The following is a 144,179-nucleotide window of genomic DNA, read 5'->3' as shown; positions in this document are numbered from 1 at the left end:
TCGGTTAGGACATCTACTTCGTGCATGACACAAGTCATTTTTCCAACAATTGTTTACAGACAGATTATTTCACTTATAATTCACTGTATCACAATTCCAGTGGGTCAAAAGTGTACATACACTAAGTTGACTGTGCCTACAAAAAGCTTGGAAAATTACAGAAAAGTATGTAATGTCTTTATGTAGCGGGTTTCTTATGCACCACAGGAGAACCAAGAAATGAAGAGCGACACCACGGCTGTCTTTTAGGCTTTTATGTTGATCTGCAATAGTATTATGAAAAGACAGGACAGGAACACATCAGTCTCCAATGCACCACCTGACAAGTTGTTCTTTCTCTCTGTGTTTTCTCAGACTCTCACAATCACACTCATACATAAAGCCATAATGTATAGTATAAAATAATAACCAGTCCTTAATACAAAGAATGTATAATCTTAATTCTTAGACAATAGAACCATACCTGCAATAGTATTATGAAAAGACAGGACAGGAACACATCAGTCTCCAATGCACCACCTGACAAGTTGTTCTACACAGGAGCATGAAGAAAGGTAAAACACATATCCTGTCTCACATCCCCAATACATTGCTAGGTGCTTTCAGTGTTGATAGTAGCAAAATACAACTCATGTACAAAACCACTGCAACACAAACAAGTTACAATGTAAAATCGCCTTAGAGGGCAAAAACTACATCCCCCATAATGCAACACCATCACTAGTCGGCAGCTCAGCTAGCCGTCTGCATCACAGAAAGAAAGTCATGCTAGCTAGCAACACTTTTAGCACTATGTAACTATATTAATAACAACAATAAAACTCTGAAAGTTACGTGTTTCGATAGTCTCACATCCCCTTATAACAATATCTACAGCATTAACCTTGGGACGTTTATTTATTTCACGTTACGGACTTCTACAAAGGAGTAATCTGCAACCCGTACCTTTCTCTCTCAGTGTTTTCTCAGACTGAGGAGAGCGGGATCTATGGGTACAACCAGGGTGTTAGTAGGTGACGTAAGCACCCAGATAAAATAAAATACATTTAATGAAACAAAACCTGAAGATGTTAACATCATTCAGCTACTGTAGCTGCCTACCTAACATCAACAGGCATCACCAGTAGCGCAACAATTAAAATTAGAAACCAAAAGTAAAGTTCCTGGCGATCTGACTCCCCCCTTCTGTCTGAACTCGGAATATTACTGTTCGCGGGCTTTTGGCCACTGACCCTCAACCTGATTGTTCTGTTCTGCGTTGTGTACTATTCTAATAATTTGAAGTTTGCTGGAATAACCATTTTAACTCTACTACATTTAGAAGCTTCTGATAGGCTAATTGACATAATTTGAGTCAATTGGAGGTGTACCTGTGGATGTATTTCAAGGCCTACCTTCAAACTCAGTGCCTTTTTGCTTGACATCATGGGAAAATCAAAAGAAATCAGCCACGACTTCAGAAAAAAACTGTAGACCTCCACAAGTCTGGTTCATCCTTGGGAGCAATTTCAAAATGCCTGAAGGTACCACGTTCATCTGTACGAACAATAGTACGCAAGTATAAACACGATGGAAGAACACCAGGAAGGATACACGTTCTGTCTCCTAGAGATGAACGTACTTTGGTGCGAAAAGTGCGACTCAATCTCAGAACAACAGCAAAGGACCCTGTGAAGATGCTGGAGGAAACAGGTAAAAAAGTATCTATATCCACAGTAAAACGAGTCCTATATCGACATAACCTGAAAGGCCGCTCAGCAAGGAAGAAGCCACTGCTCCAAAACCGCCATAAAAAAGACAGATTACGGTTTGCAACTGCACATGGGGAGAAAGATCATACTTTTTGGAGAAATGTCCTCTGGTCTGATGAAGAGCATCATGTTGTGGGGGTGCTTTGCTGCAAGAGAGACTGGTGCACTTCACAAAATAGATGGCATCATGAGGAAGGACAATTATGTGGATATATTGAAGCAATATCTCAAGACATCAGTCAGGAAGTTTAAGCTTGGTCGCAAATGGGTCTTCCAAACTCCATGCATACTTCCAAAGTTGTGGCAAAATGGCTTAAGGACAACAAAGTCAAGGTATTGGAGTGGCCATCACAAAGCCCTGACCTCAATCCTATAGAACATTTGTGGGCAGAAATGAAAAACTGTGTGCGAGCAAGGAGGCCTACAAACCTGACTCAGTTACACCAGCTCTGTCAGGAGGAATGGGCCAAAATTCACCCAACTTATTTTGGGAAGCTTGTGGAAGGCTACCCGACACGTTTGACTCAAGTTAAACATTTTAAAGGCAATGCTACCAAATACTAATTGAGTGTATGTAAACTTCTGACCAACTGGGAATGTGATGAAAGAAATAAAAGCTGAAATAAATCATTCTCAATACTATTATTCTGACATTTCACATTCTTAAAATAAGTTGGTGATCCTAACTGACCTAAAACAGGGAATTTGTACTAGGATTAAATGTCAGGAATTGTGAAAAACTGAGTTTAAATGTATTTGGCTAAGGTGCATGTAAACTTCCGACTTCAACTGTACGCCACTGCTTGTTTCCGGTCTTCCCTTGATTAACCTAGCTAGCTAGCATGTAGATTGTAGCTATAGCCAACCTAGGCTAGGTTTACTGCTCTCCCATCTCTCAAAACAAAGTAATCCCCAACAGACAGTATGAATAAGTGAGCTCATGACTGCCAATTTTGATGTCAGCTTTTGAAATACCACAGACTGTATCATAATAAAAAATAACTAGCTAGGAGTAGGAGCAGGACAAACATCAGGGCACTACATTGGATCTCCTATGCAGAGGCAATCAAGAGAATTGAGAAAGAATGTGATGCTAGTGTTGAACATATGGTCATGGATGCATCACATCCAGTAATGAACGTTTGTCAATCAAGAGAACTGGACACGCTGTGTGTGATTAAAGGGGATTTTGTGGCATTCATTGCAACTGTTATACATGGTAAGGTTCAAGTGTTAAAGAAATCAAATAAATTGGACATCATTGTGGCTGCGGCAGAAAAGTTTCTAGGCCTGAAAGTATTCACAGTGGAAGACCTAAGGGGTAATGACGAGGGAAGAACCGCCCTCCCAGACTCGTGAGCCTGGATAAGGGTCAGATTTGACTTTGTGATTTTAATAGAAGAAGCAGCGTTATTTTGTATATATTTTTTTGTTAGTATGAATATTTTCATCCAAAACATCTTTTGCTTTTTGGGGATATTTTTGTTGTCATCCTGCACAGTCGATGGCAGTAATACACCTTTTCTTGGTTGTAGTCCACCAATAAATCCCAAAGAAGAAGAATTAGGATCAGTCTCTGGGGCCTTTTCTCCATTAGATTTGTTCAACTCCATCCTCTCTCCTCCGTCCTCTCTGGCCTTTTGAAAAAGGTCAAAGGTAATCGAGGAGAGGCGGCGAGGAGAGGGAAAGTGGACGAAAATGCGCTTCTATGACATGAGACTCTCCTTCTCTAATCACGCGTCATCAGGCAAATTATGTTTACATGGTGGAATCCCAAAATAAATGTATAAAGTGATTTAACAAATTATAATTTAGCTAATTGAGAAAGACATTTATAGACAAAAAGATAAGTAGCATATTGTTTTTTAAATGTTAGCATGCTTTTCTCCTTCGAGAAAACAATAGCTGATTCGAAGGGGATTTGGCAGAATTAAAACCTCTTCTGCAAAAGACTCAGCAAGGATACACTTGTGCTTCCTCGCCAAAGGACGCTGTCGGGGAGGGGAGAACCGTCTTCTGTTTACCTTTCTTTTTTTTTTTTTTTTAACAGTATTTTTATTGGAGTTTCACAATTTTCACCCATATTAAGAGATACAAAGACGAGGCAAAAAAAACAGCACTCACTTACACATATCCGTATGTATGCACGCACGTACACACACACACACACACACCATTTCCCTCTCCCCGCTCAGCGCTTCTCTCACCCCATCCCCCTCATTGCGTCTCTCAATACATACATTTTAAACAAACATAAACAGAAAAAAATAAAAATAAAAAATAAATAAAAAAAGCTCAGTTTAAACCAAGAAGTTGAGTTCCCCACATGGAATGTACAGTGTAATTCTGAAATACATAGATCACCATTCTAAGAGAATCCTCGCAGCATAATAGCTGACACTTCAGGTTCTAGGTAATTTAGGTAAGGTTCCCATACTTTGTAGAACTGATCTGTCTTAGAATGCAATGTACATGTCAGATATTCCAGCGGCACCCATTCAAATAGTATCTTATGCCAATCTTTAATAGAGGGAAACTTATCACTAATCCACTGTAAAAGTATGTTTTTCCTCGCTGCGAAGGTGAGGATGTTGTAAAGCCTCCTCTTACCCACAGAAGTTACATGCCTACTAGGGAGACCTAACAGTAGAGAGACTGGGTCCAATTCTAGATCGACCCCTAGGATCTTTTCAATTTCAGGGCAGAACACCAGACCAATATCTTTGTATTTTGGTACATGACCATAAACAGTGTGTTAGGGTGCCTGTATCAGTTTTACATTTAAGACACTGAGGAGAGGAGGAAGAGGGGCTAAAAGCATGTCTGCGATTTGGGGATATATGCAATCTGTGTATTATTCTTAATTGAATTGCTCTAGTACGATTACATATAGATATTGTTTATGCATATTTCCAAATGTCCTCCCACATCTCTTCGTCAATAGTAACAGACAGTTCTTTCTCCCACACTTGTTTCACCCTCTGTGTATCGACAGCGGAAAAGGACCTTAAAGCATCATAAAACAGACTTACAGACATTTTCCTTTGTGGGAAAAAAAGCATTCTTTCAATGACAGACATATCAGGGTTGCCAATTAAGGTGGTGCTCTTCAGAATATAATGTCTTACTTGTAGGAAACGGAAAAAGTCCTGCTTTGGGAGTTGATATTTCTCGACCATCTGCTCAAATGACAATAAAATCTTATCCGCAAATAAGTCATTTAGTCTACGTATGCCCTTATTAAGCCAAACGTTAAAGCCAGCATCCAGCAATCCTGGGGCAAAATCTGGGTTGTTAAGAATTGGGGTAAGAGCAGAGGTTAGTTTGGACCTTCCCAGGAAACGTTGAACTGACCTCCATACTTTGAGTGTGTTAAGTGTAATGGGGTTGTTACAATGATCTTTTACAGACTTGAAACTTGTGAGAAACAAAAGATCCTGTAAAGGGTATTTTTAAAGAGAAGTCTCAATGTCTAACCAAATAGAGGAGTCATCGTTTGTGATCCAGTCTGAAATATAACATAGGTCGGCACACCACTGATAGAACCTGATATTGGGCAGATCCAAGCCACCCATAGAACTTGGCAGCTGCAATATTGCCATCTTAAGTCTTGGCTTGCGTTTACTCCATATAAAGGAACTTAGCCATCCATTTACATCCTTTATTACCTTATTGGAGAGTAATACTGGGATCATTTGGATTGGGTAGAGTAGCCTAGGTAAAATGTTCATTTTCAAGAGGGATACTCTACCCAACCATGAAATCGGAAGAGAGTTCCAGCGCTCCAGATCCTGTCTTATTGTGTCGAACAAGGGAACAAAATTGGCTTTGTACATTTGTTGGAATTTAGGAGTTACAAATATACCCAGATACGTAAAACCTGAGGGAAACCATTTAAAAGGGAAGGGGGGAGAAGTATTAGGTACAGAGTGAAGGTTACCAAGTGGCATAGCCTCTGATTTAGTTAGGTTAATCTTGTAGCCTGAGAATTCGCTGAATAACTCAATAATATTAATAAGAGATGTGATTGAAGTCTCGGGCTTAGAAATGAATATCAGGACATCATCAGCATACAAGCTTATTTTATGGTGAACATCACCAATGAGCAGCCCCTGTATAGCAGGCGTTACCCTGATGGCCTCGGCCAGTGGTTCCATAACAAGTCCAAATAGGAGGGGGGACAAAGGACAGCCCTGTCTGGTACCTCTGTGTATAGGGAAGCTATTTGACCGTAGTCCATTAGTAAGGACAGCAGCCTGAGGATCATCATATAAAACTTTCACCCATTTTATAAAGTTGTCCCCCAGACCAAATTTATTTAGAGCAAAGAATAGGTAAGACCACTCCACACAATCAAATGCTTTCTCAGCATCTACGGAGAGCACAAGACCATCCATAGCACTTCATTGGTAGACTTAAATTACATTAAGAAGACGTCTGACATTGTTACATGACCTACGTCCCTTAATGAAGCCAGTTTGGTCTCCTTTCACAATTAGTGGCAGTGAGTCCTCTAATCTTGTGGCTAGAATTTTAGAAAGCAATTTTCTATCCACATTCAGAAGGGAAATTGGTCTGTACGAGGAACAAGACTCCGGACATTTTCCCTTTTTGAGAATAAGTGATATGTTGTGTGGCAAAGAAGGGGGTCGAGTGATAAATGGCAGATATGTGAGGGCAGAACTAATAAACGGGCTCTGCCCGATCACTAAAATGGCCACCCCGATCAGAACTACAGATCACAAAATGGCCAAAACTACAATTCCCAGAAGCAAGGGGAACCCTCAGAAGGTGGAGCCGACCCACAGATAAAAGGTCAAGAAAAACCAGGAAGAGAGAGAGAGGGCGAGAAGGATCTATGAACCATAGAGAAAGAGACAATCTACATTGGCTGGATTTACCGTGTACGAGCTGGACTGTTTTGGACTTACCTGTTGGCGTTTAGACCTGGACCTACCGAGAACCAGATTTGTGTACCGAACCCTGCTATCCTTGACCTTACCTGCGGCCTGGGTGGACCAGGACAGCGAAACAAACACACAGGTACTGTCATGTTCGAAAGAACTTTCATTCTGGGCTGACTTTGGTGACAGTTTCCCACTTAATTTGTGACAAACGCTCCTAACTTTGAAGAGGTTTGCCACACGTGGTGGAGAATGTGGGTAGTAGATTAACCATACCGCTGGTTAGGTAGGAAAAAAAAAAAAAAAAAAAGAGTTTAGTTAGCACTCCAAAGGGGAGTCAGGTTTTTTTTTATTTGTGGCTTTGTTTGGTTAGGACAGTTTTTTTTCAGGAAAATGAGTATGGAGGGAGCCATACAGGCCCTGTTACAAGCGGCGGCCGCCCAACAAGAGGCAACTAGAGCTCAACAAATAGCTCATCAGGATGCAATGCGAATGTATCAGGACACGTTACAGGTCCAGCACCGCACCAACCAGCTGCTCAGAGAAGAGCAAGAGAGAAACACCCGGGAGTTAAGAGAAGGCCTAAAGGTGCTAGCGGACCAAATTGGGGCTCAGTTACCAGCTGTAAATACCCAAAGGTGGGCCAATCATTTTCTTCAAAAAATGACAGCGCAGGATGATGTGGAAGCATATCTTACCACCTTCGAAAGGACGGCAGAGAGGGAGAAGTGGCCGAAAGAAGAATGGGCAGGGCTTCTGGCACCATACCTGGCAGGGGACGCTCAAAAAGCATATTTAGACCTGGAGTTGAAGGATGCACAGGATTACGATAAACTAAAGGGAGAGATTCTGACTAGACTGGGAGTGACCGATACCGTGAGGGCACACCGCTTCCACCAGTGGTCCTACAGACCGGGACAACCCCCCCGAACACAGATGTTCGACTTGATTCACCTGGCACGGAAATGGTTGCGACCGGAGACCCGTTCGTCCGCCGAGGTCGTCGAGACCATCGTACTCAACCAGTTTCAGCGAGGTCTACCCCAAGAAGTGCGACGGGTTGGCCAGAACGAGGTACTTTCTGCCGACCATCTCGTGGGCCTGGTTGAACGGTATTTTACGGCAGGAACAGCTGAGCAGGCGCAGGAGGAAAGATTCCCATTCCCCAGGCCTGGGCGAACCAGCGGACAGGGTAAGACTGTCCCAACAGGGGGAGGGGGAGGAGAGCAGTGTGGGGCCATGAGGAAAGAATCAGAATCGGGCCGAGACACTAAGGGAAAAACCGGAAACCGGGACTGGGGGTCGAGGAGGTCTTCCCCCCGGAACCCTATTATCTGTTACAATTGTAATCGACCGGGACATATTGCAGCCTACTGCCCTATTAAAGAAGAGCCAATGCAATGTAACCTCGGTGAAAAAGAAGATGAGATACGGTATGCATGTCCCGTGGTAACCACTGTACTTGAAAGATCAAGAAACAAACATATGTGCAGGGTGAAGGTTGAAGGGAAGGAGGTTGAAGCACTACTGGATTCCGGCAGTATGCTAACCCTGGTCGTTGCAAACCTAGTGCCGACGCATAAACTGGATACAAGTCAGGATATCAGTGTTACGTGCATTCATGGGGATACCCGCCTGTACCCCACAGCATTAGTGAGCATACAAACAGAGGACGGTCTGCTGGATTATGAGGTCGGCGTGGTCCCAAAGATGCCATATGATGTAATATTGGGTAGATACTTTCCTAACTTTGCGAAGTTAGGTCAAAAGAACAGCATATTTGAGAAGCCAACAACCCTGACCAAGCAGGAAGAAGCATGGGGCCTTCAACCAAGGTCAAGAAAAGAGGTCTCCCAGGGGCCAACCTCACAGGTACTAGTAGGGGAGGATGAGGATGAAGTGGCAAACCTCGTTGATAATGAACAGCCCAGTACTAGTGGGGCTGGGGTCGATCTGAATCCAGAGGATGACTATCTAGAACCAGCAGATCTGGCAGGGTCCATGACTAATTTCGGGACGGCCCAACACCAGGATCCAACCCTGCAGCAAGCCAGAGCAGACGTGCAGGTCGTAGATGGTACTCCCATAAATGATAGGATGATGCCTAATAGTTTTCCCCACTTCATCATGAAAAATGGTTTGGTGTACAGAGTCTCAAAAATAGGGGTTGATGTGGTGGAACAGTTGTTGGTCCCCACCCGGTACAGGAAGACAGTACTGGATCTAGCTCATGGGCACATTCTGGGTGGACACCTTGGTATCGATAAAACCCGAGACCGGATTGTAAGGAGGTTTTACTGGCCAGGAATTCAGGCTGAAGTGGCTCGGCATTGTGGAGAGTGCCCGGAGTGCCAGGTAACAGCTCCCCGACCAGCGTTTAGAAGCCCATTAGTGCCACTCCCCATAATCGAAACGCCATTTGAGAGGATAGCGATGGATATAGTGGGCCCACTACCCAAATCTGCCAGAGGGCACCAATACATTCTGGTCATTCTAGATTATGCCACTCGCTACCCAGGAGCCATTCCCCTTCGGACAATGGCTTCCAAAAATATCGCCAAGGAACTAGTGCTATTGTTCACCAGGGTCGGGGTCCCAAAGGAGATCCTTACTGACCAGGGGACCCCCTTTATGTCCCGCCTTATGGCGGACCTTTGTAAATTGTGGCAGGTGAAACAGTTGAGGACATCGGTTTACCATCCACAGAAGGACGGGCTGGTTGAGAGATTCAACCGGACCCTGAAGTCAATGCTCAGGAAGGTAATCGACAAGGATGGGAAAAACTGGGATTGCATGTTGCCATATCTGATGTTTGCCATTAGAGAGGTTCCTCAAGCCTCGCTGGGGTTTTCTCCCTTCGAGCTGGTATATGGGAGGCACCCCCGGGGAATCTTAGACATCGCCCGGGAAACCTGGGAACACCAATCCACCCCGTATACTAGTGTCATAGAGCACGTCACGGCAATGCAAAACAGGATAGCCACAGTCATGCCCATCGTCAGAGAGCACATGAGACAAGCACAAGAGCACCAGCGGCACACTTATAACCGGCAGGCTACCCTGAGGGAATTTCAACCGGGAGATAAGGTGTTAGTGCTGATCCCCACGGTAGAGTGCAAACTACTAGCCACATGGAAAGGACCATATGAAGTACTGGAGAGAATAGAAGAAGTTAATTATCGGATCCGACAGCCAGGTCGACGGCCCCAGGAACAGATATATCACATAAACCTGTTAAAAGCATGGAGAGAGAGAGAAACACTAATGGTCACGTACCCCACACACACTCAGGAGACAGCCGAAGTAAATATTTCCCCTACTTTGTCCCCAGCACAAGTACAGGAAGTAAAGACCCTGATCCAGAAAAACAGAGATGTGTTTTCAGAGGTACCCGGCCGAACTGTAACAGCTCATGATATCGTTTCCCTACCAGGGAGAAAAGTGAGCATGAGGCCATATCGGGTACCCGAGGCTCGACAGGCAGCGATTAGAGCAGAGACGGAGAAAATGTTGACAGCTGGAGTGATCGAAGAGTCACATAGTGAGTGGTCTAGCCGAATTGTGATGGTCTCCAAGCCGATGGGTCTTTGCGGTTCTGTAACGACTTTCGGAAGGTAAATGAAATCTCCAAGTTTGATGCCTACCCCATGCCCAGAGTAGACGAACTACTGGAGAAAATTGGTAAAGCTCGGTACATTACGACCCTGGACCTGACAAAAGGGTACTGGCAAATTCCTCTGACCCCCAGGGCCAAAGAAAAGACAGCCTTTGCAACCCCTGACGGTTTGTTTCAATACACCGTCATGCCATTCGGCCTACACGGGGCCCCAGCCACCTTTCAACGGCTCATGGACAAGGTCCTAAAACCGCACCAAGCATACGCCGCAGCTTATTTAGATGACGTGGGGATCTACAGCCCAGATTGGGAATCCCACTTACCCCGGGTACAGGCAGTGTTAGACGCCCTTAGAAAGGCAGGGCTCACAGCGAACCCTGCCAAGTGTTATGTGGGGTTAGAGGAAACTGAGTATCTGGGATACACAGTGGGAAGATGATTAATCAAACCCCAACGTAAGAAGGTGGAGGCAATTAGAGAATGGCCGAAACCAGTAAATAAGAAGCAGGTTTGAGCCTTCCTAGGGCTGACCGGGTACTACCGGAAGTTCATCCCAAGTTATGCCACAGTGGCCGCCCCACTCACCGACATGATTAGAGCCAGAGGGCCAAACATAGTCAAGTGGGATGAAAGGGCCACCAAAGCATTTAGGACATTACAGGAGGCCCTCTGCTGTAATCCAGTGCTGGTGGTACCAGACTTTGAGAGAGAGTTTGTGGTTCAAACGGATGCTTCAGAGGTCGGCTTGGGAGCAGTGCTGTCCCAAGAGGTAGAAGGGGTGGAACACCCCGTCCTGTTTTTAAGCAGGAAGCTGGAACCACGGGAAACCAACTACTCAGTTGTTGAGAAAGAGGCGCTGGCAGTAAAGTGGGCTCTGAGGCTCCAACCGTTGTGCAGAGAAAAAAGTGAACTCTCTGTTGGAGGGATGAAAAGCTCTCCAAACATCAGCATACCTCAGATCATCACAAATAGCTGTAAGTGACTTAGCTTGAGGAGAGAGTGAGGCTATACCACTGGGAAGCTTATCAATAAGGGGGTTCAACAAACAATTAAAATCTCCTCCAACCACTGCAGTGTCTGAGTTTAATTCTGAAAAGTCTAGAAATACCTTAGTGAGGAAGTCAGGGGGTGGGCAGGGGGGAAGTAAATATTCATTATGGAAATGCTCTGCCCTTGTAAAGTACCATTAACTATAACAAAGCGACCCAATTTATCTTTCACACACTTCAAGACCTTAAGTGGTAGGTTCTTTTTCACAAGAATTGCTACACCTCTACTTCTGGATGTAAATGATGAGAAAAACACTTGACCAAACCCCCCTTGTTGTAATTTCAGATGCTCCTTATCATTCAAATGAGTTTCTTGTAACAGGGCAATATCAATATTTTATTTTTTCAAAAAGGACAGTACCTTCTTCCTTTTGATGGGGTTATGGCTCCCTCTAATGTTCCATGTACATACACGTAGTCTGTTACCTGCCATTGCGCTTTGACCATTCAATATCCAGACTGAATCCTACTGTAAAAATGGGGTGGTACCTTTTTCCATGTGTTGAACTCTCCTCTATCTCACTGAGCGTAAACAAACGATATGAACCCTGAACTCGAACTATACTAAACCCAAAAATTAAACATGAAAAGATCCAAAAGGGGGTTTTCCCACTAGCTAACATGCAGGGGATTTCAACTTTCCAATGTAGACTCTTAAGTCTGCATTGCCACTCAATAGCCTCATCCTTTATATATGTGGAAATTAAAATCAATAGAAGAAGATTGAGGCTCTTCCACCTAAAACCAAGCCTGGGCACCAATATAGGTTCACACATATCTCAGTCTGAGCTACGGCGGCTACGGTTACTTTAGCAAGAAAAATTATAACGATACGAATATTACTGAACAGGAGCACATGAGAACTTACACCACTGTTTCATGATCAGATTAAAAATAAAATAAGACGTTATCCAATGCTGCGGAGGTGCAGCTTAAGGTTATTTACCCGAGAGAGTCAATAAACGCAGCAGCCTCTTCAGATGTGTAGAGTTTTTTAGGCGATCCGTTGACCATAATCTTCAATGTGGTCGGGTACAGCAGTGCGTAGTCGATCTTCATTTTCTTGAGTCGAGCCTTCACATCAAACGCTTTGTGCCTTCGTACAACCGCTGTGGAATAATCATTGAAGAATGAGACCTTTGGACCTTTACGTTGACTACCGTCAGAACCGATGTTTCTAGCCGCATCCATGACGCGCTGCTTGTCGGTAAAGTTGTGGAACTTTATAACCACTGGTCGTGGGCGCTGATTGGGACCGGGTATCGGTGCTTGAGAGCGATGTGCTCTGTCTAGCTTTACCCGACCAGCCTTAGAGTCCATTTGTAGGTAGCCAGGGATCCATTCCTCAAAAAATTTTACTGAACGTGTCCCTTCAGAATTTTCCGGGAGTCCCACAACACGTATATTGCATCTGCGTCCTCGATTATCCAAGTCGTCAATGTGCTCCGCCATTTCGCGCACCTGTTTCTCAAGTGCTTTTATCTTAGTGTCCATGGATGTAGTTGAAGTTTCCACAGTAGCAATTCTTCCTTCCGCCTCATCAACACATTTGACAACCCTCTGTAGTTCAGCTGAATGGCCTGCTATTGCTTCCAGGACCGTTCTTATCTTAACATCGATCACTTTAGTAATGTTATCCGTCATCCTTTGAATCACCAGGTCCATTGTGCCTGGTGTAATGTTGTTAGATTCGCTAACGTTAGCTAGCTCCTCCTGCACATCTACATGGATGCCGGTTTTGGTCGACTTCTTAGTAGCTCTGTTGGGCATGTTGTCGGAGATTTTTGAGAAATAGTCGCCAAGACTCATTGTAGGGTAACTTTTATTTAGCCAATTCTACCTCTTTTTCAAGCTAGGAGATTAATGTAAGAATATACATTTACGAATACCGCGTGAGCTCGCTGAAACACCGTGTTCTCTCTACGGCGCCATTTTGTTCCCCCCCTGTTTACCTTTCTGACGAAGTGACACACACCTCGACCCTTTATCGGTTTCCGGCTCACGGCGGAAAGAGGACGGAGGAGAGAGGATGGAGGCCGGACTTTTGCCCAAACGGGCTTAGGAGATGTTATACGTTTTGTTCTATGAGATATGAGTCAGTTAACATGACCTTTGAATTATGAAGCCTTTGTGTGCTTTATGTGCTTGTTTTGATTATATAAATACTTCAAAATTCACAAGAAGTGACATTAGCTGATGATGATCTCATTGAACAAAAAGTATAAGATCTCCTTAGCCTGTGTTTACCACAGACCTTATTTTTGCCATTTTCCAAAATCACAAATTTTCCCATAGAATTTGGCCAACAAGCCATGGTGGAGTTAGTGGCTGTGTTCCTCTGCCCAGGCGTTGCTGACGCATGCCAGATCTTATAACGTCTGGATAGGTATTTTACGTATCAGCTAACCACATCATGGTTGCGTTCCCCTGCTCACACGTTGCATGAAACAACTAATGGTTGCGTGCCACGTCATCGACTGTGTCATCGATTGACAGATTGCTATAATATATGATGTGGTTAGTTGATATGTAAAATGCCTATCCAGGTGTTGTAAAAGCTGCAAGAAGTCAGCAATGCCTGGGCAGAGGAACACACCCAATATGTTATAGCAATCTGGTGCCCAATCTCAAGTAACCATTGGTTGATGCATGCAACGTCTGAGCAGGGGAACGCGTCCAGTGCCTACAAAAAGATGCCATTACTATAGCCAAAGACAGTACAGTATGAAGATAGAAATCCCTTACCATGCTTGATCAGACTTGTAGGCGATGTCATGGCGACGTTAGCTGGCTAAACTCATGCCCAGAAACAAGTCATCAGGTCTAACCAATAATCTATATGGATCTTTATCTACATAAAGATTGATGATGCTATGTATTGGCCATTGAGAGGCTTTGAAGCCACCTGTCAGCCATATTGGCACTCCCCAATAGGAGCAGTCCTCCATAAGAATGAATGGAATTCTACAGTATTTATATTAAATGTTTCAAGGACAATCTTTTTTGTTGTAGTGGGGACATTAATAACATGAGTCATCTCTAAAAAGGATACATTTAGGACATTTATATACAGTACCTGCTCATTCCATTTTTTTTATTACTATTTTCTAAATTGTAGAATAATAGTGAAGACATCAACACTATGGAATAACACATGGAACCATGTAGTAACCAAAAAAGTGTTAAACAAATAAAAATATATTTTATATTTGAGATTCTTCAAAGTAGCCACACATTGCCTTGTTGATGTCGTGGAAATATACAGTCGATCAAATTTCTCAAATACCGGAGCCTGTGAGTTCAAATAGACTTTTATTACAGCATAATAAAAGCTGAGCTCGTTCATGAATACAACTACTTTCCAGTCTTGGCTCATACTTCTTATACATTTTTCCTCCTTACGTCACACCCATAGTTACTCCTCTTAATGACTCATCCCCTCTGGCATTTAGCCACCGTTATCTTATTGCCTTGCACTAAGTTTAGTTTGGTTTCATATTAGGGCATGGAAACTGTAGAGCCACACCAATAGTTCAAGGATACAGACATGTACTCGCCTTAAGACAGGTTGATGCATGTAGGACCATAGCAACAGTCCTTGGCACTTTACAGAAGTAACCAGACATGTCATCCTGCTAACTCCTCTGAAAGGGACACCCATGTTCTGGAAAAGACCCAAGAGGTGTAACCATAGCAACAGCACATATTAGGCCATAACACAGTTGCAGGAATAACCAGTCGTGTCCACTCTCCAGACAGGTGCATGTCTAATGGTGTCTAATGACCCAGAGCACATATAGAGTGCACCCATCTTACTAGCTCTCCTGCAATTAATAATCAACACACATGGTCTGGAAAATTCTCAATAATGACAGCTTTGCACACTTGGCATTCTCTCAACCAGCTTCACCTGGAATGCTTTCCAACAGTCTTGAAGGAGTTCCCACATATGCTGAGCACTTGTTGGCTGCATCTCAGTGCTAGAGGCGTCACAACAGACCCTGGTTCGATTCCGGGCTGTATCACAACTGACTGTGATTGGGAGTCCCATAGGGTGGTGCACAATTGGCACAGCGTCGTCCGGGTTAGGGTTTGGCCGAGGTAGACCGTCATTGTAAATAAGAATTTGTTCTTAACTGACTTGCCTAGTAAAATAAAATAAATAAATATCAATAATATTCATGCAATTACAGAATACAGATAATCTTATACCTGAATCATGTCCTCTAGGAGGATATCTGTCTATGCTATTTTGTAGAACCATATTAAAGTCTCCCCCAAATATCAGCTTTGAAGAAGGAAAATGATCTAGGGGTGAATTTGCATTCTCTTTTATATCTAACGATAGTTTTTATTTTGCATTTCTTGAGTTATAACCAGAAATATTACAAAGTAAGAACTGTTTTCCAGCCGTTTCAATTACAAAAAATACCCAGTGACTTCGTGTATGAGTCTTAGTTGTTAATACAACAACAACAAAAAATGCCCATGCTGTAGATATCTATATCGGTCCACTAATGCAGGACTAGTAGAAGCCCAGTGCACCACTTTTGTGAAAACATTTTAACTAATTGTATTTTAGTGTTTACCAGCATTTGTAACTTGAGTCTGATAATTATCTGTACAAAAACAGTTAATCTGATAATACTTGTGGAATATAAAAATATTTGCTTGATATATGTTTCCAGTTTCTTGAAATACTTTGCAAATGCAATTTATTTCTATGTGAAAACTGAAATGGTCTATTCATTCCAATTTTAGTAGACATTCTTATCCTGGGCAACTTACAGTGGTGAGTGCATACATTTTCATACTTTTCCCCCGTTGGTATCGAACCCACAAACCTAGCATTGTAAGTGCCATGCTCTACCAACTGAGCCACATCATCCCAAACCACTTGATGTCTCAATGTACTCAATTACTGTATTGTGCGTTGTTTTTATTCAATGTTGATGGAAAGTCTTCAATTACAAACCTAGATGACCAGCCGTACAATACAGTAATGAACATTTACATTGTGGTTTGTAAGGATGGTAAATTACTACTGCCCAAAAAGTGGATGTTTCTAGATTTCCAGAAGGCCTTTGACACTAAGCCATATGTTTTTTTATACCCTCCACAAAATGTGGAGATTTCTTTATTAATGCAATAAGAACCTATACAATGAAAGTAATAGCTCTCTAAAACTTGCCAATGGCACATCACCTAAATTTGAAGTCAATAAAAGAGTGAGGCAAGGTTGCCCAATAGTCCATTCCTCTACCTCTTGATAGCTCCATTTTTACAGTTGAAGTTTACATACACCTTAGCCAAATACATTTAAACTCAGTTTAGGTCAGTTAGGATCACCACTTTATTTTAAGAATGTGAAATGTCAGAATAATTGTAATGCGATGCTACTGGCGGCAGAGAAGTCAGGCGCAGGAGAGCGGAAACTGATTTACAACGGTTGTGTTTAATAACCATAAACCACCGTCAACAGAACAATACAATAAATGGGTCAAATAAAACCCGGTAAATACCAGCATACCGTGCACAAGCACTACAACAAACAATTACGGACAAGGACATGGGGGGGAACAGAGGGTTAAATACACAACATGTAACTGATGGAATTGGAATCAGGTGTGATGGAAGACAAGACAAAACCAATGGAAAATGAAAAGTGGATCGGCGATGGCTAGAAGGACCGCCGAACGCCGCCCGAACAAGGAGAGGGACCAACTTCGGTGGAAGTCGTGACAATAATAGTAGAGAGAATGATTTATTTCAGCTTTTATTTTTTAAATCACGTTCCCAGTGGGTCAGAAGTTTACATACACTCAATTCGTATTTGGTAGCATTGCCTTTAAATTGTTTAACTTGGGTCAAACGTTTCCGGTAGCCTTCCACAAGCTTCCCACAATAAGTTGGGTGAATTTTGGCCCATTCCTCCTGACAGAGCTGGTGTAACTGAGTCAAGTGTGTAGGCCTCCTTGCTCGCACACGCTTTTTCAGTTCTGCCCACAAATTTTCTATGGGATTGATGTCAGAGCTTTGTGATGGCCACTCCAAAACCTTAACTTTGTTGTCCTTAAGCCATTTTGCCACAACTTTGGAAGTATGCCTGGGGTCATTGTCCATTTGGAAGACCCATTTTCGACCAAGCTTTAACTTCCTGACTGATGTCTTGAGATGTTGCTTCAATATATCCACATTATTTTCCATCCTCATGATGCCATCTATTTTGTGAAGTGCACCAGTCCCTCCTGCAGCAAAGCACCCCCCACAACATGATGCTGCAACCCCCGTGCTTCACGGTTGGGATGGTGTTCTTTGGCTTTTAAGCCTCCCCTTTTTCCTCCAAACATAAGGATGGTCATTGTGACCAAACAGTTGTATTTTTGTTTCATCAGACCAGAGGACATTTCTCCAAAAAGTACGATCTTTGTCCCCATGTGCAGTTGCAAACTGTAGTCTGTTTTTTTTATGGCGGTTTTGGAACAGTGGCTTCTTCCTTGCTGAGCGGCCTTTCAGGTTATGTTGATATTGGACTCCTTTTACTGTGGATATAGATACTTTTGTACCTGTTTCCTCCAGCATCTTCACAAGATCCTTTGCTGTTGTTCTGGGATTGATTTGCACTTTTCGCACCAAAGTACGTTCATCTCTAGGAGACAGAACGTGTCTCCTTCCTGAGCGGTATGACGGCTGCGTGGTGCCATGGTGTTTATACTTGCGTACTATTGTTTGTATAGATGAACGTGGTACCTTCATGTGTTTTGGAATTGCTCCCAAGGATGAACCAGACTTGTGGAGGTCTACAAAAATATGTCTGAGGTCTTGGCTGATTTCTTTTGATTTTCCCATGATGTCAAGCAAAGAGGCACTGAGTTTGAAGGTCGGCCATGAAATTCATCCACAGGTACAGCTCCAATTCACTCAAAATATGTCAATTAGCCTATCAGAAGCTTCTAAAGCCATGACATAATTTTCTGGAATTTTCCAAGCTGTTTAAAGGCACAGTCAACGTAGTGTATGTAAACTTCTGACCCACTGGAATTGTCATACAGTGAATTATAAATGAAATAATCTGTCTGTAAACAATTGTTGGAAAAATGACTTGTGTCATGCACAAAGTAGATGTCCTAACTGACTTGCCAAAACTATAGTTTGTTATTAACAAGAAATTTGTAGCGTGGTTGAAAAATGAGTTTTAATGACTCCAACCTGTGTATGTAAACTTTCGACTTCAATTGTACATCTACTGGTATCCCAGAATTAATTTACAGGTATTAAGATAGATAGATGAAAGAGAAATTAAGATATCCCAACTGGCAGATGATACCAAAAAAAATGTTTAAACCATTTGGAAGTTCCTCTAGCCCTTGATGTAATTATGACTTTTTCAAAGATCTCAGGTTTAAATCTGAATTTGAAAAAGTGTGACATTTTAGCATTGATAGGTACTGATATCACTGAAGCTTGCAGTATTCCAATCAAAGACACAAACTTATTTAGGGATAAAAATTACAAAAGAAAAGGAGAGAAGAACCTTAATCTTTGCCCAGTTGTCTCAGCTGTAAAAAAAAAAGTTTAACTCATGGTTAGGCAGAGATTTGTCCATTCGAGGAAGAGTTTTGCTGACTAAGGCTTGTCTAGAGCCTCTTATGCATTCTCTTGTCCTGATAGTCCCAAATCTATTTGCTCCCAATTAGATGAACAAATAAACCTCACAAAGGGAAAACTATGTTCTTACAAACAGTGTGTGAGGGCGTAACATGTTGGACTTCACTACTTTTAACCAAGTCTTAAAAATGTATTGGATAAAGCGTTACTTTAACGACCCAAACATCTTTCGGTTTACAATACCAAATCTTATTTTCAATACATTTGGTGGTTTAAGTTTCCTTTTGCAGTGTCCTTATGCCGTTGAAAAACGTCCCGTTAAACTGGCTGATTTCCACAAACAGATGCTTAATTGTTGGTCCCTTCTATACAAACATCATTTCCCCCCTCATAAGTATGTTATATGGAATAGTCTTGTCATAAAATATAAAAACAAGTCACTGTTTTTGGAACATTTGTTAAGGAAGGATATTTCACTTGTGGGCCAGCTGCTCAACTCCAATGGACATCTGTATATGTACAATCACTTTTTGAGAATGTATCAGCTCCCTGTCTCACCAAAGGAATATGAAATGGTGTGAAAAGCAATACCAGATGGTGATCTAACACTTGAAACAAACTAGGGTCAATACAGATCCATCACTTGTAAATTCAACCATAGTAATTAACAGTTTCTCAATTATTGATAAAAATGTAGATAATTAATTAATTATTGAAGCTTTTTACAACAGTGATGTTCCAATAGCAACATGTTGGTGGGACTTGCAATGTGTTGTACATTTGCCAAAATAAGTCATATATATTACCCCTCCAATGAAAGTATTTGTAAATATATTATAAATGTTGATGAGAAATGTCAATCTGGGTCAGAATCAGTTGGGCATTTGTATTCCAATGTGTGTATGTGACTATGTTCTGGGTGGATCTTCAGCTGGACTTGGTAGGGACGTCCATCTGCAAGTGATTGTATTTTTGATTTTGATAGTCCAAGATTCTCCACTAGAAGTAGAAGCAGTTGCTAGGGACTCTTTTGGAAGAAGCTAGCTAGCTAACGAAGAATAAAAAAGAATATCTAGTTAACAGAAGAAAAGAAAGAGAAAATCAGGACAGAAGAAAAAGGATATCAAAGTGAAACAGTTCTCTAAAGACACAGGAGACAATAATACAAGAAACAACACTTCTGTAGCTTGTCAACTATGTGTCTGTCTATCCCTGTTCTCTCCTCTCTGCACAGGCCATACAAACGCTCCACACCGCGTGGCCGCTGCCACTCTAACCTGGTGGTCCCAGCGCGCACGACCCACGTGGAGTTCCAGGTCTCCGGCAGCCTCTGGAACTGCCGGTCTGCAGCCAACAAGGCTGAGTTCATCTCAGCCTATGCTACCCTCCAGTCCCTAGACTTCCTGGCGCTGACGGAAACATGGATTACCACAGATAACACTGCTACTCCTACTGCTCTCTCTTCGTCTGCCCACGTGTTCTCGCATACCCCGAGAGCATCTGGCCAGCGGGGTGGTGGCACTGGAATCCTCATCTCTCCCAAGTGGACATTCTCTCTTTCTCCCCTGACCCATCTGTCTATCTCCTCATTTGAATTCCATGCTGTCACAGTTACCAGCCCTTTCAAGCTTAACATCCTTATCATTTATCGCCCTCCAGGTTCCCTTGGAGAGTTCATCAATGAGCTTGACGCCTTGATAAGTTCCTTTCCTGAGGATGGCTCACCTCTCACAGTTCTGGGTGACTTTAACCTCCCCACGTCTACCTTTGACTCATTCCTCTCTGCCTCCTTCTTTCCACTCCTCTCCTCTTTTGACCTCACCCTCTCACCTTCCCCCCCTACTCACAAGGCAGGCAATACGCTTGACCTCATCTTTACTAGATGCTGTTCTTCCACTAATCTCATTGCAACTCCCCTCCAAATCTCCGACCACTACCTTGTATCCTTTTCCCTCTTGCTCTCATCCAACACTTCTCACTCTGCCCCTACTCGGATGGTATTGCGCCGTCCCAACCCTCGCTCTCTCTCTCCCGCTACTCTCTCCTCTTCCATCCTATCATCTCTTCCCTCTGCTCAAACCTTCTCCAACCTATCACCTGATTCTGCCTCCTCAACCCTCCTCTCCTCCCTTTCTGCATCCTTTGATTTTCTCTGTCCCCTATCCTCCAGGCCGGCTCGGTCCTCCCCTCCTGCTCCGTGGCTCGACGACTCACTACGAGCTCACAGAACAAGGCTCCGGGCAGCCGAGCGGAAATGGAGGAAAACTCGCCTCCCTGCGGACCTGGCATCCTTTCACTCACTCCTCTCTACATTCTCCTCTTCTGTCTCTGCTGCTAAAGCCACTTTCTACCACTCTAAATTCCAAGCATCTGCCTCTAACCCTAGGAAGCTCTTTGCTACCTTCTCCTCCCTCCTGAATCCTCCTCCCCCTCCCCCCCCCCCCCTCCCTCTCTGCGGATGACTTCGTCAACCATTTTGGAAAGAAGGTTGACGATATCCGATCCTCGTTTGCTAAGTCAAACGACACCGCTGGTCCTGCTCACACTGCCCTACCCTGTGCTTTGACCTCTTTCTCCCCTCTCTCTCCAGATGAAATCTCGCGTCTTGTGACGGCCGGCCGCCCAACAACCTGCCCACTTGACCCTATCCCCTCCTCTCTTCTCCAGACCATTTCCGGAGACCTTCTCCCCTTCCTCACCTCGCTCATCAACTCATCCTTGACCGCTGGCTACGTCCCTTCCGTCTTCAAGAGAGCGAGAGTTGCACCCCTTCTGAAAAAACCTACACTCGATCCCTCCGATGTCAACAACTACAGACCAGTATCCCTTCTTTCTTTTCTCTCCAAAACTCTTGAACGTGCCGTCCTTGGCCAGCTCTCCTGCTATCTCTCTCAGAATGACCTTCTTGATCCTAATCAGTCAGGTTTCAAGACTGGGCATTCAACTGAGACTGCTCTTCTCTGTGTCACGGAGGCTCTCCGCACTGCTAAAGCTAACTCTCTCTCCTCTGCTCTCATCCTTCTAGACCTATCTGCTGCCTTTGATACTGTGAACCATCAGATCCTCCTCTCCACCCTCTCCGAGTTGGGCATCTCCGGCGCGGCCCACGCTTGGATTGCGTCCTACCTGACAGGTCGCTCCTACCAGGTGGCGTGGCGAGAATCTGTCTCCGCACCATGCAATCTCCCCACTGGTGTCCCCCAGGGCTCTGTTCTAGGCCCTCTCCTATTCTCGCTATACACCAAGTCACTAGGCTCTGTCATATCCTCACATGGTCTCTCCTATCATTGCTATGCAGACGACACACAATTAATCTTCTCCTTTCCCCCTTCTGATAACCAGGCGGCGAATCGCATCTCTGCATGTCTGTCAGACATATCAGTGTGGATGACGGATCACCAGCTCAAGCTGAACCTCGGCAAGACGGAGCTGCTCTTCCTCCCGGGGAAGGACTGCCCGTTCCATGATCTCGCCATCACGGTTGACAACTCCCTTGTGTCCTCCTCCCAGAGTGCTAAGAACCTTGGCGTGATCCTGGACAACACCCTGTCGTTCTCCACTAACATCAAGGCGGTGACCCGATCCTGTAGGTTCATGCTCTACAACATTCGCAGAGTACGACCCTGCCTCACACAGGAAGCGGCGCAGGTCCTAATCCAGGCACTTGTCATCTCCCGTCTGGATTACTGCAACTCGCTGTTGGCTGGGCTCCCTGCCTGTGCCATTAAACCCCTACAACTCATCCAGAACGCCGCAGCCCGTCTGGTGTTCAACCTTCCCAAGTTCTCTCACGTCACCCCGCTCCTCCGCTCTCTCCACTGGCTTCCAGTTGAAGCTCGCATCCGCTACAAGACCATGGTGATTGCCTACGGAGCTGTGAAGGGAACGGCACCTCCATACCTTCAGGCTCTGATCAGGCCCTACACCCAAACAAGGGCACTGCGTTCATCCACCACTGGCCTGCTGGCCCCCCTACCTCTGAGGAAGCACAGTTCCCGCTCAGCCCAGTCAAAACTGTTCGCTGCTCTGGCACCCCAATGGTGGAACAAGCTCCCTCACGACGCCAGGACAGCGGAGTCAATCGCCACCTTCCGGAGACACCTGAAACCCCACCTCTTTAAGGAATACCTAGGATAGGATAAAGTAATCCTTCTAACCCCCCCCCCCCCCCCCTAAAAGATTTAGATGCACTATTGTAAAGTGGTTGTTCCACTGGATATCATAAGGTGAATGCACCATTTTGTAAGTCGCTCTGGATAAGAGCGTCTGCTAAATGACTTAAATGTAATGTAAATGTAAGTATGTGATGAATTTGATTATCATTCTTGCTACATATTACATCCATAAAATGCATTTTTTAAAGAACAAAACATCCTATTTTAAGGTAGATTTAAATAATTACTTTGCCACATTGAATACTATGCTCTGTAAGAATAAGAAGGTAATGAAATAAATTGATAGTCGTTTAAGCATTTCAAATAGATTTGTCTGTAAAAACCCTCTATTTGTTTCTGTTTTTGTGTTTATCTGTTTGTTTGTGATGTTTTGTGTTACCATTTTTAAGAAGAATGTATAGATTTTTGTAACATATTTGAATTTGTATCCTTCAAAATTGTTTAAATTCCATACATTTTTTAAATAAAAAATACTGAGGTCTGTAAGTCACTTCGGTATGGAAGTGCCATGAAAAGAGTCTTTCCACAGAGTTTCTAAACCCAGAAGCGCAACATCGCGAGACATCCGGGAACGCTTGCGAAACAGACTAGCCCAAGGTTTGGGGTTTGATAAGTCAAAGAGAGAAGTGAACATTTTTTATTTTCTCGAAATCTAAAGGCACAACCTAGATTCGAGCCAATGTCTTAAGTAGCTGAACTTATTACTCCAACCTCATGAGAGTGACAAACTGATATGTTTTCATTTTCGTCAAAAACAACTTTATATACAAGGTTATATAAAAAAGGTTGCCAGATCGAATCCCCGAGCTGACAAGGTACAAATCTGTCGTTCTACCCCTGAACAAACTAGTTGACCCACTGTTCCTAGGCCGTCATTGTAAATAAGAATGTTCTTAACTGACTTGCCTAGTTAAATAAAGGTTAAATAAAATAAAAAAAATGATACATGCCTTTGATTTGGAACGGCTTGCACATGCGCAGTACGGCGCGATAGACCGTTAAACCCGATGACGTGTTTCTACGCATGATCTTAGCTAACCAACTTCGCCATGACATCGCCTACAGCTGTGATCGGGAATTTCTATCTTCATACTGTACCATCTTTGGTGTTCCTCATAAGAAGAACGTGACATATTTGACCGGGATCTGAAGCATCCGGTATGTATCATATGACCAGAGAGGAAGCTTAGAGGCAAATCTGTCTTCCTCCAGCAGGTGGCGTTTTTTCGCACACCAATGAGTGTCGAATTTGGCCAACCTAAAAATGAATGGCTTAGTGGATCCATAAGGTTTATTTGACCGAATAGAAGTTTCGTAATGCTTAAGTTGTTACGAGTGTACTGATATAAGTGACATTACATCGCGGCAACTTTGCAAAAAATCACTTTACATAGGCGTTGTCTCGAAATAGCTATGCATATTCATAGCATAACGAGTCTAGTTTATGCTGCATTCAAAACAACTGGGAACTCGGAAAATACGTGGTCAAATCATGACGTCAGTGATCTCAGGTCGGAGCTCTAGAAAGCGGCCCGAGTTCGAATTCAGAGTTGGATGACCGTATCCCAGTCGGAGGTCGTTTTTTTCCCCAAGTTGCCAGCTCTTCTGAACGCACGGAGAGATTTACGCGGCAGTAGCATATCTCTCCATTTAATACAGGCATTTGACGTCAACTACAGTCATCGAATATTAAAAATATGATTACAATAATCACATGTATCCACCAATGCAAAGAAAATAGGCCGCTAGACAGCACACGGTGCCGCTTTATGGACATCGACTCAATCGTTAGGGCGGTGAGACCTGTATCTTGTCACTATATCCAGATTCTTTGATATGACTCACGGTGGCGGTCCGAATTTTGTTGTCTCGTGACCTAGTAAATACTAGATAAAGTCATAAACCCCTAAAATGTTTATTGAAAAAAATGTCATTTTAACAGTAACTACAATGCTCACCATATGCCTAACTTTAAATTAAGACCCAAAGCACACTTTTGTTTTCATACATTTTTACGATATATTAATGACGCCAATTCTGTTGCAAAGCATTTCTTTAACGGAAGCAAACGGAACGAAACGGGGGAGGGATCTTCCTTGATTTGTCCAATAGAAACTGTCGTTTTGCAACTGTTTGGCTAATGATTACACCCCTGTTGTGCACACAGTCATTGAATGTGCATGAGATAGAAGAATGCACATATAAAGTTTATTGGCGGAGGATGTTTATTTTCTGCACGAGTTATTTATTATTGTCATTCGCTGTCTTGTTGGCTTGAAATTTAGCTTTCTGGTTTAATTACCCTGAAAAAGATTCACTGAACGCAGGTGCGTGTTGTTTACATCTTACTTTGACTTTGTTAATACTGTTGCAAGTGCTTGAAAACAATGTCTAGAGATGATAAACGTAACTAGATAACCAGTTCAACGCTCATACTAAATCTAGCTACAGTACACATTATCGTACTAGCTACAGTAACGTTAACGTTAGACTGGAGAATGTGTCTAGACAGTGCTAGCTACTTTCTGCTGTAGTTCAGTTAGGGCAGGTTGTTTAGCTAGCTATCGTTAGCCAACTAAAAGTTAGCTTGCGTAGTTGACGTTATCTAGTGAGTGCAATACATTTATGCCACATAGCAGCAGATATAATGGCCTTAGCCAACTACTCAAGACAATGCATCACTAGTGTGATGGCATGAAATAGTTAGCAGTGCTAGTTAGCTAGCTATCTGCTTTCTCACAAGGTGTTCTGCATTTTCCCTGACGGAAAAACTAGATTTGTATAAAAGCGGTATCTATGAAAGTGAAACATTATGTGATTGGTTGGACACAGTTTTGTGAATAATTTGATTTAGGATTTGCCATTACTGTATCTTCCAGGTTGTGATCTCCAGTATTGGTGTCCATCATGGCAGGAGGCATCACAGAGACCGGGGAGCTCTACTCCCCGTATGTGAGTATCAGTATTAGACCCAGCAGTGTTATACTCATTCTCCTAACTGTTTCATGTCAGGTATTTGGTGTGCATTATTTTTTATTTTACAATCTTTTTGTAAAATGTCACTCCATATACGAACTTATACGAACAACAACTTCCAGACACACACAAAAAACGACTACATCTCATCTGCCCAGACCCGCATGCTCACACCCCCATCCCTAGTGCCTGTATTATTGTTTGCCATAGTGCCTGTATTATTGTTTGCCACTTGGCCTGAAATTGTATCAATTTGTTATTCTCTGAAGCCCATGCCTTTTCAATATTCACATAAATAATTAGATTAAAAAATATATATGTGTTAATGATTGGCGTATTGATTTGATTTCCAAGTCTTCAGAGAAAGGTTTTTGAAGATGAGTGATGAGAAGAGAATTGTCCAGCCCATTGGGTGTCTCACTACATCCCCCTATGTCATGTCTTAAAATATAGAGACAGAAGGATTAAAAGTAAGTTTACATTGTAATACTTATGACAATCAACTTTCTAGCTCCGCCCACAACTTCCAGACTTTATAGAATTCCCAGAAAGCATGGATTATTGAGTCATTATTAGTTTTACACTTAAGACATGACTCTGCCATTGTGCTGTATAATTTGTGAATTTAGTCTCTTGTGTATATAATATATTCTATATATTAGTTTATACTGGATTAAGTGTAAATGTTAGTTATCTGTAATGTCGTTAGTTATACTCCAACTTTCCCTCCATCTTGTTCCAACATCAGTTATTTTTTACATCTTTGTTCCAATAGTTTTTTTTCCCGAAGAGATTGTCAGTTGGATGTGGTCTCTGCCAGGTTTTTATATCTTCCTATCATATGAACATAATTTTCTTACTCAAATAAGATTCCCTCAAGGTTGCTCTGATGTCAAGAAGATTTAAAATCAAAATTTTGTGATGTGTAACTTTTAAGTGTGCTGTAAATTCTGAAGAGAGGTTGACAAATGTATAATGGATAGCAAACGCTGAAAAATGATCTAGGCTAAATTAGTTCAAGTTACCTGCATGAGTCCAAAGTCCACACAATATGTGATAAAATTATTTAAAATAGTGATGTGCACCTACTCTCGTATAGATGACATTTTTATCCCTAAAATGTTCATGAATTCTGCTGCTTGTACAATCGGACCCATAGCGCTTTCAGATCACGCCTTTGTCCGCCTCCGCTTTGACCTCTGTAAGAACATCCCGAGATCAAAGAGCTGGAAATTCAACACCTCCATGCTATCAAATGAAGCATTCCATACATTGGTCACAACATGGATAGACAACTACACACAAGACAAAGACTCCTGTTTCTCCGGCCAAATGTGAGACGCTGCCAAAGCCACACTAAGAGGTCATCTGATTGTATATGATTCCTCAGAGAAAAAAGCAATGGAAGCACACAGGTTAGAGCTTGAGAAGGAACTGGAAGTACATAAACAATCTCCAGACAGCGCCTCCTGGATTCAACTTAAAGCAGCTAAAGCAAAACTAAACTTGGACTATACTCGGAGAGATATTGCATACCAATTTAAAAAAGAGCAGTCGGAGCATACAATCATGGCCATCCGAACAGAAGATGACGAGGTCACATATGTTCCAAATAAGATACATTTAACTTTTCATAATTTTTACTGCAAATGTATATGCTTCTGAAAGAGCACGTACAGATGCAGAACTCCATTCCTCCCTAGAGGGAATTTAGCTACCAAACCTATCAGAGACCAACCAAGATCTCAACTCCCCTTTCACTCCCGAGGAGGTCTTAGCGGCAATTATCTCCATGCCACCTAACAAATCCCCAGGCCCAAACAGATTTCCCAGAGTTCCACAAAGCTTTTTGGCCACTACAAAATAATTACCATACTGCTCGATGAGACTAAACACTCTTCTTCCCAAAATAATAAAAGTGTACCAAACTGGATTTATTAGAGACAGGTACTCTTCTGATAAAATTCGCCGTCTTTTTGATATTATAGATCAAGTAAACGCACGGAAGACCCTTGTTCTGCTGGCTTCACTGGATGCTGAGAAAGCATCCAGTGGGCTCCCGAGTGGCACAGCGGTCTAAGGCACTGCATCTCAGTGCTAGAAGCATCACTACAGACCCTGGTTAGATTCCAGGCTGTATCACAACCGGCCGTGATTGGGAGTCCCCATAGGGCTGTGCACAATTGGTCCAGCATTGTCTGGTTTAGGGTTTGTCCCGGGTAGGCCGTCATTGTAAATTAGAATTTGTTCTTAACTGACTTGCCTAGTTAAGGAAAAGGTCAAATAAAAAAAACGTTTGACAGGATGGAGTAAAGCTTTCTGTTCTCAGTCTTAAAAGTTCAATATGGGTCCAAACTTTATCAAATGGATTAAGTCCCTATATTCTTATCCAAATGCCATGGTGTCTACTAATGGTCTAAACTCGGAGAGATTCTCTTTGGGATGTGGCACAAGACAAGGATGCTCGCTGTCCCCTCTCTAAGTGGATGACGTCTTACGCTACATATCCAACCCTGAGAAATTCCTCCCCTCCATTTCAGACACACTTTCTCAGTACGGCAAGTTTTCAGGATATAAGATCAATTTGAATAAATCCATTGTTTCCAATGGAAGACACAGGCTTTCAATACCTTGGAATCTTTGTAACACCAGATCTGAATTGCCTTTTCAACTACCACTCCTGGATCAAATCAAGAATGACCTCCGAACCTGGATCTCCCTCCCAATTAGCTTAGTCAGAAGAATCCATGTTATCCATATCAACATACTCCCTAGATTGAACTATTTATTTCAGATGCTTCCATGCTATCTCCCAGTTTAATTTTTCAAAACAACTAACCAACGCATCACTGTTGTTTGAAAGAAAAGTACATTTTTTGTCCAATAAAATAAAATAATTCAGAAATACAGTGTAGATATTGTTAATGTTGTAAATGACTATTGTAGCTGGAAATGGCAGATTGTTTTATGGAATATCTACATAGGCGTACAGAGGCCCGTTTATCAGCAACCATCATTCCTGTGTTCCAATGACATGTTGTTAGCTAATCCAAGTTTATAATTGAAAAGGCTAGTTGATCATTAGAAAACCCTTTTACAATTATGTTAGCACAGCTGAAAACTGTTGTCCTGATTTAAAGAAGCAATAAAACTGGTCTTCTTTAGACTAGTTGAGTATCTGGAGCATCAGCATTTGTGGGTTTGATTACAGGCTCAAAATGGCTCTAACCAGAACATAAAGAGTAGGGTGAGGCCCCGGTACACAACTGAGCAAGAGGACAAGTACATTAGTGTGTCTAGTTTGAGAAACAGACACCTCACAAGTCCTCAACTGGCAGCTTAATTTTATGGTACCAACAAAACACCAGTCTCAAGGTCAACAGTGAAGAGGTGACTCCGGGATGCTGGCCTTCTAGGCAGAAAAAAAACAAGGACATTTCTAAGTGACCCAAAACATTTGAACAGTAGTGTATATAGGGAAATAAAAAATCTAGAATCAAGTTCTCCACTCTATCGAAACCTGAATCTAAGGGTGTTCTTGCCCTTCCCTGCCTGTAAATCAAATTGGATTTGTCACTTGTGCCGAATACAACAGTGAAATGCTTACACTGAAATGCTTACTTACAAGCCCTTAACCAACAATGCACTTTTAAGAAAAATACCCCCCAGAAAATAAGAAATAAAGTAAGAAATAATCCAAGAGCAGCAGTAAAATAACAATAGTGAGTCTATATACAGGGGGTACTGGTACACAGTCAATGTGCGGGGGCACCGGTTAGTCGAGGTAATTGAGATATCTACATGTAGGAAGAGTTATCAAAGTGACTATGCATAGATAATAACAGAGTAGGAGCAGTGTTAAGTGTGGGGGGGGGGGGGGGGGCAGTGCAATTAGTCTGGGTAGCCATTTGAGTAGATGTGCAGGAGTCTTATGGCTTGGGGGTAGAAGCTGTTTAGAAGCCTCTTGGACCTGGACTTGGCACTGCGGTACCACTTGCTGTGCGGTAGCAGAGAAAACATGACCAGGGTGGCTGGAGTCTTTGACAATTTTTAGGGCCTTCCTCTGACACCGCCTGGTATAGAGGTCCTGGATGGCAGGAAGCTTGGCCCCAGTGATGTACTGGACCGTAAGCACTACCCTCTGTAGTGCCTTGCAGTTGGAGGCTGAGCTGTTGCCATATCAGGCAGGGATGCAACCTGTCAGTATGCTCTCAATGGTGCAGCTGGAGAACTTTTTGAGGATCTGAGGACCCATGCCAAATCTTTTCAGTCTCCTGAGGGTAGTGCTTTTGTCGTGCCCTCTTCACAACTGTCTTGGTGTGCTTGGACCATGTTAGTTTGTTGGTGATGTGGATGAAAGGAACTTGATGCTCTCAACCTGCTCCACTACAGCCCCATTGATGAGAATGGGGGCGTGCTCGGTCCTCCTTTTCCTGTGGTCCACAATCATCTCCTTTGTCTTGATCACGTTGAGGGAGAGGTTGTTGTCCTTATGTTACACGGTCAGGTCTCTGACCTCCTCCCTATAGGCTGTCTCATCATTGTTGGTGATCAGGCCTACCACTGTTGTGTCATTGGCAAACCTATTGATGGTGTTGGAGTCGTGCCTGGCCGCGCAGTCATGCGTGAAGAGGGTGGTGTTTAGTCCCAGGGTCCTTAGCTTAGTGATGAGCTTTGAGGGCACTATGGTGTTGAACGCTGAGCTGTAGTCAATGAATAGCATTCTCACATAAGTGTTCCTTTTGTCCAGGTGTGAAAGGGCAGTGTGGAGTGCAATAGAGATTCCATCATCTGTTGGGGAGGTATGCAAATTGGAGTGGGTCTAGGGTTTCTGGGATAATGATGTTGATGTGAGCCATGACCAGCCTTTCAAAGCACTTCATTGCTACAGACCTGAGGTGCTACGGGTTGGTAGTAATTTAGGCAGGTTACCTTGGTGTTCTTGGGCACAGGGACTATGGTGGTCTGCTTGAAACATGTTGGTATTACAGACTCAGGCAGGGAGAGGTTGAAAGTGTCAGTGAAGACACTTGCCAGTTGGTCAGCGCATGCTCAGAGTACAAGTCCTGGTAATCCGTATGGCCCTGCGACCTTTGAATGTTGACGGACACAGTCATCCGGAACAGCTGATGCTCTCATGCATGTTTCAGTGTTCCTTGCCTCGAAGCGAGCATAGAAGTAATTTAGCTCGTCTGGTAGGTTCGTGTCATTGGGCAGCTCGGCTGTGCTTCCCTTTTTAGTCTGTAACAGTTTGCAAGCCCTGCCACATCTGATGAGCGTCGGAGCCGGTGTAGTACGTTTCGATCTTAGTCCTGTATTGAAGCTTTGCCTGTTTGATGGTTCGTCGGAGGGCATAGTGGGATTTCTTATAAACTTCCAGGTTAGAGTCCCGCTCCTTGAAAGCAGAAGCTCTACCCTTAGCTCAGTGCGGATGTTGCCTGTTATCCATGGTTTCTGATTGGGGTATGTACATACAGTCACTGTGGGGACGATGTCATCGATGCACTTATTGATGAAGCCAGTGACTGATGTGGTGTACTCCTCAATCTCATCGGAAGAATCCCGGAACATATTCCAGTCTGTGCTAGCAGCATCCACTTCATCTGACCACTTTTTTTATAGACTGAGTCACTGGTGCGTCCTGCTTTCATTTTTGCTTGTAAGCAGGAATCAGGATAGAATTATGGTCAGATTTGCCAAATGAAGGGCAAGGGAGAGCTTTGTACGCGTATCTGTGTGTAGATTAAAGGTGGTCTATATTTTATTTTTATTTTTTTATTTTTTTTTATTAAAAAAAAGAAAAAGTTGTCTTTTTTTTTTCTCTCATGCTGGTAGAAATGAGGTAAAATGGATTTAAGTTTACCTGCATTAAAGTCCCCGGCCACTAGGAGCGCCACCTCTGTTTGAGCGTTTTCCTGTTTGCTTATGGCGGTATACAGCTCATTGAGTGCTGTCTTAGTGCCAGAATCGGTCTGTGGTGGTATGTAGACAGCTACAAAAAAATACAGATAGTGTTGTCTACAGCTTATCATGAGATACTCTACCTCAGGCAATCAAAATCTAGAGACTTCCTTAGATATCGTGCACCAGCTTTTGTTTACAAATATACATAGACCGCCACCCCTTGTCTTACCAGAGGCTTCTGTTCTATCCTGCCGATACAGTGTATAACCCACCAGCTGAATGTTATTCATGTCGTTGTTCATTCACGACTCGGTGAAACATAAGATATTACAATTTTTAATGTCCTGTTGGTAGGATATACATGCTTTTAGTTCGTCCAATTAATTATCCAGCAATTGTACGTTGGCCAATAGGTGGCAGATTAGCCACTCTTCGGCCGATCCTCACAAGGCACCCGGATCTCCTTCCGCGATACCTCTTCCATCTCTTTCTCCTGCAAATGACGGGGATGAGGGCCTGTTTGGGTGTCTGGAGTAAATCCCTCTCGTCCGACTCATTAAAGAAAAATTATTCATCCAATTCAAGGTGAGGAATCACTGTTCTGATGTCCAGAAGCTCTTTTTGGTCATAAGAGACAGTAGCAGCAACATTATGTACAATTGTACTACTGGTCTGCCCAAATCAGCAACATATTAACATGGATCACAAACAGACAAGACTCAATGTGGATTCAGATAGAGGCCCAATCCTGTAGTTAATTTCCCCTAAGCTCAATTATATTCATTAATGACTTTAGTGATGTTGGGAACATACCCAAAACCTTTGATTTACAACACCCTACTAGCATGGAAGGACTGCAAGAAATCCCTTTAATTTCCTCCCAGATATGCTCTCACTTGCCTATAGTAAACAACCCAGACTCGCCAAAGTCCAGAGTGATGCCAACTTTTATCTTTGGCATACTCTCAGGATCAGGACCTATTCAGACCTGTTTCATCAGAATGCAACTACACTGAAATCCTTTCAAGAGCTCTGCAGGGAATTCGAATGTGCACATTTTCTGTTGTTGATATCTTCAAATTAGACACGTAATTTCCTCATTCACTTCCAAGGGGAGGTTTAGAGCTCATCTCAATTAAGTTGAGACCCTTCTTTCTACAGCACAATCCATCAAAGGCAAAATCTCCAATATCTATAAATTCCTATACGAGAGTGTGGGTTCCTCCTTACTCTTAAAATAATCTGGGAAAAGGACCTTTGTCTGATTATCAGTGATGAGTTATGAGCGGAGGTTTGCGACAGGATATGCTGCTCCTCTACTAATATAAAAATGAAAGTATATAATTACACATTTTTGTTCAAATTGTATTACACCCCAGTGAGACTCCATAGAATGAATACAGACAGTTTTCCTTATTGTAAAATATGTACCTCTGAAAGTAGAACTTATATGCATGTATTTTGGAGTTGTAGAGAGATCTGGTCATCTATACATACTACTGCATGTACAGTTTGATATGACCTCATGTCTCTATCTTCTTAATGTTCAGCAGGACTTTGTTCTTGATCCAGACAGAGAGAATTTGTTTAAGACTATCACATACTTTGATGTAAAATGTATTCTCCTGCTGGGGGCTTCAAATTCCTCCCCTGCATTTTAAAATGTGGCTTGACCAGATTGCTGACTTTCTTCCTCTTGAAAAGCTCACTTACGACCGCCGCAAGAGACATCCCAGGTTTGATAGACTCTGGTCTCCACTACTCAACTTTATTTCAAACTGGACAGAGTGAATGGGGTGATTTAAGAAAATGTGTGTATACAGGAAGTGTAAGTTGCTCTAAAGCTAGTTCTTTACTTGTTGTCTCTGCGAAAGCTGGAAATGTGAAACACGATTACTGATAGTGCTGCTGCAAATTTGTTTGTTGGTTATTTTGTTTTATTCTATAATTTGTCTGCCACATCTGTGATTATGGAATGTGTTTTGTTTGTTGATTTGAAAAACAAGAACTTAATACATCTTTAAATTATACAATAGTGATGTTGAGCAGAAAGGTTGTGGGGAGCACGTGCGGTGGTTACTCATCTGGTCAGGACACTGAAAAGAGGAAGAAGGAATGCTTAGGCACTGAAAAAGGCTACCACTGATGAACTTTGATGACCCAAACCATAAATTCTGTTTAGCAAAGCATTATTGTGAGGCCTGTCTAGGTATTTCACAAGTTTCTGCAGGGACTGATATCAGCATGGCTATGTCTGCTTCAGCTGTTTTAAGGCTAGTTGTCTTGTGGTTAAAGTGCCCTTTCTAGATGAAATATTAATGAACTGAAGGGATGGATAGGGATAAGGGCTTTTTAGTGATCTGACCTTCTGTTCACTGGTCTATCTGTATGTCACGGTGTCAGCCCTACGTCTTTACTGCTAGATGGGACTGTAATAGTCCACAGCTGAGGACAGTGTTTGAATAAGATCAAGATAATGTCTTCAGTTGACCAGTGTGTTGCAACTTGGCAATGTGAGGTCAACATGTTTTTCTTTACACCCGTGCTAAACTGTCGCATGATTTCCAGGGTTCAAACTTCACTCCCTTGACCAGAGTGTGGTGTTACGTTAAGTGAAGGGAGGATAATGTCCAGTAAACAGGATCGTCCAGACGTACTGGCCTCTTGTGGACCAAAACACAACGACCCCCTCTAATAGAGCACTCCCTTGGTCTAACCTCTTGTTCTGTGTCTTTGCAGGTGGGCTTGGTGTACATGTTTAATCTGATCGTGGGCACGGGGGCACTGACGATGCCCAAGGCCTTTGCCCAAGCAGGTTGGGCGGTCAGCCTGGCGCTCATCTCCTTCCTGGCGTTTATGAGGCGAGTTCCTCGTAGGCTCACTGCCTTTCCATTCATTTCCACAACATTTGCCTTACATCCACTTCCCCAGCTCTCACTTTAGTTTAAGCACACCATAGCACAAGAGTAATTTACCATATTTAATCCTTATCGTCCACACCTAAGGTCCTCCCAGCCACCTAAGTGGAGTTATTGCCCTCCCTATCAAATGGGATGCCACTTATGAGGCGTGTCAGTAATCTAGCAGGGAACAACCAGAGCAGGAGGAGTTGCAGATGAGTTGATGCAGCGTGTCAGTCAGCAGGAGGAAGTTGATGATGCAGGATGTGTTTCATTAGGGTAGTATATGAGGAAAAAGGGGAGACAGTAGACACACAGAGATGCAGATCAGAGGCCAGTACTTTAGCTTTGTGATGTGGATTTAAACATACACTGTGCCTTTTAACAGTCATGTTTTTATATTGCTTTGTTTTTGGTTGAGATCTAGAGATCTTATTTTATCACCAAGGATAGTGTGCAGTTAGGCAAGGTCACAGACTACAAGAAATACAACACAATGATATTCTATGACAGTTGTTGACAATGGGTCATACAATTCTACGTTTGTATAAAATTGTTATGCTGAGTATATAATGTGTGTAGACTCTTCAGGGCTAGTTTTTGTCATCTGAATATATTTTTCTGAACCAACTTTGTTTAATTTTCATCAGTTACATGACCACTACGTTTGTGATCGAGGCCATGGCAGCGGCCAACGCTCAGCTGCGCTGGAAGAGGAGGGAGCAGGAAGAGGTGAGTTAGCAGATAAAAATAACCAACAGGTGGAAGTAATGAAGGAAGAGTGATAGTCGACACTCATACATACTGTCTTTTCCAGTGATCCCTACTCATCAAGTGAAGGCCCAGATTCGCTAGTTCACTACCCCTTAACTTCTATGGGCTAGGTGGGACACCAGCGTCCCACCTGCGGGACACAGCCAGTGAAATATCAGGGCGGAAAATCCAAAAACAACAAAATGTCATAATTCAGCTTTCTCAAACATACAACTATTTTACACCATTTTAAAGATACACTTCTTGTTAATCTAACCACATTGTCCGATTTCAAAAAGGCTTTACAGCGAAAGCAAAACATCACACAGCCATTTTCCAAGCAAGGACATGTGTTAATAAAACCCAAAACACAGTGAAATGAAGCACTAACCTTTGACGATCTTCATCAGATGACACTCCTAGGACATTATGTTACACAATACATGTATGTTTTGTTCGATAAAGTTCATATTTATATCCAAAAACAGCATTTTACATTGGTGCGTGATATTCAGAAAATGTATTCCCACCAAAACGTCCGGTGAATGTGCACATCAATTTACAAAAATACTCATCATAAACGTTGACAAAATGCATAACAATTATTTTAAGAATTATAGATAGACTACTCCTATTGGTCCAGTGTGGCTCAGTTGGTAGAGCATGGTGCTTGAAACACCAGGGTTGTGGGTTCGATTCCCACGGGGGACCATTACACACACACACAACAACAACAAAAATTGTATGAAATGTATGCATTCACTACTGTAAGTCGCTCTGGATAAGAGTGTCTGCTAAATGACTAAAATGTAAAATGTCCTTTTATGCAACTGCTGTGTCAGATTTTAAAATAGCTTTACGGAGAAAGCACATTTTTCAATATTCGGAGTACATAGCTCAGCCATCACGGCGAGCTATTCAGACACCCGCCAAATCCGGGGCAACCTAAACTCAGAATTAGTATAAGAAATATTGTATTACCTTTGCTGATCTTCGTCAGAATGCACTCCCAGGACTGCTACTTCCCCAAGAAATGTTGTTTTTGTTCCAAATAATCCATATTTATGTCCAAATACTGTTTTGTTCGTGCGTACAGATCACTTATCCAAAGGCATAACGCGCGAGTGCAGAACGAGAGACGAAAAGTCAAAATGTTCCATTACCGTACTTAGAAGCATGTCAAACGCTGTTTAAAATCAATCTTTATGGTATTTTTAACGTAAAATTGCGATAATATTCCAACCGGACAATAGCATATTCATTGAAGAAGAAAAAGAAGGAGGGGCGCGCTTGCGGGACCGAGCATATCCAATCCCTTTGTTGCCAGGCAGACCACTCAGTAACTGAGCTCCTATTATCTGCCCAGTGACAGGAAAATGCTCAAACCACTTTCTGAAGGCTTTAGACAGCCAATGGAAGCCTTAGGAAGTGCAACGTCACCCACAGACACTGTAGCTTCGATAGAGAATCAAAAGAACAACTACAATTCTCAGACTTTTCACTTCCTGCTTGGATTTTTCTCAGGTTTTTACCTGCCATATGAGTTCTGTTATACTCAGACACCATTCAAACAGTTTTAGAAACTTCAGTGTTTTCTATCCAAATCTACTAATAATATGCATATTCTAGTTTCTGGGCCAGAGTAGTAACCTGTTTAAATTGGGTACGTTTTTCATCCGGCCGTGAAAATACTGCCCCCTATTCCAGACAGGTTAAACCTCAGCACCTTTACAGGAAGAGTAACCTCAAGGCGCTCAATAGACCATTAACCTCTCTGGGCTAGGTGGGACGCTTGCGTCCCACCTACTCAACAGCCAGTTGAATCCCGTGGCGCGTTATTCAAATACCTTAGAAATGCTATTACTTCAATTTCTCAAACATATGACTATTTTACAGCATTTTAAAGACAAGACTCTCGTTAATCTAACCACACTGTCCGATTTCAAAAAGGCTTTACAACGAAAGCAAAACATTAGATTATGTCAGCAGAGTACCCAGCCAGAAATAATCAGACACCCATTTTTCAAGCTAGCATATAATGTCACATAAACCCAAACCACAGCTAAATGCAGCACTAACCTTTGATGATCTTCATCAGATGACAATCTTAGGACATTATGTTAAACAATACATGCATGTCTGTTCAATCAAGTTCATATTTATATCAAAAACCAGCTTTTTACATTAGCAGGTGACTAGCATGTGACTAGCATTCCCACCGAACACTTCCGGTGAATTTACTAAATTACTCACGATAAACATTCACAAAAAACATAACAATTATTTTAAGAATTATAGATACAGAACTCCTCTATGCACTCGATATGTCCGATTTTAAAATAGCTTTTCGGTGAAAGCACATTTTGCAATATTCTAAGTAGATAGCCCGGCATCACAGGGCTAGCTATTTAGACACCCAGCAAGTTTAGCACTCACCAAAGTCAGATTTACTATAAGAAAAATGTTATTACCTTTGCTGTTCTTCGTCAGAATGCACTCCCAGGACTTCTACTTCAATAACAAATGTTGGTTTGGTCCCAAATAATCCATTGTTATATCCAAATAGCGGCGTTTTGTTCGTGCGTTCAAGACACTATCCGAAAGGGTAAATAAGGGTGACGAGCACGACGCGTTTCGTGACAAAAAATGTCAAAATATTCCATTACCGTACTTCGAAGCATGTCAACCGCTGTTTAAAATCAATTTTTATGCCATTTTTCTCGTAAAAAAGCGATAATATTCCGACCGGGAAATCGTTTTTTAATACAAAGCGAGTGAAAGTAAAAGCATGCTATCCCCTCATGCACGAGCCTCAGTCTGATGGCCCTCTGATAGAGCACTTGCCAAACGCGCTAATGTGTTTCAGCCTGGGGATGGAATTACATTGTTCAGCTTTTTCCCGCCTTCTGAGAGCCCATGGGAGCCGTAGGAAGTGTCACGTCATGCCAGAGATCCCCTGTTTTTGTTAGAGATGATCAAGGAGGGCAAGAAATGGTCAGACAGGGTACTTCCTGTAAGGAATATTCTCAGGTTTTTGCCTGCCATATGAGTTCTGTTATACTCACAGACACCATTCAAACAGTTTTAGAAACTTTAGGGTGTTTTCTATCCAAAGCCAATAATTATATGCATATTCTAGTTACTGGGCAGGAGTAGTAACCAGATTAAATCGGGTACGTTTTTTATCCGGCCATGCAAATACTGCCCCGTATCCCCAACAGGTTAACCTCTTACATCTAGATGTTCCGCTAGTGGAACACCGCTCCAATATCCAATGATAGGGCGTGGCGCGAATTACAAACTCCTCAAAAATCCCAAAACTTCAATTTTTCAAACATATGACTATTTTACACCATTTTAAAGACAACTCTCCTTTATCTAACCACCTTGTCCGATTTCAAAAAGGCTTTACAACGAAAGCAAAACATTAGATTATGTCAGGAGAGTACCCAGCCAGAAATAATCACACACCCATTTTTCAAGCTAGCATATAATGTCACAAAAACCAAAACCACAGCTAAATGCAGCACTAACCTTTGATGATCTTCATCAGATGACACTCCTAGGACATTATGTTATACAATACATGCATGTTTTGTTCAATCAAGTTCATATTTATATCAAAAACCAGCTTTTTACATTAGCATGTGATGTTCAGAACTAGCATACCCACCGCAAACTTCCGGTGAATTTACTAAATTACTCACGATAAAAGTTCACAAAAAACATAACAATTATTTTAAGAATTATAGATACAGAACTCCTTTATGCAATCGCTATGTCAGATTTTAAAATAGCTTTTCGGTGAAAGCACATTTTGCAATATTCAGAGTAGACAGCCCGGCCATCATGGCTAGCTATTTTGACACCCACCAAGTTTGGCACTCACCAAACTCAGATTTACTATAAGAAAAATTGGATTACCTTTGCTGTTCTTCGTCAGAATGCACTCCCAGGACTTCTACTTTACACCCAATGTTGTTTTGGTTCCAAATAATCCATAGTTATATCCAAATAGCGGCGTTTTGTTCTTGCGTTCAAGACACTATCCGAAGGGTGACGCGCCGGCGCGTATCGTGACAAAAAAATGTCTAAATATTCCATTACCGTACTTCGAAGCATGTCAAACGCTGTTTAAAATCAATTTTTATGCGATTTTTCTCGTAAAATAGCGATAATATTCCGACCGGGAGACGTTGTTTTCGTTCAAAGACTGAAAATGTAAAATGGACTCTTCACGCGCATGCCCGTTTCATTGTTCTCAGATCGACCACTATCCAAATGCGCTACTGTTTTCCGCCCAGGGACTGCAGAGTCTGCAGTGTTTTCTATCCAAATCAAACAATTATATGCATATTCTAGTTTCTGGGCAGGAGTAATAACCAGATTAAATCGGGTACGTTTTTTATCCAGCCGTGAAAATACTGCCCCCTATCCTAAACAGGTTAAAGAATAATATGGGGAATGGAGCGCTTGCCACTCCCACAAATGTGTGATTAAACAAGCCTTGTAGTGTCCTCTACTGACTCACTGGGGGGGGGGCAATTTAGTTTTCAATCATTGTTACTTTAGTCATTTTAAATACTAACGGATTGTCATCTCGTGCAGAGATTGATGGAACTGGTGGAGTTCGTTTTCTTTTTTACAGAAAAGCAGCAAGTCATTTTGCCTAATGCCCAAGGTTTCCACTGGAGGAGTTATGAGCGTAAGGACAATGGGTCTGGCTTTGACAGAGCCCCAAACCCCATGGCCTTGATTCATGGCTCACTTAGTCTTCCTTCCAGTATTTCCTCCCACATAATGGGAAGAAGGGAGGCACAGAGTGGGAATGTTTACCCTTGAACATTCTTTATTTCTTTCCGCTCGAATGAAGCACATGAAAAAAATTAAGCTGTTCCTTTAAAGTGATATACTGGCCAACATTTTCTGAGAAAGTCCCAGAAAATTGTATTAGTTTGAATTTGGGGGGACTGACTCTACATCTCTCGGATGTGACGGAGAAATAGGATAGATCTGCTCTTTTGACTCAGCCAAGGCCACATCTGTCACTTAGATGCTTTGTTTCTGTTGCTGGCATATTCTCTTCCAGTGAGCCACCCACTTCATAGTCTCTCCCACACCCTGCCCAACCAGCTGTAGCTGCTCTTGTTAATTCAACTGATAATGACATCCTCAATGTCGATTGTAATTGAGCATTAATTAATATAAATTGGTAGATGAAGAGTTATGGGAGGGCGTCAGATAGGCGCTCATATCTATTGTATATGAGGGGGAAAGCTCCCTCATCCTCCCCAGCATATTCCAGCTGTTCCAGGCAATTTCCAGATGCTGCTCCCCTCCACGTCACATGTCCAGCAAATATAAAACAGTGTTAATAGGTTGTAAACTGACTGTTGTTGGCACTGAGCAATAGGACTTGTAGATTAGGAGTGAAGTCAGTGTTGGGTGGAGGCAGGCTGGTTATCCTCTTTCCATCACCCTCATCTTCAGGTCCAAGACAGCGACTCCACCTCTGATTATTCGGATGATGATGTCCGGGGACGATCAGAGCCAGAGACGAGGCCCATTTTGTCAGTCCGTGAGTATAGTGTTTCCCTCATCCCTCCTGAAGACTAGACACACTGCTAAGGTTGTGTTGAAAATAAGGTACACTACATGGCCAAAAGTATGTGGACAGCTGCTCGTCGAACATCTCATTACAAAATCATGGGCATTAATATGGAGTTGGTCCCCCCTTTGCTGCTATAATACCCTCCACTCTTTTGGGAAGGCTTTACACTAGATGTTGGAACATTGTTACAGGGACTTGCTTCCATTCAGCCATGAGCATTAGTGAGGTCTGGCATGGATGTTGGGAGATTAGGCCTGACTCAGTCATTCCAATTAATCTCAAAGGTGTTTGATGGGGTTGAGGTCAGGGCTCTGTGCAGACCAGTCAAGTTCTTCCACACCGATCTCGACAAACCCTTTCTGTATGGACCTTGCTTTGTGCATTTGGGGGCATTGTCCTGCTGAAACAGGATTGGGCCTTCCCCAAACTGTTGCCACAAAGTTGGAAGCACAGAATCGTCAAGAATTGTATTGTATGCTGTAGCGTCAATATTTCCCTTCACTGGAACTAAGGGGACTAGACTACTGAACCATGAAAAACAGCCCCAGCCCATTATTTCTCCTCCACCAAACTTTACAGTTGGCACTATGCATTCGGGCAGGTAGCGGTCTCCTGGCATCCGCCAAACCCAGATTCGTCTGTCGGTCTGCCAGATGGTGAAGTGTGATTCATCACTCCAGAGAACACGTTTCCACTGCTCCAGAGTCCAATGTCGGCAAGCTTTACACCACTCCAACCGACGCTTGGCATTGCGCATGGTGATGTTAGGCTTGTGTGCGGCTGCTCGACCATGGAAACCCATTTCATGAAGCTCCCAAAGAACAGTTATTGTGCTGACGTTGCTTCCAGAAGCAGTTTGGAACTCCGAAGTGAGTGAGTGACTATTTTTACTCGCTATGAGCTTCAGCACTCGGTGGTCCCGTTCTGTGATCTTGTGTGACCTACCACTTCGTGGCTGAGCCGTTGTTGCTCCTAGACGTTTCCACTTCACAATAACAGCACTTGCAGTTGACCGGGGCAGCTCTAGAAGGGCATAAATTTGACAAACTGACATGTTGGAAAGGTGGCATCCTATGACGGCGCCATGTTGAGAATGGACACCCTTCAAATTAGTGTATTTGGCACAAAACTCGATTTTAGAAGAGCTCAGTACGAGCCATTCTAGTGCCAATGTTTGTCTATGGCGATTGCATGGCTTTGTGCTCGATTTTAGACACCTGTTAGCATGGCTGAAATTGCCAAATCCACTAATTTGATGGGTGTCCACATACTTCTGGCCATGTAGTATATATGTGAAACCATTGAGTCTTGTGGAGGATTTGGAATTCTCTTTTTTGTCGTCCCTCCTTTTTGAAGGCCTCAATTCTTAAGCATATGTTGATTATGACATAATCAGATCAATCATAAATTGTATGTATCCTCCATATGTCATTGGTTAATGTCAATGTTTTATAGAAGGAATGACATCAGAATCACTCGGATTGGAATGACTCACCACTGCGTTCTCATGTCCATGCATTATCACAGAGCGAACAGGAGGAGGACACGTTGATCACTTTGACATTGTGGAGAGGGTAGAGATGGGTCAAATGGCCTCCATGTTCTTCAACAAAGGTAAGAGCCTATTCTCATTCAGTACTTTGAGTCAGGGGATATGATGAACCCACACTCCGTTATTGAATGAAGTGTTGCTGATGCAGCTATGTGCAGGGCATGGTAAAACCTGTCCTCCTTGTCTAACAACTATGGAGGAGTCTTGAAGGTTGTGTGGGATAATTTGGGGACAGTTTCTTAACCTTTAAATGGGAATCATTGTTAGATTCCAAAAGTGAGGCTGTTAGCTCTCTAATGGGGTGTAATTGTACACTGAGTGTACAAAACATTAGGATAATAGTGAGTTTATTATCCTAATAGTCAGTTGCACCCCCTTTTGCCCTACAAGGTGTTGAAAGCGTTCCACAGGGTTACTGGCCCGTGTTGACTCCAATGCTTCCCACAGTTGTGTCAAGTTGGCTGGTAGTAGATCTCTACTAGTAGCATTGTTCCATCTCATCCCACAGATGCTCAATTGGATTGAGATCTGGTGACTGGGTAGGCCACTGCAGTAAAGATAAATTCACTGTCATGTTCGTGGAACCATTCCTGGACAATCCTAACCTTGTGCCATTGAGTATTATCCTGATAATAAAAAATCTATTTGCAGATGGATACACTGCTGCCATGAAGGGATGCTCCTGATTGGCGATAATGTTCAGATATCCTGTGGCATTCAAATGTTCCTCCATTTTTATCAAGGGGCCCAATGTATGCCATGAAAACACACCCCACACCAATATACTACCACAACCACCACCAGCCTGCAATGTTGACACAGCATGATGGATGGATGTACTTGTGGTTTTCTCCATTCCCTAGTCCTCCCATCAGCAAGAACCGGGGTTCATTCAGATCAGGCAATGTTTTTCCAAGTGTCCATTGTTTTTATTCCTTAACCCACTGCAACCACAGTTTTTTGGGGTTTTTTGCTGGAAGAAGTGGAACTCTTTAAGGTCGTTGGCTGCCATACCCCATTTGTGTCAAGGTACGACTAGTTGTGCATTCTTTTATGAGTCTTTGGGCACCAATGTTGTACTGGACTATCAGTTGACTAACTGTAGCCCGTCTGTTGCGCTGCACAATTTGTCAGCCTCCTTTGTCCTCTTTCATCAATGACCCGTTTTCGACCAATGGCCTGCCGTTGGCTGGATGTCGTTTGCGTGGCTGATCATTCTTGATACACACGGTAAAGTGTTGAGCGTGAAAAACCCAGCAGCGTTGCAGTTCTTGATACATAACAGCTGCGCCTGGCACCTACTACCATACCCCGTTCAAAGGCACTTAAATATTTTGTCTTGTCCATTCACCCTCTGAATGGCACACATACACAATCCATGTCTCAATTGTCTCAAGGCTTAAAAATCCTTCTTTATCCTGTCTCCTCCCCTTCATCTACGCTGGTTGAAGTGGATTTACAGGTGACATCAATAAAGGATCATAGCTTTCAGCTGGTCAGTCTGTCATGGAAACAGCAGGTGTTCCTAATGTTTGGTACCCTCAGTGTATATGGCTAAATGGTTGTATTTCCCAGGCCATCACATTGCTGTTGTTTTAGTCTCCCCAGCGGTGTGTGTGGGCCTCCTGCAGGCTGCACCAGCGGCGGTGAACATGTTAAAGCCTCAGCAGCCTGAGTGATGAGCTAATTGAAAGCAGAATCATGTTCACCTTGAAACAGAACAACCTTGCTGATTTACATTACTCACCTACGTCAGAGTAGACACTCCTCGGTGTGCAGGGCCCGCTCACTACCCCCTCCCCACCCTCTCCTCCTCTGCTGGCAGGTCAGGCTGTTTCTCAAGTAGTATTAACCAGGTAGGTGACTCAACAGTCTGCAGCATACATACCTGCAGCGCCAATACTTCAACAGCATCGCTTTTGTCATCTCTGATGATAAAAAGGTCAAACCGTTCTGCTCCACTCTGACAATGTCACCTGTGTGCAGATCTCTTCCTGTGTTGTGATCCGGCTCTGGCCACTAGGTGGTGCACTTGGCACACTCACACAGAAAATGATTCACTAACTCACACAAAGCCAGGCAGGCATGCAACATGCTGTTAGAGAAGCAGCAGTGTTGTTCCCTAGTGGAACACTCCGGCTGCAGTCTCTTCTTTCCTATTTCTCTCAGCCCTATTAAAATTGATGTGTTAAAACACTCTTTGGTGATGACCTCTCCCTGTGTGTGTGTGGAGTGTGTCTGGTGTGGTGTTGTCCTCGGATGCAGGTGAGGGTGAGGCGCCACGAGGAAGTATCGATCGGTGGCAGAGATAAGAGTCCCCTTTTTCTCTCTGTGTGATGTGGGAGTGCTGCCCAGTGACTCTAATCAGAAATGAATTAGATGGGCACTGGGCCCAGAGAGAGGAGTGAGAGATGCTGCTCTTTGTCTCCGCTCAATGGCGCTCCAGCATAATGGAAGTCTTGTTTGTCTCTCTACCCAGATCTCCGCTGATATGAACTCTTCTTTGTGTAATTAGTGCTGGGAGGTAATATAAGATTAGTGGTATGTCTGATCAGGGAGTTTTACTGGTGTGGTAAAGCTGTCAGGCATTAAAACAAAATCTCTTGTTTTTTTGTTGAGGGATTGGATAGTGGAGTGTTATTGAATGTGTTGTTGTAGTTAATGGGCTTGGTTGTGTGAGTGAAGGGCTGAGGCCTGCGGTGGGGAAGGGCAGCTCACAGAGCCTATCAGCTGGCCTCTTGAATCCTTACTACCTCGGGCTGGTTCTGGTTATTGATGGGACTGTTCGACCGCACTGGGCACCACTGGCAGGAAAGGCACTTTTTCACTTGATGCGCAGATGCAGATTCGGTGTGGATGTGTGGGGGAATCCTTTTTTTTTCCTTCTCCCCACTTCATGTAATTGAAAAATAATCACTATGAAAGGGCATTCGACTTCCTCCTGAGCCAAAATTGTCATAGCAGCAGAGCAAGCTTGGAATAAGGCCATGGGTATCGGCCCCGCTGGTACTGACAGGAATTTTGATGGGGGCTGGTTTATCTGCGGAGCAGCGAGGAGAGTGCGTGTAGTGTTACTGTAACCTTCCCCATCCACAATTTGCAAGTTGATTAGAAGACGACTTTGGCTAATATCACAAAGGGGGGTGAACAACAGAGGCTGGTCTGTGTGCTCCTTCGCCCATCTCAGCCCACCGTCCCTCTAGGTAGAAAAGGCAGTAGAAGTCATGTATGGGGATATGGATGATGTATGGGGATATGGCAAACAGAGGGAGAAGGTACAGGCTCTATAACATGCACCACCTTATACCCTTGACTTATAGAGAGGAATACTAAGCCAGTCTCCTTTATTACAGACCCCAGCTTTAATGAGTACCTAACACCGATGCATACATTTTTTTTTATACTTGAATGACTTTTCTTAAATGTCATACTTGTACGCTATGAGGGGCACTGACAAAAGGAAAATGGGGAGCAGCGCTGCCACTAAGAAGATAAATGGACATATTTATGTCAGCCATTTCCCCCCCTCCCACCACCCCAATTACATAAGCCTCAACTAAAATAGTTTTCAATTCTCTATTGTATATGAACATAAAGGATGTGCTTTCCTTTTCAGAGGGCCTGCTGCTATTAATGCTCAACTCTGATTATCCCAAGATCCAGATCAATATCCTAAGTTTTATCACAAAGAATACATCTCACTCAATAAAAGCCCATTGGGGTTTCAAAATCAAACCTAAGGAAAGTAATTTCTGTTGCATCCAACAAACCACCTTTAGTTGTCAGGCTCTCACATTCCTGCCTGATGAAGCTCCACGATAGTAGAGCGGAGACCAGTACAGCTGTGGCTTCCAGCGTGGTTGGCATTCAACAAAATGTCTGTGGATGTTGGAAGGAAGCAACTTCCTAATGTACCTCTTCTTCTGGGAACCACTCCTTCCTCCTCCAGACCCAGCTAGAGAGGCTATCAGGGCCTCTGTCAGTCTGCGACAGTAGGGTGATTGATAGTGACGTGTGTCCGTGCCGCTAGGGGACTGAGTGGAGCTCCTATGTGAAGAGTCATTTGCAGCAGCAGCGTGTGAGCCTCTGGGCATGGGTAATGGGGAGGTATTAATGACAGAGCCTGGCAGGGCAGCATCCTCTTGGTCATGCTGGGTCCTCACCTAGCTATCGCTCACTGACATGGGCAGCACAGGCAGCCCTGATTCCCCCTATCTGAGGCAAAAGCTCTAACAGGCTTCCTTTCCATAGGGCCAGATGGAGACATGCAGGAATGGTAGAGAGTACTGTACAGTGCTAACCTCTGAACGTGGGGTTGTCGGAGAGGAGGTGAAAATGGAATGTGTAGAATTGATGCAGAGAGAATCGAGTCCCCGCCCCCCACCAACCTGTGAGATACTTTCATACTGTAATCAGTGTGCAGATCAATACTGATAGGTACAGTATAGTGTAATCACACACACTGATGTCTTCTTGAGTTATCAATGTTTATTTTCCCCAGCCTGTGTTTTATGACCTCAGTGCACCACTGCACAATGATGTGATCAGATGGTCCTGGAAGAGAATAAACACAACCTGGCTACCAAAGTGCCCTTTGGTTCCCTCTCCCACAGTACTTTAGCACCACATTATCCTCAATGGAGGTAAGATGAGTGGTGGTGCTAGCTAGGTAAATGTTTTCTGTCATCGCCCTTTCCCACAGAATTTACCTGCTGTTAGACTCTCCATCTAACTCAAACAGGGCTGCAGCAACTTACTGTAGCAACTGTAATATAGCTTCATATCATAATGCAGTCTACTGTAAGTGTCCATCCAACCCTGTCATAAAACGGGTGATAACTGTTTTACAACTACATGGGCTTATCTGTCTGTTGGACCAACTAGTCCTCTTCCATATCCCTTTTCTTGTTTCCCTCAGCTCGGCTGTGTGATGGGCAGCAGAAGGTTGCCATTTGTCCCTTTACTCTCAGATCAGATTAATTCAATTTAGCCCTGTAAAACTATAAACCCCTCCCTTTTATTGATTTTTAATGGACTCCACACTCTAATTTCCCTGTCAGTAATGAATTGGCTGCCAGGGCCAGTAGGACACAGGAGCCTCCCACATGAGAACTCCAGTGTATGATGGATGCCTGGCACACCATGGCTATCGGTCTCCCGTTGTTGAAAGCTCTCAATCTCCACTCGTTGCGCCAGCTTGGATGGGCCAGTAGTGTGAGGTGGGTGTGGGGGAGGTAATGAGGAGAATTTTCATCCTGAAGTGATTACTTTCTTAATTAGTGTGATTAATATTCTTCCGGAGGAGCGGAGAAATGTGCTGCTGCAGTTGTGGCTGCCATCCCGGAGGGAGAAGCAGGAGATTGATGGAGGAGTGGAGGTGTAGAGATGGAGGAGATTGCCTCTGATGGAGACTGCACGTTCAGCTGTTGAAGTTTGACACAAGTTGCATTGACCATGTTTCATAATCAGGCATCTGACGTCTGTTAAAGATGAGGAATGTGTTAGCTAAGCTATCCCTGCATGTGTGTAGGCAGATTCTCTCGGAGGAATTGATAACACAGTCATATACACTAGAAATATACAATGTATGACATTTTATGTATAGATCCAGGTATAATCTGCTTATGTCTTAACCGTTTGGTTTTGTTTTTCAGTTGGTGTCAACATGTTCTACATCTGCATGGTAGTCTACCTGTATGGAGACCTGGCCATCTATGCTGCTGCTGTACCCATATCACTAATGGAAGTAGCCTGGTAAGACCAGCCAGCTTGCTGCTGATTCATTACATTCATGGGTTTCTTATTCGGGGGTATTATTTCAAGCAACTTTATGACTACTGTGGGTGCAGCTGACTTTCCCAAGTACTTGGAGCATTTACTTTTGGCAGGACAAAGCATATCCCTTTCTCTCAGTTCTGTTTTTGTTTCTGCACTTTGGCTGTTCCCTGACCTTCTTTCTCAGTAAAACTTTCTGATGAGGGGGCCTTTAGCCTTCCTGACCTCCCACCAGTGCTCTTGGCATTTACTTTTTGTTGATTGGCTTCCAGACAGGTTTTTAAGTCCCCTCCACTGGCCCGGTGGGCTGGGTGACATCACATATTCCATATTGTTCCATTCTCAGACGGTATGACTTAGCCTGCAGATCTAAGGGAGGCTCTTCTCTAGAGAAACTATTGTCCTGGTGAGACCACCTTAACCGTCAGGATCACAATTCAATTTGGTGTAGCTTTATGACAGAAAGATGATTGACTTTCTTATGGTGTACCAAAAAGTACAATTTCAACCAAAGACCCCCGCGCCAAAAACTTAAGCGCTCTCCCATTTTGTCCAAATGACGTTAGATTATCAGTGACTTTTTAAGGGTTCAGTGAGACCTGGGAGTGCCATATAGGGGTTTCTTATGAACATGATGTGGTGAGGATGAGATCCTTAAAAATGTATAGAGATACTTAGCTTTTAAAGGTGAAGGTGAGTGAATACATTTCAATTCAAGATTACAATTTAACCACTTACCACATCAGAGGAAGTTCTATTAACATACCAACCTAATAGCATGAAAAATATACGTTTGTCCCCCTCTGACTCAGCGGGGTCGAAATGCCCCGTGGTAACTTTCTAGCTAAAATGTGAGGCGGAACAGACACTTAAAAAGGAATTACCCTATGGCACAGACCGGAGCTCCCCGCCCGACTGGCTCTGCCACTGAGGAGAGCCAGGAGATTGAGATCGCAGAGCGGTATCTCTTTGTAAAGCCTTGCCACAGCAGACTTCTCAGTGGCAGAGGCAGACTGAGCATCAATTATGGGACATAATCATTAGAGTCTGCCGCACCTTGTTGGCAGTACTGAAAGAGTTTTGTGATTGCCTCAGAATGACAATGTGTAATTTTCCACCAGGAAGACTGGATCATCACTTCAACTCAGTAAAGTCTTGTGCAGTGATATAACTTTTACTGATACTTTTCTTACTGATAATCTAACCGCTCCGAGGTAGTAGGAACTGGCATCACTGATAATCTAACCACTCCGAGGTAGTAGGAACTGGCCTCACTGATAATCTAACCGCTCTGAGGTAGTAGGAACTGGCCTCACTGATAATCTAACCGCTCCGAGGTAGTAGGAACTGGCCTCACTGATAATCTAATCGCTCCGAGGTAGTAGGAACTGGCCTCACTGATAATCTAACCGCTCCGAGGTAGTAGGAACTGACCTCCCTGATAATCTAACCGCTCCGAGGTAGTAGGAACTGGCCTCACTGATAATCTAACCGCTCCGAGGTAGTAGGAACTGGCCTCACTGATAATCTAACCGCTCCGAGGTAGTAGGAACTGGCCTCACTGATAATCTAACCGCTCCGAGGTAGTAGGAACTGGCCTCACTGATAATCTAACCGCTCCGAGGTAGTAGGAACTGACCTCCCTGATAATCTAACCGCTCCGAGGTAGTAGGAACTGGCCTCACTGATAATCTAACCGCTCCGAGGTAGTAGGAACTGGCCTCACTGATAATCTAACCACTCCGAGGTAGTAGGAACTGGCAAGTCTGCAAAGTTTTAGTAATTCTGCCCTGTCATATTTAATCTTTTATCATTGTTTCATGTTCTTTTGCAATATTGTAAACTAGTCTTTCCTGTCATATGTTATTCTTGGACTGATTTGATCTGATCATGAAGGGATCTGTAATGATCACCAGTTTGTCTGTTCTCTCTGTAGTGGTAACCACTCATGCAGTGCTGGCGGTGTGAAATACGACGACACCGACTTGTGCTGGGGGCCTGTCACCAGGAAAGACGCCTACAAGGTGTTTCTGGTGAGTACATACTGCACCCCTGTTTCTCACCGCTGTCCTTCTACCCCCGTCCCAAAGGCCCCTGGAGGACACATGATGTACCACACCTCTCTCTGTCAGCCCCTGCCATCGTGACTGAGCCCCAATGTGCCAACCCCTGTCGGTGTTTGTGTCAGCCTCAGCCCAGAGAGCCCCTTCCAGTTCGGTCTCCCTCTCACGCCTCCCCTCCCGCAGCCCTGAGCAAGTGTGTGTGCCCTTGAAGTCTTAAGAGAGCGAAACTCCTGCGATTTCCACTTTTGCTTTAACTTTGCCGGCCGACAGTGATAGATGTGCTGATCTCCTCCTGTATTATTTCCCCCCTCCACTGTTCTCCCTCCACCATCCCTCCTCCCTCCACCCTCACTCATTTTCAACAGAACGAGCATACCCAAACAATTCTCCAATAAATGCATTGTTGTTTTTTATCTCGTCTGGGATAAGCCTCTTACATCATGTCAACGAATTGAAATTATGCTGATTTATAATCTCCTCCTGTATTTTTTGTTTACCTTGCAGTTTCACAAAGTTTCCTTTTAGGAAAGGGACATTTCCACCTCTGTGTTAATTTATCTAACTGATTGCTTCTTATTGCTTCTTATTATAGTAGATGTTGAGATGATGTCTGCTTGGTAATATGTTTCAAAAAATTGACTGTATCTGACAAAGTCAACTGTTCTCTGGTATTTCTTGAAGAAGTTGTCTCCTGTTACTAGTTTTGGTCTCTCCTGCTTACAGGCATTTGGACTTCTATTGGCTTAGTTGTATTTTCTCCCATTTTCTTCTCCATGAAACCTTATTAGATTTCATCCCGTGGTGGACTCGTCCTTAAATAAATAATTGGGCTTTGATAAAACATTCATCAGCTTCTGTTAGCACACAGGGAGTGGAGTGTCTTCCTGCTCCTCAGCCCCCCTTTGTCTTTGACGTGCCTGGGTCAAACGCTCTGGCCCCTTAGCCACTGCCCACCACTCCCCATGATCACTTTAAATAATTGATTGACTATTCCTTTTAAGCCCAGCTGCTCTCCATACACCGCTCTGTCCTGCCCAATGGAAATACCTCTCCTCTCCCACCTACGCTATGCCTGCTTATGCCCTCTGACACGTCTCTGCCCCACCCCAAAGACCAAGGTGCCCTTCGTCCTAATGATGAGTCTATCTAGGCACAATGTCCACAACATCTAGAGTCTTTGCCATCTGGAGTCATTATGCAGCCCAGTATTTTCCTTTTTCTTTACAACGTCCATATCATTTCACTGGAAGGCTTCAAGCTCCAAACTAAGTGACCTGCTTTATCACCCTACTGCAAAGTCTCTTTATGAACTGAGTGAGTCAGAGGGTGCTTTAGTATTGACTCCTATTGTAATATGCTTAATCAGAAAACAGTTGTCAGAAAGGCTGACAATACGGCATTGGGAAATGCTTAATTATTTTGTTTTGGTTTAGCTAAAGAATTCAAATGAGCCTATTCATTCATATATTATGCCGTCCCATTCTTTGAGTGTATGAAAAAGGCATTACAAAAAGAACCATAATTACAATTCCTAATTACTTTTTTGTTTTGGTTATGCAATTAGTTTGACTTAGTTTTGAGCCTCTAAGAGGGTGTAGGCATTAGCAAACACACTGCGTTCAATATGTTAGCGTTAGTTGCTGCTCAGTTGTTGTATACCAATGGAATTGCTCAAAGCTGGTCTTTGAACTATGTTCAGGAGGTTCTCTGTGTTTCAGTGGTCATTCTATCTGTTAATGGCCCTTCTCTCCTGTCCTCATCAACCACATTTCTCTCCTCACCATCACATCTTCTCAACCTCAAAATTGAGTAGTCTCTCCTGGCAACAGATTGTCAGTTAAAACCTTTTCAGGCTAGGGGGTGGTATTTTCACGTCCGGATGAAAAGTGTGCCCAAAGTAAACTGCCTGCTACTCAGGCCCAGAAGCTAGTATATGCATATAATTGGTAGATTTGGATAGAAAACACTCTAAAGTTTCTAAAACTGTTAAAATTATGTCTGTGACTATAACACAACTTATTTGGCAGGCGCAACCCCGAGGACAAACCATCCAGTATTTTGTTTTTTGAGTTGACAGTGTTTTTTCAATGGCTTTTCTATGTGGATCTAGATTTCTAAGGCACTTGCTTGCAGTTCCTATCGCTTCCACTGGATGTCAACAGTCTTTAGAAATTGGTTGATGTTTTTCTTTTGAGTAATGAAGAAGTATGGCTATTCAGAACGAGGGTCGAGCCTAGTGTACTGTTGTGTTTGGGGCGCATGACCTGAAAGCTCGCTCCACATCGTATTGAACACAGTTTATCTCGTCTTAAATTTGATCGATTATTTACGTAAAAAAATACCTAAAGTTGTATTAGGAAAGTTGTTTGAAATGTTTGGATCAAGATTACAGGTAACTTATTAGATATTTTGTAGTCATGTTGCGCGAGTTCTGAATAAAACGCGCCGAATAAATGGACATTTTGGAGAAATAACGACGGAATTTATCGAACAAAAGGACCATTTATGATGTTTATGGGACATATTGGAGTGCCAACAGAAGATCTTCAAAGGTAAGGCATGAATTATATCGTTATTTCTGAGTTTTGTGTCGTGCCTGGCGGGTTGAATTATGATTGTCATGTGTTTGTTTGATGGGGTGCTGTCCTCAGATAATAGCATGGTTTGCGTTCGCCGTAAAGCCTTTTTGAAATCTGACATGGTGGCTAGATTAACAAGAAGTTATTCTTTAATTTGGTGTATTGCACTTGTGAATGTATGAAAGTTAAATATTTTTAATACTTTTTTGGGAATTTCGCGCTCTGCAGTTTCACCGGATGTTGTCAAATCGATCCCGTTAACGGGATTCGATCCATAATAAGTTTTAATCCTCCATTTGTACCTTGACCAGGCATTTGTAGCTCCCAGTTCTATAGGTGTCATTGATAAGGGGCTTTAATCCCATGCTATGGTGTTATCGGTTTCCTTAACCTCTTACATCTAGACGTTCCGCTAGCGGAACACCTGCTCCAATATCCAATGATAGGCGTGGCGCGAATGACAAATTCCTCAAAAATACAAAAACTTCAATTTTTCAAACATATGACTATTTCACAGCATTTTAAAGACAAGACTCTCCTTTATCTAACCACACTGTCCGATTTCAAAAAGGCTTTACAGCGAAAGCAAAACATTAGATTATGTCAGCAGAGTACCCAGCCAGAAATAATCAGACACCCATTTTTCAAGCTAGCATATAATGTCACAAAAACCCAGAAGACAGCTAAATGCAGCACTAACCTTTGATGATCTTCATCAGATGACACATCCTAGGACATTATGTTATACAATACATGCATTTTTTGTTCAATCAAGTTCATATTTATATCAAAAAACAGCTTTTTACATTAGCATGTGATGTTCAGAACTAGCATACCCCCCGCAAACTTCCGGGGAATTTACTAACAATTTACTAAATTACTCACGATAAACGTTCACAAAAAGCATAACAATTATTTTAAGAATTATAGATACAGAACTCCTCTATGCACTCGATATGTCCGATTTTAAAATAGCTTTTTGGTGAAAGCACATTTTGCAATATTCTAAGTACATAGCCCAGTCATCACGGGCTAGCAATTTAGACACCCGGCAAGTTTAGCCTTCACCAAAATCAGATTTACTATTATAAAAGTTTGATTACCTTTTGTTGTCTTCGTCAGAATGCACTCCCAGGACTGCTACTTCAATAACAAATGTTGGTTTGGTCCCAAATAATCCATCGTTATATCCGAATAGCGGCGTTTTGTTAGTGCGTTCCAGAAACTATCCGAAATGGTATATCAGGGTCGTGCGCATGGCGCAATTCGTGACAAAAAAAATCTAAATATTCCATTACCGTACTTCGAAGCATGTCAACCGCTGTTTAAAATACATTTTTATGCAATTTATCTCGTAAAAAAGCAATAATATTCCAACCGGGAATCTCCTTTTCGGCAAACAGAGGAAAAATCACAAAGACGGGGGCAGCCAGGGCACGCGCCTAAGCCCACAGTCCCTTGATCGGCCACTTGAGAAAGGCGATAATGTGTTTCAGCCTGGGGCTGGGATGACGACATTCTGTTTTTTCCCGGGCTCTGAGAGCCTATGGAAGACGTAGGAAGTGTCACGTTAGAGCAGAGATCCTTTGTAATTGAATGAGATGGCAAAGAAGTTCAAGAAATGGTCAGACAGGCCACTTCCTGTAAAGGAATCTCTCAGGTTTTGACCTGCCATTTGAGTTCTGTTATACTCACAGACACCATTCAAACAGTTTTAGAAACTTTGGAGTGTTCTCTATCCAAAGCCAATAATTATATGCATATTCTAGTTACTGGGCAGGAGTAGTAACCAGATTAAATCGGGTACGTTTTTTTATCCAGCCGTGAAAATACTGCCCCCTAGCCATAACAGGTTAAGGGATTTTACTGTGGTAACTGCTCTGTGTACCATACGTATTAATCTTAAATAATCAATAGTGTGTGTACTGTGTATGTTGTGGTTTTGTGCTAAGCACTAATGCAACCTGAACTTCCTCAGTTGGGTGCGCATTTTGGTCTGCCTGGGCTGCCGTACTGTGTAGGGCACCACTGGCTGCCACAGGGGGAGTGGGATTGATGTCGGACACATTAGTCCAGCCACAGCGTTATTAGGGTTTAGAAAAGGAAGCAAGGAAAGATTAAAGGGCAGCCCGATTACAGCATAACGGCGCACAGCTGTAATCCCCGTGTGGGTGGCTGTTTGAGAGAGAGTGAAAGAGAAGGAGAGAGCATGATATAGAGAACTCAGGCTAATGTCACAAACAGACAGAAGTAGGGTTGATGGAGTGGTTCCTCCAGGGGGCCTTCTACCCTCTGCACCCTCAAGAATGGACTGTTGTCCATACAGACAGGCTTACGAGCTTTTTTTCACCTGCCCTGTACTGTGTTGGTCTGAAAGTCACAACCCTGGGCGTTGCATGTTTCGGGCCACCGGCCTCCTCATCAGACCAGTTTTTTATAGATGCCACCCACATATCAGTGGTCTGCCCGGCCAGACCGTTCTAATCGTCATCAACTGAGCCACAAGCTAGTCTTATTCTAGATCTCATTGGTCGATTTGAATGTCCCAGTCCCTTTATCAGAACAAGATACAAAACACATTTCAGTTGAAGGCATTCAGTTGTACAACTGACTAGGTATCCCCATTTCCCGTACATGACCAAAACTGTGGACACCTGCTCGTCGAACATCTCATTCCAAAATCATGGTCTGCACACTTCTGCACTCGGCGGTCCCGTTCTGTGAGCTTGTGTGGCCTACCACTTTGCGGCTGAGTCATTGTTGCTCCTAGACGTTTCCACTCCACAATAATAGCACTTACAGTTGACCAGGGCAGCACTAACAGGGCAGAATTTTGACGTACTGATTTGTTGGAAAAGTGGCATCCTATGACGGTGCCACGTTGAAAGTCACTTAACTCTTGAGTACGGGCCATTTTACTGCCAATGTTTGTCCATGGATGTTGCATGGCTGTGTGCTCGATTTTATACACCTGTCAGCAACAGGTGTGGTTGAAATAGCCGAATCGAACAAAATTTGAAGGGGTGTCCACATACTTTTGTTTGTGTCTGTGTGTATATAGTGTACCTCACATTATGCTTGTAGATCTCTCATTTAATTTGTCATTTTTCCTCAGACAGTTGCCCCACGGTGGTTGCAGCAGTGTTTGTTGTGCTTTGACAACAGATTGTGGGTTATTTTTAGTATGTGACAACAGCTGTCCCAGTTCAGAAAAGTAGTTCTGCTCTACTAGCAGACCCACAAGGCTCTGGGGATCAGCACAGAGAAGGGGAGAGAGGTGAGAAAAACACTGACCAAATCAAGGATCGTCTATTATATAGGAGGGACTATTTTGATAACCGCTGTCAATAGATTTCTTCAGCTTATCTGAACAATTGTGAAGAAGTTACCGTCTTCACAGCCTGTCTAGGGCTGGGAATTTCCAGGGACCTCAAGGTGTTATCACGATACTTAGGTGCCAATATGATATGTATTGTGATTCTATATGTATTTCAATTCGATAATGCTGCAGAGACGAGAGCATGAGAAAATGAGTTTTGATTAGTCATGGAAATAAGTGCTGAAAACAAGTTGGCTCACTATTTTAAAAAGATGAAGAACAAGCTGTAGGATGAAAAATAACGGAGTTTTTGCTCGGTACAGCCGACTTGCTCTAGCTAATGCTACCAAGCAACAACAAAAAGTGTGTGTGTGTGTGTTATATATATATATATATATATATATATATATATAAAAATCACACACACAGTTGAAGTCGGAATTTTACATACACCTTAGCCAAATACATTTAATCTCAGTTTTTCACAATTCCTGACATTTAATCCTAGTAAAAATTCCCTGTTTTAGGTCAGTTAGGATCACCACTTTATTTTAAGAATGTGAAATGTCAGAATAATAGTAGAGAGAGTGATTTATTTCAGCTTGTATTTCTTTCATCACATTCCCAGTGGGTCAGAAGTTTGCATACACTCAATTAGTATTTGGTAGCATTGCCTTAAACAATTTAAACTTGGGTCAAACGTTTCGGGTAGCCTTCCACAAGTTTCCCACAATAAGTTGGGTGAATTTTGACCCATTCCTCCTGACAGAGCTGGTGTGACTGAGTCAGGTTTGTGGGTTTCCTTGCTCGCACATGCCTTTTCAGTTCGGCCCACAAATCTTCTATAAGATTGAGGTCAGGGCTTTGTGATGGCCACTCCAATACCTTGACTTTGTTGTCCTTAAGCCATTTTGCGACAACTTTGGAAGTATGCTTGGGGTCATTATCCATTTGGAAGACCCATTTGCGACCAAGCTTTAACTTCCTGACTAATGTCTTGAGATGTTGCTTTAATATATCCACCTAATTTTCCTACCTCATGATGCCATCTATTTTGTGAAGTGCACCAGTCCCTCCTGCAGCAAAGCACCCCCACATGACGCTGCCACCCCCGTGTTCACGGTTGGGATGGTGCTCTTCGGGTTGCAAGCCTCCCTCTTTTTCCTCCAAACATAATGCTGGTCATTATGGCCAAACAGTTCCATTTTTGTTTCATCAGACCAGAGGACATTTCTCCAAAAAGTACGATCTTTGTCCCCATGTGCAGTTGCAAACCGTGGTCTGTTTATTTTTTATGGCGGTTTTGGAGCAGTGTCTTCTTCCTTCCTGAGTGGCCTTTCAGGTTATGTCGATATAGGACTCGTTTTACTGTGGATATACCGTAAATTCCGGACTATAAGCCGCAACTTTTTTCCCACGCTTTGAACCTCGCGGCTTAAACAATGACGCGGCTAATATATGGATTTTTCCCGCTTTCAACTTTTTTGTTTACTGTTTAGATTAAATCGAGCGCTCTCAAACTTCCCATCATTCTGATTATGGTAGTCATTTTGTCACCCTCATCATGGCAAAGACACGGAGAAATGCATATGATGCAGCTTTCAAGTTGAAGGCGATTGATCTGGCTGTTGGAAAAGGAAATAGAGCTGCTGCACAGGAGCTTGGTCTTAATGAGTCGATGATAAGACGTTGGAAACAGCAGCGTGAGGAATTGACTCAGTGCAAAAAGACAACTAAAGCTTAGTACTAATTTTTTATTTTTTGTTACAAGCCGTGTTTCGTTAACCTCTATGGGCTACTCAACAGCCAGTTGAATCCTGTGGCGCGTTATTCAAATACCTTAGATATGCTATTACTTCAATTTTTCAAAAATATGACTATTTTACACCATTTTAAAGATAAGACTCTCGTTAATCTAACCACACTGTCCGATTTCAAAAAGGCTTCACAACAAAAGCAAAACATTAGATTATGTCAGCAGAGTACCCAGCCAGAAATAATCAGACACCCATTTTTCAAGCTAGCATATAATGTCACATAAACCCAAACCACAGCTAAATGTAACACTAACCTTTGATGATCTTCATCAGATGACAACCCTAGGACATTATGTTATACAATACATGCATGTTTTGTTCAATCAAGTTAATATTTATATCAGAAACCAGCTTTTTACATTAGCATGTGACTAGCATTCCCACCGAACACTGCCGGTGAATTTACTAAATTACTCACGATAAACGTTCACAAAAAGCATAACAATTATTTTAAGAATTATAGATACATAACTCCTCTATGCACTCGATATGTCCGATTTTAAAACAGCTTTTCGGTGAAAGCACATTTTACAATATTCTCAGCTATTTAGACACCCAGCAAGTTTAGCACTCATCAAAGTCAGATTTACTATAAGAAAAATGTTATTACCTTTGTTGTCTTCGTCAGAATGCACTCCCAGGACTTCTACTTCAATAACAAATCTTGGTTTGGTCCAAAATAATCCATCGTTATATCCAAATAGCGGCGTTTTGTTCGTGCGTTCTAGACACTATCCTAAAGGGTAAATAAGGGTGGCGAGCATGGCGCAATTCGTGACAAAAAAATTCTAAATATTCCATTACCGTACTTCGAAGCATGTCAACCGCTGTTTAAAATACATTTTTATGCCATTTTTCTCATAAAAAAGCGATAATATTCCGACCGGGAATCTGCTTTTAGGTAAACAGACAAAGGAAAAGAAAGCATTCGGTCGAAGCGGGCACGCGCCTAAGCCCATAGTACTCTGAGTGGCCACTTGCCAAAAGCGATGAAGTGTTTCAGCCAGAGGCTGCCTCGATATCGTTCAGCTTTTTCCCGGGCTCTGAGACCCTATGGAAGCCGTAGGAAGTGTCACGTTATTGCACAGATCCTGAGTCTTCAATAAAAAGAGCCAAGATGAAACACTACTTCTCAGACAGGCCACTTCCTGCTTGAAATCTTCTCAGGTTTTGGCCTGCCATATGAGTTCTGTTATACTCAGACACCATTCAAACAGTTTTAGAAACTTTAGGGTATTTTCTATCCAAAGCCACTAATTATATGCATATTCTAGTTACTGGGCAGGAGTGGTAACCAGATTAAATCGGGTACGTTTTTTATCCAGCCGTGTCAATACTGCCCCCTAGCCCTAACAGGTTAAAGCCTATTATTTTTGTTACAAGCCGTGTTTCGTTAAAGCCTGTGTAAAGTTCATTTGTTTCAATGTACCGGTAGGCACCTGCGGCTTATAGACATGTGCGGCTTATTTTTGTTCAAAATATATATATATTTTTAATTCAGTGGGTGCGGCTTATATTCAGGTGCGCTTCATAGTCCGGAAATTACGGTAGATACTTTTGTACCGGTTTCCTCTAGCATCTTCACAAGATCCTTCGCTGTTGTTCTGGGATTGATTTGCACTTTTCGCACCAAAGTACGTTCATCTCTAGGAGACAGAACAAGTCTCCTTCCTGAGCGTTATGACGGCTCCGTGGTCACATGGTGTTTATACTTGCGTACTGTTGTTTGTACAGATGAACGTGGTACCTTCAGGCGTTTGGAAATTGCTCCCAAGGATGAACCAGACTTGTGGAGGTCAACAATTTATTTTTAGGTCTTGGCTGATTTCTTTAGATTTTCCCATGATGTCAAGCAAAGAGGCACTGAGTTTGAAGGTAGGTCTTGAAATGCATCCACAGGTACACCTCCGATTGACTCAAATTATGTCAATTAGCCTATCAGAAGCTTCTAGTCATGACATAATTTTCTGGAATTTTCCAAGCTGTTTAAAGGCACAGTCAACGTAGTGTATGTAAACTTCTGACCCACTGGAATTGTGATACAGTGAATTATAAGTGAAATAATCTGTCTGTAAACAATTGTTGGAAAAATGACTTTGTGTCATGCACAAAGTAGATGTCCTAACCGACTTGCCAAAACTATAGTTTGTTAATAAGACATTTGTGGAGTGGTTGAAAAACGAGTTTTAATGACTCCAACTTCTGACTGTGAACTTCTGACTTCAACTGTGTGTGTATGTATGTATGTATGTATGTATGTATGTATGTATGTATGTATGTATGTATTAAATACATTTTTTTTACACATCGATACTTGAAGTCAAAGTATCAATATAATATTGTCCAAAAATAATCTTCCGATATGTAACTATATCGATCCCCCCCCCCCATCACTAAGCCTGTCAAACCACTCTCTAGGATTGAGAGGTAGTGCCTACACATAGTATGAACTTTGCACCTCATGCATGCAGAGGATATGAGTGAAACTCAATAACAATATTCACTGGATTGCACGGAATGGAAGTCACAATTCTGGAGGTTAGCCTCACACCTTACCCTGAGGTGTCTGGACTATTTGTCAGGTTGACTTATCGTCAATGGCCAGCTCTGCGAGTTCTTTTGAAACTAAAAGTCATATCAGTTCATTCAGTGACTTTGTGACTGAAATGAAAAAGGTATTCCAGGTGATCAAAGGTTTTGTCATTCTGGAAACCTTCAATGGACGTCAAGCTTTTCACACAGCTTGTGCTGGGCTGTACTGTATGTCAGTTCCTTTCACATTCTTTAGTCCCATTTCAGACGGAGCTCAGACGACATTGATTGTAAACACAGGCTTTTGTCATAGCAAGACGGACTAATAACAGCATACAAGCTGCACGGTGGGTGGCCTGTTTGGGTCGCTCTGACCTTTGATTAGATCAATGGTGTCCACACAAAACAGTATGAATCATGCTGTGGAGCATAGCAGCCATTTTCTCCATCACGATCTGCAATACCTCTTTTACACTTATACTTATACTCCCCTTTTACACTTGTAGGAATTTGCCTATATGGATAGGGCTAAATTGAAATGTTTCTGACAGAAGAAATATGAAAAAGATATGCATAATCATGGTAGCAATTGAAAGGGAACAGTTTTGAGATTATTGGATAATTATTGGACCAAAGGTGAGGACACAACAGATCACCTGACACAAGACCGAATCCAAAAATTACACTGCATTTTATGTTCATTTTACATTTATTGTACTTCTGTTGCATTTGTTCATAACAAAATCTGGAATTACTCTGGATATATTCAGTAACATAAGAATATTCCTGGAAAATGTGGGGTAGGTGCAACATAAGACAAATAATTCCAAGTGTTTGAGTGAGAGGACTAATTGGTCTATCCAAGAGGCCACAGACCTCTCCAAAGTGTGCACGTGTCTTAAGTAATTTTAATGCACTTTTATTACTCAGAGAAAAGTCTTCAACTACAAGGTGCTTTTTTTTGCCCTCTTGTCTGTGTCGTATCCTGCATCCCAGCCATCACACAATTACTGTTGTTTTCACAATCCAGAAACTGTCCATTTATAAATCACAGTCTGGATCAGGTGGGCATCATTTGAAAGCTTGTTATATTGCCAACATGACAAACAAAATTCTAAAGTACGATTTTACAGTGTTAGGCTTTCACAATGCAGTTCAGGGAAATGGGTCATAATTTTGGTGCGCGTTAGAATGAGTGCATGTGCCGTGGCAAATTTTCTCCACAAAAGACAAAAATAGGCTCATTCTGTTTAGACACCCCAGTTTATGATGCCATGTCATCTTGTAACTGTACATCAAACATAGTGATCATAAACGTTGATATTGCATATGCATGAGTTTGATCATATAGATATGTGAAGTGTACATTTTGTACTCACTTGTATGACATAATACATAACAAACGTCATCTTCCAAAATACATAGTCCTCTTAATTTTAATGGGTGTTTGTGTAAGTAGCCGCAACTACTTGTCACACTCGTTCAGAACAGCGGTCAGTCAAACCCTTACAGTGACGTGAAGCGCAGAACTCTGACATCATGTTACTCTTCAGCCACAGCATTCCAATTTAGGCATTTATCCGTGCCCAAATCTGCTATTTTCAACCTGTACACGGTACGAGTGTAAAGGGCTACGAAGATGAGTTGGGTGAGATTTGATCTGCTGCTGACTGATTCTCGTGTCCAGAACCCAGGCTGTTTTCACTCTCCCTTAAAACCAATATACATTATCTTTAGACACTAAGAGAAATCTTACATCCTACCCACTCACTTCGATTGGGCTTTTCCTCAGTCATGCATATCCAAGCGTAAGGTTGTAGGTCATTGTGTGCTTGACCAATCCTAGCCGTTGACCTGCCCTTTACATTGGACTGCAGTTTTAATTGTAAGGATTATGTTTCGTCGTGAAAGTGCAACAATGGGGTCTTTCTGGGGACTGGCTTAACCCCAGCAGAGAGATTTCCTGAGACCTCAATTAAATCTCTTTGTCCGTTGTTGCTCCCTGGCGAGGTTTACCTTTTGATTTTCAATTGCAATTAGCAACACCATTGGGACTTTACTGCATAAAAAAGGCCCTAGCTGTCCACTGGTTCCATAATGCGTACATATACTGTTGGATAACCCAACTGTGATTTAAATGGCTGATTTTATATTGAGAATGTTTTTCTTGTGGTTGAGAAAGTGATGGAAATCAATACTGTATATCAGCTCAAAATTAGGTTTTGCTGACACTGCATTCTTTCCCTGTTTGTCTTTATGCATATGTGCGTATTAAAGGCTGTGTCCATTAGACCACTCAAAGTGAGTGGATGCCCAGTGAATTGAAATATTCTCTCAGCGGGCGCCACCCACCATGAAACGAGGCCACCTTTGTGTCAACCATCTGTTTAGATCCACTCCATTGAACGAGTCAGACTCACTCACACACTCGGGGACCCACAGAGAGAACAGACGCAGATAAGCCCAGATAATACGCACAGATACAGTATTTTACCCCAGGGTTTCTTTTCATGCCTCTGTCTGCATGTTGAAAAGCGAGTGATGCTTTCTTCAGATGTTTGTATATTTCACTTTGGAGGAGAGGGAGCGAGGGTGCTGTAGTGTAGCTGCAGCTCTGTTGTGGTGCAGCCATCCCAGAGCTGCAGGGAGATGACAGTGCAGATGGTTTAATAGAGATTACCTCAGCAGGGGGAAGTGTTTGAGTTGGGAACCACACAAGGGGAGTCCACTCCACACCACCACGAGGCAGAACCCAATCAGAGCAGGACACTGCAGAGGAACACAGCTGTACTGGGAGAGGACTGGAGGGACTGTTGGCAAGGGGGACTTAAGAGGTCATGCAGGATCTCTGAGTCAGAGAACAATAATGTAGGCTGAGGATCCAACTGATCATTCAGTCAGAGACTTTTGAAAGACTAGAACCTATATTTACATTTTACATTTTAGTCATTTAGCAGACACTCTTATCCAGAGCGACTTACAGTAGTGAATGCATACATTTCATACATTTTTTTTTTACTGTCCCCCGTGGGAATCGAACCCACAACCCTGGCGTTGCAAACACCATGCTCTACCAACTGAGCCACACGGGACTGTGGCTTACCTACTTACCCTGTTTAGGAAGAGTTTGTCCCATCTGTGTTTGCTAACTACAGCATATTGCTTCCACTCCAGCAGATTGAGCAGTTGTTAACCCTTTGTGTGTGTTGTGCTGGTGCTGCTGTCACATTACCATAAAGAGTGGCAGTTAGCCACACGAGACAAACTGCTAACGCCATCAAATGTGCTTAAGGATCTTTTTGGAAGCTGTCACTACAGAACTCTGTGGCTTGTGTGCCTGTGATTTGTAACCAAGGTAGTACGTGGTTTAATTATTGCTTTCAGCCTGTCCATTTAACTCAGTTTTTCCTCCGTCTTTTTGCTTATAGACTTTGCAGACGATCATCATTTGAGAAGTTATTTCACTCATTGGTTTTGAGAAAACAAAACAAGAGAGTAGTGTAGCCAATTGCTTTCTATTACTTTTAATGGAATTGTCTGTGTCAATTGTTTATTCTTTCCTTTTCTCAGGGGAGTAAGATAAAATAGACGTATTTGGCCTGTCTAACACGTTGTTAAAGTCCGTGCCTCGTGTTTAAGGAGAAAATCTACATGCTGAGTACAATATTGTTTTCTGTTTTGAAAAGCTGGTTATCTGGTACAAGGACATTGCAGAATGATGTACGGGTCTTGCTCGGTGGGTGGCTGAAAGCTAACAAACGTGATTCTCATGAAATTAATCTGCCGCTTAAACGGAACACAGGCTCCCATTTAAAAAGGGACAGGTTTCAAGAGACTTTTACATTCAGACCCTGTGACCTTGGGCTGATTGCTTGTATGTCTGTGTGTTGGTGTATTTGTCGGGGCCTGCTGGTTAGGCTGACCAGACCCAGCCTCCTATTGAAAGAATGACCCAACCGTTTGCGCCCTTCTCCAAAGCCAGGAAATAAAAAGGGACAGTCCGTTTCCTCATATAGAGCTTGTCTTTTTCAATTACACCGTGACATGGAGCATATTCATGAAAAGGCCCCTTAGTTGATGTATTATTTAATTTATTCTTCATAAGGTCCATCGTCATAATTTAATGAGACCTTGTTCTCTGTGCGATTATGGCACCCCCTTCTCCCCATCCCCCACATCCCCTACTAAAAGTTAGCCGAGGTCCTATTAAACCACAGGCAAATTATCGTTTCGAATTTCCTCCCAGATATGTCCCTTGCCTGTCATAAATCTTCTCTTTGCAGTGTTGCTCGTTATTTTTACCTAGGTGTATAATGGTTTCTTTTGAGGAGCCAGAGATTTTAATTAGGCAAACCAACTGGAAGACAACTGCACCCCAGGACCCCATATGAAGTCATCATGGTTCAGTGTAGCAAATGAATGCTATGCTCATCATTGTTTACTTTGACAACTGACAATTGTTCACAATTTACTTTGGCTACCCAAATAGAGGCTGCTGGCACAAATGTATCCGCAACAGTTTTTCGGGAGGTCTGGTTAAGCTAAACCCATATTTCTGGGAAGTTGTGAATGATAAAGTAGGGAATAGTTTTAAATGTTGGCTAAGAGTTTAGCTCATGTCTTATCCTTGGTATCCTCTCCTCTCTACAGAGGGAAGTGAATTTTGAGATCCAGTGTAAAGGCAGAGCTTTAGATCAGCCCCTCGATTGCGCTGTTGAACTAAGAATGACCTTTACAGGTCACACCCAAGTTCAGTATTTGTTTACGCTGATGTTCAGTGATTGTTGTATGCCACAACATTCTCTGATAGACTTCAAAGGCTTGAAACTCTGAACATCAGAGGGGTTTTGAAGCTAGGATAAATGGAGTATTCCAGTCTTATCTGTACAGTATAGAGTTGATCATCCTCATTTCCTCTCCTCATTGCTTCAGTCTCTTTCTGTTTCAGTAGTGGCTTGGTGATATTACTGAAGTTACTGACTCATATCTATAAAATCAAACTTTATTTGTCATATGCGCTGAATACAAGTGTAGACCTTACCGTGAAATGCTTACTTACAAACCCTTAACCAACAGTGCAGTTCAAGAAGAGTTAAGAAAATATTTACCAAATAAACTAAAGTTAAAAAAAGTTTATAAAAAATAAATAAAAAGTTACACAATAACGTAACAGTAACGAGGCTATATAAAAGGAGTACCGGTACCGATGAATTGTTCAGCAGTCTTATGGCTTGGGGGTAGAAGCTGTAAAGGAGCCTTTAGGACCTAGACTTGGTGTTCCGGTACCGTTTGCTGTGCAGTAGCAGTGAAAACAGTCTATTATTTGGGTGACTGGAGTCTCTGACAATTTTTTATGGAGTCTCTGACAATGTTTTATGGGCTTTCCTCTGACTCCGCCTATTATATAGGTCCTGGATGGCAGGAAGCTTGGCCCCAGTGATGTACTGGGCCGTACGCTCTACCCTCTGTAGCGCCTTACGGTCAGATGCCGAGCAGTTGCCATACCAGGCAGTGATTGAACTGGGCAGGATGCTCTCAATGGTGCAGCTGTAGAACTTTTTGAGGATCTGGGGACCCATGCCAAATCTTTTCAGTCTCCTGAGGGGGAAAAGGTTTTGTTGTGCCCTCTTCACGACTGTCTTGGTGTGTTTGGACCATGATAAGTTCCTTGACGTCCACATCACCAACGAACTAACTCTTGACCCGCTCCACTACAGCTGATGTTAATAGGGGCCTGTTTGGCTCGCCTTTTCCTGTAGTCCACAATCAGCTCCTTTTGTCTTGCTCACATTGAGGGAGAGGTTGTTGTCCTGGCACCACACTGCCAGTTCTCTGACCTCCTCCCTATAGGCCGTCTCATTGTTGTCACTGATCAGGGCTACCACTGCTGTGTTGTCAGCAAACTTAATGATACTGTTGGAGTCGTTTGGCCACGCAGACGTGCGTGAACAGGGAGTACAGGAGGGGATTAAGTACACACTCCTGAGGGGCCCCAGTGTTGAGGATCAGCGTGGCAGACATGTTGTTGCCTACCCTTACCACCTGGGGGCGGCCCGTCAGGAAGTTCAGGATCCAGTTGCAGTGGGCCTAGGATATCCGGGAGGATGCTGTTGATGTGAGCCATGACCAGCCTTTCAAAGCACTTCATGGCCACTGAGGTAAGTGCTACGGGGCGGTAATCATTTAGGCAGGTTACCTTCTCTTCCTTGGGCACAGGGACTATGGTGGTCTGCTTGAAGCATGTAGGTATTACAGACTCAGTCAGGGAGAGGTTGAAAATGTCAGTGAAGACACTTGCCAGTTGGTCAGCGCATGCTTTGAGTATACGTCCTGGTAATCCATCTGGACCTGCGGCTTTGTAAATGTTGACCTGTTTTAAAGGTCTTGCTTTAAAAACATTGTGCCATCTGGTTTGCTTAATATAAGAAATTTGAAGTTATTTATACTTTGTTTTACTTTTGATACTCATATTTAAAACCAAATACTTTTACACTTTTACACAAGTAGTATTTTACTAGGTGGCTTTCACTTTTACTGGAGTAATTTTCTATATGGTATCTTAACTTTTACTGAAGTATGACAAGAGCGTTACCGAGAGCGTTATCACACAGTCATCCAGAACAGCTGGTGCTCTCGTGCATGCTTCAGTGTTGCTTGCCTCGAAGCAAGCATAAAAGGCATTTAGCTCGTCTGGTAGGCTCGCGTCACTGGGCAGCTCACGTTTGGGTTTCCCTTTGTAGTCCGTAATAGTTTTCAAGCCCTGCCACATTCGATGAGCGTCAAGAGCCGGTGTAGTAGGATTCAATCTTAATCCTGTATTGACAATAACCCTGTATTGGTTCGTTTGATGGTTTGTCTGAGGGCATAGCGGGATATCTTATAAGTGATTAGTGTTCCGCTCCTTGAAAGTGGCAGCTCTAGCCTTTAGCTCGATGTGGATGTTGCTTGTAATCCATGGCTTCTGGTTGGGATATGTACGCACTGTCACTGTGGGGACGACGTCGTCGATGCACTTATTGATGAAGCCGATGACTGAGGTGGTATACTCCTTAATGCCATTGGATGAATCCCGGAAGATATTCCAGTCTGTGCTAGCAAAACAGTCTTGTAGCATCTGTGTCATCTGACCACTTCCGTATTGAGTGAGTCACTGGTACTTCCTGCTTTAGTTTTTGCTTGTAAGCAGGAATCAGGAGGATAGAATTATGGTCAGATTTGCCAAATGGAGGGCGGGAGAGAGCTTTGTATGCATTTCTGTGTGTGGAGTAAAGGTGGTCTAGAGTGTTTTTTTATTTATTCAATTTTTTCCTTTGGTTGCAAATGTGACATGTTGGTTAAAATTTGGTCTGTGGTGGTAAATAGACGGCTACGAATAATATAGATGTGAACTCACTTGGTAGATAGTGTGGTCTACAGCTTATCATAAGGTACTCTACCTCAGGCGAGCAAAACCTCGAGACTTCTTTAATTGGTCCAGCTCCTTTTGGAGGATGAAGTGCCATTAGTAATCTTACTCTTGATCTCTGTTTAAAGTTGGTCCAATCTAAATGTGACACAGAAAAAAATAGCGAAATAATGCTTTTTAGCCTATTAATTGATGGAAATACATTTGACTGGTCATGCTTATCGGTCAATAGGTTCATTTGCATAATTTTGTGGAATTAAATTGGCTCGTGTATTCGTTATGTATCTTATCATACACATACAGATACAGAGCCTTTGAGTGAAAAATCTGTCAGACAGCGCAAGAGCTCCCGAGTGGCGTAGCGGTCTAAGGTACTGCATCTCCAGTGCTAGAGATGTCACTACAGACACCCTGGTTTGATTCCAGGCAGTATCACAACCGGCGGTGATTGGGAGTCCCATAGGGCAGCGTACAATTGGTCCAGCGTCGTCCGGGTTTGGCCGGTGTAGGCCATCATTGTAAATAAGAATTTGTTCTTAACTGACTTGTCTAGTTAAATAAAGGTAAAATAAAAACAAGAAAATAATAATGAACAGAAACCGTTTCTATCTCCTTTTACTGCTTCACTATTCTCATTCAGAGGAGTGAACAGCCAACGAGAGCATACAGGTCGCAGTGGTGGGTAGTATATGGGGCTTTGGTGACGAAATGGATGGCACTGTGATAGACTGCATCCAATTTGCTGAGTAGAGTGTTGGAGGCTATTTTGTAAATGACATCGCCGAAGTCAAGGATCGGTAGGACAGTCAGTTTTACGAGGGTATGTTTGGCAGCATGAGTGAAGGATGCTTTGTTGCGAATTCTAGATGTAATTTTTGATTGGAGATGCTTAATATGAGTCTGGAAGGAGAGTTTACAGTCTAACCAGACACCCAGGTATTTGTAATTGTCCACATATTCTAAGTCAGAGCCATCCAGAGTAGTGATGCTTGGCGTGCGAGCAGGTGCGGGGTGCGATCGGTTGAAGAGCATGCATTTAGTTTTACTTGCATTTAAGGGCAGTTGGAGGCCACGGAAGGAGAGTTCTATTGCATTGAAGCTCGTCTGGAGGTTAGTTAACACAGTGTCCAAAGAAGGGCCAGAAGTATACAGAATGGTGTCATCTGCGTAGAGGTGGATCAGAGAATCGCCACTATTAGTGCCAGCGAGTAGGCTTTGACGTTCAGTCTCTCTAGCACGGGTATAGGCCTGTTCAATAACTCCCTTATCATACCCACGTTGCAGGAACCTAGTGTGCATACCATTTAGCTTTGCGATCAAAATTTATGGCTGTGCTACAGTTACTTCGGAGTCTTAGGCATTGAGCCACCGGTATGTTCCGCTTATGGTGTACGGGGTGGTTACTGTCTGTGTGTAAATGTTTATTCCTACTCTGCGGCTTGCAGAAGATAGTAGACTCCGTCTGTTTTCTTCTCTTCTTCTCTCTGTGGTGAATTTGAGATTGGTGTCAGATAAATTATAAGATATGTACTCTGAGATGCGACCTTCAGTACCGTTCCATACCAGTAGGATGTCGTCTATGTATCTTTTCCAAAGGGTGATATTCTGGAAATATGGGTTTTTCTGGACATCATAAATGAAGGTCTCCTCCCAGTGTCCCATAAATACATTTGCAGAGTTAGGAGCAAAGTCAGCTCCCATTGCTGTACTTTTAGACGGAGGTAAGAGACCCTCAGGTCTAGTGTTGAGATAGCGTGAGAGTGCTCGTAGGCTTGCGTCATGCGGGCTATTAGTGTAGAGAGACTGAACATCAAGTGTAACCAAGATGCTGTCGCATTTATAGTTATTGATGATCTTAAGCACATCATGGTATCTCCTAAAAAGGCTGGCAGTGCTGGCACATGTTGAGATGAATAAATCATCATACTGAGATAGGTGTTCAACAGGGCTACTGTTACATGACACTATGGGATGTAAAGGAGGTTCATCCATACTTCTATGTATTTTCGGTAAGCCATCATAAACTGGACAGGCTGGATTAAAGTGACCAATAAGAAATCAATCTCTACCTTTTTTTGTTGTTGAGTGCCCTAACTTAATTTTACCTCAAATTATTCCTTTTGGAAGTTTTCCTTGGTAAGCCCTTCTTATAGTTATTCTAACATGTTCAAAGTGCACATCAGAAGTCTGTAAGAAGGACCACATATCGTTGCATCCTCGACATGCATGTTCTTCTGAATGTGATTTCTGTCACTCTGAGCACGGTGTGTGGATGTCCTAATCAGGTTACGCACCCAATGCATATGTTGCCGGTCAAATGTCCGGCACAACCATTTCCTAATGGAAACCCTCATGTGACATCGTTATTCAAACAAAGCGGCAGTGTGTGAGGGCATACATTTGAGACCTCAGTGGTCCTCACCATTTAGTCTCAAATAGACTCACACAAGTGGAACACTGCAATCACTTGCTTAATCATGCTGTAAATGGTTGTTAATAGTTGAGCGATTGCCTTTTAAAAAGTTTAGGCCTACACATGGATTCTCTGTCAGACTGTCCTAAGACCGTATGCAGGCGGATTGTGAAAGTCTTGGCCTGACAAATACTAGTTGGCCATGACAAGCCCAGCCAGTGTGATTTATTAGTACTGCAGTGAAATAAATAAAGATGCATCTATATGCGTGCTTTAGTCTTCATGTGGGCTAGCCCTACAGCGGTGTGTACATTTGAAATACCACAGGTCAAACTTCTTTGATTTTACTGACGTCTGCTTCAACTTCCTTCATTAGTTTTCTGTCATCTCCTACTGAGACAGAGTGAAGCGGAATTGGGCACAACTGCATTACTGTAGTGTTGAGTAAAATATCCCATCTACACTTACCCCCCACCCTCACCTACACTTACCTCCCCCTCCTCCATGTCCTGTCCCATCCTCTGGCTGCTGTCATCCTTCCTCTCATTACAGTCATCTTTAATTGCGTAGAGACTAGATGGTTGTCTCCTGGGTCATCTACTTAATTAACAGTAAAAGTGTCTGTGTTGAGTATATCTCACTTCCACCGAGAGCGGGCTGTGTATGAGAAAGATGAGTGAGGTTGTTTTTCTCACAGTGATGGTAGCCATGAACTAACCATTAGGCTTATACATCTGGACATCAGCTTGACCTTGGTGAGTGTGAAGCTAATGGAATCAAGACAAAATGTGTTCCTTGAAGCCTTGTCAAAGTTGCAATTTTTTGATTTAGCGTTGTAAGGTCATATTTTAGACAGTTATTGAGGCAAGCTCACTTCTGGGTAGAGTCCGTGTGTACTGGGTGCGTCATTGAGTGTTTGTGGGACAGCTGTAACACGTGGAGGTCCAGTGGGTACCCTGTATGTCAGGCTACTTGGGTCCACACACCTCTGTATAAAGATCCTGTCAGAGACACTGACCCATTCTATCTGACAGGTTTCCAAACTCGTCCATAGCCTCAGCCTGGCTCACTGACTTCCTGAAGCCTCCTCCATAGGTGGACTTTCACTCACAAGCCATGTCCACGAAGAGAGACAGTGTTATTTATTCATCTCTGGTGGTTTTATATCCCTGTATATTTTGGAAGTGTTCAGTTTACGCTTGCCTGACAGTGACCTCGGGGCCTGCAGGGCCGGTGATGCATCCACAGTTGATGCAGATGAGATCTGACATTGATGAGTCTATGGCTGTTCGTCACACAGGGGGATGGCAAGGCTGCAGCTACCACAAGATAAGCTCTCCTTTATACCCAATAAAGCCTCTGTCTCTGTGTGTCTCTCCTACACTCACTGAGGGGAAAATAATGAATGAGCCCAGGCCTAACATCCCTTCAAGTCATTTATGTATTTTGTGTTTGTACAGCAGAATTGCTTTTTTTTTTGGGGGGGGGGGGGATCAAAACAAGTTGTTCGATGCAGTTCTAGGAATGTATTCTTCTGAAGACTGCAGGAGTTGGGGCTCACACACATCGCACCGAATGTGGATCTAGCGTTCGTCTGCAGATCGTTCAGCACGCTGTGTTTTAGGGTCCACCCGCTGTAGACATTGGACTGCCTACATTTTTCATGCGATTCTATTTATAATAACGTCTTCAACGTATCTCAATCATTGTCATGTGGTTTTTCAAAATTCTATCTAAATGAAAATGATACAAACCTAAAAAAGTTACTTCTATTGCCATTTCTAACTATGTAAAAATTGCCTATATAAAGTCACAAATAAAAACATTGCAGCCTGCAGGTAGAAATATCCAGATAAAAAAAAAATATATATCCTTTAAATCACATTGGCTACACATGGCCTGTCTGCAACAAACTTTGAACACGGTATCAACTATTAACTTGGGTCTGGCCCAAAGCTTGCTCTAGTGAACTTGCAACATTGTATAAAATATTCTGGGCCTTCAGTTTCCTGCGCCAGTGAGCTCGGTACAGACACAGCTGTAGGCAAAGACTTGACTTGGGCTGGAGCTCACTGGAGCTCACTGGAGCTGAGAGCTGTTCCTCTTATAGAATATTAGCTCAAAATTATTGTGGAGCTCCTGCACCTAAATAGAAACCGTACCAACTAAGATGTGTACCGGAACCTAAGTCCAGCACTGATAAGAAGCCTTTTTTATGACTTTTCCACTGGATCAGGGCATGACATATTTCCCTTTCACGCCGAGTGGTTATCGAAAGGGAGAGAGCTGGAAAGATTTTTCAAATGCATTGAGGAACTATTGTAATTATCAATGGATGTAAAAACAGACTTTGTTTGCTTGCTGTTTGAGGTGAAGAAAACAACATCACTTTGAGAAGCTCCACAGGTCATTCATTAGTAGTGGTGTGGTTAAGCCAATCAGAAATACTATCAGATCCCCAAATGGGCATATTTATATGCCTACATTTGTGCGCAGGCCAGGTAGCCTATAAGCCTACTTCTATGCGTGTGCATCCTTACTCAAAATTGACTGGAGCGCCCCCAACAAAATACAATGACTAAATTGACAGAACTCGTAAATGGAATTAAACAAACCATGAGTAGCATAGGTTGTACACTCTGCAAACAATGTGTCCATTTCGACAATGAGAACAGGAAGACTGGAATAATATTGAATGCATTAAATTAAATGACCGTAACAAACATTGTAGATTAAAAATTATAGGAATTTACCTTAATTGTACTACTGGTGATATACAGTGCATTCAGAAACTATTCAGACCCCTTCCCTTTTTTCACATTTTGTTACGTTGCAGCCTTATTCTGTGGTAAATTAAATTGATCGGACATGATTTGAAAAGGCACATACCTGTCTATACAAGGTCCCACAGTTGACAGTGCATGGCAAAGCAAAAACTAAGCTATGAGGTTGAAGGAATTGACCATAGAGCTGGGGAAGGGTACCAAAACATTTCTGCAACATTGAAGGTCCCCAAGAACACAGTGGCCTCCATCATTCTTAAATGGAGGAGTTTAGAACCACCAAGACTCTTCCTAGATCTGGCCGACTGGCCAAACTGAGCAATCGGGGGAGAAGGGCTTTGGTCAGGGAGGTGACCAAGAACCCGATGGTCACTCTGACAGAGCTCCAGAGTTCCTCTGTGGAGATGGATTGCCTTCTGGAAGGTTCTCCCATCTCTGCAGCACTTCACCAATCAGGCCTTTATGATAGTAGCCTGACGGAAGCCACTCCTCAGTAAAAGGCACAGCCCGCTTGGAGTTTGCCAAAAGGCACATAAAGGTGCCTAAACAAGATTCTCTGGTCTGATGAAACCAAGATTGTACTCTTTGGCCTGAATGCCAAGCTTCACGTCTGGAAGAAATCTGACACCATCCATACGGTGAAGCATGGTGGTGGCAGCATCATGCTGTGGGGATGTTTTTCAGTGGCAGGGACTGGGGGACTAGTCAGGATTGAGGGAAAGATGAACGGAGCAAAGTACAGAGAGATCCTTTAATGGAAACCTTCTCAAGAGCACTTAGGACCTCACTGGGGCGAAGGTTCACCTTCCAACAGGACAATGACCCTAAGCACACAGCCAAGACAATGCAGGAGTGGCTTCGGGACAAGTCTCTGAATGTCCTGGAGTGGCCCAGCCAGAGCCCAGACTTGAACCCAATCTAACATTTCTGGAGAGACCTGAAAATAGCTGTGCAGCGACGCTCCCCATCCAACCTGACAGAGCTTGAGAGGAACTGTAGAGAGGAATGAGAGAAACTTCCCAAATACAGGTGTGCCAAGCATCATACTCAAGAAGACTCGAGGCTGTAATTGCTGCCAAAGGTGCTTGCGTCCCACCTACTCAACAGCCAGTTGAATCCTGTGGCGCGTTATTCAAATACCTTAGATATGCTATTACTTCAATTTTTCAAAAATATGACTATTTTACACCATTTTAAAGATAAGACTCTCGTTAATCTAACCACACTGTCCGATTTCAAAAAGGCTTTACAACGAAAGCAAAACATTAGATTATGTCAGCAGAGTACCCAGCCAGAAATAATCAGACACCCATTTTTCAAGCTAGCATATAATGTCACATAAACCCAAACCACAGCTAAATGTAGCACTAACCTTTGATGATCTTCATCAGATGACAATCCTAGGACATTATGTTATACAATACATGCATGTTTTGTTCAATCAAGTTCATATTTATATCAAAAACCAGCTTTTTACATTAGCATGTGACTAGCATGTGACTAGCATGTGACTAGCATTCCCACCGAACACTGCCGGTGAATTTACTAAATTACTCACGATAAACGTTCACAAAAAGCATAACAATTATTTTAAGAATTATAGATACAGAACTCCTCTATGCACTCGATATGTCCGATTTTAAAATAGCTTTTCGGTGAAAGCACATTTTGCAATATTCTCAGTAGATAGCCCGGCATCACAGGGCTAGCTATTTAGACACCCAGCAAGTTTAGCACTCATCAGTCAGATTTACTATAAGAAAAATGTTATTACCTTTGTTGTCTTCGTCAGAATGCACTCCCAGGACTTCTACTTCAATAACAAATGTTGGTTTGGTCCAAAATAATCCATCGTTATATCCAAACAGCGCCGTTTTGTTTGTGCGTTCTAGACACTATCCTAAAGGGTAAATAAGGGTGGCGAGCATGGCGCAATTCGTGACAAAAATAATCTAAATATTCCATTAACGTACTTCGAAGCATGTCAACCTCTGTTTATAATAAATTTTTATGCCATTTTTCTCATAAAAAAGCGATAATATTCCGACCGGGAATCTGCGTTTAGGTAAACAGACAAAGGAAAAGAAAGCATTCGGTCGAAGCGGGCACGCGCCTAAGCCCATAGTACTCTGAGTGGCCACTTACCAAAAGCGATAAAGTGTTTCAGCCAGAGCCTGCCTCGATATCGTTCAGCTTTTTCCCGGGCTCTGAGACCCTATGGAAGCCGTAGGAAGTGTCACGTTATTGCACAGATCCTGAGTCTTCAATAAAAAGAGCCAAGATGAAACACTACTTCTCAGACAGGCCACTTCCTGCTTGAAATCTTCTCAGGTTTTGGCCTGCCATATGAGTTCTGTTATACTCACAGACACCATTCAAACAGTTTTAGAAACTTTAGGGTGTTTTCTATCCAAAGCCAATAATTATATGCATATTCTAGTTACTGGGCAGGAGTAGTAACCAGATTAAATCGGGTACATTTTTGATCCAGCTGTGTCAATACTGCCCCCTAGCCCTAACAGGTTAATGTGCACAAATTGTCAGGAGAGTGCGCATTCTGGAGAGGGAAGTGCATTGTGCATCTGGGCACATGGTCAATCAGTCGTCAGCATTGGCCATGACACATTTACGGTGATATGGTCTCAGCTGAAGTCAGGGCAAGAATGGCCTCAGCAGAAGTCAGGGCGTTCGTATTTCTTGCCCTTCGCGGAGCAGTGCAGAGCTGTTGTCAAGGAAGTGAGTTTGTTTTTATACAGGATGTACCGCCCCCACCTACCATCAACCAATCATGTCAATGCGGAGCTGTACAGAGCCCTCTGCATTGTTAAACAATTTGGGAGGCGCATGGTGAAGGGGTACACAGTTCGAATTGGCCTCTGCATGCCTCTGGAGGTTCCGCAATTGCTTCACACACTGCATATGGAGCCTCCAACCACATTTTTGAATCAAGCATACATTGGCTTTTAGTCTAGGCCTCCGCAATCGATTAGTTCACTGAGATGGGCGCATGTGTGTGTGTGTGTGTGTGTGTGTGTGTGTGTGTGTGTGTGTGTGTTACTTCTCTACTAAAGCAATCTCGGTCGACCAACAGCTTAACGACCAAACAATCGACCAGTCGACTAATTGGGGTCGTTCCTAAAAATAGGTGCGCACTCAGTTCGCAAATTAAGTTCAGAGGTGTTAAACACTCTCGGCCAGCAAAAGCTATTGACGCGTCTGAGCCCTTAGTTTCAGTTTTGAAGATCGTCTGTGTGCAGTTTTACGGTGACACCAATGGGAAGCGTGGTTCTGATTTTGAAAACTTTAGGCCTATCTGAATCAAACTCTGTAACTGAATATCTACAACATAAAAAAAACGATTTTTGCTCGTCAAGAATGCAGGTTTGAACTGTCATTTTCTAATTAGAAGAAAAAATGATGTTCATGGTGTGAAAAAAATTTACTTGATGATACATTTTAATTCAAACATTCCCCCTCGCTGCAAATACTGAATGGTGTTTATGATATATGCCTCTTAACACTGAATTGAGCCCACTTGGTCCATGCAGTAGAAACATCCCAATCCTCCTACACTGTGTTACTACCCTACTACCCTTGTTGAATATGTGATCATGGATGAGCTTTAGACACTTTCGTGACACTCTGTAGTGTTCCTCTGTACACAGATTATAATGGATAGACCTAATATTTGTATCCTTAAGTCAGTTAATTCAATTTGTCTCAATAAATTGACTGAGGCAAAATATAGCCTTGTTTCTTAATTGCTTTCATTTTTTCCATTAGAGCAAGGGCTGGGTGTTGGTTGTTCAGGAAATTCGTCAAGGCAATCTTTTCTATTTAAGCATCAATTTATTTGATAATTAATTTCGTTTTTTAATTATGGCTGCTTGATAGTCATGCATTTTATTGATTAATGATGCCGGAGGTAGTCTCTCTTTCATCCTGACAGACGCAAAGCGCCAGAACGTTTGAGAGTACATGGTGCTGCTGCCCCATAGGCCCTCCTCTTTCCTTCTCATATGTGTTGCCCCTCCTTTTAATCTCACTCTTCTGCTTTCTCCTCATTTCTCTCCTTGTTCCCCTTGCTCTCACCATGTTCAATGAATCAATTGACTTGTTACCATCATCAGTTTGGGTTTATACATCCCTCATGGGCTTTTATGGCCTATTGTATGTACAGTTGAAGTCGGAAGTTTACATACATACACCTTAGCCAACTACATTTCAACTCAGTTTTTCACAATTCCTGACATTTAATCCCGGTAAAAATTCCCCTGTCTTAGGTCAGTTAGGATCACCACTTTATTTTAAGAATGTGAAATGTCAGAATAATAGAGAGAATGATTTATTTCAGCTTTTATTTCTTTCATCACATTCCCAGTGGGTCAGAAGTTTACATACACTCAATTAGTATTTGGTAGCATTGCCTTTAAATTGTTTAACCTCTATGGGCTAGGTGGGACGCTAGCGTGCCACCCGTGGTGCACTCCATCAACAGCAGGTGCATTTCAAGAGCGGCAAATTTGAATCCAAATAAATGTCAAAATTCAAATTTTTCAAAAATACAACTATTTTACACCATTTGAAAGATAAACATCTCCTTAATCTAACCACGTTTTACGATTTCAAAAAGGTTTTACGGCGAAAGCATAAATTTAGAGTATGTTAGGACAGTACATTTACAAGAGTTGTGTGTAATGTTTTGTCAAGTCAAAGACAGGGTCACCAAAACCATAAAACCAGCTAAAATGATGCACTAACCTTTTACAATCTCCATCAGATGACACTCCTAGGACATTATGTTAGACAATGCATGCATTTTTAGTTCTATCAAGTTCATATTTATATCCAAAAACAGCGTTTTACTATGGCATTGATGTTGAGGAAATCGTTTCCCTCCAATAACCGGCAGTCAAGTCAGCGTCACAAATTAAATAATTAAAATTAGAAAACATTGGTAAAATATTATATTGTCATTTAAAGAATTATAGATTTACATCTCTTGAACACAATCAACTTGCCAGATTTAAAAATAACCTTACTGGGAAATCACACTTTGCAATAATCTGAGCACTGCGCCCAGAAAAATACGCGTTGCGATACAGACTAGACGTCATGTTGGGGAGATCTAAAATCGAAAATACTATGTAAATAATCCATTACCTTTTGATTCTCTTCATCAGATGTCACTTCCAGGTATCACAGGTCCATAACGAATGTAGTTTTGTTCAAAAAAGCTCATCATTTATGTCCAAAAATCTCCGTCTTGTTAGCACATGATCTAAGCCAGCCGGACTTCTCGTCATGAACGAGGGGAAAAAATATATTTCCGTTCGTTCAAACATGTCAAACGTTGTATAGCATAAATCATTAGGGCCTTTTTTAACCAGAACATGAATAATATTCAAGGTGGACGAATGCATACTCTTTTATAACGTATTGGAACGAGGGTACCCAACATGAACTCGCGCGCCAGGTGTCTAATGGGACATCATCGTTCCATGGCTCTTGTTCGGTCAGATCTCCCTCCAGAAGACTCAAAACACTTTGTAAAGGCTGGTGACATCTAGTGGAAGCAATAGGAAGTGCCAAAATATTCCTAAACCCCTGTGTTTTTCAATGGGATAGGTTTAAAGTCAATACAACACATCAGGTATCCACTTCCTGTCAGAAAATGTCTCAGGGTTTTGCCTGCCAAATGAGTTCTGTTATACTCACAGACACCATTCAAACAGTTTTAGAAACTTTAGAGTGTTTTCTATCCATATATAATAAGTATATGCATATTCTAGTTACTGGGTAGGATTAGTAACCAGATTAAATCGGGTACATTTTTTTTATCCAGACGTGCAAATGCTGCCCCCTAGCCCTAACAGGTTAACTTGGGTCAAATGTTTCGGGTAGCCTTCCACAAGCTTCCCACAATAAGTTGGGTGAATTTTGGCCCATTACTGCTGACAGAGCTGGTGTAACTGAGTCAGGTTTGTAGGCCTCCTTGCTCGCACACGCTTTTTCAGTTCTGCCCACACATTTTCTATAGGATTGAGGTCGGGGCTTTGTGATGGCCACTCCCATACCTTGACTTTGTTGTCCTTAAGCCATTTTGCCACAACTTTGGAAGTTTGCTTGTGGTCATTGTCCATTTGGAAGACCCATTTGCGACCAAGCTTTAACTTCCTGACTGATGTCTTGAGATGTTGCTTCAATATATCCACCTAATTTTCCCTCCTCATGACGCCATCTATTTTGTGACGTGCACCAGTCCTTCCTGCAGCAAAGCACCCCCACAACATGATGCTGCCACTCCCGTGCTTCACGATTGGGATGGTGTTCTTGGGCTTGCAAGCATCCCCCTTTTTCCTCCAAACATAACGATGGTCATTATGGCCAAGTTCCATTTTTGTTTCATCAGATCAGGGGACATTTCTCCAAAAAGTACGATCTTTGTCCCCATGTGCAGTTGCAAACCATAATCTGGCTTTTTTATGGCGGTTTTGGAGCAGTAGCTTCTTCCTTGATGAGCGGCCTTTCAGGTTATGCCGATATAGGACTCGTTTTGCTGTGGATATCGATACTTTTGTACCTGTTTCCTCCAGCATCTTCACAAGGTCCTTTGCTGCTGTTCTGGGATTGATTTGCACTTTTCGCACCAAAGTACGTTCATCTCTAGTTCTTCCTGAGCGGTATGACGGCTGCATGGTGCCATGGTGTTTATACTTGCGTACTCTTGTTTGTACAGATGAACGTGGTACCTGCAAGCGTTTGGAAATTGCTCCCAAGGATGAACCAGACTTGTGGAGGTCTACAATTTTTTCTTTGAGGTTTTGTCTGATTTTCTTTAGATTTTTCCCATGATGTCAAGCAAAGAGGCACTGAGTTTGAAGGTAATTCTTGAAATGCATCCACAGGTACACCTCCAATTGACTCAAATTATGTCTATTAGCCTATCAGAAGCTTCTAAAGCCATGACATCATTTTCTGGAATTTTCCAAGCTGTTTAAAGGCACAGTCAACTAACTTAGTGTATGTAAACTTCTGACCCACTGGAATTGTGATACAGTGAATTATAAGTGAAATAATCTGTCTGTAAACAATTGTTGGAAAAATTACTTGTGTCATGCACAAAGTTGATGTCCTATTCAACTTGCCAAAACTATAGTTTGTTAACAAGAAATTTGTGGAGTGGTTGAAAAATGAGTTTTAATGACTCCAACGTAAGTGTATGTAAACTTCCAACTTCAACTGTATACAATGTATAGGCTGTCCACCAAAACCCTCATTGTACCAGCCAAACCATTGTCCACTTTTGACCCATGTTTTGGGCCTGTTTTATGCTCAGCCCCTGCCCATGTCTGGCTGTATCGAATTCCTCTGTTCTCCATTCCACTCAGCTAATGTCATTGACTGAGCATTAATGTGAGGAACTGCAGATTTTGTCTCTCGATAGATGCACTTTTGGTCTTATCTAATTTTGAATCAAATAAAATACAATTGTATTTGTCACATGCACCGAATACAACAGTGAAATGCTTACTTACAAGCCCTTAACCAACAATGCAGTTTTAAGAAAATCCCCCCCCCAAAAAAGTAAGATAAGAATAACAAATGATTAAAGATCAGCAGTAAATAACAATAGCGAGGCTATACAGGGGGGTACCGGTACAATGTGCTGGGCCACCGGTGTCGAGGTAATTGAGGTAATATGTACATGTAGGTAGAGTTATTAAAGTGACTATGCATAGATAATGACAGAGAGAAGCGGGAAGGGGGGGGCAATGCAAATAGTCTGGGTAGCCATTTGATTAGATGTTCAGGAGTCTTATGGCTTGGGGGGTAGAATCTATTTAGAAGCCTCTTGGACCTAGACTTGGCGCTCCGGTACCGCGTGCGGTAGCAGAGAGAGCAGTTTATGACTAGGGTGGCTGGAGTCTTTGACAATTTTTAGGGCCTTCCTCTGACACCGCCTGGTATAGAGGTCCTGGGTGGCGGGAAGCTTGGCCCCACTGATGTACTGGGCCGTATGCACTACCCTCTGTAGTGCCTTGCGGATCACGTTGAGGGAGAGGTTGTTGTCCTTACACAACACGGTCAGGTCTCTGACATCCTCCCTATAGGCTGTCTCATCGTTGTCGGTGATCCGGCCTACCGCTGTTGTCATCAGAAAACTTAATGATGTTGTTGGAGTCGTGCCTGGCCGTGCAGTCCTGAGTGAACAGGGAGCACTGGAGGGGACTGAACACGCACCCCTGAGAGGGCCCCGTGTTGAGGGTCAGTTAGGCGGATGTGTTACCCACCCTTACCACCTGGGGGCGGCCCATCAGGAAGTCCAGGATCCAGTTGCAGAGGGAGATGTTTAGTCCCAGGGTCCTTAGCTTAGTGATGAGCTTTGCGGGCACTATGGTGTTGAACGCTGAGCTGTAGTCAATGAATAGCATTCTCACATAGGTGTTCCTTTTGTTCAGGTGTGAAAGGGCAGTGTGGAGTGCAATAGAGATTGCATCATCTGTGGATCTGTTGGTGCGGTATGCAAATTGGAGTGGGTCTAGGGTTTCTGGGATAATGGTGTTGATGTGAGCCATGCCCAGCCTTTCAAAGCACTTCATGGCTACAGACGTGAGCACTATGGGTCAGTTGTCATTTAGGCAGGTTACCTTAGTGTTCTTGGGCACAGGGACTATGGTGATCTGCTTGAAACGTGTTGGTATTACAGACTCCGACAGGGAGAGGTTGAAAATGTCAGTGAAGACACTTGCCAGTTGGTCAGCGCATGCTCGGAGTTGGGAATAACCCTATTTTTTTTTGGTTCTCACATTCTCAATACGTCCTATTGAGGCTCATCATCAGTGTCACTTATGAGTATGAGGGAAAGGAACAGCCCAGTGATGGACAGCCTTGGCAGAGCCCACTTAGATCTCTGAGATCAGTGGGCCCGTGCTGTCACTAGTGGATCAAAGTTTCTGTGTTCGCCACCATACCTTCACACTCCTCCTGTTGCTGTATAACGTTCCTCCACTGAGTGCCAGTGGCCAGCTGGGAGAGACACTGTCGCTTCAGTGTTCATCACACGTTGACCCAGTCTCCCAGCTCGCACCCATCAGTCACTGCAGGGCCGCAACCACAGACCTGCTCTCACTGGCCTCTGAATAATGGTTCCAGTCGTTCCTCTCTGAATCACAGGAAACACCACCAGAACAAGCCTTTGTTTTAGAGTAGAGATAGTGATGGTTCTGAGAATGGAGTCTGAATATTTAACAATGAATATGCGTTGAGTAGGGTTGAATTTGTTTGAAGGCAAATCAATGGACCTGGCGTTTTTATTCAAATATGTGAATGTTTGGTTTGTAGCAGTCGTCCATCTTGTTAGTCTATCCATTCGCTTGTGCACATGCTGATTTTTCCATGCGAGATGCCGATATCCTGTCAAGCAGTCTTCCATAAATTTGACACAACGAACACATTCTAAAAGATGGTACCTCGCTCCACTGTGCCTGTATCAATCAGTAGAACCGCATCCACCCAACCTCTCTTGTTTTCCCTTTTCTTTCGAAGGAAGTTGAAAGGAAACCGGTGACCTCAGTTGAATTGTTATTTAATGTATTTTATCGTTTATCCTCATTAGTCAGAAATGAGCCGGAATGGAATCCTATCTCCCTCCCACCCACCCATGTAGGTTTTTCCATGTAAAATCTGCCCGGAATGAAGATTAACATCTCAAACAAATGGCTGGGGATCTTGGGACTGTGGGGATTGGGAATAGTTATCCTTGTTCTGCTGTATGATGGTGAGTGGATTACAGTGTTCCAGGCTGCATGACCGACCACATGGCATTCTTATGACCACGACTGTAGAGAATTCACCATGAGTGGTCTCTGGCTTCCGGGTTTTCATCCATTAACCCCCTCCGCCTCCACCCAAACACCAGCAATAACACAATGGCCAGAACACTAAGCAATATAAAAGCAAGATTCCAAACAGCTTTGTAGCAGTCAAGTGATGCAGTACTCTGATTTGAATCCAATCCCAGTAACCAACCTATCCTAGAGCACCAAGACAGCTGTGTGGTGGTAGTATCTGGCTGACCCCTCCAGAATGAGGTAACCAATATGGTGATTAATTATTTAAATCGGTGCATGGATCAGAGATGTGTTATATGGGCCAACTATAATGGCTAAAGTGCCCACGTGAAAATACTCACATATGAAGTGATTAACCAGACCAACGGATTGACTCAAAGATGGAATGATGACACAAGCCAAAGCTAATCAAAGGCTGTTGCATACACATGACTCCCTCACACACAAATCTTTCACATAAAATAGTGATTACTTGTTGACATTGATTGTCAGACACTTTTCCCACCATGATCTTTGGAGAGATTATGGACACCAGCAGATTAAACAACCCAATGATTTGGGTTTTTAAGTTTGATATCAATGAATTTGTAGTTCCCACAACACTACTAGTATTATTTCATGATCACACACCATCTCTCTACTCTATAACCAAACTGAGAGGGCACTAGGAACCATACTGTTGCACTTTCAACTAAAGCACCAAACCCAGAAAGTCTTATTCTCCAGCACTTTGGTGACTCTAGTCCCATGGTGATTGAACTGACAGGTGGGTGAGTCATTCCCAGCACTCCAGTGATTGAGCTCACCTCCCCACCATGCACAGGAGGTGGCCTGCTCGGCTAGGGAGCTCATTACTGTAGCCACATGGCCTGCTGGAGGTACCTACTGTGTGAAGAGGAAGAGAGAGAGATGGAAAAGAGAGATGGAGAATGTGAGAGAAGAGGCGGCAGGAGATCTCCAGGCCCTCTGGTCCTGACATTGGGACATGATGAGAAACGGATGGTGTCCTTTGAACGTTCTCTTTTTCTGGGTCACCATCAATGTTCCATCATTTTTTTCGGCACTGAGCAAATTTTAGGTCTGCTGAGCACAAACTTGAACCTTGTATAAATTCTGTGCAACTTCCGGCGCTTTTACTGTGAACACAGGCTGTACCCGCTTTTTAAGTTTTAACAGTGGCCAAGTAGACTACTGTGGCTATTTGATCATAATGCAGGCCCTACAAGAGTGGCCTAACATCAAAAACAATAGAGAAATGCATCCCATAACAGTTTAACGTGGAAATAGCTATTGAAAGCTGTTCTATGATACAGCCTACAGTAGCAGCCAATGCGGTGTTCATTGTAAGCCTACATTCCATTAGGCTTTTGAAAACATGCAGGACCTGACGTTAACCTGTTTAGCCACTTGTCCTTCAGACAAGGAGGTAACTGGAAATGTTGTATTGTGCTTAATGCAAGAACCCACTTTACAAAATAAAATGTATTATTATCCCCATACATTATTATAACAAATAATCATATAAAACTGTATGCTACCCTCACTATTGGCTTGATAGCTTGTACAAGCCTGTCTTAAAATACAACACTGCCCCTTCAAGACATAAACAGCTCTTTACCTGACTCGCTTTTCAAAGATGGCCAGAAATGTACACATTTGGGGCAAACAAACTAGTCAAGATGAGTGAAGTTCAACTTTGTGCGTCTCTGTGCAGGCTGGCAATTGTGGGCGGCAGTCCTGGGGAGCTGCGTGCCGGAACATTGGTCACAATCTAAATTAAGGGTCTGTGTATAGTGCCAGAATTGTGGTTAAAACGCAATTTTACTGTGTGTTCACCTGGCAACAAACCGCATGTTGACTAATTATTATGGCAGAAACAGAACTACTACAGATTCTCCTGTCATTGTTATCAGATAGGATATTGTCCCTAGGGGTCTGTTTGCTTGTCTCTTCCTTCCAGAAGCGCTCTAATGGTCTGTGGAGAGACTGTGTACCCTTTCAGCCGGGGTAATAGAATAAATCAGTGTTTGTATCCGTCGTCAGCCTGGTCACTTTTGCAGTTTTCATCTCTGACTTATTGTTTATTGCATTTCACTCAAGTGTGTGATTGTGGCAGGTTTGGTATTGCTCACCGTTGTCTGATATTGAGGTAAGAAATGGCTGATGTTTAAGAATGTCATTGTCGTCAAAAATGAAACACTCCTAGTCATGATTGAGGGTATCACTCTGCCGGAACAAAATCATCAGCACACCGCGAAGAGAGGGAAGGAACATAATGTTTTCTCCGTGACAGGGTTTGTTCTCACTATGGATACTTTTATTGCATAAGTTTGAAACGTAAGCACTCTGGGTCAGGAAAGAACATGCATAGACAAAAATTTATTTCAGTGCAGCGCGGGGAAGAGTGAGATGAATAAATCAGTAGAGCATCTTGAACGTAGAATTAAATGCATCGAAACCAAGTGCCAGTCAATCTTCCTAAGACATGGAACTCTAACTATATTGTCTTTGTTTTTCCCCTTTGCATACTTGGCAGGGAGTGCTTTGCTTCCTGTGTCTCCTTGACAGTCCTAAATAAGTCCACCTGAGTGCTTGGCTGGCCCGTGGGCACTGACTCCGTCTACACCAAACCTTATTAATAGCAGAACCGCCTTTCAATTTAAAGATCACTGAACACAGATGGCGCTGAGGGCTAGGGATTTGAAAGGACATGTTTTCACTGTCATTGGTTCTGAGGATGATAATAGCTGGCCCAAAATGGACTTGAATTGAATCACAGTCCCAACCGCTTTAATAGTGATGTTGTCCTCATGTCTCAGTCAGTAGCCATGAATGAACCAGCCTTTGATTAGTGAAGACTGATATTATCCCCATGCCATTATAATTTGTCCTGTCACAACAATTATCAAAGCTGTGTGTGTGTGTGTGTGTGTGTGTGTGTGTGTGTGTGTACACACACGCACACAGTTGAAGTCGGAAGTTTACATACACCTTAGCCAAACACATTTAAACTCAGTTTTTTACAATTCCTGACATTTAATCCTATTAAAAATTCCCTGTTTTAGGTGAGTTAGGATCACCACTTTATTTTAAGAATGTGAAATGTCAGAATAATAGTAGAGCGAATTATTTATTTCAGCTTTTATTTCTTTCATCACATTCCCAGTGGGTCAGAAGTTTGCATACACTCAATTAGTATTTGATAGCATTGCCTTTAAATTATTTAACTTGGGTCAAACGTTTCCCACAATAAGTTGGGTGAATTTTGACCCATTCCTCCTGACAGAGCTGGTGTAACTGAGTCAGGTTTGTGGGCCTCCTTGCTCGCACACGCTTTTTCAGTTCTGCCCACAAATCTTCTATATGATTGAGGTCAGGGCTTTGTGATGGCCACTCCAATACCTTGACTTTGTTGTCCTTAAGCCATTTTGCCACAACTTTGGAAGTTTGCTTGGGGTCATTGTCCATTTGGAAGACCCATTTGCGACCAAGCTTTAACTTCCTGACTGATGTCATGAGATGTTGCTTCAATATATCCACCTAATTTTCCATCCTCATGATGCCTTCTATTTTGTGAAGTGCACCAGTCCCTCATGCAGCAAAGCACCCCCACATGACGCTGCCACCCCCGTGCGTCGTGGTTGGGATAGTGTTCTTCGGCTTGCAAGCATCCCCCTTTTTCCTCCAAACATAACGATGGTCATTATGGCCAAGTTCCATTTTTGTTTCATCAGATCAGGGGACATTTCTCCAAAAAGTACGATCTTTGTCCCCATGTGCAGTTGCAAACCATAATCTGGCTTTTTTATGGCGGTTTTGGAGCAGTGTCTTCTTCCTTGCTGAGTGGCCTTTCAGGTTATGTCGATATAGGACTCGTTTTAGTGTGGATATAGATACTTTTGTACCGGTTTCCTCCAGCGTCTTCACAAGATCCTTCGCTGTTGTTCTGGGATTGATTTGCACTTTTCGCACCAAAGTACGTTCATCTCTAGGAGACAGAACGCGTCTCCTTCCTGAGCGTTATGACGGCTCCGTGGTCCCATGGTGTTTATACTTGCGTACTGTTGTTTGTACAGATGAACACGGTACCTTCAGGCATTTGGAAATTGCTCCCAAGGATGAACAAGACTTGTGGAGGTCAACAATTTTTTGGGGAGGTCTTGGCTTATTTCTTTTTGCTTGACATCATTGGAAAATCAAGAGGCACTGAGTTTGAAGGTAGGTCTTGAAATACATCCACAAGTACACCCCCAATTGACTCAAATTATGTCAATTAGCCTATCAGAAGATTCTAAAGCCATGACATAATTTTCAGGAATTTTCCAAGCTGTTTAAAGGCAATGTCAACTTCTGACCCACTGGAATTATGATACAGTGAATTATAAGTGAAATAATCTGTCTGTAAACAATTGTTGGAAAAATGACTTGTGTCATGCACAAAGTAGATGTCCTAACCAACTTGCCAAAACTATAGTTTATCACGACATTTGTGGAGTGGTTGAAAAACGAGTCTTAATGACTCCAACCTAAAGTGTATGTAAACTTCCGACTTCAACTGTACTAGCTACACCACCAACCATCACAAAATGGTGTTATATGCTGGGAGTCGGTATAAGTATCATCTGTCAATCTAAAGCCCAGTTTATTGACTCAGTGAAGTTCATTGTTGAGGACAGGAGAGGAGATTTGTGTGTTGACCTGCCAGTGCAGTCAGCTATGGCGACATGACTCACTGACCACATGCAGGCTATTTCCAGATACCCCTCTCTTTATTTCCTATAGCTCTAAAAACATCCGTCTACGGCTCTGAATTTGTAGTATTTCTTTTAATGAGCTTTCTTTTGGCCTTTTCACCTCCTTGTCCCTGTCTCTAGGCTCCTTCTCCGTCCTATAGTAAGATGGTGCAGAGTGTGTAGTTATAGGTTCTGAAGAGGGTGACTAGGAAAGTGTTAACTCCTGCAGCAGTGCCTCTTGTCGCTCTGTCTGTTCCTCTGTCTCTCTCTCTCTGCGCCCCCCCCGTGCCCTCCTGCTCCTAAGGCCCTGCCAACACTGGGTCTGAGTCACCCTACAGCACATGGCACCTGATGCCTTCTCCCCTCGCCCACACTCTCTCTGTTCCTCTCCTCCCCATACTGTACTCAAGCCATGCCTCTCTTGCCTCCAGCCCTGGCCCCTCTGCCAGCCTTCCGGTCCTGGCTTTGGCATCGCTTGCCAGTGTGATGCCATCCCATTCCCCATCCCATTTGTCATTACCATCACAAAACCTTGTTGGCAAAATGGTTTCTTCCTTCTCTGCTCTCTCAGTCAGAGATGAAAGGCTCTCTCCAACTTTCTGTAAGTCAGTGCTGGCCTTCACCGACAAAGCCGTATCAAGATACAGCACAGAGCTGTTTTTGCTGTTCGTATTCTTTATCCATTTGAATTGTTTTGTGTTTTTGTGTTGCTTCCTCTGGCTGTTGTGCTGTGGTTAAGTGCAGTCCAGTGTCCTGAGGCCTTATTGTCTGGCTGTGGTAGTGGGAGGTTGTAATTGGTTAGAGGAGGGGTCTTGATTCATGTGTGGTGCTGACTGCACAAGAAGGGTGAAATTCATCAGCCACCCCACAAACACTATGCCTCCCCACTCTTATTTTATTTTTTTTATAAACAAGATCAGTTTTTAAATGATAACTTTGTTTCTTTTCTCTTTCATGAGATAGACAGAAGTTTGCATCATCTCCTGTTTTCTTACTTTTTAGTTTGCTTTAAAAACCGTCTTTCTTTCATAGCAGACCAACTCAGCTCTCCCCCTCCCTCCAGCCACATGCGCACTACTGCCTTAACACCAGGCCAACACCAGAGTCTCATCCACAGAACTATCTCCTCTTCTGTAGAGACCATATGTTGCCTCCAGCTATGGCAGTGAAAAGGTCCCGTTCTAACATGCTCTTCACGTTCATGGAGAATCTCTGTTTATATGGGTATTCGTCCGGTCCAGTAGACTCTCTCTCTCTCCAATGTAAAGCCTCGAGGGCCCTTTTTTATTTTATTTGACCTTTTATTTAACTAGGAAAGTCAGTTAAGAATAAATACTTATTTTCAATGACGGCCTAGGAACAGTGAGTTAACTGCCTTGTTCAGGGGCAGAACGACAGATTTTTAAGACATGGTATATGCCATCTCAGAGGTGAGGGATATGTGCTTGTCAAGAATAGGGCGGCAGATAGCCTAGTGGTTAGAGCGTTGGACTAGTAACCTAAAGGTTGCAAGATCGAATCCCCGCTCTAACCACTAGGCTACCTGCCACCCTATTCTTGAGAAGCACATATCCCCCACCGCTGAGATGGCATATACAGTGAGGGAATAAAGTATTTGATCCCCTGCTGATTTTGTACGTTTGCCCACTGACAAAGAAATTATCAGTCTATAATTTTAATGGTAGGTTTATTTGAACAGTGAGAGACAGAATAACAACAAAAATTCAGAAAAACGCTTGTCAAAAATGTTATAAAATGATTTGCATTTTAATGAGGGAAATAAGTATTTGACCCCTCTGCAAAACATGACTTAGTACTTGGTGGCAAAACCCTTGTTGGCAATCGCAGAGGTCAGACATTTCTTGTAGTTGGCCACCAGGTTTGCACACATCTCAGGAGGGATTTTGTCCCACTCCTCTTTGCAGATCTTCTCCAAGTCATTAAGGTTTCGAGGCTGATGTTTGGCAACTCGAACCTTCAGCTCCCTCCACAGATTTTCTATGGGATTAAGGTCTGGAGACTGGCTAGGCCACTCCAGGACCTTAATGTGCTTCTTCTTGAGCCACTCCTTTGTTGCCTTGGCCGTGTGTTTTGGGTCATTGTCATGCTGGAATACCCATCCACGACCCATTTTCAATGCCCTGGCTGAGGGAAGGAGGTTTTCACCCAAGATTTGACGGTACATGGCCCCGTCCATCGTCCCTTTGATGCGGTGAAGTTGTCCTGTCCCCTTAGCAGAAAAACACCCCCAAAGCATAATGTTTCCACCTCCATGTTTGACGGTGGGGATGGTGTTCTTGGGGTCATAGGCAGCATTCCTCCTCCTCCAAACACGGCGAGTTGAGTTGATGCCAAAGAGCTCTATTTTGGTCTCATCTGACCACAACACTTTCACCCAGTTGTCCTCTGAATCATTCAGATGTTCATTGGCAAACTTCAGACGGGCATGTATATGTGCTTTCTTGAGCAGGGGGACCTTGCGGGCGCTGCAGGATTTCAGTCCTTCACGGCGATGTGTGTTACCAATTATTTTCTTGGTGACTATGGTCCCAGCTGCCTTGAGATCATTGACAAGATCCTCCCGTGTAGTTCTGGGCTGATTACTCACCGTTCCCATGATCATTGCAACTCCACGAGGTGAGATCTTGCATGGAGCCCCAGGCCGAGGGAGATTGACAGTTCTTTTGTGTTTCTTCCATTTGCGAATAATCGCACCAACTGTTGTCACCTTCTCACCAAGCTGCTTGGCGATGGTCTTGTAGCCCATTCCAGACTTGTGTAGGTCTACAATCTTGTCCCTGACATCCTTGGAGAGCTCTTTGGTCTTGGCCATGGTGGAGAGTTTGGAATCTGATTTGATTGCTTCTGTGGACAGGTGTCTTTTATACAGGTAACAAGCTGAGATTAGGAGCACTCCCTTTAACCTCTATGGGCTAGGTGGGATGCTAGCGTCCCACCCGTGGTGCACTCCATCAACAGCAGGTGCATTTCAAGAGCGGCAAATTTGAATCCAAATAAATGTCAAAATTCAAATTTTTCAAACATACAACTATTTTACACCCTTTGAAAGATAAACATCTCCTTAATCTAACCACGTTTTACGATTTCAAAAAGGTTTTACGGCGAAAGCATAAATTTAGAGTATGTTAGGACAGTACATTTACAAGAGTTGTGTGTAATGTTTTGTCAATTCAAAGACAGGGTCACCAAAACCATAAAACCAGCTAAAATGATGCACTAACCTTTTACAATCTCCATCAGATGACACTCCTAGGACATTATGTTAGACAATGCATGCATTTTTAGTTCTATCAAGTTCATATTTATATCCAAAAACAGCGTTTTACTATGGCATTGATGTTGAGGAAATCGTTTCCCTCCAATAACCGGCAGTCAAGTCAACACCACAAATTAAATAATTAAAATTAGAAAACATTGGTAAAATATTATATTGTCATTTAAAGAATTATAGATTTACATCTCTTGAACGCAATCAACTTGCCAGATTTAAAAATAACCTTACTGGGAAATCACACTTTGCAATAATCTGAGCACTGCGCCCAGAAAAATACGCGTTGCGATACAGACTAGACGTCATGTTGGGGAGATCTAAAATCGAAAATACTATGTAAATAATCCATTACCTTTGATTCTCTTCATCAGATGTCACTTCCAGGTATCACAGGTCCATAACGAATGTAGTTTTGTTCAAAAAAGCTCATCATTTATGTCCAAAAATCTCCGTCTTGTTAGCACATGATCTAAGCCAGCCGGACTTCTCGTCATGAACGAGGGGAAAAAATATATTTACGTTCGTTCAAACATGTCAAACGTTGTATAGCATAAATCATTAGGGCCTTTTTTAACCAGAACATGAATAATATTCAAGGTGGACGAATGCATACTCTTTTATAACGTATTGGAACGAGGGTACCCAACATGAACTCGCGCGCCAGGTGTCTAATGGGCCATCATCGTTCCATGGCTCTTGTTCGGTCAGATCTCCCTCCAGAAGACTCAAAACACTTTGTAAAGGCTGGTGACATCTAGTGGAAGCAATAGGAAGTGCCAAAATATTCCTCAGCCCCTGTGTTTTTCAATGGGATAGGTTTAAAGGTAATACAACACATCAGGTATCCACTTCCTGTCAGAAAATGTCTCAGGGTTTTGCCTGCCAAATGAGTTCTGTTATACTCACAGACACCATTCAAACAGTTTTAGAAACTTTAGAGTGTTTTCTATCCATATATAATAAGTATATGCATATTCTAGTTACTGGGTAGGATTAGTAACCAGATTAAATCGGGTACATTTTTTTTATCCAGCCGTGCAAATACTGCCCCCTAGCCCTAACAGGTTAAGAGTGTGCTCCTAATCTCAGCTCGTTACCTGTATAAAAGACACCTGGGAGCCAGAAATCTTTCTGATTGCGAGGGGGTCAAATACTTATTTCCCTCATTAAAATGCAAATCAATTTATAACATTTTTGACATGCTTTTTTCTGGATTTTTTGTTGTTGTTTATTTTGTCTCTCACTGTTCAAATAAACCTACCATTAAAATTATAAACTGATCATTTCTTTGTCAGTGGTCAAACGTACAAAATCAGCAGGGGATCAAATAATTTTTTCCCGCACTGTACCATGTCTTCTCAGGCCAAGAGTGGTAGCAGTCCATCACTTGGTGGCAGATGGATGGGAGGTATCATCAGGCCTGTGATGGACTGTTGTCTGGCTGGAGGATGAAGTATGGCACGTTAGACTGTCTCATACCACAGGTCCAGAGGCAGACCCAGACACCGCTGACCATTCAGCGCTTAAATATGTCTCACTGTCACTCAACCATTAACGACTTAACCTTCTTTAGGACACTCCACACTTTCCATAATGCCTCCTCCATTACACATGAATGAGTATTGCAAATGTATGTCCGTCGCTCCAAGATGTAGTACATTTTCGGGAATTCTGCACTGATTTGTAGCAGTCACCCGTAGCTTGTATTAAGTACTATTCAGCACTTTCATCTCCTGACACGTGGGATTCACAATTCTCCATAATTCTGGAAATAATAAGGTCTTAAATGAGTCTGGTCCCACCCTTCCCTGTCGGCTGGTCTCACTCTGTTGCATCCTTGGCATTAGCATTCAGCCAGCACTGTACCCTTCCCTGTCCCCAGTGGATGGCCTCCTTGTGCAGGTAGAGGCTGTCTACATTCTCTGTCCTGTCTCACACTTATGTCACCAACACTGACCTCTGTGTCCTGCCCTCACAACCCATGGGCCCACCCTGTAAATACAGCACAGAGGGAAGGGGAGAGCTGAGGGTGGAGTTAGGGAGGTTCATGGGGGGTCAGAGGTCCTGGAGATGGAGAGTGACTGGAGCAGATCAGTTTTCTGAGTGGAACATTTCTCCATCTGTATCTTTCTGTCTTTCTGTCCCCACTTTGGTCTCCTGATTGAGCTCTCACCCCCAGGCCCTGTTAGAGATTATTGTGTCTGACTGTGTGAGTTCTACCCTGCAGGCTCCTCTTCAGATGACATGCCACTGAAGTGACTGGCCTTGAGATCACACGTCACTCAACCTCCGCTATCAGACATGGGATTGTCAGAGAGAATGGGATAGATGGGGAATAGAGAGAGGGGGCTGATGCCACTGATGATTGCAACTCTCGATAAGACCCATCTTTGTTATGAGGCAATCGGTGATGGCTTCAAAGAATTTCAACTTACATTTTTTATTTGGGGGTTTGGCATCTTGGTGTATATTGGGTGGAAAGGGAATAAATAGCCTCATGTTCTCATGAGACAGAGTTATATCTCTATCTCCATCTTGGAAAAATCCAATTGTACCATTTGTCATTTATTTCCCATGCTGTGGAAGTATAAACACAACCCAAACACACACTGGTTTGTGAATATGTTGTATAAAGTGATTTCCAATGTGTTTTAAGATGATCCCTCTCTCTCTCTACAGAGCATCTTCACTGTGATGTTGGGCCCTTTTGTCTTCTTCGATGCTCAGAAGACCAAATACCTCCAGATCCTCACCTCACTCATGCGCTGGATCGGTAAGACTAACCTATCTTACCTTAAGGTATACAAACACCATAGGCTGATAAAGGTTGCTCTGGACAGACTCGAGGCACGCATCTTCAAATAGTCACATTAAATGTGGATCTCAATTTATTTTCTAGGTAGAGCAATTCAAGCTGTGAAATTCCCAGGAACTTTATCGAAACGGTAAATCTGTCATGGGTATTTATTTAGGAAGCGCTTTAATGTGCATTATCTCTTCCAAGTTTGTCTGCATGATGGAGGGTGTGTCTTTCCTTCCATTAAATATCACACTCCATTATCCCCGGGTCACGGTCTCACGCCTTCTCCCAGATTGCTCTTTGTCACTGTTGCAAATGTTTAGGGGAAAAAAACACTTTATTCCACCTGGCTGACGGTCTGAACCTTGGTGGGAGCAGTCCTCCTCTTCTTCTCCCTCTTTCATTCCTCTCCTTCCCCCTCTCCTCTCTGTGGCTCCTGTGCCTGGGTCCGTCGATCATACGGCAGTCCTGCTCCGTGTCCTGATTCCCATCTCCTCTCATCCCTCAGCCTGACAGGTCTGACAGCCCGTCCCAGGCCTGATTGGACCGTCACTCACAGGGCGACGGACGAAAATAAACCGCCCGTCCTGGACCTGCTGTTAAAATCACAACACTACTGAATCATGGCTCTGCCGCCACCCCCATGTGGGCATACTACTGGCACCCACAACAACACACAGGGCAGACACACACACACACACACACACACACACACACAGGCGCGCATGCACGCGCACACACACACACACACACACACACAGTTGCGTGCACATAAACAACACACACTGTCCATTATCTGGCTATCTACAAAGCACCCTGGGATTCTGGCTACACCCCTCCCACTCCCTTTTATATCCCCGCCCTCCCCTGGCTCTACCTGTGATTGATTGGCTGTGTCACCTCTGCAGGCCTCTCTACAGCACCAGCTAATGATTCAAAATGGCCGCAGTGGCAGCTCTTTGTTTCCTTACTGCACCGGTGCCACGGAGCATGGGGATAGATGGCCTGCCTTTTAAAGCATAGGGCACTGAAAGCTGAGGGGTTTATGCAGCCATCAAACACAGAGTTGGAGACCGTTTTAAATCCTATAAGAAAAACATTATGGGCCGAAGTTTAGGAGGAACAGACGGCTGAAGAAAAATGAATGGGCTAGACAGCATGCTTGAGTCCTAAATCTCTAGTGTCAACAATTATCTTATTTTTTTTAGTTTAGGTATGTTTCTAATGTTTAGCTCATCTCAGAGGAATTAACACTGGAGACCTAACCTAATTGATCAATTTAAGTACTGCTCTTATTTAAAAAAAAAAAAAAAAATTCAAGAAAGGCAAGTGGCTGTCTAAAGAAGTATTCAACTGATTTTGCCCTCTGAAATTCATGTTGAAGAGTTTTCTGGCAATTTGTGGTTCTGTTATCAGGACAGGGGCAGCATAGTCTGTCTGACCTCTCCACCCTGTCTCTACAGTTTCTCTAGTCTCATTTTGACACAGAAACAGCATCTGTCTGTACTAGATTTGCTGCTAAACCGTTAGGGCTTGTTTGTCTGGCTATACCAGCCTATCCAACCCTGAAAGAGAGAGCTCACTGACAAAGGTCTCAAGAGTAATTGGATGCGCAATAAAAAATACAACCGGCAAATGGAAAAAGTTACTCCATTCGGTAACGCATAAATACACTGAACAAAAATATAAACGCATCATGAAACAATTTCAAAGATTTCACTTAGTTACAGTTTAAGGAAATCAGTCAATTGAAATCAATTCATTAGGCCCTAATCTATGGACTTCACATGACATAGACTACAGCTGTGCATTTGTTGGTCACAGATACCTTAAAAAAAAATGTAGGGGAGTTGTCAGAAAACCAGTCAGTATCTGGTGTGACCACCATTTGCCTCATGCAGTGCGACACATCTTTCGCATAGAGTTGATCAGATTGTTGATTGTGGCCTGTGGAATGTTGTTCCGCTGTGCGAAGTTGCTGGATATTGGCGGGAACTGGAACATGATGTCGTACACGTCGTATCCAGAGCATCCCAAACATGTTCAATGGGTGTCATGTCTGGTGAGTATGCAGGCCATTGAAGAACTGGGACATTGTCAGCTTCCAGGAATTGTGTACAAATCCTAGCGACATGGGGCTGTGCATTATGCTGAAACATAAGGGGATGGCGGAAGATGAATGGCATGACAATGGGCATCAGGATCTTGTCATGGTATCTCAGTGCATTCAAAATGTGATTGTGTTGTCTGTAGCTTATGCCTGCTCCTACCATAACCCCACCGCCACCATGGGGCACTCTGTTCACAATGTTGACATCAGCAAACCGCTTGTCCACACATCTGCCCGGTACAGTTAAAATCGAGTTTCATCCGGTCTCAGAAGATCTGCAGGTGAAGAAGCCAGATGTGGAGGTCCTGGGCTAGCATGGTTACAGGCCGGTTGGACGTACTGTCAAATTCTCTACACTGACGGCTTATGGTAGAGAAATTAACATTCAATTCTCTGGCAACAGATCTGGAGGATTTACTGTAGTCAGCATGCCAATTCATGCTCCCTCAACTTGAGACATCTGTGGCATTGTGACAAAACTGCACATTTTAGTGGCCTTTTATTGTCCCCAGGGATGTAAACAAATTTGTACACAACATTTTACCGAAATACGCTATTTGTGCATATGGGACATATTTGGGATCTTTTATTTCTGCTCATGAAACATGGGACCAGCACTTTACATGTTGCGTATATTTTTGTTCAGTGTATATATTTGTTTTTTATGGCATGACGCTCTGGCCGTAAACTTAAAGAGAGCGAGTGGGTTCAGCACAAAGGGTACCACTTCAAGGCAAATAATTGATTACCAAGCCAATGCATCGTCAGCCAGAATGTATTCTGGGTCTTTTTCTCCATGACTGTTATTGGGTCATTTATACAATCTTTAGCTGTCCTTCTTTCAAAGTTACAGCCTCTGGCACCAGTTCAAAGTTTCTGAGGTAACCTATGTTTTCCAATTCCTCGAACGTTTCCCATTTAAAAGCGATTTTGATTATGTATGTGGTCATTTCGAGGGCCTTGTGGTAAAAGGGGATGTGTTATGCTCTCAAGGCATTGATTGTCTGTCCTGTTAAAGATACTGTACTTTATCGTTGGCCTGCAGCAAGAAAATGGGACTCGGGAGTGATTCATTTAACCTGTTATCCATTTCATCACGTGTCCTCTGACTCCTCTCCTCACTCTGATTTAGCTCCACTCTTTTCACCCACTGAAGCTGCTGAATTGGACACGTTGTTGGACTTGAATGCATACGCGTGTACTGTAGCATAGCTTATGTCTTAGCGAAGGTTTTGACTTAGCAAAGCTTTGGTCTGAAGGGAGGAATTTAATATCAACTTAACGATATTATGAAACTAATAGTAAACCTCTTTCTGTCACGATGATGGGATTCATGATTGTTTTAAGAATGTCATTAGTATGCACTGTGAATACATCTCTGGATTAGGCCCATGGTTTTACACCTTCATGTACCAGGTATCTTCGAATCATCCTATGATTCCTTCTCTGCACCTTAAAGACCCCAAAAAACATGAACAACAGATCCACATTAATGTTAATGAAGCATCACTAACAAAACAAAACCCTCAAGGGTAAGAATATTTATTTTTTTATGAGAAGACTAAGAATGTCTTAAGATATGTTTGAAACTCGTAACAAGTCCTCCAGGGTTTTTTGTTTTCAGTCAAATGATTTCGATAATGACTCTGTAGTACAGTATGATACGTTTTTAGACAGCAATTATATTAATGTTCTTGTCACTCTGAAACCATATCACAACATCAAACCACATTATTCACATTTTTCACAGGATTCTCACCTATTGACAACACATATTTTAATAAGCAATTAGTACTACTGAGTTTTTCCTTTTTTTTCTAGTGCCAACCAGTATGCAGTTATCCTTAAAATATAACTGCATTATAGCAAACTGTCTGTGCATGTTAGTCACCTTTCTCTTCACTTTTACATTAACCTGCATTTGCCAGATTGAATGACTTTCCACCACTATCAGATCCTTTCTTGTCTTCTAAGATACCAGATATTGATACCTGCGTAGTTATGTCCCCTGTTCAGCCACTTCCATTCTTTTCTCATGGCCCTTCTCTTTCATACTCATTACTCACCCTAGACAAGGGGCCAGGCGGCCAGGCTCCCCTGCCTACCTCTCCACTCACCCATGATGCCCTATGGGGGAGTGCAGGGTGATGATGGTGGTGGATGAGGAGTGCAGAGCAGTGTGGGGAATGTTAGGCGAGATGTGTTGAAGCCCTGTCCAACCAAGCTCACTACACACTTTTTGTCTTCCCCACTGAGGACATGACTTACATAGTGGACATAGTAGTCCATATGTGTAGCCCTCTTGTAACTCCATCTCCTGTCCCGGTTGTGATCCCATCACTCTGCTTGTAGCTGCTTCCGTCCATGGTCCCACTTCGCTGGAGCCATTAAACTATTTGTGTAGTTTTTCATTTGCGTTTCCCATTTGTGTTCCTGTTTATTATTTCTCCTACTCTATACTCGGTTCACCGACCCATCTTTTAATGTCATAGTTTTGTTGACTGATGACCTCATAGGCTCTTAGTTGAATGACTATATCGCTCACATACTGCACCCAGTCTATGAACTCCCGTAGGTGCTCACCCATCTCCATTGGGTGAGTTATGTGAATAGATAAAGCTTGCTGCCTTGTTACCTTGTCCCCATCCTCTCTAGCAGCACAGTGTGAAGAGAAAGAGGGGGATCATTATCTGCACTCGACAGCAGACCGGGAGAAGGGTTAAGAGCTGACACTTTAATTGATTTTGAGTGAAGAGGAATGGGCGGAAAGGCACCAAGCTCGGTAAACGAGCATTAATCACCCTGCTTCTGTCTCCACAGGGATGGATGGATAGGTGCAGAGCCTCCGTGGCGCTATTTATTACCCTTACAGCCATGGCATATAGATCCTACTGTATGCTGGGAATGGAGAAATCATGCATTCTGAGAACACTGTCCTCCCACTATCACATTTGTTTTTTTAGACATGGTGAACTACACCACCACCCCAGCCAGCTTTGTGTGGAGTATCCTCCAGCTCAATAGGAAAAGAGGCTGTGAAATGAACTAGGGCTGTTACTCTCTCTGGAGAAATGAATAGCTGAAACCACAGGCCACAGTGATCTGTGGATCCCTATCCAGTCCATCCCATTGTCTTGGTTTAGGGAGTAACCAGGGAGCGTTACAGCTACCTATTGCCATTTCAAGCAGAGAGAGAGGGTAGTATTTGTTTTTGAAGGTCAGGGAGGGAATTCTACTAGTGGCTGATTGAGCGGAACCTAAGAGTTTGCCCAGAGAGGCTAATGTAGAGTGCGTCTCACGGGGAATGTTGAAATATTGCTGGGCGTTCATGAACTTCCCAACATCAGCGCAGTTCAGAAGTCCTGAAAATTGCATTAAAGGAAAATTCCAGATTGGAATGCATCATTCCTTTTCTTGTCACAACAGACATTACTTTTAGTCAACACTTACCACGGAGTTGTTCAGATAGAAAATATGTCTTCAATCAAATGTATTTATAAAGCCCTTTTGACATCAGCCGATGTCACAACGTGCTGTACAGAAACCCAGCCAAAACCCCAAACAGCAAACAATGCAGGTGTAGAAGTCTTAGTTTGACACTTCTCTTTCAGAAACAAAACATAAACAGAGCTCAGATCCTAGTCCTTTACTCAGATCTCTGTTGAGTTTTGATATATAGAGAAATACATGTGGGCAGCTTTTTTCCCTATTTGTTTTTGGGCACCTCTCCTTGATCCTTTTTAGTATTGGTGTTTGGTGTTTCATTTTGTAATGAGACCTTTGTTTTGATAGTGAACACAATTTCTAGGAGGTGATTAGGGGAAAACTTGTAGGATGTCTTCTGCTGTGGTGTTGCACGAGGTCAGTTGAAGCTCAATATCCTGATAACTAAGCCCTTAATCATGACTGTTGACTTCCGTCCCCCGCTCACCTCACCGTGTTGTTGTCGTCGCCTCCATTTCCTTGTCTGAGGGAGGTGAGGGAGTAATGAGAATGTAAGACGGTGCTTCTAGAATGTTTTTTTAACAGCAGTCTGGGGTTGTAGTTTACTCTTTCTTTGGGTTTCGTCATTGATCGGCAGGAATACTAGAGGTCAAATGCAGAACTTGCTTTGAACATTTTACGTTTGTCTCATTTGAAAAAAATGTCAGACCTGAACAGGATTTGATATTGAAGACAGAAGCAGACGAGAATTTGCTTTATTCATATCTTGTCTGCCTTGTACATCCATTGCATCATGAACCAAGCATTCTAGGCTCAATAAATTATTTGAAAAATACATTTATATTCTGCACTCACTGAATGTTTAATTACTGTTGGATGGGTGTTTTAGCTAACCTGGTGCAACCACCCACTGAATGTTTAATTACTGTTGGATGGGTGTTTTAGCTAACCTGGTGCAACCACCCACTGAATGTTTAATTACTGTTGGATGGGTGTTTTAGCTAACCTGGTGCAACCACCCACTGAATGTTTAATTACTGTTGGATGGGTGTTTTAGCTAACCTGGTGCAACCACCCACTGAATGTTTAATTACTGTTGGATGGGTGTTTTAGCTAACCTGGTGCAACCACCCACTGAATGTTTAATTACTGTTGGATGGGTGTTTTAGCTAACCTGGTGCAACCACCCACTGAATGTTTAATTACTGTTGGATGGGTGTTTTAGCTAACCTGGTGCAACCACCCACTGAATGTTTAATTACTGTTGGATGGGTGTTTTAGCTAACCTGGTGCAACCACCCACTGAATGTTTAATTACTGTTGGATGGGTGTTTTAGCTAACCTGGTGCAACCACCCACTGAATGTTTAATTACTGTTGGATGGGTGTTTTAGCTAACCTGGCGCAACCACCCACTGAATGTTTAATTACTGTTGGATGGGTGTTTTAGCTAACCTGGTGCAACCACCCACTGAATGTTTAATTACTGTTGGATGGGTGTTTTAGCTAACCTGGTGCAACCACCCACTGAATGTTTAATTACTGTTAGATGGGTGTTTTAGCTAACCTGGGGGGGGGGGGTTCAAGATACCAGCGTTTGGAGCTTAGCTCAGCCTTATGGTGAAGAATGTAGGTGCATTTTGTTTCTTATCTTTGGCCTAATGTGCAATTTGCAGTGGCACGGCTGAGTGATTGGACTAATTTGATGTTTTCTTGAAAACTGTAGATAATGTCATGGAGTTGAACTCTGCTCTGCCCTGTGGAGTTGAGCTGCCCTATGGGGTGCTAAATGGCAGCCCTGCTGCGGTACTGCACACGCTGATCGCAGGGCTTGTCTCGAAGTAGCCAGGCAAGCAGGCCATTATCACCAGCTGTCACACACGCCGTGGCTGTCCTGTCCCCCTGCTTCTGATAACCAAGACTATGCCATTATAGGATATCACCAAAAAACATCTGAAGCAAAAGATTCGGCAAACCTAGAAATCAGGCAAACTGCCAGAGCTGCTCATTACCACTGAGACTCAACCAAGTGGTCTCATCATGGAGCACCTCGTTTAAAGGACACCTCCACCACTTTTCAAACTCATTTTAATTATCTCCAGCACAATACGAGTGTCTACATATGTGAAAACTGTGCATTTCTATGTTTTATAGAAATAAATAACGTTAAAATGTTTTAAACACTATGAGATTCGTGGTGACTGGGGAGCAAGAAAATACCCTCCCTCTGGCTAGATACATGTTGCAGGTTTTGAAAATCAGTTTTAAAAAAAATAATTGAAACTTTTAATCCTACCCTGTAATGAGAGAATGTCCTTTGTTATTGTTTTAACCACAGATCATAGAAACACTGTTTTCACAAATTATGTAAACACTGATTTGGTGCTGGAGGTAATGAATGTGAGGTTGAAAAGTGGTGGAATTGCCCTTTAATTAATGATGGGATGATTGCTGCAAAGGAGTGCTGCTGGAGTTGGACTTGGATTTTAATCTATTAGGGAATGGAAGCAGCAAGAGGCCAGTTTGTATACCAGTAGAGAGTAATGCGCCTATCTACTCTCAAAGCCTTTGCTAGAATAATATCCCGTATGTCTTTTACTGTCAGAAAGTTGAAAGCACATGAAAAGCCCTTGACCTGTCAACTGTTATTATAGACTCTGCTTCCCACATCAAGCGCAAAAGCATTGGTACAGGGAGTGTACTACTCACAAAATCAGAACAGTGGTGTGCTTCAAAGCTCCTCACCTGAAGTCATTTTGTGCTCCTTAATGAAATCAAGGAAACCCGTCCCAGGGCAGCGGCTGAAGAGGAGTCTCTCTTCCACAGATACTGTATTCTACAGCTCCTTGGGGGGTTGAGAGTGCCGGCCAACCTTGGCTTAACCGCAAACGTTTTGTTTGCTACCGCTGGAGATGCAACTGTAAGTGCCTCCTCTGGGGGGTGTTTAAGTTGAAGCATTCCCCACAAGGTCATTGCCATCCCCATTGAAGTGCTATATGTCACCGGTAGCAGTTATGTGGATGTGATATGTGACTGTTTGACACCTACACAATGCACTCAGTCCCTCCCCGATGCCGTGTGACGAGTGCAACCCGCAGACAGGCGTGTAGAGCAGAGAGTGTTAATGTAGAAGTCCAGGTAATCACCATCTCATCAGAGATATCTCTGCAAAGAAAATCATCCCATCTGAATGAATTCGTTTTTCACCTGAGTGTCCATCGATAGAGAGGCAAGAAGGAGTGTCCATTGTTGATTGAGGATTACCAGGAGGATAAAATGAGTGCTTCAGAGTAGACTCCATCAGTAAGTCAATGACACTGCCCTATAGAGGGAGGAGAGTAATATGGCCCAAAGATGCAATGTAAAATGTATAATTATTAGATTAATTTTTTTATCATTACGGCGGTTGAAAAATATTTAATTTGCTGTGAATTTATGATGCAATGACTTTATTTATTGCTGGCTCTATGCTATTATCAATGGGTTGTAATCTGACTAACTGCGTTGGATTTTCTCTCCAGACACACTGTCCCCGTGCCTCTAAAGCCCCCCTAGTGATCAAAGAGTTCCTCCTATTCTTCGCCGTTAGACAGATAAAACAGTGAGATTCATAGCTAAGGCTGCACCAAGTACTATAAAACCCACACATGGTTGCCCTATCTCGTGTAGCATGATCCAGTTGCAAAGGAATGATGAATGAGTACATTATCAAAATGTACTTTGTTCTACTTAGTGTCCAGTTCTTTCATCTGATCGACTTTCAATCGCTTTCAAAGATAAGAGGAGTTAGTTCAGTGCCTTAAGTAAGACAAATGAGGCCTTGTCTTTAATGAGCACTAAAGCATGATAGTTGGGATCAGAGCCATAGAGAAATTCTCTGTCACTCCAACTTCTCTGCCATAGGAGAGAAATTCTGTCACTCCAACTTCTCTGCCATAGGAGAGAAATTCTCTGTCACTCCAACTTCTCCGCTATAGGAGAGAAATTCTCTATCACTCCAACTTCTCTGCCATAGGAGAGAAATTCTCTGTCACTCCAACTTCTCTGCCATAGGAGAGAAATTCTCTGTCACTCCAACTTCTCTGCCATAGGAGAGAAATTCTCTGTCACTCCAACTTTAGGGGACAGAACTACAGTAGAAGGGTCGACTATGCTTTTTTACAGATCGTTGTTTACCTTTGAACCTCACTTGTTCTCTGTCACAGACGTGTGTTTGTCAAGCAGCTGCCAAAGTCATTATTTAAGTTGTGACCTGGCTATGGCTTCCTGATCTATAACCCAGAAGGTAGCACCAGTTATTTGGGTGGGTTCCATTCAGCCGCTCCAGTATACCTGCTCAAAATGGAGCCGTGTCAAAGATTGCTGCCAATGTCATTCCACTCTAATACCATGTGATGCATCCTGACCTGAAAGTCATGATTTAAAAAAAGATCTTTCCCCCAAACTCTCCCTGCCCTTCACACTGTCTGATCAGCCTGTGTTGATACCCGCGGAGCCGCAATGCCTTTTGCCATTCACTATCAATTTGAGGCGCGATGCCGAGCCTCCTTGTCCCAACCTTAGCCTGTGCCGCTGTACGGTGGGAAAAGAGCAAAGTTCTCTATCAGCTTTTTAAAGCGTGGCCCTTCCCTCATAAAGGAGCCAGTCACTGACCGTGTCACCAGGGGTTATACAGTTCAAACCCTGCCGAGAGGAGCGCACTGGGCTGCGGCATCAGAGGCAGATATATCAAGATGAAGAAGACTGTAACATAAATACCAGTGCCATTTTCCTCCAGGCTTCCATGGGCCTCACCGAGGGGATAGGAGGGGAGTGTGATGAATCACTGTGCTTGTTGCACCACGACAAACTCCCATTTCAGCCTTGCTGGCAGAGAAAAGACGTGTTGCTCTGGTGAAGGTTAAGCATCTGTACACTAGCCGTGCGTGGCGTCCCGTCCTATAAGACTCTCTTAATTAAATGCCCTCCGCCCATGTTCCTTCCTGTATAGCCTGTTACCGTTAATGTCAGGGAATAGAGGAGAAGCGTCTCCCGCTGTCCGTCCTCTGTCATGACCAGCGGGACGGCTCCTTTTGATGGCTGTTTCACACACAGCGGATGTACATTACTTCTCGGGGAGAGAGAGGGAGAGTACAGCAGGCAGACTGTCATACAGCACATTGTGTTCGATGCCTGAAGTGAGAGGGACAGCTGATAACTATCCCCACTGACAGTCTCTCATGTCCAGTCAGATGAAGATACAAAGTCACCACAGTACATACTGTATTCTCAGAGCTGAGTCCCAATGTGGCCCATGTTGGCACATTGAGTGTTGACCTCATCTGCATAGTTTTTCCATATGCTTTGACGTGATGTCTTTGGGGACTATACTTGTTGTGAAGGTGTTATTTGCTCTTATTTGCCGATGTCCTTGAGTGCTGGTCCACTGCCCATTCTCTACATAGACTGTGTTAAAACAGGATTCTGCTCTGGCCTGCTTCTCCTGTCTTGAGCCAATGTTGACACTGGATGTAGGCATCCATTAAATCTTGACTCTCTGAGCTTTAATCCTCAACAGGTCTGGGGCTTTGGCCACTGCTGGGCATCTTTAGCTCAGTGTCCACCCCAAACTAAGTCCACACAAAGCACAAGGGAAAACTTGTTTTTAAGAGTATTCTGTCCCATTTTAAGATGAGTAAGTAATCACATTAGTCAAATTAAGATGTTTGCATTTAGCCTGTTAGTTAACAACTCTTGTCTTATTTCAGCTTGTTCTCTCCAAAGGCATAATCCCACTACTTGTTAGCTATCCTACTACCTCTGTCATTGGTAGTTTTCCCCCACCCCCTCCTCGGAACATTTTGTCCTTGTAATTGGAATGAAGCATTTCATCCCCCTGACATACATCAAAGTGCCACGGCAGAAGCACACAGTACCTGATTAATAGGGGCAGATTAAAACTCCACGTTCCCAGCCCCTTTCCCCCCTTGCTAGCTCTGGAATATTTCACCTGTGCCCCGAAGAGTGTAAAAACCCCTAAAACAGTGGAGGATTGGAGCAGAGGACTACACTCCTGTCCCGACCACACCTGATGCTCGTGAGAGACCTTGAAGGAGGATGAGGCTGCCGGTGGCACCCCTCTCCCCCGTCTCCTCCCTATACCCCCTCCCACCGCCCCAGTAGCTGCAGATGAATTGGTAATCCGCTGGCCCCTCACTCAGGCCCTATCTAAAGAGCCAATCCATCCTCCCCCCTGACACTGATGGGTTGCCTCTCCTGGCAATTGGGCCCAGATGGATGCTGAGATATTGCCGGCAAGTACAAGAGAGCTTTGGCTCTACTCTAACCTGCATAGCTACACAGGGCTGTGTGGGTGTGTTTTGAAGTGGGATACTAGTGGTGCATTGTAGTGGGGTGAGCAGTGAAGCAATGTGCGTTCTGAACGTCACCCCGTGTGAGTGTGATGAAAGCTGAGGAGTGGGCCGTGGAGTGCGTCTGTGACTGATTCTCTGTTTAATGGCCTGATTGGGTTTGGGAAGGTGAGGAGATGGGAGGGAGGGGATGGGGTGGGACAGGCAGGACTCTGAGCCTTTAACAAGACTGGCATCCATGCTAAAAGCTCTCATTTAGTAACGCCCAGCCCAACAGCCAGAGAGGCAGTCGCACCAATCGATTTGGGGATGGCCTTTGCGCAAACAGTATGAGGTGGAGACGCTGACGCATTTTGTACCACCCAGCCTCCAACCTCTGCTGACTTTGAGTTGGATGAACTGAGAGTCAGAGAGCCTTCACATACTGTGTATATAATCCATAGCATAGCATTCCTATAGGCTGTAGTCTTTGCCTGCGGGATAGTTTCAGTATTATCCTCATGAGGCATAAAGCCTTCTGCCCTTTGATGGGTGGGAGTTTAGTTCATAACTAGATGGACTGCATATTGTTTCTGCAGTCAGCTGACTGATGCTGGCTTGTGTTTCTACCTGGATGGCCATGCTCAGGCATTAGCAGCATGGAGGACAGAGGAGGAAGCTGAGTTATGTGTCCGTCCTGTCCAGCTCAGCACTCTCCCACAGCCCATTAGGGCCTAAACGATCTTGCCTTGTCAACATTAATTGCTTTCAGATTAGCAATGGTAGAAGGCTTGCCCTTTAAAAGGTATTTTTAAAAACAGTGGTGCTATAATGAAATGTAGGGGTGGATTAGGGGAGGGCTACATAAAGGGATCATCACAGAGGTTTGGCCCTAATCTGACCTCGGGGATGTTGCAATATCTGAACCCATCAAAAGCATTCAGGGATTAAGCAGTGTGTAGCTTTGCCTAGTTGGCATGCACCGGATCACAATTTGGCATCAGAAATATGCAATAATGTGAACCCGGTGAGCCGAAGTCGAATGTCATAAAAATGTATATTTATTATCTGTATCCTTAAATGCCTCGTCGTGTCATTTCTTTACTCGGCCAATCCTATTACAGTTGTCATGAGATGATGTAGGTGTATTATAGATTTGGCCAATATTTAGCTTACAATTTAATTCACTTTTTACATATTATACTTTACTCTGAGGATTTTTGTGTTTTCGTTTGCATGCAACCAAGTAAAATATGGGTTTGATTTGGTCTAAATTGTCAAATTGTTAGAATAATTTGTATGTGTTAGTAAAATGACTTAACTGTTCCACTCTGAAATTATAGAATAGGGTGATATGTTTGAGAATCATGGAAAGATAAAATCAGGATATGGGGAGATCGGTTAGGATTGTAAACCTTTGAGGTTATATTGTTTTTAGTAGGGATGTAAACCGAGTGAAGCTATAGAGTAGGTAATGGAAAAACATGGGAGGGTTTCAAACCAAGAGGGTCATAAAGGGGGAGGGGAGGTGAAAGCCTTGAAGAATGTGGCAAGTTTTATGGTTATTTGTGGTGAGTGGAAAAGTACTGGTTGTTTGAGCAGGGAGTGGTCTAAAGATAGGAATATGTGTGTATTATAAAAGGACTGAGTCCTAATTTTTTACTTTAGAACGTTCTCTGAATAAACTGTACAGACCTTTTGCAGAATGCTGAGTCCTTGCCTAATTATTATTATTAACCCAGTGTCTTACAAACCTTGGGGATTAGTCAAGGCTTATTGATTGTTAATTATTATCATTGGGATTTGAAAATTCCCGTAACACAAATGAAAGGAAATTTGAGCTTTATTTTACCGTAAAAGCTTCCCTTTCAACTCTCCTAGTACATAGCCTTGATTTAAACTGCATGAGGCTATAACAGTCCCTCTGTGGGAGCTGATGTTACCTTTTGAAATGACGTACACACACACTACTTGTTTGTTTTGGTGTTGTCACATCACTTAACTCCAGCACCTGCTGTTTTTCTGTGTGTCTTTCAGCATTCACCATGATGATTATCCTGGCTCTGATCCGTATTGGTAAAGACCGGGGCGAAGGCCACCCCCGTATGGCCCAGATCTCTGGGGTGCCAAACCTGTTTGGAGTGTGTGTCTACTCCTTCATGTGCCAGCACTCCCTGCCCTCCCTGGTGACACCCATCTCTGATAAGAGGCGTGTGGGAACCCTGGTGGTGTGTGACTATGTCCTCATCCTTGGCTTCTACGGCCTGCTCTCCTTCACAGCCATCTTCTGCTTTAATAGCTCCCTGCTGCACGACATGTACACCCTCAACTTCACTGACAACTGTGACGTGCTGGACATCCCCGCGTTGCGCTACTTCCTGGGCCTCTTCCCCGTCTTCACCATCAGCACCAACTTCCCCATCATCGCAGTCACGCTGCGCAACAACTGGAAGACCCTCTTCCACCGCGACGGGGGAACCTACCCCTGGGTGGTTGACCGCATCGTCTTCCCCCTCATCACCCTGGTGCCGCCCATCATCGTGGCCTTCTGCACCCACAACCTGGAGTCCCTGGTGGGCATCACGGGCGCCTACGCTGGCACGGGCATCCAGTACGTCATCCCCGCCCTGCTGGTATACTACGGCCGGCGCCACCTGGTGCCTATGCTGGGCACGGACGAGGTCAACAAGCACCGGTCCCCGTTCCGCCACACCTTCTGGGTGTGGTTTGTAGTGGTCTGGGCTACCTTCTGCCTCATGTTTGTCACAGCCAACATCATCCTGGAGGACACCAAGAAATGAGGACACTGACTGACTGTGAAAGACCGGTTTCTCTGTGTGGGTGTCTTGTATTTCTATATTCTCTCTACCTGAGGCCTTCCAGAACTTGGTACAGGTCGAACAGTGTGCCTTTTTATGCTGCTCTTGTAGCATAGGAAACCCTTTTAATTACAGCGGTAATCAGCAGTTGAAACAATTATAAAGTGTCCTCCCCACCCCTGTTTCAGTAAAAAGCTTGAGGATGGGACTGGAGAAATGTAACCATTATCAAATTCATAGACCAAGATATGCATGCAAGGACTAGCCATCCATGATATCAAAATGATAGTTTTAACAATGTTTTAAAGCTATGTAGTGTTTATTTACATTTACTTTGTTTTCAAACAGTCCCTGTTTCGGTAAAAAGCTTGAGGTTGGAGCTGGAGATGTAAACCATTATCAAATTCATAGACCGAGCTATGCATGCAAGGACTAGCCTTCCATGATATCACAATTATAATTTTAACCATGTTTTTAGGCTATATAGTGTTTATTTACATTTAATTTGTTTACAACATTGCAGTACAACAAGCTTATTATAGGTACTGATCAGTTGTGAGAGTTGAACTAAGCGGATGAGGCATTTAGAAGTTATATTCTTCAAGAATCAATGGGCACATAGATTTATTAATTATATCAACTGCAGATCACCCCTTTTAAGAGTAATCTATACCATTTGTGGAAAGAGACCAAATATCTAGTGATTGTATGAAAGCTGCTACCGTATGTAGGAACACAAGGAAGAGGACCTTGTTCACTCTGTTCCAGTGTCCCTCTGTAGAAAAATACAAGCTGAACGATCAAAGACTGTATTAGCAAGGCATTTCACTACACAACAGCACTGTTTTTAAGCATATACAAAGAGCTGGTCAACTTGTTTCCAAATGCCTCATTTTAAATCCAAAATAACTGAAGGAAGGATAGAGCAGGGAGGTGTCAGTGTTCCTCTGGACCTTCAGAAACAGTGTTGTGGCTAAAGACAGAATATGCTGAAACTATGGAGAGAGCTCAGTGGAGGAAAAATAGAACCTGACAACTAACTCAGCGCTCCTGTTGCTAATGGCAATGCAGAGAGACTTTAATGCGGCTTTAAAATGAACTTGGGATGGTGAAAAAGGCAAGCTAAATTAATCTGCGATAATCAGTTTATTATGGCTGGCATTTCTTCATTCCTCACTGGTGGCTCTGCCTCAGTTCTCCTTGTCTTCCCTATGAACAATGAACCTTTCTCCATGACAGATCACTGACTGATGGGCCTGATGGAAGAGCTCCGTCCCTGGTCATCAGGAGACCGATCTTGAGTTCAAACTCTGTACTCATACCACCCTCATGTTTTACTGTTCACCACCAAATCATCAGCCCTTCATCAGCTCCATGTCAGCACCCGACTGCTCTCTGTTGAACTTTGACCCCAGAAAGTTATCAATGGATACAGGAAGGTTTATGTTGGCTACATCACCAGGAGCCAACTGGTACGGTGCCTACTGTGCCCACAAAGACTCCTCTACAGTAGTCCCAGTATATCTCTTTTTGCAATCACTGGTTTCCTCATACCGTGAACTGCACTGTTGGTTAAGGTCTTGTAAGTAAGCATTTCACGGTAAAGTCTACACTTGTTGTATTCAGCTCATGTGGTAAATAAAGTTTGATTTGATTTTAACCATCCGTCTCATGCTCGCTCGTAACGAGAATTTCTCAGCTGGCTGATTTGTTGTCAGCTCTTTACTTGAGGTTTTATTAGTTTCCTGGTAGCTCAGTTTGATCGACTAATTAGATTTTACTTCCAGACATGTGGAAACAGCCTCTTTGCCCCGAGCTCTGCTCATGCTAATGTCCACATTATACGCTTCTGTCTCCTCATTGCCATGTCTATATATATATATATATATATCTCTGCTCTATAGAATATATATATTATGTCCCATTATAGTCATCAAGTTTGGAGCCCAACTACAGGAGTCATACCTTTTTTGAAACAGTATTGTTGTTGGGGAATGTAAATCATGTTTTGTGGTGTAGGGTTCCATATTACACGGTCACATTTAGAATGGTGGTTTTCTTTTAGTATGTAAGTGCTAAAGTAATAGCTAAAGTGTATCGTTAGCTGCCTGTCATGAGCACACTCCTGGTCAAAAAGGGAAATGCTTATTACCATTCATGGTTTGCACCTGCAACTTTGCACATAATTGCCTTGGGTTTTACGTAGACTTTTGCAAATGGTTTATCATGAAGATTTTTATAAGGGTTGATAACTATGGTATTTATCTAACAGTCTTCAATGGTATTCTTAACCCATCAATATATACAGCTTGACACTATTTAAAATGCATTAGACTAATAGTCATGCATTGTAGCATATTGATGGCAGTACAGTATTGTTGAGGACTATTGAATGAGAGACCTCTGCATGTTGTTGGTATTGTGTGTGTGTTAGGACAGAAAAAGAGTGCTGACTATTTCTGTAACACTGCTTCTCTCAATATTGGGTTCCTTTTCTTCAATATTGGGTTCCTTCTCTTCAATATTGGGTTCCTTCTCTTCAATATTGGGTTCCTTCTCTTCAATCTTGGGTTCCTTCTGGTAATTATTGTAAACATTACATTTCTGCATGCAGCTCCTTCCAAAATGATGCAGCCAGTAGTCAGCTGTTCCTTTAAGGCTTGCAGGTTGTGATGGGTGGGATGGTTACTCCTCTTCTTATCTTCTTTTCAATACAAATGTGCAATATGCTTTGAACTGGGTTGGGGAAGTAAGATTTCAAGCGAATATTAACTGTTTCTGAGAGTGTTTTGTCTGTGTGTATACTTGTGTGTGTCAGTGTATGTGTCACTTTGAAAAGATTTTAAATGCGTATGTCTGACTCTTATTTGGAGTTGTGAAATGTGCCTTTTTCCCGGGGTTATTGTTTCCATTCATTTGTTGACTGTTGTTTTTCCTGGCATGTCTTTGTTTTAAGCAGCCTGTCAGATAAGATCTGCATGTAAGCCACTTAATTTAACTGACAACCAATGTCTCCTCAAAATAAACTGGGATATCCTTGTCTTCTAAAGTGTGGGTTTGCCTCGTCTTTGTTACTTTGAGACAGTTTTGTGATTATTAAAGAGATATATGTAATATTAACATAGTAATTTCAGAACATTTCCTTAATATATCAACATTTAATAGTGGAATGATAGTTTTTCACAATATTTTTTCCAAAATGTTTTTATTGGGCCCACACAAAATGTGCATGCTAATGGTGCAACCTTCTTATTGGCCAACAAAATATGGACTGGCACTTGTGAAATGAGTTTTTTTGAGGTTGGTTAGGTTTCGCAAATGTAAAAAACGAATGAACTATGCATTATGTGGGTTGAATGCTGTAACACAGAATAAAACAATGAATAAAAGTCCCATGATGTTAGACTGCCCCTTACTGCATATAATCTTTTAACCATCATTTATTCCCATTACTTTAATAAAATATTTCACTTTTTTTTGTGATTCTTCAAAGTAAATAAGGTACTTTTAGGGCTCCCGGGTGGCGCAGTGGTCTAAGGCACTGCATCTCAGTGCTAGAGGCGTCATTACAGACCCTGGTTTGATTTCAGGCTGTATTCCAACCGGCCGTGATTGGGAGTCCCATAAGGCAGCGCACAATTGGCACAGCGTTGTCCGGGTTAGGCCGTCATTGTAAATAAGAATTTGTTCTTAACTGACTTGCCTAGTTAAATAAAGGTTAAATACATTTTATGATTGCTGATACCAATACAAATGCAATGGATTGTGGTCATTGGAGTTAATTACCATGTTTTCTGCGCTAAACTTTGTAGAATATTGGCCTGTTGGAAACTACAACTCCCTACTACATTGCACAATTCGGGCTTGATCTGATTTATCTCTAGAGAAATTGCTGTAAGAAAATGCCCATTGAGCTCACAGAAAAAACTAAATGGAATTCAAATAATTGAACCAAGGTCGATCAATAAGTTGTTTAAAAACAAAGATAACTGAAATGTTGGTTAATTGCTTAGCACTGTCTAATTGACTGAGGCTAGCAAATCTCTTGTCAATTCGACCACAGACCAGTCAATTTGACAAGAGATTTGCTGGCCCCAGTCAATTTGACAAGAGATTTGCTGGCCCCAGTCAATTTGACAAGAGATGGTTTGTTGTTGAGTTGTTACATGTAGTACCTTTAATTCACTGTGTTGCACAAGGTTTTCAATGATTTTGCCTGTATGTGAATTCAATTAATGCTCAGTCTAAATGTTTTCAATTGTATGATTCCTATGTTTCTGTTTCGCGAAGGAAATAAAAGCGTTTTGTTTGTCTGGACCTTTTGAACCTTAATTAAAGAACAGATGTTTGAAATGAACTCTTTGATGGTGAAGTTCTGTTCTCATTAAACATTCACTTGTACTTACATTTCACTTCCTGTTTCTAAAGACCAATCATGTTCCATTAGAAACCCTTTGAAGATGAGGGTTTGAAACATTTCCAATTTGAACGGCCTGGTTTTGACAAAATACAACTGTCAAACTATCCCTCACAATGCTATTAAGCAGTTTATCTGTTTACCTTTTCATATTCAGATGACTGTTTAGAATGCATGAATCACTAGTTAAATGTTAATTTGCTGTCATTTTTATCGCTGTCATCTATCTCCTGTCATCAGGTGGCGGAGTTTGGGAAGACAGTGTCATTGGAGGGTGTGTGTGGTCTCCTGGCATCACTTCATGTTTTTCCACTCCCTGTCTCGCGTGAAGTTCCTCCCTAGTCTTTTGTCAGTGACAACAGATCCCTCTTTTTATGGTCATAATAAAACTTCCTGCTGAATTTCAATCTTGACAGGCCCCGTCATTTAACTCACCCTCTGGCCTTTTATGTACAATACCTTCAGAAAGTATTCACACCCCTTGACTTCTTCCACATATTGTTGTGTTACAACCTGAATTTAAAATGGATTAAATTGAGATGTTTGAGTCAGTATTCAACCTCTTTGTTATGGCAAGCCTAAATAAGAAAAATATTGCTTAACAAGTCACATTAGTTGCAAAAACTGTGTTTAGTAGTGTTTAATATGAGTTTTGAATGACTGACTACCTCATCTCTGTACCCCACAAGCAATTGTCTGTAAGGTCCCTCAGTCGAGCGGTGAATTTCAAACACGGATTCAACCACAAAGACCATGTAGGTTTTCCAATGCCTCACATTAAAAAAGCAGACATTGATTATACCTTTGAGCGTAGTGAAGTTATTAATCACACTTTGGATGGTGTCTCAATACACCCAGTCACTACAAAGATACAGATGTCCTTCTTAACTCAAAAAAACGCTCAGGGATTTCACCATGAGGCCAATGGTGACTTTTATACAGTTTATTGGCTGTGATAGGAGAAAACTGAGGATGGATCAACAACATTGTAGTTACTCTGCAATACTAACCTAATTGACATTGTGAAAAGAAGGAAGCCTGTACAGAATAAAAATATTCCAAAACAAGGCACTAAAGTAATACTGCAAAACATGTGGCAACGCAATTACGTTTTTGTCCTGAATATAAAGCTTTATGTTTGCGGCAAATCCAATACAACACTTTACTGAGTACCAAATCCTAGAGGAAAACCTGGTTCAGTCTGCTTTCCACCAGACACTGGGAGATGAATTCACCTTTCAGCAGGACAATAACCTAAAACACAAGGCTAAATCTACACTGGAGTTGCTTACCAAGAAGACACTGAATGGTTGTCTAGCAATGGTTGTCTAGCAATGATCAACAACCAATTTGACATTTTGAAACGAACACAATCCAGGTGTGGAAAGCTCTTAAAGACTTACCCAGAAAGACTCAAAGCTGTAATCGCTGCCAAAGGTGATTGTGGCATGTATTGACTCAGGGGGTTGAATTCTTATCTAATGAAGATATATTTGTCTTTTATTTTTCATATATATATTTTTTTTTTACAAATGTAAGAATCCCACTTTGTAACACAACAAAATGTGGAAAAAGTCAAGGGGTGTGAATACATTCTGAAGGCACTGTATGTGGGTGTGTGTTTGCGGGTAGAGCTGTAATTGGAAATTAAAACTTTGCTTGGCTTAATTTATTCACAGTTTATTTAATGTCTTCATGATTTATACCATGTTTGGATGGATGGAGAGGGGAAGAGGGGAAGGAAAAGGGTATGGGGTGTTACTGAAATTGACTGCACTGCTTTAATTGGATCAAATTAGGATTTTTGGCTGACCTGATTGGCCTCATCAGTACTCCCCCAGCACAGGGCCAGTGACACGTGGTTGGTTAGAAAGTAGACCGTTCCCAATACCTTGACTGGCTCACTTAACAATATAATGAGTCATCCTCAGACACATGCAATAGGCCTACAGAAGAGTTGTCTGTATTTGCCACTACTCATTATGTGATCTGCATTAGTGATTGTTCAACTGGCTGGCTCAAACTGATCCCCTGATCCATGCTGATTGACCATGTCTATTCCGCTGTGCTGACCACACAGTACCCTTTGCTGTGCACTGATTCCACCGTGTTTTCATCCACAACACAATCTTTATCACTGAACTTCATTTTGTGCTGTAGTCTTTGATCATGATGTTATTGATGTGGGAGAGGAGTCTATTGATCATGTATCTGCTGTCTTAACCAGTGTTGATAGAGAGCAGCAGGCAGGTGCATGATTCTGGGTGCCAGGTAGGTTGCACAGGGAAGCATGAGGCAGGGCTCTCTGCTACTGGAACTGCTGCAGCCCTGAGTCACAGAGGAGGGTACCACCTGCTCCTTATCAGTGGACACCTTCTGTCCTCCCTCCACTCTCCTTCGTTCTCTCTCCTCCACACCCTGGGGGAAGAGAGGATGTGATCAACCTGGCAATGCCAGGCTAGAGAGGCTTATTCTAGGTGTTGTATTAGGAGAGGTGCCCAAACCGACATAGCAGAGGAAGTCATTAAAGAGAAAGCAGTAGTAGCAGTTGGATAGAAGATCCCCTTATTCTAACAAGAGGGTGCTGGAGGATAGAAGATCCCCTTATTCTAACAAGAGGGTGCTGGAGGCTAGAGATCCCTTATTCTAACAGGAGGGTGTTGGAGGCTAGAAGATCCCTTATTCTAACAGGAGGGTGCGGAGGCTAGAAGATCCCCTTATTCTAACAGGAGGGTGCTGGAGGCTAGAGATCCCCTTATTCTAACAGGAGGGTGCTGGAGGCTAGAAGATCCCCTTATTCTAACAGGAGGGTGCTGGAGGCTAGAAGATCCCTTATTCTAACAAGAGGGTGCTGGAGGCTAGAAGATCCCCTTATTCTAACAAGAGGGTGCTGGAGGCTAGAAGATCCCTTATTCTAACAACCGGGTGCTGGAGGCTAGAAGATCCCCTTATTCTAACAGGAGGGTGCTGGAGGCTAGAAGTTCCCCTTATTCTAACAGGAGGGTGCTGGAGGCTAGAAGATCCCCTTATTCTAACAAGAGGGTGCTGGAGGCTAGAAGATCCTCTTATTCTAACAAGAGGGTGCTGGAGGCTAGAAGATCCCCTTATTCTAACAACCGGGTGCTGGAGGCTAGAAGATCCCCTTATTCTAACAGGAGGGTGCTGGAGGCTAGAAGATCCCCTTATTCTAACAGGAGGGTGCTGGAGGCTAGAAGATCCCCTATTCTAACAAGAGGGTGCTGGAGGCTAGAAGATCCCCTTATTCTAACAGGAGGGTGCTGGAGGCTAGAAGTTCCCCTTATTCTAACAGGAGGGTGCTGGAGGCTAGAAGATCCCCTTATTCTAACAAGAGGGTGCTGGAGGCTAGAAGATCCCCTTATTCTAACAAGAGGGTGCTGGAGGCTAGAAGATCCCCTTATTCTAACAGGAGGGTGCTGGAGGCTAGAAGATCCCCTTATTCTAACAGGAGGGTGCTGGAGGCTAGAAGTTCCCCTTATTCTAACAGGAGGGTGCTGGAGTCTAGAAGATTCCCTTATTCTAACAAGAGGGTGCTGGAGGCTAGAAGATCCCCTTATTCTAACAACCGGGTGCTGGAGGCTAGAAGATTCCCTTATTCTAACAAGAGGGTGCTGGAGGCTAGAAGATCCCCTTATTCTAACAACCGGGTGCTGGAGGCTAGAAGATCCCCTTATTCTAACAGGAGGGTGCTGGAGGCTAGAAGTTCCCCTTATTCTAACAACCGGGTGCTGGAGGCTAGAAGATCCCCTTATTCTAACAGGAGGGTGCTGGAGGCTAGAAGTTCCCCTTATTCTAACAGGAGGGTGCTGGAGGCTAGAAGGTTCCCATATTCTCTAAATGCTGCACTCTTGTTATTCTGGCCATAGGTTATCAGGTATTACAACCTGTTCCGGTGTCGACCCAGCCTATATGATAGTAAAGTTTTGAATACAGACAGTTTAATTGCTAAAGTGGGTATTCATTAGTAGAGTAATATATTTTTCATGGCATGCAGTATGTATCATGTATCTGAGCCTCAGCAGTCGGTGGGTTTAATGGAAGTCTGTGGGAGAGATTCAAGTCACACTGGAAGAAGTGTTTTAGGGACGATGGCCAAGCCCTGCGTGGTGAAAAGCTCTTATTGGCTAGCATCGGGAAGGGAATAGACAGGCATCGATAGTAGGGATAATAGGTTCCAACTAAATTACCCCTCCTCTCCAGCTACCTGTCTTAAATTGTTTTTAAATTGCTCTCCCTTTTTCTCTCTCCATCGATAGGTAGGAAGCCAGCACTGGTTGAATATTCTAGAGGAGCCACTGTCTGGAAAACATTTCAGTGGTTGATTTATGACCATTACAGGACCCACAGTGGAACACAACCACCATTTACTTAAGTCTATATTGTTTACGTTTTAGGGATGTTAAGGAGTCTGTGTGATCTGCCTTACCCTTCAGCTGTTCATCATCAATCAACTTTATCAGCCTACTGTCCCAATACTCAATATTCATTCGGTCTGCACTGGTTCCTCAAAAGCAGCATCATAACAGACTATAGATGGAATACCAAAATCTGTGAATAGCTTCTCTCATGCTGGGCTGTAGAGCGTTTCAAATTGATGTTTAATCCATGCCTGGAATACTGCATATACATGTAGAGGAATATCTGATGTTTGGGAAAATTGATAGTAGAAAGCGTGTTCTGTATCATGACAGACAGACCACATGATGGTATCTTTATGTACCATTACACCCGTTCAGGATTCAGGACATAGGTGGCTAGAACAGGTTAATCCTATCTGCTGTCTCCTATCTCACTACTGTCGTGTATTTGGCTATGCCGGATTAAGTGATATGACATGCTATTCTATAAAATCCTTTCTCTGTAATTAATATTACCTGATTAAGCTAATCATGTAAATGTAATTAACTAGAAAGTCGGGGCACCACGAAAGAGTGTTTATAGACCTGTTATCTTCCGAATAAACTCTTAAAGACCTAGTAATATTTTACATCAATAGCAGTCAATATTAATCGTCACCTTATTTCAGTCTCATCTGAAAGTTGTAAATTCTTGGTTATCTTCACGAACCCTGGCTAACAAGTTGAATCAGCAATACAAACTTTGGTTTAATTATTTATTTACTAAATACCTAACTAATCACACAGAATTACATATACACAGAATGCAAATTATGTCATACAGATAACGTCCCTGGTGGACGGAGCCGACATGACGGCTGGTTACACAAAGGAAAGGGGGTTGGGTTCGAGTGAAAGAGCGGGAAGTCTGAGGAACAAAGGGAGAAGCTATGCTATCGTAAATACAGTATCATATGCATTCTAAATTACCGCCCATTTGGAAAAGGAAAATGCAATAAATATTTACTCTGAGCTGCGCTTCGGTAGGTTGGTCGTAGATGCTGGCCGTGTTGCCCAACAGAGATCTTCCGGTCCTCGGAAGAATGTCTCAGGTGGTAAATTAGTTACGTTGTAGTATCATCGTTGTGTGTTAGGCTGGATCCGTCGTCCGTCCTTTCCTAGCCCACGTTTACAGCAGCCGCTGCTAACTCAACGGCTAGGAGGTATCACTTCTGTAGTGAATAAGAGTTCAAAGTTCATACCATTCGCAACCAAAGCTCACGCTGAGGTTAGCTTAGCTCTGTAGTTGACATGTTAGTCCTTTTAACGTGGAACCGTCGTCCTCACGTCCTCAGAACAGCTTATTATCTGAATCCTTCTGACATCGGACCGTCGCCCTAATGTACCCGGAACAGCAAGTTATTCGCCCTTTTAAGCAGAGGCTGCAGGCCTCGTGTACTCGGAACAGGAGGTTACATTTTCGTCAAGGGCTTATATAGTGGAGGGAGAAAAGGGTGTGTTTCATAGTTTATAATCCATGTCTCTTCACAGGGGCGGACCACTGATTGAGCAGAGCTCTAACCTTATGAAAACCCAATTCTCTCTGGAAGCTAAGATTACATTTCATCTTTTCACAAATAGTTTCATATTTAAACATTTAAATTGCACAACAATTCCATGTGAATCTGATAACTAAAATGTGTAGACTTTCCCAGATACAGTTTATGTCGTCCTGTCATCAGTCATAATGTCTCAGATGACAACCGAACTGACATCATATTCATTAAGTACCAACGCATATTCTCCACTGGTTGGATTACCGAAATATGGTTCCTTTCCCCCCACCGTTTGATGTTCCCAGACTCTATGTTTAACAAAGGCTATTCAAGAGTCCTTCAGTAGAGTCAAGAGAGAGAGAGGGAAGGGAGAAAGGTATTTATGGGGGGGTCATAAACCTTACCCACAGGCCAACGTCATGACACTACTGTCTACTGGGGAAGGGCTTGACACCTGTCTGGTTAACACACTCTCAATGGCATGAAATCACCTGTGACATGACATGGGTTTCTCCAGTCCATACACAGCTCTTACCCTTTCTCCGCCCCCTACAGTACAACACTGACAGTGTCCACTCAGGGGTGTCCTAGTAGAAGGTCAGTGTTTAGGTGGGGTAGCACTAGAAAAGGTCCCAGTAAGGATGCAGACATGCACTCATACTGTAGGCCTGCTACACGGAGCCTTACTCTCTGTCTTGTTGCGTGTTTGCATATCTCCATGTTGACAGCATGGCGGCCCAGCCTCAGACCGGACCGGGCTCTCAATCTGCCGTATTTACCCAGGATTCACAAGGGTTTCTCGCTGAGGATCACAGTGAGCAGTGAGTGAGCAAACACCATGGACGGGGTTGTCTCGCTGGCTGGCTGCTGTTTACTCTCGACAAAGTGTCAGGAGTGACCTTGGGACAGTGTGCAAACAGTCAGTTATCAATCCGCAGACGCTGGCAAACCCATATTATTTCAACATAATTCCCTCATGTCCCGGATTTACCCCAATGTGTGTTTTTGATGTTTTTAAAATGTTTTTGAATCGGTTTATCTTGGCGAGCCCATGTAACAATGTAATGCTTAGTCAAGATGATTTATATGGGAGTCTTAGTTACTGTCTGATTGCATCAATATTTTCTTTAGAATAAAGGTTTATCTTAAACCCCTATTCCCTCACTCTTAAGCCATTGCTGACCACAAACTGCTGTGGTTTTGGTTTAGACAATTGACCAATCGACTGGCTCAATACAGGGAGTGCGGTCCTCTCCCTCTCCCAAAAAACTGATAATAGATTTTAGATGATAGGAGGGGAGGAGGAGGAGGGGGTGGGTGCTGGTAAGAGGGGGTGGAGGTGTGTGAATTTAATCTGGGCGATAAGGCTCTCTCTCTCTCTATCAGTGCCCAGAGCTGTTTGAGCCCTGCCTCGTCATCCATCACTGGCCTGGGGAGCCGCCACCACCACCATCGCACCGCCGCAATGTGTGCTGCATAGCAGATGGGGCAGAGTGCAGCAGTCCACCCCCCCCCCCCCCCCCCCCCCCCCCCCACACACACACCAGACACATTGCAGCATAGGTCCAGAGCCTGGTTTATTATGTTTCTCACATGTCATGTTAGTTACAGTCTTGGCTCAACAGCAGTGCAGCACAGGGACTGAAACATTCACTGCCTCTGACACACCTGTAGGCAAACCCGTGGCAAGGTTAATAGTGTTAATTACCACAGTACTACACACAGTCTCTTTGAGGATGACAGTGGCAGTTGCTAATCAGGCATTCTCTCAATACCTACCCTGCTCTCTCATTATTTATAAGCTACCTTTCCCATGTAAGTAATCAGTATGGGGGAAGGTATAGGAATATTTCACACTGGGCCTGAACATTTAAATGGGTCATCACTCAACTTCTGGACAGCACTAAGTCTATGTGATCACATTTCCCACAGACACCCGTGCTTGATCACATTCCCCAGATATGGAGAAGGTCATGGGTGGTAATATGACAGGCATGCTACATCTGTGTGTGTGCTGGGTGGGTAATTGGCATGAATGAGTGATCTGAGACTAGCAGTCCAAAGCTTCTCAGACAGGATGCAGTCCATGGACTTCCCCTGGGCTAGCTAGCTCGTCTGACAAAAACTGTGAGAATTTAAACTCTGTGTGTATGTGTGATTGTGTAAGTATGTGAGTGTGTGGATGTGATTGAGTAAGTGTGAGTGTGTGTACCCACCCGTCGACCATCCCTTCCCCAAGGGCTCTGATCGTCGGCTGGAGGAGGGAGGCAGGCTAGCGTGCGCCTGGCAGGAGAGGATTAAGAGACAAAGTTTGGATTGATGCGGTCCGACAGTGTCAGACAGTCAGCTCCACGCCTCTCATTAGGATACGCCGGCGGAATGTAAAATGTCTGCCGCTGATGGCAGCTTAAGCCCCGTAGAATGATGATGCTGAAACAGCCGCAGAGGGACTTGAGAGAGACACGCGGCAGCCAGGCAGCAGCTTTGGTCACTGTCACCTCTCCTGTCCCTGTCAATGTCTTTGTCCTCGTACTGTCTCTGTCCCCCTCCCTGTCCCCGTCCGTCTCTGTCCCTGTCCGTCTCTGTCCCTGTCCCCGTCCGTCTTTGTCACTGTCCCGGTCTCTGTTCCTGTCTCGGTCCATGTCTCTGTCTCTGTTCCTGTCCCTGTCTCTGTCCCTGTCCCTGTCTCTGTCCCTATCCCTGTCTCTGTCACTTACACATTGACAATTTGTCGCTTTGTCAACTGGAGTGTGAATCAACTACTGTGTGTATCAACTAGAGTGTATATCAACTAGAGTGTATATCAACTAGAGTGTATATCAACTAGAGTGTGTATCAACTAAAGTGTGTATCAACTAAAGTGTGTATCAACTAGTGTGTATATCAACTAGAGTGTGTATCAACTAGAGTGTTATATCAACTAGAGTGTTATATCAACTAGAGTGTATATCAACTAGAGTGTGTATCAACTAGAGTGTATATTAACTAGAGTGTGTATCAACTAGAGTGTATATCAACTAGAGTGTATATCAACTAGAGTGTGTATCAACTAGAGTGTTTATCAACTAGAGTGTGTATCAACTAGAGTGTGTATCAACTAGAGTGTATATCAACTAGAGTGTGTATCAACTAGAGTGTGTATCAACTAGAGTGTGTATCAACTAGAGTGTATATCAACTAGAGTGTGTATCAACTAGAGTGTGTATCAACTAGAGTGTGTATCAACTAGAGTGTATATCAACGAGAGTGTGTATCAACTAGAGTGTATATCAACTAGAGTGTATATCAACTAGTGTGTATATCAACTAGAGTGTGTATCAACTAGAGTGTATATCAACTAGTGTGTATCAACTAGAGTGTATATCAACTAGAGTGTATATCAACTAGTGTGTATATCAACTAGAGTGTGTATCAACTAGAGTGTGTATCAACTAGAGTGTATGTATATGTGTATTTATATTAAGGGACAGAGATAAAACACTTTGTTTCTGCATGTGTGAACATATTCATGTAGTATGAATGTGAGATGTGTTGTGCACTACATGTGTGTCAAAGTGTGGCATTGATCGTATGTGTCTTCATGCTTACTGTAAGGGTGTGATAAAGAACAGGGAGGTCATTTAGCTCATCTGTCTCACAGTGCTTGATGAACATGTAATGTTCCAGTTTGACTTTCCTACAGTCCTCTATGCAGCCATCTAGTGAACAGTCCTCTGTCCCTGGGACCCGGGCCCTGCCTGCATGTTCTGAATGGACTAGTATTGATTCACAAGATCTCCATCACATTCCTGACAAGGACACCTGCATTTAGACAACCTTTATTTTACACAGTTGTTAATTACGTTGATGTTTGTTGAAAGTGTCTTTAATCTACAGTATAGTGCTGAGCAATTAGTGCTTTTTGAGGTTGGTTCGGTTTTGGTTTGATAATAAAATAAAAATCACGGTTCTTATCATTTTTGAAAATGTTAAATGCATTATGAAATAATGACATTAAAATGATTTTAGGGCTTTCCTCAGCCATCAGCTGCCCTTCCCATGACCCTGACAGTGGGTTGAATTCTGTAACAAAACCAAATAAAAATATTCATAAGAGCCCCATGATGCTAGTGAATATCCATTACTGCTCATCACTTATTAACCATCATGTATTCACATTACTTACTTTAGGATTATTTTTCCTTGAAGTCATCATCAAATCTCTGCTCAGGCAGTATCAGCCAGCCAGCCATTGTGCTCCCCATTGATGGAGTCATCCTATTTAGCTAAGCTAGTAGTAGTGGCTAGCTGGCTGACAAAATCATTTCACTAAATCATTTCACTAGTTCATACTTTCAAGACTGCTTATTACCAACTACCTCAACTGTCAATCAAGTAGAGCTACCTCACAAACTGTCTCTATCTGCGGCATGTAGCCTAGCGGTTAAGAACGTTGGGCCAGTATAAGAAATCCCGCTATGCCCTCCAACGAACCATCAAACAGACAAAGCGTCAATACAAGGACTAAGATTGAATCGTACTACACCGGCTCCGACGCTCGTCAGATGTGGCAGGGCTTGCAAACTATTACAAACTACAAAGGGAAGCACAGCCGCGAGCTGCCCAGTGACACGAGCCTACTAAACGAGCTAAATTACTTCAAGGGCCTGACGGATTACCAGGACGTGTATTCTGAGCATGCGCTGAGCAAAGGCAAGTGTCTTCACTGACATTTTCAACCTGTCCCTGACTGAGTCTGTAATACCAACATGTTTCAAGCAGACCACCATAGTCCCTGTGCCCAAGAACATCAAGGTAACCTGTCTAAATGACTACCGACCCGTAGCACTCAGGTCTGTAGCCATAAAGTGCTTTGAAAGGCTGGTCATGGCTCACATCAACACCATTATCCCAGAAACCCTAGACCCACTCCAATTTGCATACCACCCCAACAGATCCACAGATGATGCAATGTCTATTGCACTCCACACTGCTCTTTCCCACCTGGACAAAAGGTACACCTACGTGGCATGCGTCCTCAAAAAGTTCTACAGCTGCACCATCAAGAGCATCCTGACTGGTTGCATCACCGCCTGGTATGGCAAGTGCTCGACTTCTGACTGCAAGGCACTACAGAGGCTAGTGCATACGGCCCAGTACATCACTGGGGCCAAGCTTCCTGCCATCCAGGACCTCCATACTAGGCGACATCAGAGGAAGGCCCTAAAAATTGCCAAAGACTCCAGCCACCCTGGTCATCAAATCAAATCAAATCAAATGTATTTATATAGCCCTTCTTACATCAGCTGATATCTCAAAGTGCTGTACAGAAACCCAGCCTAAAACCCCAAACAGCAAGCAATGCAGGTGTAGAAGCACGGTGGCTAGGAAAAACTCCCTAGAAAGGCCAAAACCTAGGAAGAAACCTAGAGAGGAACCAGGCTATGAGGGGTGGCCAGTCCTCTTCTGGCTGTGCCGGGTGGAGATTATAACAGCACATGGCCTAGATGTTCAAATGTTCATAAATGACCAGCATGGTCAAATAATAATAATCATAGTAGTTGTCGAGGGTGCAACAAGTCAGTAACACAAGAGTAAGTGTCAGTTGGCTTTTTCATAGCCGATCTTTGAGAGTATCTCTACCGCTCCTGCTGTCTCTAGAGAGTTGAAAACAGCAGGTCTGGGACAGGTAGCACATCCGGTGAATAGGTCAGGGTTCCAGCAGGTCTGGGACAGCAGGTCTGGGACAGGTAGCACGTCCGGTGAACAGGTCAGGGTTCCATAGCTGCGGGCAGAACAGTTGGAACTGGAGCAGCAGCACAGCCAGGTGAACTGGGGACAGCAAGGAGTCATCAAGCCAGGTAGTCCTGAGGCATGGTCCTAGTCATAGACTGTTCTCTCTGCTACCGCACGGCAAGCAGTACCGGAGCGGCAAGTCTAGGTCCAAAAGGCTTCTTAACAGCTTCTATCCCCAAGCCGTAAAACTCCTGAACAGCTAATCAAATGGCTACCCAGACTATTTACATTGTCCCCCAACCCCCATTTTTATGCTGCTACTTCTCTCTGTTTATTATCTATGCATACCGTAAATTCCGGACTATAAGCCGCAACTTTTTTCCCCACGCTTTGAACCCCGCGGCTTAAACAATGACGTGGCTAATATATGGATTTTTTCCGCTTTCAATTTTTTTTCTCCAAAAAAACACATTCTGTGACATGCTCAGTTTTTTGCCGGCATGAAGCTTTCATTAGACCAATGAAATTGCCGAACGGGTTAAGGTCAAACAACTTTTTTGTTTACTGTTTAGATTAAATCGAGCGCTCTCAAACTTCCCATCATTCTGATTACGGTAGTCATTTTGTCACCCTCATCATGGCAAAGACACGGAGAAATGCATATGATGCAGCTTTCAAGTTGAAGGTGATTGATCTGGCTGTTGGAAAAGGAAATAGAGCTGCTGCACGGGAGCTTGGTCTTAATGAGTCGATGATAAGACATTGGAAACAGCAGCGTGAGGAATTGACTCAGTGCAAAAAGACAACTAAAGCTTACTGCTAATTTTGTATTTTTTGTTACAAGCCGTGTTTGGTTAAAGCCTATTTATTTTTGTTACAAGCCGTGTTTCGTTAAAGCCTGTGTAAAGTTAATTTGTTTCAATGTACTGGTAGGCACCTGCGGCTTATAGACATGTGCGGCTTATTTATGTTCAAAATAAAAAATACAAAAAAATTCAGTGGGTGCGGCTTATATTCAGGTGCGCTTAATAGTCCGGAAATTACGGTAGTCACTTTACCTACATGTACATATTACCTCAATTATCTTGACTAACTTGTGCCCCCGCACATTGACTTTGTACCGGCACCCCCTGTATATAGCCTCCTTACTGATATTTTATTGTTGCTCTTTAATTATTTGTTATTTTTAAATTTTCTTCTTAATTATTTTTACTTCAGTTTATTTTAGTAAATACATTTACGTCATTTAGCAGGCGCTCTTATCCAGAGCGATTTACAAATACTTTCTTCACACGTATTTTTCTTAAAACGGACTTGTTGGTTAAGGGCTTGTAAGTAAGCATTTCACTGTAAGGACTACACCTGTTGTATTTGACGCATGTGACAAACCGAATGATTGCTGGTTCAAATCCCTGAGCTGACTAGGTGAAAAATCTGACGATCTAACCTTGAGCAAGACACTTAACCCTAAATGCTCCTGTAAATAGCTCTGCACAAGAGCGTCTGCTAAATTTGAAATGTAATCCCTCTTGTCTTTGTGTCATTCCGCTCTCATACAGTCTCGTGATCTGTGTGTATACGCCTCTGTCCGTGGTTGGAAGGAACAGGTGCAATGAATTATGGTCATTGTAGTTAATTACCATGTTTCTGCACTGAACTAGGTTGAATATTTGCCTAATAAAAACTACACGTTCCAATGAGCCCAGCGTCCCACATAGTTCTTGACTTAATTTCTCAAGTGAACGATTTAATTTCTTTCTAGAGAAACGGTGTGTTGAGTTCACAAAAAACCCTAACTGAATCGAATTCAAGTCATTAAACCAACGTCAGTCAATTAGTTCTTCGGGATCGGTGCCCCTACCACGGGATGGTTGCGCTAACGTAGGCTAACGTGATTAGCATGAGGTTGTAAGTAGCAAGAACATTACCCAGGACATTGAAATAGCTGATATTGGCAGAAAGCTTAAATTCTTGTTAATCTAACTGCACTGTCCAATTTACAGTAGCTATTACAGTGAAATAATACCATGCTATTTTTTGAGGAGAGTGCAGAGTTTTGAACATGAAAAGTTATTAATAACCCCCAAAAATTAAACTGACATTTTGGTGAATCGTTCATTACTATTATGCTATCTCAGCCCTTTATGATTAAATTAGGTAAGATAAGGTGAGGGTTGATCATGATGCATACAGTACAAATGCAATGTAGTTGCAGTACAAAATAGGCTGCAGTCTTTATGCTGCAATGGATTTGTACCTCCTCACTCCCAATTAAACCCTAATTTCAGGATTTCCATACACGCCTAGGGTTCAATCTGTTCCTTCGTCTTTTAAATTTTATGGAGGCACCAGTTTGGATTTGGATTCCATTGCAAATGAATTGACAGCATACTGTACCTCTGCCCATTCCTCTGAAGCCATCTGTCCCTCCACCTCTTCCTCCTCCTCCTTCTCGACTACCAAGCTGGAGGTATGGCCAGCTGGGCAGATGTGCAGTGACACTATCACGCTGCAGTCTGCAGTCACACAGTGTTCTGCAGCCAGGGCGGTGCAGGGCAAAAAGCTCACAAAGAACTCCTGCGTCGTCACTTCATCACCCTGTCATTAAGCCAGAGAGAGAGAAGAGGCAGAGAGGGGGGAGAGAGATAGAGAGCAGAGTGGGGAGGGGGTACGGGTCAAGGTCATTCTTCATCTTTATCTTCTTATCGAGGAGCAGAGGAGGCAACAACAGCCCTCATTGAAATACACTTCACAGAACATATAGAAAATGTTTTAAAGGTCTAATCTTTTCTCCAAAAAGCGGTTTTATACACGGAAAATGGGCATTCGAATGTTAGGATTTACTACTGAATGTTGGGGTTTATTACTCTATATAGTGAGACAGGCACAGTGAAATACCATCCACATTCCTCAATCGGTAGAGGTATATTGCTGTCTTACTACCTTCTTTACAGGGAGGAGAGGTGGGGGTTAGGAAGGAGGGGGTTCAGTGATGAGAGGGTCTTAATTGCATTCCCCTGGGGACATCACCTTCCATTGTTAGGTAGAGTAAATGGCTGAAAGTCTAAATTCATTGTTAAGCTGTCGCCACATTGATATCTGCCTGTGACCAATTTCAGGAACCCTCTTCATTTACTTTCCCCCAAAGCACTTCCCTGTGATGTCCTGTTGAAATGTGAGAGCATTGGTGACGCGGGGGCCTCATAAAATAGGCCTGGGTTCAATTTAAGTCAACACACTTCAGTATATAATGGCCAGCCTGAATTGCAGTCAGCAAGGTGTTGTTAAAGGAGAAGTTTGCTTTTTCAACCAAATCTCTACTTTTGATGGGATTTTGCTTGTTTTTGAAAAACTTACCCCAACCATCGATTCACTTCCTCATCCTCGTTGTGCAGTACTCTGAAAAAGCATGAACAAATGCTCCAAAAACACCCAAATACGTCCTTTTAGAATCGGAAAACGCCCTCAGTATAGTGATGCAGGTCTTTAGATGTCGTACACATTAAATTGTGTCATTCCGAACTTTATCCGCAATGTTATATTCCATTTTGTGCAACTCGAGCTGTTTCCCTTATCCAGCATTTCCATTCTCAGTGTAGCCTGCTGCTAGAATGGATGGAGAGGTATCACTTGATTCGCAACCAAATGGAATATAACTCATCTTGAAAAAACGTATACTAAAAACTTGGATATCAATCCGCCATCGTTAATACAATGGAAAAATCTAAGGATTTATTATGTAAATATTGAAATAGCATGGGCAACAGAGAAAAACAAATTGATACAGTTTCAGGCAAACAATAATGCAGCCACTAGGGATGGGGGTGTGAGTATGCAGTAGAGTCTGAGCAGATAATAGTAGTCATTGTTTGTGTGCGTCTGTAAATAGTTTTTCTTATGTATAAATTTGTATCTTGATGTGGGGGAAAAAATGGAAGAAAATGAAAAAGTTGCGTATAAAGTTCCGAATGACACAATTTCATGTGTACAACTACTAAAGACCTGCGTCACATTACATTTACATTTAAGTCATTTAGCAGACGCTCTTATCCAGAGCGACTTACAAATTGGTGCATTCACCTTATGATATCCAGTGGAATAACCACTTTACAATAGTGCATCTAAATCATTTTAGGGGGGGGGGTTAGAAGGATTACTTTATCCTATCCTAGGTATTCCTTAAAGAGGTGGGGTTTCAGGTGTCTCCGGAAGGTGGTGATTGACTCCGCTGTCCTGGCGCCGTGAGGGAGCTTGTTCCACCATAGGGGTGCCAGAGCAGCGAACAGTTTTGACTGGGCTGAGCGGGAGCTGTGCTTCCTCAGATGTAGGGGGCCAGCAGGCCAGAGGTGGATGAACGCAGTGCCCTTGTTTGGGTGTAGGGCCTGATCAGAGCCTGAAGGTACGGAGGTGCCGTTCCCCTCACAGCTCCGTAGGCAAGCACCATGGTCTTGTAGCGGATGCGAGCTTCAACTGGAAGCCAGTGGAGAGAGCGGAGGAGCGGGGTGATGTGAGAGAACTTGGGAAGGTTGAACACCAGACGGGCTGCGGCGTTCTGGATGAGTTGTAGGGGTTTAATGGCACAGGCAGGGAGCCCAGCCAACAGCGAGTTGCAGTAGTCCAGACGGGAGATGACAAGTGCCTGGATTAGGACCTGCGCTGCCTCCTGTGTGAGGCAGGGTCGTACTCTGCGAATGTTGTAGAGCATGAACCTACAGGATCGGGTCACCGCCTTGATGTTAGTGGAGAACGACAGGGTGTTGTCCAGGGTCACGCCAAGGTTCTTAGCACTCTGGGAGGAGGACACGATGGAGTTGTCAACTGTGATGGCGAGATCATGGAACGGAGAGTCCTTCCCTGGGAGGAAAAGCAGCTCCGTCTTGCCGAGGTTCAGCTTGAGGTGGTGATCCGTCATCCACACTGATATGTCTGCCAGACATGCAGAGATGCGATTCGCCACCTGGTTATCAGAAGGGGGAAAGGAGAAGATTAATTGTGTGTCGTCTGCATAGCAATGATAGGAGAGACCATGTGAGGATATGACAGAGCCAAGTGACTTGGTGTATAGCGAGAATAGGAGAGGGCCTAGAACAGAGCCCTGGGGGACACCAGTGGTGAGAGCACGTGGTGCGGAGACAGATTCTCGCCACGCCACCTGGTAGGAGCGACCTGTCAGGTAGGACGCAATCCAAGCGTGGGCCGCGCCGGAGATGCCCAACTCGGAGAGGGTGGAGAGGAGGATCTGATGGTTCACAGTATCAAAGGCAGCAGATAGGTCTAGAAGGATGAGAGCAGAGGAGAGAGAGTTAGCTTTAGCAGTGCGGAGAGCCTCCGTGACACAGAGAAGAGCAGTCTCAGTTGAATGCCCAGTCTTGAAACCTGACTGATTAGGATCAAGAAGGTCATTCTGAGAGAGATAGCAGGAGAGCTGGCCAAGGACGGCACGTTCAAGAGTTTTGGAGAGAAAAGAAAGAAGGGATACTGGTCTGTAGTTGTTGACATCGGAGGGATCGAGTGTAGGTTTTTTCAGAAGGGGTGCAACTCTCGCTCTCTTGAAGACGGAAGGGACGTAGCCAGCGGTCAGGGATGAGTTGATGAGCGAGGTGAGGTAAGGGAGAAGGTCTCCGGAAATGGTCTGGAGAAGAGAGGAGGGGATAGGGTCAAGCGGGCAGGTTGTTGGGTGGCTGGCCGTCACAAGACGCGAGATTTCATCTGGAGAGAGAGGGGAGAAAGAGGTCAAAGCACAGGGTAGGGCAGTGTGAGCAGGACCAGCGGTGTCGCTTGACTTAGCAAACGAGGATCGGATGTCGTCGACCTTCTTTTCAAAATGGTTGACGAAGTCATCCGCAGAGAGAGAGGAGGGGGGGGGGGGGAGGAGGATTCAGGAGGGAGGAGAAGGTGGCAAAGAGCTTCCTAGGGTTAGAGGCAGATGCTTGGAATTTAGAGTGGTAGAAAGTGGCTTTAGCAGAAGAGGAAAATGTAGAGAGGAGGGAGTGAAAGGATGCCAGGTCCGCAGGCAGGTGAGTTTTCCTCCATTTCCGCTCGGCTGCACGGAGCCCTGTTCTGTGAGCTCGCAATGAGTTGTCGAGCCACGGAGCAGGAGAGGAGGACCGAGCCGGCCTGGAGGATAGGGGACATAGAGAGTCAAAGGATGCAGAAAGGGAGGAGAGGAGGGTTGAGGAGGCAGAATCAGGAGATAGGTTGGAGAAGGTTTGAGCTGAGGGAAGAGATGATAGGATGGAAGAGGAGAGAGTAGCGGGAGAGAGAGAGCGAAGGTTGCGATGGCGCAATACCATCCGAGTAGGGGCAGAGTGAGAAGTGTTGGATGAGAGCGAGAGGGAAAAGGATACAAGGTAGTGGTCAGAGACTTGGAGGGGAGTTGCGATGAGATTTGTGGAAGAACAGCATCTAGTAAAGATGAGGTCAAGCGTATTGCCTGCCTTGTGAGTAGGGGGGGAAGGTGAGAGGGTGAGGTCAAAAGAGGAGAGGAGTGGAAAGAAGGAGGCAGAGAGGAATGAGTCAAAGGTAGACGTGGGGAGGTTAAAGTCACCCAGAACTGTGAGAGGTGAGCCATCCTCAGGAAAGGAACTTATCAAGGCGTCAAGCTCATTGATGAACTCTCCAAGGGAACCTGGAGGGCGATAAATGATAAGGATGTTAAGCTTGAAAGGGCTGGTAACTGTGACAGCATGGAATTCAAAGGAGGCGATAGACAGATGGGTCAGGGGAGAAAGAGAGAATGTCCACTTGGGAGAGATGAGGATTCCAGTGCCACCAGCCCGCTGGCCAGATGCTCTCGGGGTATGCGAGAACACGTGGGCAGACGAGGAGAGAGCAGTAGGAGTAGCAGTGTTATCTGTGGTAATCCATGTTTCCGTCAGCACCAAGAAGTCGAGGGACTGGAGGGTAGCATAGGCTGAGATGAACTCTGCCTTGTTGGCCGCAGACCGGCAGTTCCAGAGGCTGCCGGAGACCTGGAACTCCACGTGGGTCGTGCGCGCTGGGACCACCAGGTTAGAGTGGCAGCGGCCACGCGGTGTGAAGCGTTTGTATGGCCTGTGCAGAGGGGAGAGAACAGGGATAGACAGACACATAGTTGATAGGCTACAGAAGAGGCTACACTAATGCAAAGGAGATTGGAATGACAAGTGGACTACACGTCTCGAATGTTCAGAAAGTTAAGCTTACGTTGCAAAAATCTTATTGACTAAAATGATTAAAATGATACAGTACTGCTGGCTGGTGAAGTAGACTAGCTCGCAGTGGCTGCCTTGTTGACTTTGTTTGAAAGTGTAGCTGGCTAGGTAACCTCGATAGTTTCAGTACTACACCTTATCATGATACAAAGGCAACTATGTAGCTAGCTAACATAACACTAATCAAGACGTTCCTTTGTAATGTATTTCGTTTCTACAATGCTGCTTGTCAGTAATAGTTGGCTAGGTTTGGAAAAATGGCGTCGCGGGGGACGAAAATAGCTGGCTAGCTAACCTCGATAATTACTCTAAACTACACAATTATCAAACTATGACAAAGACAACTTATTGACTAAAATGATACAGTACTGCTGGCTGGTGAAGTAGACTAGCTAGCAGTGGCTGCGTTGTTGACTTTGTTTGAAAGTGTAGCTGGCTAGGTAACCTCGATAGTTTCAGTACTACACCTTATCATGATACAAAGGCAACTATGTAGCTACTGAGAGCTTAGTTGGGTGTTTTTGGAGCCGTTGTTCTTGTTTTTTCAGAGCCCCGTACTGCACAACGAGGATGAGGAAGTGAATCGCTGCTTGGGGTACGTTTTTCAAAAGCAAGTGAAATCGCAAAAGAAAAGTGTCTGGACCCTTCCATAACATGCCATTCACATCAAAAATAGAGATTTGGTTGTAAAAAGGAAAATTCTCCTTTAAGGCCATTCTCGACTTACTGTACATATCTCTTTCAAGCATACAGAAATAGATGGTCAATGTTAATTTCCACAGCGATGGCTTTCTTCAAATGTTGAAAGTGGTTCTGCAGTTGTGGCTCGTGACATATCAACAAGGTGTATGTTTTTTTTTCTCCTACCTTGCCCTTCCTCTAGGTCAGTCTGTGTGTGGTGTGTGGGGTATAAATTGATAGCAGGCTTTGGATGTCATATCTAATTAGTCTCAGTGTGCCCATCCTCTCTCCCCCACCCCATTCTCTCCCCCACCCCACCCCATCCTCTCCCCTCCCACCCCATCCTCTCTCCCCCACCCCATCCTCTCTCCCCCCACCCCATCCTCTCTCCCCCCACCCCATTCTCTCCCCCACCCCATCCTCTCTCCCCCCACCCCATCCTCTCTCCCCACACCCCATCCTCTCTCCCCACACCTCATCTTCTCTCCCCACACCTCATCCTCTATCCCCACACCCCATCCTCTCTCCCCACACCCCATCCTCTCTCCCCACACACATCCTTTCTCTCCCCCCACCTCATCCTTTCTCCCCACACCTCATCCTCTCTCCCCACACCCTCATCCTCTCTCCCCACACCCCATCCTCTCTCCCCCACCTCATCCTCTCTCCCCCCACCCTGTCCTCTCTCCCCACACCCCGTCCTTTCTCCCCACACCCCATCCTTTCTCCCCACACCCCATTCTTTCTCCCCACACCCCATCCTTTCTCCCCACACCCCATCCTCTCTCCCCACACCTCATTTTCTTTTCCCCCACCCCTCATCCTCTTTCTCCCCACACCTCATCCTCTCTCTCCCCACACCCCATCCCCTCTCTCCCCCACCTCATCCTCTCTCTCTGTCACCCCACCCTTTCTCTTTCTCCATGACTTTGTTTTATTAATGTCAGCCTGAAACTCCAATTTGTTTTCACCCAAATTACTTGTCAATAGGCCTGCTTAAGCGCGCCCCATTTGGCCGCCAAGTATAAGGAATCAGCCAATCGGTCACATCTGCAGTTCCTGGAGTTTGTCCACCCACGACTCTGCCTACTGAAGTTGAGGAGCTTTGGAGAGAAGCTTCAATGTCATTTTCAGACTTAATTCAGCAGAAGTTTTATTCATCGATTTAACGATTGAAGTCACGGTGTGGTGACCCCTGTCTCTCCATCTCTCTCTCTCTCTTCTTTTGTCTCTGCAGCTGTCAACTTCACGAAAGGTCCAAATGGAAGACAATATAACACCTTCATAAACCTCCTTTACAAGCTCCTAGTTAGGTCTATATCGCCTTCTAACAGACAGCAGCACTTACCTTTAAAAGGGCTCGTTTTATAAGAGGATGGCAGTGGACTTATAACACACACATTCTGGAAATGGAATAGGTTCAATGACTCTGCAAAGTTGTAAATATCAGTATGGGCTACATATTGTTGTCATTTCCTACCTTGCTTTCAATTGCCTCATGTGGCAAACACACCAGAGATACAGGTTGATACACATGGACACATGGTGCCCTTGTTGTCTCAGTATTCTGGGTTGATTTGCTGAGAGCTCTAGGAGGTCCTGAGGATGCTTCTGTTTTTACAGTCACTATTTATGGTGCCGATGCATAATGTTTGTCTGCTTCTTTGCTGCTTCTTCCCCCCGAAATGCTGTGGAGATTTACATTAGTCCTTCTCACCACCTTCCTCCTCGCCCTCTCTTTTCCCAGGAGCCCCAGAACTCTGTTTCCCTCCCCAGGGACACAGTGGACACCCCAGCTAAATCACTACTAATGCGCCTTGGTACGTGCCAGACACAGGCCGTGTTGTTGACCTGGGAATGGTACTATTTCACCCAGCAGGGCTTTGGTTTAGCTGTCCTCCTGACTGCCTGTGAGCCTCCCTAAAGCCTCTGGTCCTCATTGTCTCTTAATTGGTATTAGATTCCCACCACCTTTGTTCCACTTAGAATTAGAAGCAGCCAATTAGAATGGGAGACAGCAGAGTAAATCTGGGTGGCTTGAGGTTTGTGGGAAGGATTCCCTGTAGTATCAAACAGTGTTTGCTTCACATTTAATGTCTATCAACAGAATGTAACTGAGTTTACATTGCTGAAGAGAAAAGGGCTTAGTTGGTGAAATGGCAGAAACATGATTAAAAGGAAATGTTGAAGTGTCTTTTCTTTTCACCCCCTTTTTCATCATATCCAATTGGTAGTTCCAGTCTTGGCCCATCGCTGCAACTCCCATACAGACTCAGGAGAGGCGAAGGTCAAGAGCCATGCGTCCTCCAAAACACAACCTCGCCAAGCCGCACTGCTTCTTGACACAATACACGCTTAACCGGCCGCACCAATGTGTCGGAGGAAACACCGTACACCTGGCGACCGTGTCAGCATGTATACGCCCGGCCCGCCACAGGAGTCGCTAGAGAGCGATGGGACAAGGACATCCCGGCCGGCCAAACCCTGCCCTAACCCAGACGACGCTGGGCCAATTGTGCGTCACCTTATGGTCGCGGCCGGCTGCGACACAGCCCGGTATCGAACCAGGATCTGTAGTAACTCAGCTAGCACTGCGATGCAGTGCCTTAGACCGCTGCGCCACTCGCGAGGCCTTCCACACTGTATTTGTCTTTCTCCCAAATCCCCTCCCCCCTTTCCTCTGACCCCCTCCTTCCATCCTTGAATCCCTCCTGCCCCCGCTATTTCCATCCCTCCCTGTGGATAATGTTATTCCAGAACATGTTTTTTCCAGCAACTCTGACACACACACCGACACCCATAAATCCACAGGCTTGTTCCTGTAGTAGCCTGGGGAAGCAAGTCGTTAGGGCACAGTGCAATGGCTCATCGCTTTGCTAAGTGACCAAAGTCTTTTGAAAATCTAACTATTTCCCCATTTACTTTTTCTTAAAGCCCAACTGAGAAAACCTCTCAATGGGTTGTATATACCTCAAACTATTACTTTCTGAAAATGACTTTTAAAGCACTTTCAAGGTCTGCTTATGGCCAGTAGTTTGTCATTGTGGTTCTGTGGAACTAGAAATATAAAGAATTTGCCACATCCAGAGCCCTTAAATTGGTTCATGGTAATTGCTGATGTACAAGAAAGCATAGCTTTTGCATCATATGGTGACAGATGTGTTAATTCACAACTAAACTAATCACTCTCATGCAAACTAGCCAGTCAAGCTAAATGGGTTTTATTATGCCAGTGATTTGTTGGCTCAGGTGGTTCAACCAGGTAGCATTGCGCTGTGAGGATCAATGCTAATGTACCTGTGGACTCTAATGTGTTCTGTAATTATGGGATATTCGCCCAGCAAGTAATGGATGAGCACATTATCGCTCCTCTTACCATTCAATCTCAATCCTGTATGCATTAATTCATGGTTAGACCAATGACCTCAGCACTTTGGTTACGGCTTAAGAGACAACTATAGCACTGTCAGAAGCCCACATATCCCTCCAACAAGCTGTTCAGCTCCAAACAAATCCCAAACAAATTGAACATGACATTGAATCTGGAGCAACCTTGATGTCAGCGTGTCTGTCTCTCTACAAGTTGCACAAATTAGAATGCTGATTTAGCCACGTAGTTAGCATAGACACAGTCGAGTAGACACTGGGGTACTGAAGGATCACCTGAGGCTCTGCTACTGATTAGTGGAGCAATCTGAACGCTGCTGCTCCACTTATCAGGGAGACCTCTCTGTGGACCGACGCCCTCTGAAGGTCGCTCCTGGTGAAGGTCGCCCTCCTCCTCACGCTGATCTGACGTCAGCCATTAGCGTCTCGTTCCACTCCCTCCGAGTCCAAAGCCTGACACAATTAAGATGAATTAGCGTGAACACAACCTTAGATGTCTCTCAGACAGCCTAGAGAGCAAAATAGAGAGAGAGAGAGAGGAGGGAGATTGAGTTTATTGGAAAGTTTAAAAGGGAGAGAAAGCAATAAAAACACACCACAGTGTGACTTTCAGCCTGGAGGGTAAGCTTGTTAGATTGTATTGCTACTTTATAGGGTGGAAAATTGCACTGTGACATCCTGACACAGGTCAGGTGGTAGCAGCAGGCAGTGAATATGAGGAGTACTGGACATTAGGGTGGGAGGACGGCCTGTGGGGAGAAACAAACTGGTCCAGTTGATTCCAGCTGAAATGCATAATGGACTTTATAGAAATATTGACCGCTGCATCCTAATTCTCCTTCAAAACAGTAATTGCGTTAGGTTTTAAAAGCTTTGTAGCGCTGTATAATAGCATCCTGTCCGGTGACCTCCTTTCCATTGCCACAACACATACCCGATGTATATTACCAATCATTCCCTCCAGTAGCAGACATTCCACCAGCAGAGCGTACCTGAATCTTCTAATAGCTTTTCTAATGCGTCCAAAATATCCAGTTACATCAGCTGCTAATAACAGCCCACACTGTCTGTAATACCAGAGCCTGATGTTCATTGAGACATGCTCTATGTGGTCTTACAGAGCCTGGATCCTGGTAACCATGGCACTCACCTCACCCTGTCAGCAATGTTCATCTAAAACCAAACAGGTGGCTTCACCACACTCACTCACACACACGCACGCACGCACACACGCACGCACACACACACACACACACACACACACACACACACACACACACACACACACACACACACACACACACACACACACATACATTGGGGTTTACTTTCTAAGTGGGCTGTATAATAACCCATCCCTTTTAGTCATTTAATAAAAGTTAAATGTTATTTTCTAATTAATTTAGTGTTAAAAAATTACCCTACTTCTCTTTGGGCTGTCAAGGTAAAAATAAAAAGGTGATCATGCATTTGAGTGATGACAGGGATGTTGTGTATTTATTTTTTAAATACCCTATGGGATGTCCTTCCAAGCTTCACTGTGCTATGTTAAAGTTATTGGATGTTTTTGAGTTTGGATTTCTGGCACCTAAATACTCACATTCTTTACTCACAACGGTCCACCATTTTGGCATCCACAAATGATGTGCCTGTTTGGTAGAAACAAGTGACTAGAAGCAAACTTCCATAACACAGTATACGGTGCTGATCTGAGGGGACTGGGAGACTGAGTGGAGAAGTGGCAAAGGCAGCTCTGTGCTGGTCTGGTTGGGCAACTCAAGGGACTTTGCCACTAATTGACTGAGGGAAGAGGATGGGTTTTGGCTAAGGAAGGATCTGTTTGCTAACCCATCGACCCTCATAATTTCAGACAGGGAATTTATCCATTCATTGTCTGCCAGTTGAATGTTGTTGTTCTGAGTCCCTGGAGGCTATACAGGGGTTTTATGCATCTCAAAATGACTATCGGCCTAAAATTAAGCTCACTGTAAAAACATAATTTTAGTCTTTGTCATTCATAAAAAATTCACGACTCCTGTACAAACAGGTGTTAGCCTATTGGGAGGTGGGAGATGAGAAAGAACTCTTATTCGCTGACAGTAAATGCATTCAGTGACTGAATTAGTGTTTTGTTGTAAATGAGAACAACGTCAATCAGTGTCGAGTTTACAGTAGTTGCTGCCATGATATTTAAATTGTTGCCAAGTGCACCTGTATCAAATCTTGAACAAAAGATTGCCTCGTTGAAAAACCCTAACAACTATGGAAATGGATGATAAACAACATCAACGTAATGTGCCCTAGTGAAATTAAAATAAGAAATAACCTCTCAAGAAAATAAATGATTGACTGCATGCATCCCGTTTAAACGTGTTTCTCTCTACGGTGGGAATATATTCATGTGTTTTTAGATAGCAAATGCAATGTTTAATTGTACAGAAATGACTTTTAATGTATGAGTTTTCATCACTGTTAGCTTGATAAATAGTGTTTGAGATAGATTACTCCTTCTATGATAGAAAGGAGCATATTGAAAACAGCACCAAGATGATTCCTAAAACTTGGCCTCAGTTCTGCCACATTCCTATCATGGCCATTAAGTTCATAGGCAATACTGTGGGATGGTTATTCAGACCAATTTATCACACTTTTGGTATTTTGGTATTAAGCCATGGCCTGAGGTATAAGTCAGGCTAATTCAACAAATAGAGGTCTTTTTTTATTTAACCCAGTAAGATGACTGAGAACACATTCTCATTTACAGCAACTACCTGGGGAATAGTTACAGGAGAGAGGAAGGGGGATGAATGAGCCAATTGTAAGCTGGGGATGATTCGGTGGCCATGATGGTGCAAAGGCCAGATTGGGAATTTAGCCAGGACACCAGGGTTAACACCCCTACTCTTACAATAAGTGCCATGGGATCTTTAGTGACCACATAGAGTCAGGACACCTGTTTAACACCCCAGCCGAAAGACAGCACCCTACACAGGGCAATGTCCCCAATCACTGCTCTGTGGCGTTGGGATATTTTTTTAGACCAGAGGAAAGGGTGCCTCCTACTGGCCCTCCAACAGCATCTGGTCTCCTATCCAGGGACTGACCAGGACCAACCCTGCTTAGCTTCAGAAGCAAGCCAGCAGTGGGATGCAGGGTGGTATTCTCCTGCCCATATTTGATATTGATAGATGTTAGGAAGGATGATGAAACAAACTGGCCTGACCCTGACATGCAGTCACCAGCACTAGCCTCCTAGACCCCACCCAGTAACACCTCCTCCCCAGCCCAGTAACACCTCTGTCTTAGTGTCCAGCCATCTCCTGGTAAATCATGAAGGACCCCAGAAGAGAGAGGCCAGCTGGAATTGGAACCGGAAGAAGTGTGTAAATCCGGTCTATTGGGCTAATTGAGTCCACTGTGAATGGCAAACATGCTGCCACAGGTCTGTGAGGACGGCAGTAGTAGGTGTATCAGGAGCAGAAGTGACGGGAGTCTTAAGGTGAGAGACCAGACTCATTTCCGACTGATGAAATAGCCATTGCCGCCCTTTCCCATTTCAGCTGTCCTGTTTATTGCATCACCTAAAATGCTGGAAAAAATGTATTTCGGAAAGCAGGAGGAAAATCTCATTTTTATAGGCCGTCACATCATTTTCCTCCAGAGAGTCAAAAGGTAGAGGTACTTTCTCCTTCTCCCTCCCTCCCTCCCTCCCTCCCTCCCTCCCTCCCTCCCTCCCTCCCTCCCTCCCTCCCTCCCTCCCTCCCTCCCTCCCTCCCTCCCTCCCTCCCTCCCTCCCTCCCTCCCTTTGCTCAAAGTTGTTCTAGGAATTACATTGGATCAATATAATGTTATTTGTCTGTCCATGTTCCTCAAGGTGTGAAATAAAACCTATCAGTAAGCAGGTTTCGATCCAGTCATTTCAGGCGGATGAATTACTTGATGCATAAAAAACACTCACGCCAGGCCTTATGGAAACAGCAAATTTTTTGGTAAAACATCCCAATGTCGTCAAAACAAAATACACAAGACAAAGTGGGATTTTTTTGGGTCTGTGAAATAGATTATGATAAAATTCCAGTGGAAATGCTTTTATGGACAAATATTGATATTAAAAGCATAATTTCACAGTAAACTTGGAGTCACACGATAATATGTTTAGTTTGAGGGTAGGCTATCATTTGAATAGGGACATGATGATTGGTGCTTGGCTGCAATTATCAAATACAAATGATCTGGCTTTTATCCACATCTCATCATATAACCTACCCTGTCCAATTTATCAACGAACTGTCTATAGAGCATGCACCAAAACCAGATTGGGCAAGTTTGCAATATTATCGCAATAGGTTTTGTGAGAAAACCATTGGTAGAGTTGAAAATGCCATGGAAACCCATTTAACTTATATTCTTTATTCGGTACGTTGAAACTTAACCACAAAAGTTTTTTTTTTAATGTGCACTACGTCGTCATGCACATCCTTTTATAACAAGTCAGTTTGGTGGAAACACCCCTCTGGTGGTAATGTGCATATTGTTTTTAATGCAGATTTTAGAATGTTCGCATGAAAATCTGTCGCCAATTGGATGGAAACCTAGCTACTCCTGCCTTTTACACAACAGGAAGACACCTCCCCCTTTGTCTGTCTCTGCTTGGACTTTAATGGCTTCATTTAAGCCAATAATATGAACCCAGTACCCATGCATTATTTCCATGTTCTTTACGATAGAGGAGTTCCTTTGAAAAGAGATATAGTAAATACAACACATTCATCAAACAATCAGTTTGTAATTGCTATAGCACACACAACAATGTATGTAATCCCAGTGGTATTTGCATGTACTATAGATAAGGTAACATTGGATGTGTTTCTAAAGTGGTTGATTCCATATATGGCTCGAAGGTAACATTGTCTTCTTTAATAGCAATGCATCCCTACACTTTACCGTACATTTATATCTCATGTGGTACAATACAGCAATTACATGTTTCAATGTGCTCAAAACTCTTCTCAACCTGTGACTTATCTTCATTGTGTTTCATACATTTATGCTTCTCTCAGACAAACCACTTTTTCATAACGTCACAGTCCCCTACACATGCACGCACGCACACACACACACACAGAAATGATTCCCATAATTGCGTCCTTAATCATATTCATGTTTTATTATTCTTCATATAAGGAACTATTATCTGAATACTCAGCCTGTAATGAATCCGTAGCACAGTGCATTGATAATGTAATTCAGGAGAGAAAATATCAATATTTATTCATCACCGTAATTACACTATGAGGAGCATTTAGTGCCCAAAAAATGGTGTAATATATTGATGCAGTACACTGAGTTTTTATCTCCAGAAACGTAATGTAGCACTCCATTTACATTCTTAATTGGATCAACATACACTGCGTGCACAATTATTAGGCAAATTGTATTCCTCAGGATTCATTTTATTGTTGAACAAACACAATGCTTTCAGTCAATCCAAAATGTTATTGAAACTCAAACCTGAATGTTTAACTAAGGAAAAGTGAGTTTTGTCTTTCTCAGGGGAATATATACAGTTGAAGTCAGAAGTTTTACATGGTTTTTAGAGTGAAGTACATCGGAAAAAAGCAAAAGAAAACTGCAAGACTGAATATGAGAAAAAACAAGCAACAAACAAAGAAGATAGGCTTTTGAAAAATAACTATTTTTCATAAAATTGTAGTTATCTTAGCAAGCTGAATTGTTTACCAGTTGCTAAGCAGTTGCTAGGGACTCTTTTGGAAGAAGCTAGCTAGCTAACGAAGAACAACAAAGAATATCTAGTTAACAGAAGAAAAGAAAGAGAAAATCAGGACAGAAGAAAAAGGATATCAAAGTGAAACAGTTCTCTAAAGACACAGGAGACAATAATACAAGAAACAACACTTCTGTAGCTTGTTAACTATGTGTCTGTCTATCCCTGTTCTCTCCTCTCTGCACAGGCCATGCAAACGCTTCACACCGCGTGGCCGCTGCCACTCTAACCTGGTGGTCCCAGCGCGCACGACCCACGTGGAGTTCCAGGTCTCCGGCAGCCTCTGGAACTGCCGGTCTGCAGCCAACAAGGCTGAGTTCATCTCAGCCTATGCTACCCTCCAGTCCCTAGACTTCCTGGCGCTGACGGAAACATGGATTACCACAGATAACACTGCTACTCCTACTGCTCTCTCTTCGTCTGCCCACGTGTTCTCGCATACCCCTAGAGCATCGAGCCAGCGGGGTGGTGGCACTGGAATCCTCATCTCTCCCAAGTGGACATTCTCTCTTTCTCCCCTGACCCATCTGTCTATCTCCTCATTTGAATTCCATGCTGTCACAGTTACCAGCCCTTTCAAGCTTAACATCCTTATCATTTATCGCCCTCCAGGTTCCCTTGGAGAGTTCATCAATGAGCTTGACGCCTTGATAAGTTCCTTTCCTGAGGATGGCTCACCTCTCACAGTTCTGGGTGACTTTAACCTCCCCACGTCTACCTTTGACTCATTCCTCTCTGCCTCCTTCTTTCCACTCCTCTCCTCTTTTGACCTCACCCTCTCACCTTCCCCCCCTACTCACAAGGCAGGCAATACGCTTGACCTCATCTTTACTAGATGCTGTTCTTCCACTAATCTCATTGCAACTCCCCTCCAAATCTCCGACCACTACCTTGTATCCTTTTCCCTCTTGCTCTCATCCAACACTTCTCACTCTGCCCCTACTCGGATGGTATTGCGCCGTCCCAACCTTCGCTCTCTCTCTCCCGCTACTCTCTCCTCTTCCATCCTATCATCTCTTCTCTCTGCTCAAACCTTCTCCAACCTATCTCCTGATTCTGCCTCCTCAACCCTCCTCTCCTCCCTTTCTGCATCCTTTGATTTTCTCTGTCCCCTATCCTCCAGGCCGGCTCGGTCCTCCCCTCCTGCTCCGTGGCTCGACGACTCACTACGAGCTCACAGAACAAGGCTCCGGGCAGCCGAGCGGAAATGGAGGAAAACTCGCCTCCCTGCGGACCTGGCATCCTTTCACTCACTCCTCTCTACATTCTCCTCTTCTGTCTCTGCTGCTAAAGCCACTTTCTACCACTCTAAATTCCAAGCATCTGCCTCTAACCCTAGGAAGCTCTTTGCTACCTTCTCCTCCCTCCTGAATCCTCCTCCCCCTCCCCCCCCTCCTCCCTCTCTGCGGATGACTTCGTCAACCATTTTGAAAAGAAGGTTGACGATATCCGATCCTCGTTTGCTAAGTCAAACGACACCGCTGGTCCTGCTCACACTGCCCTACCCTGTGCTTTGACCTCTTTCTCCCCTCTCTCTCCAGATGAAATCTCGCGTCTTGTGACGGCCGGCCGCCCAACAACCTGCCCACTTGACCCTATCCCCTCCTCTCTTCTCCAGACCATTTCCGGAGACCTTCTCCCCTTCCTCACCTCGCTCATCAACTCATCCTTGACTGCTGGCTACGTCCCTTCCGTCTTCAAGAGAGCGAGAGTTGCACCCCTTCTGAAAAAACCTACACTCGATCCCTCCGATGTCAACAACTACAGACCAGTATCCCTTCTTTCTTTTCTCTCCAAAACTCTTGAACGTGCCGTCCTTGGCCAGCTCTCCTGCTATCTCTCTCAGAATGACCTTCTTGATCCTAATCAGTCAGGTTTCAAGACTGGGCATTCAACTGAGACTGCTCTTCTCTGTGTCACGGAGGCTCTCCGCACTGCTAAAGCTAACTCTCTCTCCTCTGCTCTCATCCTTCTAGACCTATCTGCTGCCTTTGATACTGTGAACCATCAGATCCTCCTCTCCACCCTCTCCGAGTTGGGCATCTCCGGCGCGGCCCACGCTTGGATTGCGTCCTACCTGACAGGTCGCTCCTACCAGGTGGCGTGGCGAGAATCTGTCTCCGCACCATGCGCTCTCACCACTGGTGTCCCCCAGGGCTCTGTTCTAGGCCCTCTCCTATTCTCGCTATACATCAAGTCACTTGGCTCTGTCATATCCTCACATG

At 43.4% G+C, this 144,179-nt stretch overlaps 1 protein-coding gene and 2 non-coding genes across 4 annotated transcripts; 2 read left to right on the top strand and 1 right to left on the bottom strand.

Moving 5' to 3' along the window:
- Window positions 1–24,125: 24,125 nt before the first annotated feature.
- Window positions 24,126–111,914, top strand: LOC106606959 (putative sodium-coupled neutral amino acid transporter 12). 2 transcript variants are annotated; one of them, XM_045715237.2, is made up of 10 exons: window positions 24,126–24,261; window positions 25,983–26,055; window positions 34,723–34,844; window positions 35,534–35,615; window positions 41,127–41,214; window positions 42,775–42,861; window positions 48,454–48,553; window positions 50,511–50,607; window positions 94,044–94,137; window positions 108,084–111,914. In XM_045715237.2, the coding sequence occupies exons 2-10, from the start codon at window positions 26,011–26,013 to the stop codon at window positions 108,845–108,847; spliced, it is 1,479 nt and encodes a 492-aa protein (XP_045571193.1). In that variant the 5' UTR covers window positions 24,126–24,261; window positions 25,983–26,010; the 3' UTR covers window positions 108,848–111,914. The 2 variants fall into 2 exon arrangements, with proteins under 2 accessions (XP_045571193.1, XP_014058932.1); XM_014203457.3 differs by lacking the exon at window positions 24,126–24,261 and adding an exon at window positions 25,234–25,430.
- On the top strand, window positions 36,273–36,348 carry trnas-uga (transfer RNA serine (anticodon UGA)). Its single transcript has one exon. It is a non-coding gene; the product is annotated as a tRNA-Ser (tRNA).
- On the bottom strand, window positions 63,904–63,977 carry trnaa-ugc (transfer RNA alanine (anticodon UGC)). The gene has a single exon. It is a non-coding gene; the product is annotated as a tRNA-Ala (tRNA).
- Window positions 111,915–144,179: the final 32,265 nt, after the last annotated feature.

The sequence above is a fragment of the Salmo salar genome, chromosome 06 (assembly GCF_965601325.2).
Source record: "Salmo salar chromosome 06, fSalSal1, whole genome shotgun sequence".
In the NCBI taxonomy this organism is placed as follows: domain Eukaryota; kingdom Metazoa; phylum Chordata; class Actinopteri; order Salmoniformes; family Salmonidae; genus Salmo; species Salmo salar.
The sequence above is the reverse complement of the archived record's forward strand: the minus strand, read 5'-3'. Positions and strand labels throughout refer to the sequence as shown.

Coding starts and splice junctions, on each gene's coding strand:
- LOC106606959 (XM_045715237.2), top strand. CDS start 26,011: ATGGCAGGAGGCATCACAGAGACCGGGGAGCTCTACTCCCCGTAT. Junction 48,554..50,510: donor TCACTAATGGAAGTAGCCTG/GTAAGACCAGCC, acceptor TTCTCTCTGTAG/TGGTAACCACTCATGCAGTG. Junction 94,138..108,083: donor CTCACTCATGCGCTGGATCG/GTAAGACTAACC, acceptor TGTGTCTTTCAG/CATTCACCATGATGATTATC.